The sequence below is a fragment of the Oryzias latipes genome, chromosome 9, assembly GCF_053564925.1.
Source record: "Oryzias latipes strain Hd-rR chromosome 9, Olatipes_Hd-rR_3.1".
Taxonomy (NCBI): domain Eukaryota; kingdom Metazoa; phylum Chordata; class Actinopteri; order Beloniformes; family Adrianichthyidae; genus Oryzias; species Oryzias latipes.
The window spans coordinates 18,367,568-18,495,875 of NC_136245.1; the positions used below are offsets into that span (position 1 = coordinate 18,367,568).

General features: G+C 38.5%; 5 protein-coding genes across 9 annotated transcripts; 4 read left to right on the top strand and 1 right to left on the bottom strand.

The window, feature by feature from the left end:
* Positions 1 to 3,092: 3,092 nt before the first annotated feature.
* Positions 3,093 to 12,819, top strand: bco2l (beta-carotene 15, 15-dioxygenase 2, like). 3 transcript variants are annotated; one of them, XM_078952846.1, is made up of 13 exons: positions 3,093 to 3,340; positions 5,647 to 5,824; positions 6,034 to 6,245; positions 6,373 to 6,488; positions 6,596 to 6,698; positions 7,632 to 7,772; positions 9,738 to 9,898; positions 10,309 to 10,479; positions 10,936 to 11,073; positions 11,456 to 11,479; positions 11,573 to 11,755; positions 11,913 to 12,023; positions 12,340 to 12,819. In XM_078952846.1, exons 1-13 carry the CDS (start codon positions 3,307 to 3,309, stop codon positions 12,454 to 12,456), a joined length of 1,689 nt encoding a protein of 562 aa, XP_078808972.1. In that variant the 5' UTR covers positions 3,093 to 3,306; the 3' UTR covers positions 12,457 to 12,819. The 3 variants fall into 3 exon arrangements, with proteins under 3 accessions (XP_078808972.1, XP_078808973.1, XP_023814318.1); XM_078952847.1 differs by lacking the exon at positions 11,573 to 11,755 and having other exon boundaries at positions 11,456 to 11,544; XM_023958550.2 differs by lacking the exon at positions 11,456 to 11,479.
* Positions 12,820 to 15,494: 2,675 nt separating this feature from the next.
* LOC101170596 (GDNF family receptor alpha-2) lies at positions 15,495 to 65,769 on the top strand. The gene is made up of 8 exons (XM_004072656.5): positions 15,495 to 16,089; positions 16,968 to 17,324; positions 28,918 to 29,004; positions 39,080 to 39,458; positions 54,063 to 54,175; positions 55,016 to 55,156; positions 58,886 to 59,004; positions 64,757 to 65,769. Exons 1-8 carry the CDS (start codon positions 16,038 to 16,040, stop codon positions 64,880 to 64,882), a joined length of 1,374 nt encoding a protein of 457 aa, XP_004072704.1. The 5' UTR covers positions 15,495 to 16,037; the 3' UTR covers positions 64,883 to 65,769.
* A 32,486-nt stretch (positions 65,770 to 98,255) lies between these two features.
* lzts1 (leucine zipper, putative tumor suppressor 1) lies at positions 98,256 to 115,630 on the top strand. Of its 2 annotated transcripts, XM_023958549.2 has the most exons (10): positions 98,297 to 98,477; positions 104,301 to 104,386; positions 105,584 to 105,924; positions 106,072 to 106,200; positions 109,614 to 109,773; positions 109,861 to 110,249; positions 110,361 to 110,534; positions 110,656 to 110,787; positions 113,924 to 114,118; positions 114,315 to 115,630. In XM_023958549.2, the coding sequence occupies exons 3-10, from the start codon at positions 105,694 to 105,696 to the stop codon at positions 114,858 to 114,860; spliced, it is 1,956 nt and encodes a 651-aa protein (XP_023814317.1). In that variant the 5' UTR covers positions 98,297 to 98,477; positions 104,301 to 104,386; positions 105,584 to 105,693; the 3' UTR covers positions 114,861 to 115,630. The 2 variants fall into 2 exon arrangements, with proteins under 2 accessions (XP_023814316.1, XP_023814317.1); XM_023958548.2 differs by lacking the exon at positions 104,301 to 104,386 and having other exon boundaries at positions 98,256 to 98,477.
* A 2,290-nt stretch (positions 115,631 to 117,920) lies between these two features.
* On the bottom strand, positions 117,921 to 120,882 carry hspb11 (heat shock protein, alpha-crystallin-related, b11). The gene is made up of 5 exons (XM_004072466.3): positions 120,617 to 120,882; positions 120,406 to 120,512; positions 118,306 to 118,374; positions 118,176 to 118,219; positions 117,921 to 118,080 (listed from the first exon to the last, which is right to left on the bottom strand). Exons 1-5 carry the CDS (start codon positions 120,706 to 120,708, stop codon positions 117,988 to 117,990), a joined length of 405 nt encoding a protein of 134 aa, XP_004072514.1. The 5' UTR covers positions 120,709 to 120,882; the 3' UTR covers positions 117,921 to 117,987.
* Positions 120,872 to 127,674, top strand: smn1 (survival of motor neuron 1, telomeric). Of its 2 annotated transcripts, XM_078952849.1 has the most exons (9): positions 120,872 to 120,890; positions 121,403 to 121,513; positions 121,898 to 121,969; positions 122,032 to 122,151; positions 123,560 to 123,751; positions 126,591 to 126,770; positions 126,919 to 126,993; positions 127,194 to 127,337; positions 127,427 to 127,611. In XM_078952849.1, exons 2-8 carry the CDS (start codon positions 121,466 to 121,468, stop codon positions 127,332 to 127,334), a joined length of 828 nt encoding a protein of 275 aa, XP_078808975.1. In that variant the 5' UTR covers positions 120,872 to 120,890; positions 121,403 to 121,465; the 3' UTR covers positions 127,335 to 127,337; positions 127,427 to 127,611. The 2 variants fall into 2 exon arrangements, with proteins under 2 accessions (XP_078808975.1, XP_004072513.1); XM_004072465.5 differs by lacking the exon at positions 120,872 to 120,890 and having other exon boundaries at positions 121,397 to 121,513; positions 127,194 to 127,301; positions 127,427 to 127,674.
* The last annotated feature ends 634 nt before the right edge of the window (positions 127,675 to 128,308 follow it).

Sequence of the window (128,308 nt, forward strand, 5' to 3'; positions counted from 1 at the left end):
CTTCCTGAGACCCCCTGAAGCGTTTCCATCAGGTATGCTTCAAAATGTTTTCCCTATCTGAACAGCAGCTGACCTCTGAATGACTGGAAGGTTCATGGTTGGTTTCTGTTACACTGAGGCAGTAAACACTTCACTGGTCAAAACCATTTTCTACTGCAAGCACATGAAAAAGATTTAGCAAAATATCTAAATATTATTGTGGCACTCATATACAATCGGATGCATCCAGCTGTGGTTTTAAAGTCCTTGAACCCTTTTTTTCTCTCTGCACACATTGTTTAGCTCATTCTTAGCTGACTAATGTCGACATTAAGTGCCATGCTTTGTTTTTAAGACAAAAGCATGCATTTTCTTGCGACTGCTCTTTTTACCCCAGACTGTGCGCTTTTAGCTAGAGGGCGGCAGTAAATCCATCAGCTGCTGATTTGCTTTTATCATTAATTGATGCTTACAGAAAGCTTTTCTAGCTTTTACATTTTCCATTTCATTGTTGACATGTATGTTAATTTCCCTTTGATTTTTTTCCCCTTTTTTATTTCATTCCATGTAAACTGTCAGACTTAGAACTGCTAATTAATTCTTACTAGTACACCATGACTCACCTGGCCTTCTTTCAGGTCTTGTGCATGCTTGCCATGTGCATACTTTCCTGTAATCTCAAGATCTATTTGATTTTCCCACCATTTGACATTTCATCATTGTCATTTCACCTTAAGGAAGAAAATATTTTGTTGTGAAAAGAATTCATAAACTGGTCAAGTTCTATGGACATTACCATTTGTGGATCAACCTGTAATTTAGCAGAGAAGTTGATTTGTTTACAAGAGGGTGAATAATTCTAATCGCTCACCTTGAATACCTCGGATGCTAGCCGAAATGTTATACTTTTTTATTGCTGTAATGTCAATTCCAGAGTAAATAAACTCCAAGAAAAACACATTTGTTAGAATGCAAAAACAGTTTTAAGTAAATGTTGCACATCATTTGCAGGTCATCTTTATTTTTATTTTAACAAAACTCCATAAATTTTTTAAATAAACTCCGTTCAGAACAAATTTGCACTCGAGGTTGTACAGATTCCTCCATCAGGCAATAAGGAAACTCAACTCCCTCCCTGCCCTACCCTCTCTGCCCCCTCCACTCCCTGCTACAAACTCACACTGAAAAACTTTTACACCTGTTCAGAACATCATCTTCACCAAAGACTGCCATCACCGACTCATCTACTTACTGTTCTTAGCACTGTTGTCACTTTAAACTGCCACTTTAACCATCTCATTGCTCTTTTGCACTGTTTAGATTGCTGTTATTCTTTTTATTATTACTTTTATTTTATGTATTTTATTTTGTTTTATTATTTTATAAGCTGCTTGCACTGTTGGGCGAGAGGAAAGTAATTTCATCTGTGCTGTATGTCTTGTGCATGCAGCATATTTGACAATGAAGCTGACTTTGACTTTGAAAGGCTACGTCAACAAAGCCAACTGAATAAATGAGCTTAAATCGATTCAGTTTATTTATAAAGGCCCAAATTAACACCAAAGTTGTCTCAAAGCACAGAAAAAAAAAAAAAAATGATCATACAGAATTTTAGGAATAATAATTTTATAATCCAAATCAGTCAAGATAATTTAAATAAGGCCAAACACCTTGACTCTAATCTAAAGGCCTAGCATGCAGGCGAGAGTGGAGAGGAATACTCTCTTTACTGAAAGATTAGGATGAAGCCTCGATCAGAAGCAGACTCAGTAAGAGCGCACATTTGTCATGACTGGTTGGGGTCTGAGAGAACAACAAGCAGACTGGCAAACACACAAAGACCAGAACATCTGTTAAGTTTAAAGGGTAGGTTAGTAACTGCAGTGGTGAGAAAACATGAAGCAGACAGAAAAACCCAAATCTCTGGGGAAAAACAAACAAAAAAGAAGCGGAAGAGCACAAAAATCACAAAACATATGTAATTGGCGGCAAGTGGCTCAGGTAGTAGAGCAGGTTTTCCAGTAACTGAAGGGTTCGATCCCTGCTCTCCCCAGCTAGCTGTCGTCCCCCCAGACGCGGCTAGTCTGCAGCTCACCGCTCCCCCGGGGGATGGGCTAAATGCAGAGAACAATTTCCCCCAATGTGGGATAAATAAAAGTAAGTAAGCTTTTGGGCGGCAGTTTATCTCAGGGGGTAGAACAGGTCGTCCCCCCTGAGATAAACTGCCGCCCAAAAGCTTACTTACTTTTATTTATCCCACATTGGGGGAAATTGTTCTCTGCATTTAGCCCATCCCCCGGGGGAGCGGTGAGCTGCAGACTAGCCGCGTCTGGGGGGACGACAGCTAGCTGGGGAGAGCAGGGATCGAACCCTTCAGGTCGTCGTCCGAGCCAGTTTAGCTCGTGCTGGTTTGCGGCGCCTTCCGTCCGTGAAACCCAGGTTCGACTCCGGGCTGCTCCCTCTTCCCTTCTCCACCTCTGCCGGTTCCAAGCCCGGCTTGAGAAGGTTGCGTCAGGAAGGGCATCCGGCGTAAAACATTGCCAAGTTTACCATGCGACTTGTTCACTGTGGCGACCCCTGATGGGAGAAGCCGAAAGTGGAAGGAAAGGGTAGAACAGGTCGTCCAACAACTGAGGGGTTGGCAGATCGATCCCTGCTCTCCCAATCTAGCTGCCATCCCCCCAGACGCGACGTGTCAAATGCGGAGAAAGAATTTCCCCTTTGTGGGAGAAATAAAGTCTATTATTATTTAATTAAAATAAAAGACATGTTAGTAACTGAGACAGACTGGCAACCTGTAGGTTATAGGGTGTGGTCAGCCCTGCCTTTGCCCAACATTATCTGGGATAGGCTCCAGCGAAGAGGGATTAATGATCTCAGAAAATGGATGGATGGGTGTTAGTAACAGCAAAAATAAAACAACAGAATAAAGATGGACAAACAAACGTTTTCAAAAATTTTTTTTACAAAAGGTACACAAAAAGCAAACAAGTTCAAATCACTTGAACAGTTGTCAAAATGTTTGTAACCGGAACAATGTTTTTCTTGTCATTCTTTATTTCTTATTTTGCACTGCTGAGTGACTAAACTGTCTGTAGATTATTTGTGGACTGACAAAAAAAAGAAATAACAGTTTTTGTGGTGTCCTCCACTAAAATGTTGTGAAATGCGTAAATGCACATCCTTTTACTGCAACGCTGTTTATTGCCCAGAACCACTTAACTTCCACTTGACTTGAAAAAAGGGTTCAAAGGTTTTTCCTCATCTAAGGTTGCTCATGTAAGTCATTGACATTTCTCTGATCTGCAGTTCACGGAACAAGCAGCCATGCCAGCCACCACAGAGCAATACACACACAACTGTGAGTACACACTTATTATGTGTCTTTTGCAAAAAGGAGACTGTATTTGTACAAAGAAAAAAGAAATAGTGTTGCGTTACATACTCAATGTTAACTCTGACAGATGGATTCAACAAATTCAAAAGAACTTATTGTTGCAAACCCCTTCTTATCTTTGAAAGGTACATTATTTAACAGGTTATGACAAGTTCTTGAAAAACTATTCCAGTTCGCTTTACCTTTTTATTTATTTTTTTGACATTGGATGCACCTGACGCAAAACTCAAAGTTAAAAAAACAACAGTTCAATAGCATCCATTTTTTTGTGCATTTGCACTTTAAAAGACACATTAACTCTCTACCAAGTCATAATGGTGCGTTGTTGAATTTCCCGATCTAAGCCGCCGTTCAAACATGACATGTTGGCATTTTGCATTATTCCTGCTTCACGGACTCCAGATGAATCAGAAACCTTAAAAATATGTGCACAGTGTCTCATTAGCAGCTTTTGGACATTCTTGCTTTGTAACAGAAAAAGGAAAGGCAAAAATGCAGCTAAAAAAGAAAATAAGTACAGGGGTAAGTAGGTGAATTTCAATGACTTGACACCCGCATCGCACTTTTATAAAGCTTTTTATACTGCAAATCCTTTTTCTTATAAACCAAATTCTTACTCCAACTTTAATTATCCAGAAATATCTGAATTATCTTCTAAAATGTATCCTAGGACTGTTTTTTTTTAATTTTGCTTACAACATACTCAGTTCTAACTGATGCTGATGTAAATTAACCTCAAAGCAATCAGTAATAATTTTTTATGTTGAAAAAAAACAACATTCAGAGCTCTTATGCACTATCCTGTTTTTATTGTTTGTTCTACCTGTGACAAAGAAATGAACACAATTCTTGTTGGGTGCAAAAGCAATTCAGAAAAAATTGTAATCATCTAATATGAGCTCAGCAAGGAACTCCAGCATAAGCCAGAATGGTTTGCGGTTGGTAATCATTGAGTACTCATAAACATTTTACAGCCTTAGCATGGTAATTAGAGAAGCAATGAACATGAATGGGTGACTGAATAACAGAGAGGACACTAGTGTGAGGATCATTTCTACTGTCTGACCCTGGAGAGTCATGACTGCACATGAGCAGAAGCTTTGATAGCAGAATCCACCATCTGACAGAGTAGAGCGGGTTTATTGCACAAAACAGCTGTTTAATAATAGCTAACAAAAGATACATTCTCCTCTCTGGATTTACCAAAGCAAAGTTTTTAAATACCCCATGATGTGAGTCACTGGCTTAAATTAAAGGAAATTCAGGATTTTGAGTTTCATTACATTTTATGACTCAAGATTTGGATGTTCTTAATAACAGAATCTTCATATTTACCTGCAGTATGGTCCTTTGAGAGCTGGGGGTCAATGGAAGATTAAAGAGACACTCCAATGAAAACTGTGTTTTTGGTGTTTTTTTGAACATGTTCTTGTGATATTTTTCTCATAATAGAGGACATATTTAAAGAAACATAAGCTTAATACTACATTTTTGAGCATTACTCCACTTAATTTGTCGTGAATCTGGAGCATACACAACAATGCCATTGAAAAAACTTTGTTGCAGTGACGTAGGTAGGTATTACAGTCAGAGGGTCATAAGCTCCCTGCGCCGCTCCATTTAGATGCTTCCTCTTGCAGAAATAGATCCATGAACATCTTTGTTTTCCTCGTCCATGCTGGCATCTGGCTGGATAGCTCCAACATTGCTCGCCATTTTTATTACACCGGTAATTTTAATATTGGGGTTGTGAGGGGCTGTTAGTTGGCAAGAGAGAGTGTAAACAAAGGCATGATGGGAAGTCGGGGCAGGTTTACTATCCCACTCACAACTCAGAGGCAAATTTCTGATGAACTCCTACCGCTCTACCGACTTGGTTTTGGCAGAGCATGATCATAATTAAAAGACCACCAGGAACACTTTAAAAATAGATCAAAAGATGATCGGAGTGGGACTTCATGTTAGACAATGCACATCAAAAAATGAAATTACCCCAAAGGCCCCCAAATTGAAAATTCTTCCATCCAGTAAAAAAAAACAGCTGAAAACCAACATCCATTGGAAATCAGAGGACTGGTTGAATTCTATGCTCAAAACTAAAGCTTTGGCTTTTAAATGGTTCAATGGTCTCACAGACTAAACCTCTGGACTGAAATAGTATATTGGCTGCTGCACATATTGAACATATTAACTGACTGGTGCAAAATGATTGATCTAAAGATTGTACAAATAAAGTTCGGTGAAACGTCAAACGTCTTCTGTTTCTGCAGTAAGTAGCAGGGAGCGATGTCCAAAGGCTGATGATCTGGAAAGTTTGGAACATTTGGTGCAATCAGGGGAAGAAACACCTGAGCCCATTCCTACTACCATCAAAGGATCTATTCCAACTTGGATCAATGGAAGTTTCCTGAGAAATGGCCCTGGGAAATTTGAATTTGGAGAAGACAAGTATATTTTAATTTTTGAAAAATTCTCTATGGATTAGTTCACTTTAAAATTAGTCATCAACAGAAATGATCTTTATCCCCACAGTCTCAGTCTTTGCTTTTAAAGGAATTAGTTCACCAATTGTTTTTTTTTCTCTCCCATAAAATCTTTACATTTAACTTAAAATTATCTTGTTGAAAGTTTTCAGCTTTTTCTGTTTTTCCATGCAGATACATACACTGGTTTGACGGCATGGCCATGATGCACAGGTTTCACATCCGTGACGGCTCAGTCACTTACAGCAGCCGTTTTCTAAGAAGTGACTCATATGTACAGAACTTGGAAAAGAACCGCATCGTGGTCTCAGAGTTTGGAACGGTAGCATCCCCTGACCCCTGCCAGAGCATCTTTGCCCGCTTCTTTTCATACTTTCAGACTCCACGTACGTGTGATCTTTTTACTGCAAGATGCTTTTTGTCTTTAGTTAGATATGAGTAGATTGAAGCTGTTCATTCAAATACCCTTTGAAAGTTAATAAAAATCATCATTCTTCCTATGTGTGTGAACAGAGCCCACAGATAATGCCAATGTAAACTTTGTCAAGTACAAGGGGGACTATTATGTCAGCACAGAGACAAACTATATGAGAAGAGTGGATCCACAAAGCCTGGAAACAAAGGAGAAGGTAGGAAAGACCGACAAACACAGAAAATCAAAAGTCACTGCGAAGCATCACAGAAAATGAAGACGCTTGAAAACATGCTAAGAGAATAATACATTCTCTAATTCAAGGTGGACTGGAGTCAGTACATCGCTGTCAACTCAGCGACAGCTCACCCCCACTATGACCGTGAGGGGGCCACATACAACATGGGGAATTCCTATGGGAGAAATGGTAACTGGGATTTTCCTGCTGATTCTATATGGACTTTGATATTTTGAAGTAATTTTGTTCGGTTGACTGAAATACAGAGAAATTCTGTTATCTTGATACATTAAATCGTGCCCAGTCTCATAGACATAATGAAAAAATGGAGAATATAGAGATGTAAGGTTTGTTAGATCAGTCATCTTGTTTTTCCTTGTAAAAAATAACTATAAAATTGTACATTTTCTATCTTACTTCCCAAAAAGTCAGTCCAGGAAAGATTGATGTTTTCACAAACTGAAATCAGAGTTTTTTTCTGGCAACACAGCTTTTTGGAAAACTTACTGAAACTCACCACTTAATATACCTGAAAGATTGGAATTTGTTTTCGCTAAGTAGATTTTGCAAGACATTAATTTTCAGCTTGTTGTTAGAGAATTTATGGACATAGTGGGATCAGAGCCCTGCCTTGAAAGAAAGTAATCACTCAAACCTGCCACCATTTTTGCTTGTTTAACTTTTGTTTGTTTTAGACAAAAAGCCGGCCAAATGCATTTCTCTCAGTAGAGTAGTGAGGACATGGAAACTGTGGAAACTGACAGGCTAACATATTGTGACTAAGCTGCAGGCAGAGCAGTTCAACAAACCCTTGATCTTTAATAGGTGCAAACATGCTGCTTTTGTTAACTTTTTTAGCTCATGATGCATCCTGTCTTTTGAAGTCAATGTGTACTTCTTTTAGTATTTATCAAACTCTTTGATTATTTATTTTATGCTAATGAATAAATAGGACTTATATTTATAAATGTATTCTAATTGTTGCAATAACTGGTGGGTTGCATTGTAAAAAAAAAAAAAAAAAAAGCAGTCTAATGTATACTTGACACTAGGTTTTTCCAATAGTTTGCTTTTACTTTTAACAACTGCCTTATCCAAAATCTGTTTTTGGATTTCTTTAAGGTTTTTTCTACAACATCATACGTGTTCCTCCGCCTGAGGATAAGTCAGCAGTGGAGGACTCTGCAGACCTGAGAGGAGCTGAAGTAATATGCTCAATTCCTGCAGATGAACCCAGAAAACCCTCTTATTATCACAGCTTTGGTAGGCAAAACACTTATTTTGTATGTTTTTGAGGGATGCAACCAGAAAGTCAGGGTATTTTACAGAGTTTTTTAGTGTGTGTGTGTGTGTGTGTGTGTGGGTGTGTGTGTGTGGGTGTGTGTGGGTGGGGGTGTGTGGGTGGGGGTGTGTGGGGGTGGGTGTGGGTGGGTGTGTGGGGGTGTGTGTGTGGGGGTGTGGGTGTGTGTGTGTGAGGCAGAAAGAGAGCATGCGTGTTCATTACGGCTTTAATTGCTCATTTGAATTCTGGTCCGACACTGGCTCTATTTTAGTTTTATTATTGTGGTTTTTAGTTCACTTTGCCTCTTTTCCTAGCCATGCCTTCAGCTTTTACAGTTTTTTTTCATGCACTCTTTCCTCCCTAACATACATCTGACACAAGTTTAAATGTCAAAAATTGTTTTGTTTTTGCAACAACTTTTACAGAAGGTTTTTTTTAAAGAAGTCTGCTGCAAAAACAAACAATGCATCTTCACATGTTAAATTCTGGCTTAAACATTTCCTACAAATCACTTGGACATGAGGACATAAAGATGATATTTCCTCCTTTTTGGAGTCTTTTTTTCCCTTTATGAATAGAATCATGATTTCTGCACTGGCACCTTGATCTTTAACACATGTCAGACTACAAAGACAGGTTCTATTATAACTAAAGCTGGCATGTTGTTTGGGACTTTTGTTGCATTTGAATTATTTTTTAACATACAAAGCAAAAGGTTTGGATATGTTATTGGAAAACATGAGTTATACACTGAGGGTCAGCGTATATTCAATAGAGGAGCCAAGCATCATTGTGATTTAAGTAAATCCCCTGCTAGAGTCTCATGTGGCTCTGTTCTGTCATTTTGCTTACTAACTGTTGTTTAGTCGGAGCATAAACAACACCAGATTTCTGATGCTTCCTCAGTCTCTGTTTGGTAGCAGACCACCGATGACCTGTTAGACTTTATTGCACACACCAAAAAAATCACAAAACAAATCCAACTTTCAAAATTACACAACATTACTTAACATTTTTATTTTTTTCCGGTTTTTGTGTTGATGAGTAAATACATCGCTTTTGCCACTGGTTTTCCCCTGAGAGACAGAAAACCATAGATCACATGTCACTTATCTTGGAATTCTCTATGGTCTTTTAAAAAACATCATCATTACCCATGCAGTCCCCAAAATATATCATAAAAATATTTGCAGATTTATCTCTGATATGTGTCAATTTGTCTTCAAGTTTTTAAAATTTGTAAACAAACTAGTAAATAATGTTTGTAATGCAAAACTCCAAAACAACAAAATTAGAAAACAAAAGAAAATCTGGTAAAAATAACAGAAACATGTTTTTATACAAAGGAATATGTAAAAATATATGCATTTTATTAAATAATGCAAATGCAAAACAGTTGTGCTTATTTTTCTAATGTTGTTTGAGCTTAAATAATCTGTATAATTTATCTAGAATGAGTTCATTTTGGAGTCTTAGGACCGCAACATGTTGAAATTAATTTCTATGGGTAAAATTCTAAGTACTATTTTGTGCTGTCATTCTCAGTCCCAATGCTTAAAAGCCTCCAGGCATGAAAAATATCAGGGGTTAAAGTGCAGCAGGTGCTAATTCATCCTCTGTTGCATTTTCAATTTCCATTTAATACTGTATGGTGTGGACTCAGGTTTGCACATTTTATGCAACAAAAACTGTATCTCTCTCTAAATGTGAAAATTATAACAAATATATTGCCAAGTCCTTGTTTGACATGCATTATGTTTAAAACCGTGGGGTTCAGAAAACCACAATGAATTATGTGACTCTTTAAAAATACTAAACATAGTTTTTTTTGGAATAGTAGTTAGCTTTTTTGTAGGTTTTCTTTTCTATTTGTTATAAAAATGATTTGCTCCGTTTATTAGGAGTTTCTTATGTGTTTAACTTTCATTGTTGTGGTTTTTTTCTAGTCATGTCGGAGAACTACATTGTGTTCATTGAGCAGCCCATCAAGTTGAACTTGCTGAAGTTCATGCTGTACAAGATACAAGGCAAGAGCTTTCACAACATCCTGTCCTGGGAGCCTCAGTACGGCACTGTCTTCCACCTGGTGCACAGGCGCACAGGAAAGGTGAGTCAAAACCGTCAAAACCGTCTGAGGACAGCTGTTTAAATGCTCACTGCTCACATTTGTTTACTCTATTTTATTTTTTCTGGAAGAATGTAAGGACAATGATTTTGTTTTATCGTAACAAACAAAAAAGGTTCCCCAAACTTTGACAAACATCTCTATTTATTGTGTTCAAAAAGAAATCAGCATGCTGTGTGATGGCCTCATCTACAATGACATTTCTCCTTATTTATTTGGGTGAAGTCACACTCTGATGAACTTCCCTTTCTTCATATAACGTTAGACTCAATTTCTTCATCTCGTTGCACTCATTAAAGCTTGCAACTTTCAGAATGTTTAGTGCAGCGCTTCTGCTGCCTCCTGTTTGTCCTGCTTCCCTTCTAACAGAGTCCCTGCTTGATGTCCAACAGAAAAGCCCCGTGAAATACCGGGCAGCACCAATGTTTACATTACATCAGATCAATGCCTATGAAGACAATGGGTTCTTGGTAATGGACATGTGCTGTGGGGACGATGGGGTGGTCATCGGAGAGTTCACGCTGGAGAATCTGCGGCGTGAATCAGGACAGGCAATGGATGAGGTATGTGAGTTTTCCAATGGTGGGCAATTCTGAGTTATTTGCCAGTGTGCACACAACACAAATGTTTCTCATATAATTGTGGTTCAGGTTGTATTTTGGTTTTCATCACCATGCCCCATTAAAACTCAAACTATGAATTACTCAGCGAGCTTTTCTTTTGCCTCTAAAGTTAATCCATTCTGCTGAATCAAATCTCATTTCTGTATATTTTATCGCTCAGTTTCTGATGAATCTGCCTCGTAATAAGCTTGGTGATTTCAGGCGTGATGAAAGAAAACATCGGAACACTTTTTTTGCGTTTTGTTTCTAAGAAACTGTAATCAAAACACAAAACGCTGTATTCAAGTCAATATTTTGTGGCTGTTTGGGTCTGATTGTTGCTGAGGAATGGATTGCACTTTTTATTTAACGGTGCCACACACATTAAAGTTCTTTTTATTGGATGACTTTTGGCAGTTCTACAACTCCTTGTGCCGAAACCTCCCAAGGAGATATGTCCTGCCTCTGAATGTGGATGAAAACACTCCTTTGGACGAAAATCTCATCACTCTGCATGACTGTAAAGCCACTGCAATGAAGACAAACCCCGAGGAGGTAAGGATTATGCATTATCCAAAGTGCAGTGTGGTTTTTTGCTATTTCAAAGGGACATGTGTCATTGTAAAGAGTCACGCCTGTAATCATTTTAAATGCAGCCAATTCAATGTCCCACACAGTGCAATTACCCAGCATGATGAGATAAGTTACTTTCTGTTCAACTGTAATTTCTTGACTTACACCATATAGAAATAACGTCCACTGTACAAGGAAGGAATTGCCTTTTAATCTCTCATTTGCGGCCCACACACGCTCTTTGTCCATCGCTTTTTTGCAGCACAATAAAGCTGAAACAGTAAGAGGAAAAGTTTCAGTTGTCATGGCGACCCGTGTCCCCGTCTCTTCAGTTTGAATTCTCAATCACAACTGTTATGTGCAGGTGAAAGCTGAAAAATGCAGCAGAGTGAGTGCTGCCTGCTTGCCTGCTCGAGTGGCTGAGAACACATACTGGTGGGAAACTCTGATACGGTGAGAACTAACCATTGTGGTCCAACAGGTGTACATGACACACGAGGAGCTTCACGACGACCAGCTTCTGCAGTATGGCGGCCTGGAATTCCCTCAAATCAATTATGCCAAATACAACGGCAGGCCTTACCGCTACATGTACGCATGTGGCTTTGGACACGTTTTCGCCGACTCTCTGCTCAAGATGGACGTCCACACCAAGGAGCTTAAGGTTCCCCACCAATCAACGAGCGATTATACAAAGTCTATTGCTAACTGGGCCTAATTATCACATCAAAGTTCTTTCTACGGAAGGAGGTGTCAATTGGTTTTCTGACATGAAACAGCTCCGAGTAAAAGGGTACGTTTGTGTAATCTTCCCTGTCAAGGTGTGGCGTTATCCTGGCTTGTACCCGTCTGAGCCTGTCTTTGTTGCTTCGCCTGGAGCTGCAGAGGAAGATGATGGAGTGGTTTTGTCAGTCGTTGTCACTCCTAGAAAGGTAATTTAGCAAAGCACACACACACACACACACAAGGAGCAAAAATCTGAGGATGTTTGTTTACCACACACTGATGAGCATGTTGAGGGGGCAATTTCAGGCCTGAAAGATGTTGCCCAAGGACACTTCAGCACATGGAGATGCTGAATATATAAAGCTGGATGATGCCTCAGGTTGACTCAGAGACTTGGAGGGAAAACATATATTTTTATGTGAATATGAACCTGTTTCCTGCTTGAGCAGTTATTATCTAGAGAAAAGTACTCTGTGATGTTAGTTTAATTACTTTTAATCTCTTGTTTTAATTTGTTTCCAGGAGAAAAGCACTTTTCTACTCATTCTGGATGCCAGGACCTTCACTGAGCTGGGCAGAGCTGAGGTCCCTGTCAACATCCCATGTGGCACCCATGGAGTATTTAACGAGATGGGCTGACCAACACCCAGCCATTTTATCCACTGGTTGCCATTACTTGTAACATCTCCCCCCTTGTCATATAAAGCTGAGAATATGATTTAAGAGTTGGAAAAAACTGCAGAGTTGTTTTTTTCTATGCCTCTTGTGTAGCAGTTGATAGATTTCTTTAGTGGATGCAGGCTTTTTTTTGTGGCAAAAATAAGACTTGTTGAGCCTCACAAACAAAAATCTCATCACTGCATCACTGCCAAAAGTTTTTACTACAGTGCCTTGGATAAAACATGTGTTTAGGCTGCAGGTTGATTGTAAACTCTTTGAAATACTTTTATGTTAGGCGAAAAGCTGCGTTTTAAAATCAATAAACACATTAAATAAAATGTATTTTCCCTTTTCATATTTCAGCTTTTTTTCCCACATCACACTACTGGAAAGGCTATATTCCCAGAGAGAAATGAACTGCACTCAGGAAACAAAAAAATGCGCCACAGAAAATCTAATTTATCTTATAGTAATGTGATAAAAATGGACAAAAGTCTGGAATGTCTAGAAAACAAATGGATGCAGCTGCTTAATCTCCTCCAGAGATTCTAGCAGAGGTCAGATGATGATTTTTGCATTGCTTCCGCCAAACAAAAAGCAGGGTTTTCACATGCACCAACATTTTTGACCTTTTATATAAATATCACAAAAGTATCGTCTTTTATTTGCAAACTGTGGTGAACAGAACTGCAGTTTCCACTTATTCCAATCCAAACTTCCTTTTTTTCCCTACTTAATTTGTAGTAATTCCCACTCTTTCATGAAACTACAGAGAAACTAAAAAGCAACAGTATAATAAAAAAAACATGAATATTTTAATGAATTTTAGTATCCCAAATTAGCCCTTGAATCTCATGTTTTTGCTGAGAAAAATTAATGTTTTGCAACAGTGAGTCTCAGCTTTCAATAAATTATCACTCAGATCACACTCTGGCAGAGAACTCCTTTTTAGCCTTTCTTAATAATTAAAACTAAACAAAAGCAGAATTGACAAAAATAGTAATGTATTCATCGTTTCATGTGAAACATTTTAGTGTTATTCCTCTCTGAAAATAGAATTTCATTTTTGATGATTCAAAGGCCTGTCTGGTACATTTGCTCCACGGGTCTCAGAAATCAATTAGACCATAATTCCTAATCTCACCAGTTATTCTTAACGCTTGTGCATGCTCAGGTTCATTACTTCTCTCCAAAGGCACGGCCAGCACATTCATTCTGACCTTTGCTTTCCAAGAATTTTGAGCCAACCCAACTCTGCCTCTGGAAATACCAGACCGATCCTCATAATTACTGTAATCTTAAAAGAGTCATTAAGCGTGATGCTTTTGTTCGACAGAATGAACAAAAATTGAATGGCTAAAAGTACTGCAGTCTGTGGGGGTCAAGCATAGTGACCCTCAGAGGGGGAAAAAAAACCACTTTAGCAGAGCACTCATTTTGGCCCACAAGTTTGTCATCCAAAGTGACAGTTCCAGAATATTTAAGCTCCTCGGTTCAGCACGGTTAGCCTGTACTCAAACCCCCACCCTTTTCTCCTGCTCAATGGAGAGCTTTGCTCTGGGTCTTAACTTTGACAGTTATCTGTATTATTATTTCATATCCCATGCATTCATAATGATACCATCTATATTCACCATATTAGACACACTTCTCACAGACAGCGAGTGATTACTCTGAGTAGGGAGAACAATGTCTTCCATATCCAGATTTGTCACCCCCGCCTTCCAACTCTGTCACAGTCTTGAGTCTTCTGAAAACAGCACAGTTATGTGGCGTATAGATTATGTGCATAGTCCCTGCAGCACACACAAGCATATGTTTATTAATGGTGGAGCGTATGAAGCGAATGCAGCTCTCTGTAATTGTGCACATTAAAAAAAAAAAAAAAAACTGCAGATGCTTTATGAAGACAGTGAGGGGCAATTAAATACTCGCAGAGGGGGTTAACGTCAACGAGGATAAATTCCAACCAAAGACCTGGACAAGTGGGGGGAAAAAAATATCAATCCAGATTTAAGTGGATTTCATTGTTTTTGATGTTACAGCATGAAATGTGAAATAATGGAAGAAAACAGCTCTTTTGTTACCAGCCATGCCAATTATAACGTTGTTAACGGGAAAATAAGAGACAAGATGGTCAAACGCTGAAGAAATCATTACAAAATAGGTGCACTGCTTTTTGAAAACCGATGATTTTATAATCTAAGTATGAACTGGGTGATGCGTCACCTTGTTCTCATAACACAGAGTTCAAACTCAAGGGGCAGTAGGACGCCAGCACCAATAAAGACCACATGTGTCTGATGCTCCCACTATAATGAGGAGTTCTTTCCCTCCTTGGATGGAAGCCTCAGCTGACAGACAAGCATCCTTATGAGCCAGTGGCCATGCATTTTGTCACTGTCATCTCCTCTGACTAGAGACTTTGTTTTCCAAATGTGTAAAGATTTATGACATTTACTGCAGGGGCACCATTATCAAGCGCAGAAGTCTCTCTGTTTGATGCAAAGCCACTTTGAAAAATGTCAGATTTTGCTGTTGTGGGCTCATTTCCTCACAAGTGGAAGCTGTAGAAGAGTTTTTCAGCACGCCTTTTGATCTGGTGAAAATAAGATGTTCAGCTCTTTCACTGCGTCTGTATAGGCTAAGATAATTTAACCCTAATGTGACATGCAAACTTGAAGAGATTTTCTTACTTTTCCAAAAGGGATTTGCTGTGATGTTGAATTCATTGCTGTTCATATTTACTTTTAGATCATTATTTTCTTTATTGCAAATGTATCCATCTGTCCATTAGAACTTAAAACTCCACAGAAAAGATGACAAATGTGTAAAAAACATTTGTACCACGAATTTCTATAAGAAATAAAAAAAATGCTCCAAGGGAATTGCAGAACAGCGTTTCTGATGTGGGAACCTGCGCACAACCCCTTTCCAAGCGCGAGCATCCCCCAACAGCGCCCTCTGTCGGCTGTCAGTGGCTGTTCTCTCTTTATAAAGTGCTGTGGTGCCTCGACACGCACGCAGTCTGAGAAAAAGGAGTGTTCACACCATAGATATAGAGGAGCGCACAGCTTTCGGGAACCAGCGTGGAAAGGGGGAAAACAATTCATGAGCCGTTTTGAACACTTTCAGAGGAGTTGTTTTTCTGCCCTTTGGGGGCATTTTCAAGCCATTCCAGTGCATCCAGCAAACTGTTTTGTGGACACAGTCAGTGGAGGAGCAGAAGAAGAGCGGTCCATCTGAACCCGCTATTATGCGGACACATCAAGTCTCAGTAGTTTGGTCGGCATGAACGCTGCGCAAACGGACCCCAGAAACTATCCCCATGGACTGACAGACTGCATTTGAATATTTAGGAGATTTTTTCTCTCTCTGTTTGCAAAAACAGTTCAAAGATTGTGGATTATTGTTTTCCAGAGAATTGCTCTGTTGCTTCTGTTCGAATGAGGATATTGGTTTTTCATAGGTCCAGGATCCAAAGTAAGGAAATAACCTCCGAACAGCTGGATATTTTAGTCTAACTGGACTCCCAGTCATTGCTTTCAGCCGAGTCCAATATGAAGTCCAGCGCTGTGTGGATGTGCTTCTGCATCTTTCTGCTGCTCTTAGGTAAGAGGTGCATGTATTGGGATGTAACAGGACAGATGTTATTCAAGTGTTAGTATTTAAAAATCACTTGCAATGTGAGTTATATTTGAAGACCGAATAAATATTTCTAAGAAATGTTTATTTATTTTTTATACTTGCAGGAAAAGTAAATTAAATTTATTTCAAAAAAAGAAGAGTATTTTAGCTTTTTTTCATGCAACATACTCTTGATGATCTTTATCATTCCTGCAACCTGGAAACACCATTGGGCTTCTGGTCAAAATGAAAATGCAATATGAGATTTTTTAACTTCCCGCAGCCCCCCCCCCCCCCCCCCCCCCCCCCCCCCGCTGCTCCACTGCAAAGCGCCTCGTCTGTCATTGCACAATGTCACCACAAGGGGTCTCCCTTGCACTTTAACTGGGTCCTTCTGAGGTCTGAGGGAAGGCGCGTTTGGAGATGCATCCTGTCAAACAGCCCAACACTGGATCACAATTTACTCGTTGTAATCTAATTTTCTTCTTATAGAGATTCAAATTAGGAGTAATTATTGATTAGGTGTTTGTTATACGTGAAATGATTACTCTATATTGACTTAGTTCTTCAGATCTTTAGTCCTAACTCCTTCTGGTGCTTCAGTCTGTGCAGGTTACGGCAAACAGGTAATTTATACAACTAAATATGAATAAACAAAACCCATCCTAAAACAGATGCATCATAAAATAGGAATCAGCTGAAAAAAAGTGTGTTTGCAGAAATACTTTTGTGCTGTGTCTATAGGTCAGAGGTCACCAAACATGTTGTGCTGCAAATGAATACAGGTTAAATGCAAAATCACTTGCCGCTGCTCAGACAGAATTGGGTTCCAGTTTAAAATGTTTCTCCTTTTCCCCATTCAGATGAGGAGACGAATTCCTCGGATGGCCCCTCAGCTCTGTCCTCATCTTTGGCCACCTGGCCCACGGGAGCTCCAAACACCGGCTCTGAGCTGGAAGCTCAGCCCGAGTGGGTGGACTGCATCCAGGCGAGCGAAATGTGCAACCAGAACCCTCACTGCAGCTCTCGGTACCGGGTGATGCGCCAGTGCCTTGTGGGCAAAGAGAAGGAAACCATGCTGGACAACAACAAGGAATGCCAGGCTGCCCTGGAGGTGTTGCTGGTTAGCCCTTTGTATGACTGCCGCTGCAAGAGGGGCATGAAAAAGGAGCTGCAGTGTCTGCAGAACTACTGGACCATCCACATGGGACTTAATGAAGGTAGGTAGCAGATGGTCATCTGGTTCACAAAAAGCATCAGGGTACTTCTTATGGTCTATAAACATAGTCCCAATTGGTAGTAAAATTAACTGAATTTGTTATTTATTAAAAACAATATGATTTTCCACTGTAGTTTATATCACAAGCAGTGACTTTATAACTAAGTATGTGCTGCAAAACCCTCACGTACACAGCAAGATGCATTTACACATCTGCAGCGCATAACCTGTACCTTTATGTACATCTTTTTTTGCAATGCCATTATTTTGAAAGATGACATAAAATGGGAACATTCCCATCAAGTTATGTTTTTCTATTTTTTTTTAAAGAAAATGGATGTCATCATACTTCTTCCTGTCGTCTCACTGCCCTATACAAGCCTGATGAAAAATACATGCTTTGCTACTTTTCTCACCCTTCACATATAATGGAGCTGTAATGGAATTACATTAGGTGGACCTCTTACAGCAAACTTATTGGTTTTCAAGCAAAGTGTTCCATTTTACCCTGTAATTAAGTTACGCTCATATAGTACAGCGGTCCTTATGTGTCCACTTACGCAGGACATAAATTGCACTCTTGTTGAAACTTTTTGGTTTTTACGCTGAAGCTTCCATCAATTTAGGGTCATATTTAGGTGCAAATTTGATTTTACACCTTGGGTGGTTTGGACCTGAAGGGGACCTTAGCCTAAAACATGTATAATGCTCACAACCTTATAGTGAACATGTGTTGCTGTCATTTTTGAGCATCTTAATCGTCTCTGTTATTTTGCTGTGAAGGGTATTGGTGGAAATGTCACACAGCCTCCGAGCTTTGAACATTCTTGGCTTATGTGTGGTGATTTGTGAAATGATTCACTCAGCTGATTGCTCAAAGCACCAGTTACACTTCGATAGACTGGAGACAGCACAGGATTTCTCATATTAGTGCAGGGGAAAGAGATACAAATCTCTGTGTGCTGTTAAAGCTGGGTTTGCTGCATCTCCTATGTACACCATGGTCCAGTTTTTTATTTTAGAAATGAAGGAATTAAAGATGGTACACCCCTGAACTGAGGATGGAGGTTAATTACAGCCAAATTGGCATGCATTTCTTTAAGCAGAAGACACCCTGATTTACCCTTTACATGAACGGCGTGATTCAGCTCAGCACTGCCTCTGTTGGGTCTCTATGTATGACTAAAGGGGAACAGCATCGACTTAATGAGGACATCTTTTTTGGGCTAATATGCCAGGACACTTGCATGAAAAGACCTGAAGTGTTTGTGCTTGAATGCACTGTGCAGGTTTTCCGGTTTCCCAGCCTGAATGGGCTGCATTTGGGCCTTCATGAGTTCATGTGTTTGTTTCTGAATGAGGTGTGCTGTTTATGCTCTGTCACCCTTGGAGACAAAACCAGCTTTAACACGAAGAAAAAGCTCTTACAGTGAAGCTTTAATCTAATCACATCCATTGTGCAGTCAAGCAGGATTTGTTAACTGGAAACAATCTATGTACAACATCCATCTCTGGGAACAAACACAACAGGCCAACTCCCAGTAGACCCACTTGAAATGGTGCAAAACCGCTTTGAAAAGGGTCTGTAGATGGCACGGAAAAGCTGCGCTGCAATCAATTCATTTATCGCACAATGTTATTTTTCCTTTTTTTTTTCATTTTAGCCTGCAGTCGAAAAAGTCACTAATGATATTACCATTTAACTCAAACCACTAAAAAGCAAATAGTTATCAGTGTTCAAAACATACTTCTGCAAGGATTTTAAGGTCTGCTCTCAAAAAGAAGAAATAATTCATTGGTTATTTTTCTAACCCCCAAAAAAATCAATTTGTGGCAGGCAGTAATGCACGTCTCCTTCAGACACATAAACTTTTTAAAATGTAAGCCAAGGGAAACTCTTCCAAAATAGTTTGATGCGACTGTGAATTGAATGTGCTCTTAGAGCGTCTTGCATCAGCATGTTCACCTGAAGCTTTACACTTGTGATACTTCCAGCAACACTTAGTTTTATGCCAGATGCTAATAGTATAATAGTAAGCATTCTGATTCTTGTTGCTGGGGGAGGCGTCTGCCATGGCCATGAGAGTTTGTTGGTCCTGTATGCTAAGATAAGACAGATTTAAAAACTCTACAATGTAGAATGGATTACTAAATTACATGAACATTTGAATACTTTTGGATTAATTTGCCAACTTTTAACTTTACCGAAAACGTTAGTTCAATTAAAAACTTTTTTTTCTTTGGTGAAAGAAACTACCTATAGTATACTTGGACCTTGCGTGCCACTTTGCTTTTGTTCCAAATTAAAACGATTTTATACATTTTGTCCTCATTTGTTAACTTTCAATGGCTTTAGTGTCTAAAATGCACCCGACTGTCAGCCCAGAGGCGTCCTTGATCAGTGCTGCAATGAAACAGCTCATTGATGTGTTCATTGATTGAATTACCTTTGATATTCACTGAAAAATGATCCTGTAATCATCTGGAACAATGCTTTTGTGATTCACTGCAAGACTCACCCTGAGCGTTACAAAACAGTATAAAATGTGTAGTTTAGGTAAAACTGTTTTAATGTTTCATTTATGTGGGGCTATGAATATTTAAAAGTTTTTTTGAAATCAGGATATCCATGTTGTAATCCAATATTTATATGAGCGATGAAAGGAGTGCACAAAATCAGGGAAAAATTAAACTTGAGGGAATGTGACTTAATTAGAGATCACAGAATTAAAAAAGAAAATTTTCACTCTTTCATTTATTAGTCAGCTGTTTTTTTCTGGTCAGAAAAACCCCTCAGAGATGCCACAGGATGCCAAACACCATTACAATAAATTGTTGCATCCCTACTGCATACTTGTTACTTGCTCATTAGCACATTTGCATAAGGATTTTTATGAATTTTTTTTTTTTGTTTCTTGTAAAACACAAACAAAACAAAGCTGTGACCCAAAAACCAAGATTTGACCTGAATTGCGGGGAAAGTAAATTGTTGCATCCCTACTTCACACTATAATGGTGCTAAAGAATGAAAGACAGTCAAAGTTTCAAAATAGAAAGTATTGACTCTCTATTTCTAGCACTTTTTTATTTTTTTCCTTTTAGTATAAACCGACAGACAAATTAAAGAGTATTTTATTGAATGTTCACTTTGGCCCTTGATTGAATTAGCTTCTTCCACTCAACTTTTATTCTTTATGACATGCCGGACTGGAAAGGAACTTTCAGTGCGTGAGACGACGATAGACACAACGCCCTCACTTGTTCTTTGTCAGAGCTAATTTTATGATAAAAGGAAATGTAGGATGCCGGAGTGATGAAATAAGCTTGTTCATAAAACCTTTGTGTTATATTAAACGCTACAGATGCACTTCTCGGAAGTCAGCTTCTCCCTCAGTTTGATCTCTGAAACCCATATTTGAAAGCGCAGTCAAGAGTTTGCAAAGAGACCCTTTAGCCAACTGAATTCAGTACAAAACACCCAACCGTAAAGGCTCTTAAGGTGTAGTGTGTCATTTTCCAGGGGTGCAACTATAATTTACTTTGGTTCTGCAATAATAAGACTGAGTCATTTTAGAGATGACAATTATGTGTTGAATTGAGCATTTTAATAACCCTTAAGGGAAAATAAACTGTTGTAGTCCACTATTGACCAAAACTAAAAGCAAAAATGAGAAATTAAAGACGAAAGAGGAATGAAGCATATCAGGCATTTCACCCTCAAGGAGTTTCCTTACTTGGTGAAGAAAGGGTTTGTAAAAGTTAATTGCATTGGACAGAAAAATCTTCCTACTGCAGCATATTAAGCCTCCGACTGAAGATATACTGTTGTGCTGCTGTATTATAATATCACTCAGGCTGTGCTTTGTTGCAAATTAAGTTCAGCAACTTTTATAATACTCATCTTCCTTCAGAAAGAGCCAGTTGTCTTTCTTTCTTTTGTTTGCTTCAAGGCTTACTTTAATGTTGCTGTCCAACAGAATGCTTTAAAGAAAGCTGTCCACTCCACCTCAGCCTTAGAAAAGCTAGGCAGCATCTTCCTGCAAACACTGAAGCACCACAGATTCAAAAGAAGGAGAGTTAGCTCTCCTCCCTCTATAAATAGCTCCATTGTCATATTTTCATTGCAGCGTGTTGTCTGGGTAAAAATCCATTTGTGGTCCCAAACTAGTTTCACCTCGTCTCAAAGGATGAAAATACAGAAATCGTGAAGGAAAACTCGCTGATAACAGTTACGGTTATCTTCTAGGATCAACACAACTCCCTCATGAAAACATTTCAAGGGTTCTTTAATGCTTGCAGTAAGATGTTGGAGATAGTTTTTCAAGTTTGTAGAGTGCAGTTATATATGTTGTCATCTGGGCAGCAGCCTCACAGCTGGTAACTCCAAGAAACTAAACAAGTTGATGTATATATATATACTGTTTGGAAAGAGTCTGGAAACAGATTTTAGAAAGAAAAATGCTGCAAAAGGGGGAAACGCAATGGACAATACTGCACAGGTTCTGCAAAGTATAATCATAAAATGATATTTTAATCTTAATTACAGATCACACAAAATAAAAAAGGAAATTTCCCTCTTTCATTTATTAGTCAGCTGTTTTTTTCTGGTCAAAAAACCCCTCAGAGATGCCACAGGATGCCAAACACCATTACAACGAATTGTTGGATCCCTACTGCATACATTATATTTGTTGTGGTAAATTTTATATATTTACAATTGCTTTATTACATTACACCAGGCTTAGTATAAGCCAACTGAAAGGTTTTTCTTCATTGTTACTCGCTCATTAGCACATTTAAATAAGGATTTTTCTGAATGTTTTGTTTTTTGTTGTTTCGTGTAAAACACACAGCTGGTGACTCCAAGAAGCTAAACAAGTTTATATATATATATATATATATATATATATATATATAAAAAGGCTGTGTTTGGAAAGATTTTAGAAAGAAAAATGCTGTAAAGGGGGAAACGCAATGGACAATACCGCACAGGCTCTGCAAAGTATAATCATAAAATGATATTTTCTTTGGTCAATTGGTATTTCAGCTTTAATGCGGTAATGCAGCTATTGCAAACAAACGGTACCTTTCTGCTGTTTTCACTTTAATGGGGTTTGCCTTTTGGGAATGACTTACCATTGAAATGCCATAATTTTCCTTTGGGGATAAATACATTTTTAGCTGCTGGAAAAAAAGAGAAAACATGAGGCCTACCTATGTTTGACAGTTTACAAAAGCAAAAGCAGCTAAGTAAACTATCTTTTCAACACGTCAGGGGTATGGTTATATAAACCCCTTTTGTGCTTTGAACTTATCTTTATTTCTTTCAAACCAATGCTACAAACTGGACAGGTAAGAAGTTAAATGGGCAAAAGAGCTGCAGATATTTTAACAGCATATTACAACAGAAGGGGGAGAGAAAAAGTGAAGAACAAAAACAACAGATTAGAAAAGGAATGAAAAGAAGGAAGAAAATGACAGTCTGGGATCCACCACCTATCAGGGGGAGGAGGTAGATTGAAGGTGGAATCTGTACACGGAAAAAAAAGGGAATGAAGTTACAATTCTAGATGACCAGTTACCAAAGATGACAGTGAAAAATGCAGTGTGACTTGGTTTGCAAGAGCAAGAACTCCAGTTCCTATGCCTAGGGGTTTAAACCCCCCAGGTCTTGACTTTTGTCATAGTTAGAAGCAAGACTCAAGGGGATTCTCTCAGCACGTGCATGGGCAGAAAGTCTCCAAATCCGGGCGTCCTCTGCCTCTGGGATACATCTATCCCCTTCCCCTTACCCCGCCAGCTGCTGGCTAGTCCCACTTAAGAGGACGTAGCAAAACAGGGGTTATTGACTTACCTGAGTCTTTCCACGGCCAGACATAAGATCATACATACTCATATACATGAACCAACTATACAACAGATCTTATTGCTGTGATGTGGATTCAGACCCCTTTTTTGATTAACAGCGTTTGCCTTTACTCCTCTGTACCACAGGCTTAACAGAGGCTTAAGACACTCATCTGAAGGATCCTCTAGCGCTGGTCTCTAAATCATTAGTAACAGTGACCTGTTAATTGTGTTTTCTAACAGAAAGTAGATGCTGAATTCAATTTGTCAATGCCTGCGGCCTTGATGGATAATGGCTAATGCCTGCCCTGAATGGGCTGGTGTGAGGTGAAGAGGTCTATATAGTAGTTTGAATCTATAAAAAATGTAATTACTAAGAAAGAAATATTGGCTGCCTCGCACAGGGATACAGCATTGGTGGATACGGTTCTCTTTCCATTGTGCCTTGAGTCTCGTGTGAATACAACTTTATAGGGGACGTGGTAATTTAAACGATCGACTCTGTATGTTCAACACACATTATTTCATAGCCTTTCCTAAGAAACAGCAGCCTGGGTCTCTAAGTAGTAGTAAGTATTCGTAGTTGTGCCATTTAATGAGCTGAGCCAAGTTTCACTGCAAAAGGAGGAAAGAGCCCCCATTGAGGCTTCGCGCCAGTTCTCTGCAGCTCATTGTTAGAGGAGATTGTATCTTTACAGGAAATGATGAGAATACAAGACGATTGTGTGGAGTGAGTTACACTACATTTTTATTAATGTCAGCATTTCAAAGGTCCTGTTTTTTTTAATGCTGCTAAGTTATTCTAGTGCTGTAAGTTGGGTCCTAAAGCCGAGGGAAGGCACAAAAAAAAAGCGTGCAGTCCATAAGAATGCTGTGCACATCATGTTAGACTCCGGCTGGGAAACGGTAATGGAGAGAGCAAGAGGGAAAACAGGAGGTGAGGCTGAGGAGCAGATAAATGATGAGGACAGAGAGAAATTTAAGGGAGAAGGACAGGAAACCAAAGTATCTGAGGAAGAAGGAGAGAATCTTGGATGGGTGGGGGGTGGGTTTTGGTTGTAAAGGTATTCCTGGGTGAAACCATCATTACTATGAGCAATGGTAGCAGTCACTGGCTATTACCTTACCCATCCAGAGTCATAAGCAGAACATTTTTCCAGCAGGCCCGAGTGTTGGAGAGGACGGCCTCGGGAAGGTGAGTGGGCTCCTGCATGCTGAATACGTCCTCTGCTGCTTCCTTTCCTTTATTTGAAGCACTCACAGGTGGCTTCTTCATCTTCAGATGAAGGGTCTTATCAATAACCTCTGGACAAGATCAATAGGGTCCTTCAGGTATAATTCTTGTGTTTTCCAACCCCCCCGACTCCATTGTAATCTTTAGCCTAAAATGTGAAAAGTATGAGTGAAATTTGATGATTTGATGACTGTTGATCCTCGTAAATCTGCCTGATGGCTTTCGGGGATGCGAGCTGAACCGCCCATTCACCATGTGGCTGGTGTAGAATGTGACACGCAGGTGAAATAAGGACGGAATAGAAAGGTTTAAATTAGCCTTTTATGGCTTGCTGAGCTCTCCAGCTCTCTGTCAAAGGTGAGAGTGAGTGACACACCATTATGCTCACTGAATACTATCATGATGTTGGTCATTATAAGTCACTTCCCGCAGAAAAAGGTTCACAGAAGCACAGAAGGAATGAACATTGTGGAACTCAAGTACATGGCCTGTCTGCCTGATGAAACAGCCTGTATATGAATGAGTTCTCGATACAGCAATCATTGAAGTTTGCTCTCAAAGGGACATTTAGATTGTTTACTGCCTTCTTTTCAAGTTTTTTTGTCTAGCCTTCCAATAATAATTACTCTTAGCATAAATGTTAGATATTTAGCTTAAGTGTAGACTAGAACCAAGGGCATTTTGTTTAATATTAATATAACATTCCCATAGCTAAACCAGACTTGAAAAATTTCAGCCCATATCCTCATGCTGCATTTGCCCACCACGCCATGCTGAAATGGAATTGTGACTTGAAACATTATTCAGAGCTAATCCAATATTCTATTTGTAAGGTCTGAAATTGAGTTTAAAATGTCAATAACACTTCAAAAGCTGAGCCGTAAGCTGCATTTATGCCTGTGTTCGGTTAAACACAATTTTAATACAAAAAAAGGAAAGAAAAAAAGGAAAACGTGCATTGGTTGTATCACATTGCCTTATCTTTCTTTTGTGGAAATAAGCGGAGGACGTAGAGAGCAGGGTGGAGGGAAATCAATGCATTTTATCTTAATGGCATAAAAAGTGAATTCCCATATGCCATCCTCAGATGCAGAGCAAATGCACAAAGGTACTTTAAGATGCGATTCAAAAGTTGTCTGATCTGGTGATCTTCAACTTTTTTAGGCAGCACTTTTGTAAACATGGTGAGGTCAATCTAAAAGGTTCAATCATAACCCTGCAGAAGCAGGAATTTGGTATCAAGCTGCGCAGATGCAGTGACACCAGAGCAGATGTGGCGTCTTTAACCTGCTGCAATAAAAAGCGGCATGTTTTCTGTATCAAGCATGTGGGAGCCACGCGCTACAGCGAACCAAACAAAAATGCAAGATTAAAAACATGAAAGCAGTGGTGGCCCTATTTCCTTTGGATGGACAAAAACTTAAGCAAAGATTTGCAAAAGGGGCTTAATTTCTTACAGTTTGACAATTTAATTAACAAATGGCACTCTCCAAAACAATGAATATTTCTTAAATTCACTGATGCTGCATGAAATGAATTAGTATTTACATGTATCGGTTTCTGAAAACCATCCATCTTCTTCCTGTACAAGTGGTATTTTGGTACAACGGCTTGTCTGCCTTGGCTCTGCTGATCATGCTCAACAGTGTAGGGGCAAATTAAGTGGGTTAGAGATTTAATTATAACATAAAGTCCTGCGGCTAAAAACATCTTTTGCCTCGGTGCTTGGAAAATAATTTTTTGTGACTTCACAATTCAGTATTTTTTTAATGTTTGGGGCTCCTGCTGGGGGGTTAACACCCCAAAAATGTTTCAGACTGTAGAAAGGATTCCCTTCATGTTTCATTAAAAAAAAAAACAAAAAAAAAACTTTTAAAACGAATGAACCATATATTGTGTTGGAGTTTGAGTTTTTTTTTATCCTTTTCGATTAAACAGACAAAAACCTATTGTCAGATGATTTTGTGGAGATGTTTCTCCACATAACAGATGCTACATTAATGTTAAGCACTTAACGATGTAATGCCTCTGCCAAAAAAGGGCTTTTTTATGATTGCTCTGTACAGCTTGATCTGTTGGATCAGAGGAAACATCGCGTTTTTGCTTCAAAACATTTGTTTTTCTACTGGAATTTACAACAAGGGGAAAATTGTATTATACAGAGATTTGAAATGATTACTTTTAGACTAAATGATGGTCTTTAAGTAAATTACATGAGAAATAGTTAGCTTCCAAGAGTTATTATTATTCTTTGACATATATCTCAACCTTTGTGCGTTCTCCTTTCACAGTAATTTGAGCAAAAAGAATAGTACAAGTAGAGCCAAGAATAAAAAAAAAAAGAAGATAAAATATATTATTTTTCATTTGACCATTATTTTGGGAAAGACACATTTTGTCGTCCTCTGTGCAATAATTTTTTTTTTCTTTTCCACTATTTTAAATAATTATGTGGGCAAAATGAGGATCATCAACAAAATCCAAAGGTCAACACAACCAGATTTACAGGTTTTCATATTGGTTCTATTCTCAAAATGCAGTCGTAATTTTCATTTCGCTCTGATCGGATTTATGACTGTCTTACAGCAAGGTCCATGCTTCAGAGTTCCTGAAGGCTTGGGAAAGTAAAATAGAAAAAGCTCTAGGTTACTTTTTTTTTTTCTTCTTTTGACCTTCAAAAGTAATGGGCAATGTTTGAGCAATGCTTTTTCTGCAGGTGGGGTACTGGAAGTTACATCGCTGGATTTCTTCTGTTACCAGTGTCTTGTCTCCTTTTATGGCATCCAGATTCCAGCTCCCATTGTGCTTGCTGTGATTTGTTTCTGCTTAGCCAGAAGATGTGACCTTTAAGCATTTGGCTGTCTTTGCATTTTGGCCAGTGTAGCATTAGCTCCCGAGGTTTGTCTCCTCCACCTGTTGTGACAGTGACTTCTACAGCAGCAATTAAATGCGTTATTCCATTTCCATGAATTTTTTTGTGGGTAAGTTTGAACTCATTTTTACTGTTTATCAGTATTACTCAATATTTGCTTTAGATGAGAAACATGCAAGGTCAGGTTAAAGTTATTGCCATACCTAAAGGTGACAGTTTAAATCATCGCAGTGGCTGTAATGTCCCTGTTATTTTAGCATGCAGCTGCTAAAGAAGCACTTCTGTGGGTTATGGTTTCAATATTTATCCAGTCTATGGCATATGCAGTTTCTTCCCTATAACAAGCTGTGCTCACAGCCTGCAGTTTGGGAAGCAGATGTGGTCGATACAGTGGCAGATATTGAAATGGCAGCTGTGGTTAAGGGCGAGGAGCTTCACTTGATTTCAAGAGCTCCTTCAGCCTGCGCAGGCTGTGGCATCTAAACCAAAGGAGATTTAAAGCCTCGACTTGTTAGGAGTCATAATTTTTGATCTCCTGTTTAGGTTAGCATCTGTCGTCGTGTTGGGGCGATGTTTGCCTCAAAGATGCGGGGAAGATCTGAAAATTCGTTTACTCCTGAAAGTTCAAATGTTCCCTTTTTATTTTTTGGCAAATGGAAAACGGTTTTCCTTTCCATTCTCCGACTTCTGTCAGTACAACATTTGCACTACTGAAAACACTTTGTGGCTTTTTTAAAAACTGCTTTCAAAACAGAAGAAATAAAAATATTTCAGATGCACAAGTTTGTCATGGAAGAAATACATACAGGCTACAAAAAAAAAACACAAATGCATCAGGTACACATCTATTTTACCTTTAAGTGCCTGCCAGAAAACATTTTATTGGCTTTGATTCTTTGTTTTGAATATCTTTGTGGATCATGTTTAGGACTAGATGTATCTATTGATTGGATCCACTGATAGCTTGTTGTGGGAGTGGAGTCTTGCATCAACATGTTTCAGATTATCTCATTTGTAGTGGTGGGCCTCCGAGCCATGCTAACAACACTCTCACTGTGTTTCTGTTCGGATCTGAATGCAAAGCTATTACACACTGGAGGGTTTGTCTCAATCACACCGAATGGCTATGAATTTTAAGAAGTGGACTCACGGGAGGGACTCAGTCAGTTGAGTTCTAATTTGTTTTATTTATTTTTTCCAAACAACCCCGGAAACATATTGTTAGTTGGGGAGATGCATCGTTTGTGGTTTCATCTCCCTGTTGTCTCCATAAATCAAACTGTGGCAGGAACAAAAGGAAATGACCGGATCACGATCAAAGTTTCCATATAAAATAATGAATAAAAGCAAATTCAAGCACTCATCACTCAGTTTATGATAAGCAAATAATTTAAAATTGAATGACATCCTTATTTAATTTACTTGAATAACACACTTAACGAAACATTATCCCCACATGAAAGCATAAAAACAATGTAAATGCATGTTTTCAATGATTGTTTTCCTTTATTTGGAGTGACGATGGTGTGATTTCTATTACCATTAGCCTTTTTTGAATGGATGTCGTGTGAAAAGAAGGCAGAAAGAAAAAAGGTTCCAGGAATAATATTCTGAATGTTGTTTTATTTGCTGTTGTTTCAGGTGGAGACATGGAGGACTTATCTCCCTATGAACCTATAGCCCCCAACCGCCAACCTGATGAGTTTGGTTTGGCTGCTATCTCTTCAGGTACCACACCTGCATTTATGCTCTAATACTGAGTTTATTTCAAAAAGAAATGTGTGTACAGTCACCAGAAAATGACTCTGTTGGGTTAAAAGAAAAAGAATATTCCAGAAACTTGTGTTGGTCATGCTTTATTAAGCTGATCCTCTGAGTTACCTGCGACCTCATTATTTTATCCTTCTTGTGACATTTAACCAGTGTTTTGGTTCTAAGGTATATCAGGGGTTATAGTCTCAGTGCACAATCCCACATTTTTCCCAACTATTGATTTATCCGTCAGTTTGATTTCTTCTTTGCTTTACTAATTAAGTAGTCTAGTAGATCTATTGCTTGCTGTTTAATCTTCTGGTTACAGTCGTCAAGGTAACACAAATCAATGCAGCCCTTAACGCTTCTAAAGCACAGCTACGCCAGCAAACACATACGACTTGTAAATTGTATATCAGAAGTTAATGAACAAAAGAATGAGACCTGTCCAGTGCCAGAGCATAATGAAATGCAGAAATATTGACTTTATTATTTACTATTTTTTTTCTAGTTAACACCTATTTCTGAGGGGTTTCTTTTCTTGGTGGCCTAAAGCAATAAATAAACAGTTAAGATGGCACCTTTCCTTTTTCCTTGGCTAATGTGTGGTTCAGGTTGATACAAAAAAGAAACAACACATGCCTATTGCACCACCCCTTTAGATTTTAAAGAGTCACCCCAACCCTGTCTAAAATGCATGAATGAAAGAAAATTAATAGAAAAATAAAAACAAAATATGGATTGTATATTTCTGTAGGCTCCAGCAAAATATTAAAAGAAACATCCTAACTTGAATTTCCTATTACATTCAGTTGCATACATTATACATTCATACAGGCCTCTGCAGTGCATATGTTTGAGTGCTGTAGTCCAATTAACTGGAGAAAGGAGAAATACCTTTGTGTAAATAATGAGTACATTATCATTTGGGACATAAAATACAACAAAAAAACCATTACTTTTTACTGCATGCTGTCTTGTCACTCCCCAATACCTAATTGTTTTTTTTTCTCCTTCAATCTTTCCTCGTAGTATATCATTTCTGAGAACAAAGTAATTAAATGTGGAGCTCAGGAAAAGAAATTACAGGGAAACAGACAAGTAATTACACACTTTTGTTCCACACATACTTCTCTCTTCAGCTGCCAAAACACTGGAGTTATCCATATGTCCCATCAATAAACTGAACAGAGACCAATGCAAAATCCAATATGCGTCTGGTTCAATGGGATAATGGTTGGTTTTCTCCAAGAAGAAAATATCAAAGCATAATTTCTGCATTTGTTTTTGTTTTTTTGGGTTTTGTTTTTTTGGAGAAGCAAAATATAGAACAGAAACTGTGACAGAGATTAGAAAAAGATTGTAAAATATGCACTCTTACTAACATTAAAAGTTAGAATGTGATACATTGCTCCAAGTTAAATTCTAGAATACTTAAGCAGTCTTTTACATTTAAATCCATTAAAAACACAGTCTGTGACAAAAAAAAGGCAATTCATGCGCCCCACACTGTTTGTTTTAGCAAAGGTGAGGTGACCAAGGCCAGGGTCAGTTTAGCTTTTTGCTACACGATTAATTTAGCCTTCTTGGCCATGGCTTTTGTGGGACTGTGCAACTCCCTCAGCAGTATTTTAGCACCTATAAGCTGTGTTTTTACTTCTCACTGTTGCTGAAGGGCTGCAGCTGACAGAAATGCCCCAAATAAAACCCTGAGTCCATGATAGATCAAAAAGAATACACTGGAGATATAAAGTGCAATGTGTTGAGAAAGTTAGGCATTTAAACTGGCAAATAAATGGATCAACTTGGAGCACAGAGCTGGAATACTGGGCAGTAAGTTTTGCTTGCCAGGCTGAGCTGCAGGAGAATTTGAGACATCCATTTTATTTGGCTTATGAAGAAACCAGGCAGATAAAGGGTAAACAGCAGAGGGAAAAACATTGCTGATCTTGTGAGCAACAGATGGAAAACTCAAGGACACCACACCACGAGGATGTTTCTTCTTCCTGGACATACAATGGCTTGTGCAATTCTTAATAAAAAATCGTTTTTATTTTTTTTTACATTTCTAATAATTTGTGTGAACTTCCTTTTAAAAAAACATTTATTTGCACATTTTTAGGAACTCTTTTTCAGATATGTCGAAGACAAATGGTACTGCCAAGCCTGAGAAGTTTAGCGTTGTGGAAAGGTTAAGCAAACGTTGGGCACAGTTGCAACTTTAAATCTGTTTTTGCCTCACTCCCACCTTCACTTCTCCTCTACCGTTTTTCTATAAATACAAGCAATGAGATTTAAACAGCAGACTAAAGGCATCAACATCTGTCACTTTTATTGACAGATTATACATTTACCTCCTAATTGCCAGAGTTAGTTTGACCTATTTCTGCCTCCATAGATTTGTGAAAAAAAACACAACAAAACAAAAAAAAAAAAAACAGCAGTCTTGACCTCAACTCCCTTGAACGCATGTGGGATCAGCATGAGTGGGCTGTTCATGCTAGACTGACCAATGCAACCACACAACAGTGTGTGAGCAAGCTGCTGTCCAGCATGAGGAGGAGGTGCTGTTTATGGTTCTTCCACATGTCCCTGAGGCTCCTGTTTGTTTAATGACTTGTTTCTTGAGTCTTGAATGATCCAGTGCACCAAATAACACCAAACACAGACTGCTAGCAGAATAAACTGTTTGAAACTGGAAGAAAATATTTATTTTTGAGTGTTATCTTAATGCAAACTTTACTGTTTTCCCACAAAGGCACGTTTCCCACACCAAAAAATGAAAACAAATAGCTTTCAAACTAATTTATGGTCAAAAAGAAAATTACAATGACTAACCAATATATGCTTCATTCACTACGTTTATATCAACATTTATGTACACCTGTATAAAAGTCTGAAAAAACACACATTGCTATTTTACATTGAACTAATATTAGTAACAATAGTGCCAGTAATCATTGAAAGGTCAAAAAGCAAACAAAAAACAAAACAGGAAAACCTGATTTTGGTCAGAACATCTTCATGTTTTTGTACTGTGCATCGGACAAAGGTGTGAGTTTGGCCGGGGGTGCCATGCTCTCAGGCGCGACTTATATGGGATTTTTAAAAATAAATTGCAAAAACCGCTTGAGGGCGGTGCAGGTGTGTTATTTTTGTTACTGAAAGAAATGCAGAAGAAGAAGCCCTACTCAGGTTTATACTGGGCTCAGTAGAATTGTTCCAAAGTGACACAGAGGATGAGGATTTCAATGGATTTAATGATTTAAAGTGATTTAAGGAGTTTAGTTGACTTCTTAGCATATTTTTATGTTATGGTTATCTTAATAATTGTTCATATGTTGTGCTACTATACCAGATTCCTCAGATGTTTCATGAAGCTAAATAAGCATCAATGTATTATGCTAGTGAAGTGTGCATATATCTAAAATTGTTATCTATTCTGTTTTTGTTATTTGCATTTCAAGACAAAATGTCTGTTCTTGCTTCTGTATTTTGTTAAGTAAATTTCACCCAAAATTGTGAGATATATATATTTTTTCTTCTTTATAATGCATTTTTGGCCAGAGGCGAGTCACACTTTGGAGCGACTTATAGTCAGAAGTCGCATTTCTTTTCCCATCAAAAAGGGTGTTTACAGGCTGAGAACAATAGACCAAGAACCAGTCTGTGAGGGTTCTATTATGTGGGAAAATTTGACCCACTTAATGTTTGCAAAAACGCTTCAACTCATTGAAATTTGTAGGCATAAACATGGCCATGTTCCCACACAGAAGTTATTGATGTTAGTTGCTCCCAGCAGCAAGTGTGAGTATGAATGTGTCTCTCCGCTGCCCCACAACGCCCTTCAAGTTTCCTTGGGGAGGACACTGAACTCCTACATCACTCCTGATGTTCTCATTAGTGTGATTACAAAGACAGAAGCTTTCCCCAGTTTCAGCTCTGCTCTAAGATCAGGACAGGTGTGAGATTGATCCATTTCTCATTTTAGGACACCAAATGAACGCACACAACGTACAGGACACGCTGACTGTAAATGAACACAGTCTGCCATGTGCCGGGGGTGCCATGTTCCCTTAACCTAACGTTCAGCTAATGAACTTATTTGGAGCAAAGAGCATAGCAAAATCCTGCAGTCAGGCGTCCCCCCCCCCTGGAATTAAGTTAAACTCTCTGCAGTAAGTATCTCACTTCTCTGCTCTGTGTCCTCCAGCCAATTAAGTCCTGAAAAGTGCACGTACAGCTGAGGAAAAAGGAGCAGAGCACCAACCCTTCTAAGCATGCTGCTCAAGTGTTTGACATTTTCACACCATCCTCATAACAATTACCATTACTTATGCAAACACAATGGTCTTTTCTTCCATGTTTACAGTAGGGTCTTAGTTCCTCGGGGTTCTTAGTGTATGTCTCTCCATGTAGGGTGTTTGTTTGAGCCTGAGATTTTGTGTATCCTTATAAGGGCACTTATGTGGATTTATATTTCTTTGTCCGTGTGCTCTCCCATCGTGTGTTGATTTTGGTCTTATTTTACCCCATAAGTGGATCCCTTGCTTTGCAGTTTTCCCTGTGGATCAGTGATGCAATTTGTTTCAAATCCACTAAGCATTTTTAATCTAGTTTCAATTAAACAGCAGAACATCTCTATTGTGTCAGATTTTTAGCACATTAATAAAGTCTCTACTTGCATGAAAAAAGCAGATTATAATGCAAAATTCAACTAACAGAGGTAAAATCCACATCTTGTTGAGCTGCTTGAAAACATTCTAGTATGCCTGTGACATAGGAGATCTGGAGAAACAGGAAATTTCTTTTTACAGGCATTCAAAGAATCCCAAATTTTGATTAAAACTATTTTGAAGACACATTTCTGTAGTTCTAAACACATTCGTTTTTATTGCATTCGACAGAATTCCGATTTTTTTTCCTAATTATAATGTCCACTCAACCTCGGTTTCCTCCTACAGCTGTATATTATGAAATAAAACTAAGAGAAAAAAAATCATAAAGTTCTCTGGAATATTCTTTTGTGAAATGTAGACATAAATCTAACTTGACACATCTCAGTTGGAATTCACCAAACCCTTTTCCTTCTCCCTTCAGAAATCTATTGTGACACAGCGGGCATGGCCGATGATCCCTTTGACACTGAAAAGCTCGACATGCTCTTTAAAAGCATTCCATGACAATCTCTTATTCTCACCCAGGGCCAAACTCAAACTTTTTGGCACCTTTCCTAATTACTGAAAACACTCTATAGGACTGTTGTGAACTCACTGCTGCTGTCCTTCAAGTGTGCGATGATATTTGAAATGCATTATTAGGTTGGTGGAAAGCAATTACATGAAAAGAAAGGTCTCTCATTCTTAAGAAACAGAAAAAAGTACACACATTTTCATACCCTGTGATTTCACACCCCCTTTCATCCCGTCTCTTTTTGTCGTGTCTATATTTGCTCTCACTGGATAAAGTTAGCTTCACTCCGTTTGTCAAGTGCACATTTCTGCTACTTTTTCCCTTTATTCCATTCATTTTTTCCCTTCGCTGAAATTCTCATATTTTTTTTAAATCTATAGAAGAAAGCAGGTTGTTTTTTAGTTTTATTAGATTTTGTCCAGCACTTGTTGCATGCAGAGGCCTATTTAAAGTCAAACAGCCAACTGCAAAAAACAATGTAATAAAGTTGCAAAGTCATAAAGTCATAACATCTGAACACATTCTGTAAATAGAAAAATCTAATGTTAATTCAAAGTTTAAGGTCCCATATCTCATTGGTTACAATTCTGCACACTATAATTTCAGGAAACTTAGGAAAACAAGACACTTGTTAACATAACAAAAACATCATCCTATTGCATCATGCTTATGTATTACTATTCAAGATTAGTGTCTGAGGAGCAAATTGGAATCATGTTATCTTGTGCCACAACATGCAAAACATGAATTTTCTGTTTTCTGAGCATGTTGTAGTTTCCAGTAAGACCAGATTTTGTCAATTCTAGATATTTCTTCACTCAAAAGTTGTTTATTTTCATCCATCTATCCTCTGAACCTGTTCAATCCCTCCCAGGCCCATAGGGTTGCTGGAACCTATCGCATTGGATGAAGGCGGCATACACCTTGGATAGGTCTATGATAAAAATATAAATTAAAATATACATGTTCATTTTGAACATGCTTTTATTGCACTCAAATTTGCATTTCAAAAACAGAAAATGTATTTGGCCATCCCAAGAAAGATAACTATTTAGTTTACTAGTTGGGTGAGCAATTATCACCTTAGTTTTAAGGGCTATGTTTCCAATTTAAGTATAAAGTTATAGTCCTAGTGGTTATGCAGCAAAGTCGAATAGTGGATAGCATTCAGAGTCGAGCTCAAGATTTTGATTTTTGACTAAACCCCCTAGTCTCAGCTTTGATATGGAGTGCCAAACAAGCTTGGGGTGTGACATTAAAACCATCCACCATTGTCAGGATGGACATTCCTGCACTACACTGGCACACTGAAACAGTAAAAGTATGGGACCTGAGAGACAAAATCTATTATCTGAATTATTTGAACCCACGCTGCTCCACTCTGATCACATTTTGATCTATTGTAAAAGTGTTCCTTTTAATTATGATTATGCTGTTTGTAGCCAAAATCAACAAACCTGTGCAATTTTCAGGGCATAGTTTCTGCAGAACAGCAGGAGTTATTCAAAATTCACCTCTGAGTTGTGAGCGGGACTTTTCGCATGGAGTAAGCCTGCCCTCATTTGTCATCATCCCACCCTCAACCTAACATTAGTAGTGCAACAAAAACAAGCCAGATGTGAGGAAAATGAAGATGAACATAGATCCAGCCGTCTACAAGTGGATGCATTGGAGTGGAGCAAAGCTGGGATCTTGTGGCCTGCAAATTGTAGAACCTACGTCACTGATTCAGGCTTTTTCGTCTCCTCCTGATTCACAACGATTGGAATAAAGAAATACTCAGAAATACATATCAACAAAACAATAAAAAAACAATTTTCATTGGAGTTGGTCTTTAATACAGAAGAGATTACATTAATTCAGTTGGTCACATTTAATTATCATCGTTTCTCTGAAATTATATCCATTTTTTGTGTGTTTTTGAATTTTTGGAGCATGTAAAAATTTTTATGTTGTGTTTACATAAAAACAGAAATAAAGCTGTTTGATAAGAGTAACTGAAGTAAAAAAAACAACTATATCTGTCTGTATAGAAATGAAAAATTTGGTCACTTTTGTCCCTCTCCCCTTTCATTCTGCCTCTCAGCAATCATTTGGTACAAAAGGCAGCAAAACTGGCTGATGGATATTTGTGGACTATTGTGACGCCGAGAGCACCCAATTGTATTGTTGATGGGTTTGGCTTATTATTCGGAGCAAGAGTTGTGTATCTTTCCTAAATTAGGCGTAATTGAACACTCTCCAGCATGTCTATGCAAGTGGACGTTCAATCTGTTTGCCTCAGTCCTCTTCTTCCATTCATCGTTCATCATCAGTTTCTAGAATAAACTGCTCAAACTGCCTTTCCCTCTTAAAACTATCAATTTTTAAATGTCTCACATCATTAACCTTTATCCACACATTTCTGCAGGATAGGTTTGCTGAAAACCTGTTTGGTAAGACATTTGGTAAATCAATTGTAGCCACAGAAAACTATACCAAACATTTCCCCTCCAAGCGTAGACTCTTTGCTTCTCTCCTCTCATCCTCCTGTCCTTGCTATCATCCTGTTTGTGTGTAAGCATTTCAGAGCCATCAAGTGGGCTTTATGTCTTATGTTCCCCCAGGATATCTTTTTGGGTTGAACACCAAATTCAATCTCAGCTTCCCAATCAAAGGTAGTAAAAACAAGACCATTGCTGCAGCCTCAAAGGCAGCTACAGACCAGCTCGGTCAGATAAATCGCAGAAGCTCATCCTTCCTCTATTCTCTTTTCATCCCAGACCCCACCAGTGGCCCACATTAGAGCCTGCAGATGGCCAGGAGAGATTTAGAAGCTGCAATCCATCAATGTAATGTAGCCTAGCCTGAACCCCTGGACAATCGCCCTGCTAACATGGACTCTAGCTGGACTGCACTGCCCCCTTTCTGGGGCCACTCTGATCACGCCCCACTTAAACAAAACTTTGCCCCAGCTATATGACCAGAGCCAAAGTTAGCTCACACAATAAACCTTTATCACCTCTATGGGTTCTTTAGGCCCCAAAAGTAATTCAGGTGTGCATATATTTTTCTATCTTTTCTCTGCCAAACATCTGCTGCAGAGATTCCCTTAACTACTTAGAGTTCAGAGGAGATGTTCATTTCTCAAGATGATTCAGGGATGTCTAATGAAAGCGTACTTAACATTTTTTTTTAAATATTAAAACAATGAATTTTATATTTTCACTGTACTTTAAATTATTCTCGAACTTATATTACTTTTTAAACTATTTGTTTATTTACCCCCCTCCGTCCTCCCTTAATGAAGTTGGTATCTTTTGTTTGAAGAACTCTTGACATCTTTTTGATTTTTCACAGGCTTTGACTTTTCCTTTATCAGATGTAATCTAAAACCACAAAATCATTCATTTGAGTGGTTCTCTTATTTTTCACCTCTGTTTGGATTTGACATGCTCTCAGCCCTGTTTCAGAATTAATGACATGCAAGGAAGCACTTGGAAACAATACCGCACACCTTTAAAAAAAAAGATTTTCGTCCTGCTGTCTGATAGACACAGAAGGAGATTGTTTCTGTTGAATAAGAGATGAATCTCTTCAAGTGTCACCATGCAGCCACGACCTCTGAAATATCATTATCTACAGGGTAGGGAGGTTAACTTCTCTAATATAGCCTGAATACTGGACAGGGATTCCACCAGCAAACACAAACCTGCCTTGTTACCAGTAGATTTTTAGATAAATATGTCTCCCTTTTCATATCTGTTTTGCAATCATAGCTTTTCAGTGTTGCAAAACACTCAAACATTTTTTCTACCACAACCTGTCCATCACAACTATGGGACTAAATCAAAATATTTCCGTTTCTGGTTCCCCATGAAGAAAAGAACGGAACTCGGGTTCATGCTGCAATGAATGTGTCACATTGCAGAAAAATGTCTTTATAAAATAGCTTTGTGGCCATTTTAATTGCTTCAAACATATTAAGAAATTACAGAAAATGTCCTATTTGATTTATATACAACTGTAAAAAAGAAAAATCAGACATATTCATGTTGCAATTTGGAAATAAGCCAATCCTGATAGAACCAGGAGAGATTAAGTTACATTGAACACACTTTAAGAAGAAAAGAATGTGTCAATTTATGGGTATATACTGTATGAAACACATGAAGAATACATGCATACCTAAATGTGGTTGTTATAGGTTACATTTTGTATACCTTATTTCATTATTTTATTCATATTGGAATGAAAGTCTCAATCAGATTGAATCAATTATGCAAGTTCACTAAAAGAGAAAAAGCAGAACATTTAGAAAACGTCTTTTTCTTTACAAATGTTTGCTGCAACTTTAAAGTTAAAGACAGAATGCAATCAGAAATATAAAAAACACTTGTTCTAACCCATCTTAAATAGCGGACAACCCTCTTTGAAATAAATCGTCTAAATACCATTAATTTGAAAAATTATTTAAATGAGTATGTTTTTTGTCGTTGGAATTTTCATGTTTATTAGTTTACATCGTAAAGAAATGTGAATTTATTTGTAAGCTGGTGACAAGTTTATGATTTGCTTGGAAAATCTGCCCTCAAATAAGTCATAGCTTTTGTATTCTTATGTTTAGTTCCAGCTCACGTCTTTGTAGCACACTGTCAAGGCCTGTTGGAAAATTGCCACTTTATCAACGTTTACTTCAACATAAAACCCTTTTTACTAATACCTGTGTTTCCTTTAAAGTTTGTTCTTTTCTTTTGTAAACATACCAAAGCAGCATTAACCAGCTTTAATTTTTTATGCATGAAATTTCTTTCATGTTTGTTCTCATCGAAGTCAAACTGTTCTTCCTTTTCTTCCCTATTTGTATACACATTGTTAGGGATGCTCACTGTGGCCCCCAAAGGCTTCCACTGCCCAGAGACTGAGAAAAACTGCAACCCTTGCCTAGTTGCCACCAAAGCCTGCAACCTCAACGGCATTTGCAAGAGGCAGCGCTCCACATACATTACAACCTGCAGCAAGCTGGACACTAACAAGGGCGAGTCCTGCAACAGGAAGCGCTGCCACAAAGCACTACGGGCGTTCCTGGACCGCGTTCCTCCTGAGCTCAGCCATGGACTGCTCTTCTGCCCCTGTCAAACCGAGGGTTGTGCTGAAAGACGAAGACAAACAATAGTACCTGAATGCTCCTATATAGATAAGGAGAAGCCCAACTGTTTGGAGCTGCGGACGACCTGTCGCCAGGACTACCTTTGCAGGTAAACAACCAAAGAAAGCTAACATGTCTGTGTGCTTTTGCATCTTGTGTTAAAAAAATGTCAGCATTTTAAGACAAGTTACAGACAATCGGAGTGATTTGTATTACTACTACTACTATTATTCAATGGAAAATGAAAAAAAAAGAATGTCCAAGTGTTCCATTTTTATTGCAATTTCCTCCCTTCTAAGCCATCCCAAAGTTTATATTTATCTGTTGCAATGTTGCCAGCAAAGTAATTACTCTTTCAGGAAAGCCATAGCTATTAGATGCAGGATGAAGATGTGAAGCTAAGTTGAAGGGACAAAGCTCAATTAAGCTGAACAAAACATTAGTGGATCACTTTGGCTGCATGAGGCCTCTGCTGGTTCCAAGCAGCCAGGTTCACTTCACGTCTATCCAGCCGTAACATGTTCCCTCGCATTAATGCTGCCGAGAGCAGGTGAAAGACTGTGGCCCAAACAGCTGTCAGGATCTTTTTAACCCTCAGAGCCTGGTCCTGTGTTGCGCTATCGAGTGGCTTCACATCCACACAACCGAAAGAGGTATACTTTGCAGCCATTAGTCAAACAGCATAAAGATGTGAGGCATTTGAATAATTACAAGCATTTAAAAGCTCATTTCTGAGCCTAATGGAGTTCAACAATGTGTTAGACACTTGAAAGCCAACTGCTAAAAATAAAACTCATAATGTTAGACTTTAAAGAAAAGGAAGAACATTTGGACACTTTTTTCATTTTCTCATGTAACAGATGATTAAGCTCCTGAAACAATTCAGCGACAGGACTTGAGAGCATTTGTGGGCGCACTAGACTAAGTAGCTGTAAATGGATTGCATTGAACTGCACTTTCTTGCTCTTCATAAAACACTTTCAAAGTATTTATTTGAAATAAAATTCAATAAATGACATAAAAGGCAATCAATCAATAGTCTAATATATTAATATTGTAATTAACAGACAGATAGACAGTTTGGAACATACAGTATATAGATGGATGTGCAGTCCTAGCATTCTGCTTACTCCCCAAGTCTTACGGGCAAAAATTACCCACCCACCAAATCCCCAAAATAAATTCATTGAACTTTGACTCTAATGTACATTGTGCATGCTAAAAAACCAACCTGTTACTTATAAATTTAACTCAATTTAATTCATTTTCATCATATTTTTTGTCGCACAATTCAAAAGACTTTACACAGTAAAGCTGTAATAATGCTTTTATATAAAAGCAATTACTCCTGAATTAATTGTATTGACGCGGGACAAAAACCTGTAAACAAGCTTTCTCAACAGTTCACTCTTTAATACTTTTAAATAAAATGTGTGTGTGTTTAGTTATGAGTGTGTAGGTATGTGTGTTTTTGTGTGATTGTGTATCTGGGAATTAAAGAGAGTTTGTATGTGGCCTTTGAACTTTTTTCTGGTGTTTAATTGCTTTTATAATTCCTGGGTCAAAGTGACCCATAAGGCAATCTTTGTACCATAGTGGTGTACAGCCCACATGTAATCATTAACAAAAACAAAGTATCATGTTTCCTAATTAACTGGATAAGATTTATCTCCGCTTTTCCAGACACTCAAAGCGCTTACAATGTGTATCCGTTATTCCTTCACTCCTCATTCATACTTGGTGATGGTAAGCTACTGATGTAGCCACAGCTGCCCTGGGGCAGACTGACAGAGGCGTGGCTGCCGGTACGCGCCTACGGCCCCTCTGACCATCACCGGGACATTCATACGCATTCACACTGGAAGCAGGGAGGGGGAAGTGTCTTGCCCAAGGACACGACAGTTGACTGGGGGAGCACCAATCGAACCGCCAACTTTTCAATCATTGGCCGACCTGCCCAACCGCCTGAGCCGCTGTCCCCTTAACAATGGATCCCCTCTAGGAAAAGCCATAAAATTTCAATTAGAAAAAGGATAGGTTAAGGTGTTTTTTTCTACAACCACACATGGTTATGGGTCACTTTTTACCTGCAAGACAACACAAGGAGTGGAGGAAATTTTAGCATGTGTAATGATGCTGTTGTGTAGCTTGTTGTTATGTCTAATGCAGAATTTCAATGACTGTTTCAGTGGCCCACAAGTCTGAGCATTGGTGTTGAAATTGTAAGTCCTCTAGACCAACACTAAATCCAACCTCCACACTGCTAAAGTAGTGAAACTCGATCAGCTTCCCTCAAATTTATGATTGTCTCGATAATTACCTACTTGCCTGCATTGTGTTATCTCTTTTCAGTTAGAGTTGCTTTCTCTGACCTTTCCACCCGCAGCTGTCTCTTTCCCACCTCCTCATTGAGAAAGATGAAATGGAATGTTAAAGCTCATTATCTAAGGCTGTGTAATGCCCCGCCGAGGTCAACAGCTCGATGAGTGTGCGCGCGCCGCTTCAACACTTCAACACGTTCGCCAATTTTGTCAATGTGCAGCAGAACGTCAACACAGTTCAGTCTCATTGAGGCTTTCACTGGTCAGTGCTGAGCTTTTTCTCATGTTTTTTAGCTATGGGGTGAGGAATAAACAAAACCGTACTTTAACGATTAACATTTGAGCTTTTCCCTTCAGTATGTTGTGCAAACAGACATTGTAGTATTTTGAAGAACCATAGTAATACAGACTCCAGGCAAGGAGTGAGGTCTACCAGTAGACTTAAAAGATTAGCAGCTCAACTTTTGAACAATATTAATTACATGGATATTTTAAAAGTTTGCCATCCTCAGCTGACAGGATGATTGAAGATAAAAAATATGTCACTTAACTTAAGGGTTATTCAGGGAAGCTCAAATGACCTAATACCTCAGATTACATCGGCAACAGCCAATATCTCCCCTTTTTGGCAGCATTAGCAAGTGTTTACTGCCATCTGATTAGATACCTACACACTCCCCGGGGTACTGCAGTGAAAGTGGATTTCACTTTACTACCTGTGCAACCTCCTCTCACTGCTTAGCAGCAGGACTGGCACATCGCAGGGTTTTTTTCTTTTGCTCCCAAGCTAAAAGAATGGTCTCCTCCGTTTAAAATTCATACATCTATTACAATATTGGTTCCCAAATGAAGACTTGTGTAGTAAAAATTAACAAGAGACCTAAAACAGTTGGGTTTTTTTTTTCTTTGTACATTGAGTTGCATCTGCAAATAACCCAAATAACATTTATTAGGCATGAACTTTTATAACTGAAATATCAACACAATGTAAAAAAATAAGGAGGTAAATGGAAAGAGTCTGCAATAAAGAACAGGGCTAGTTTCCCTCAGGATTTCTTTATGGCTCCGTAGAAAGATATAGAACTTGCTTTAACCTGATACATTTTAAACACCAATAAAAAAGGGGGATGACAAGACAATTAAAGGACAGAGATAGTTAAATAAAAACTGGTGCATGACAGAAGGGTCAATCTGAACAGAAAAGCTGCTGCAGCAGGTTGGAGGTTATGGGTTATCTGCTCCTTATCTCTTTGAGAAATGTGTAACTTTCTAAAACAAATGCTTCATAAAAAGGGATAACTAGTCAGAATGTCCATAAAAATAAATCCTGGACTTTATTTTTTCCACTATGATTATCTGTTTATTCTATTGTAAAAGTGTTCCCAGTGTTTTTTTTAAATGTGATTATGCCATTTTTAGCCAAAATAAAAATTTAAAAAACTGTCAATTTTTAGGACATACTTTCTGCAGAGCGGCAGTAGTTTATTAGAAATTTGCTTCTCGGTTGTGGATGGGAATGTTGGTGTAGAGTAACTCCCCAGGTTTTCATCGTGAGAAAAATGCCACAAGAAGATGTTGCAAACACCAAAAACACCATTGTCATTGGAGTGGGTCTTTATAGTTTTAGACATTTAGATGGTAAGATGCAGCAGATTTTAGCATTAAAAGTTGACAGTGGTAATTGTTTCAAATATACTAGTTCTATTTTGAGCATTCTGTGAGCTGGTTTGGCTTTGATTTTACCTTCACAAACTTTTCGCAAGACTCCAGGTAGAGCCCAGAGCTTGGTTATGTAATTTGGCTTCAACTTGGGTGACATATTGCATTAAAATATCTCAATCTTTCCTCACTCTGCCAACACGATTACTGATTTACTCTAGAGATCTAGATGGACAAGGAGCAAATAGAGAATTCTTTTTTTGTTTACCAAGTTTTACATTCCATAGCTCTGCAGACAAAATGCTGAATTTATTTCTGTTTTCCTGTTTCCTTCTCTTTTTATCATGAATATTCTTTCAATGGATCCCAAGTCTATTCATTTGGGACTGCTGAGTCCAAAGAGGGACAATAGGCTATATTTGGAAGTGCTGTTTTGGGGTTGCGCATTATGTGTGTGTGTGTTTGCATGCGAGTCAGTCCACAGGCTGCATGTCCAGGAACATTTAGTTGAATTTGTCTGCACGGAGCATTGATCCCCTGCAGGATCAATTCATCTTTGATTAATATGCCGTTCTTCCGAGCTTCATTTTGTGCTCTTTGATTGAGTTTTGATGGCTTGTGTTAAAGTGGGCAGGCAATAGACAATCAAACACTGCAGATCTGGCTTGGGATATGCACTATAACAAGCCACTTTTACTTTCAGAAAACTCACAGAGTCTCTTCACTGCTCACACACAGACATATACACACACTGCTCTAAATCAACAGTCTGCTCTCCTGTATCTCACAGTTCAAGCTTCCACTGAGGGGGAACGATGTTGTGGAGAGTGACTGGCCCAAAGGACATTCCTCTATATAGCCTCCAAGATGACGCTGAAAGAAATCAGCATGCTCCTATACTTTTATCATCAATTTTTTTCTCACTTTTTCCCCCACTCACATACACTTTCACACAGACACTTTTATGCTACTTCACTTGTGAGAACCCTTAAAGTATTCCCTGGCCTCCAATTCCAACACCTCCTCGTGCTCTCACACATTGTACTGTACGGGCACTGAAATACCGGACAGTTAATGAGCAACCAAGGCTCAAGCGAGGAGACTTCCATGAAAAATTGGAAAAACTGAAAAAGAAAGGGGTGCAAACAGGAGTTACGTCTGTATGTTTATTAAAATGCTCAAGTACAAATGTAAAGAAATATTAAAACTGGACCCGACTGCAGGAATAAATCATGGAGGGGCAAAATATGTTTTTAGGGGAGCACAATTTTTCAATCGATATGTATTTTATATGTAATCCAAAACAACATAATGCAGTATAGAGTAGTTTTCATTTAGAAGTAAAGAACATCAACAGGGGCTGCGACGCACAGAAACGCTCAAAAACAGAAGCACTGAGGTCAGATTGAACAATGAGGTAAACATTAATGCTGAGGAAGTTAACTATCAGGAGCAAAACAAAGTAGTCTGACCCTTCAGACTCAATAAGCAATGCAAAGTTTCACTGCATTTTGTAAAAACAGCCGCCATTCATGGTGTTTGTGACACCTTCTTAAAACCCTGTGCTGTCACTCATTCCTAAATGTCCGAGCCACGTTTTGGTCAATTTCCAACAGAATGAGAATGGCCTTGGCTGTCGAGGCATAGTTAGGTGATTTTCTACAAAGATATTTTTAAAGTTCTACCGAAGTTGCTTCCGCAAATTTCAAAACTCAAAATGAAACATAAACAAATGCAGAAGTTCAACATTAATTGGGCACCACTTGTTTGATAAACACACCCTCAGTCACTGGTATCCTAAGACAAGGTTTGCTTTCTTGATTAAACGAATGTTATTAACCAAGTTTTTCTTTAACCTGTTTATAGCTTTTGAAATGAATAATCGTGATATCAGTCTAAGAGGTGAAAGGGGCCATAAACAGTTTTAATGGTTTATTCCAGTAAGTGATTTTAGCTATGAAAGGTTGATATAAAAACATGTACGAGTTTAAGAAAAAGATGACATGTTCATATCCAAACAGAATGTGCTTTGTTCGTAAAAAATAAAATAACTGAATGGTCCCATGAATCTTCACACCCTTTGTCATTTCCTTCCAACTGTGCTGTTTGGCACTGAACTCATTTTTTTTCCTGCCAACTCTTCCCTGTTTTGCAGAAAGCTCTTAGCTGGTTTGGACCTGACCCGGAGAAATAATAGTTTTTCATTAGCAACAAAGTGTTTTCATTATCATTCCTATATTAGAACACAAGGTAAAACAACTAGATAAACATAGTTGCCAATAAACACCCTTAAAAAAAGTCTTGTGGGTGTTTGTTCTGTATGAAGGTTGGTGTCAGGTTACGAAGACCACTGGTGTAGGCTGGGATGTTTGGAAAAGGGGGACTTAAGAAGGCTCAGGTGTATAAGTGTTCCAATGTATATACGGTAGTTTTTCAACTGCTTGTGGGTTTTTGTGTGTCTTGGTGTGTATCAAGGATGAAAACGTTTGAATTGATATTTGAGCTCCTTTTAAAGCCGTATCGTTTTTCTGTTTTTTTTTTTAAAGATGATAAACTAATAAAGGAATTATAATGGATTTTCCTCCCTTGATGAGTTGGAAAGGACATCAGATTCCTTTAGTGGTGTCATCGAAGGATAATTGACCATATTACTACTACCACTGCCATAACTTGCATTTAGACTGTGCCTGGCAGTGTTTAAGGTCCCACTCCAATCATATTTGAATCTCTTGTAGTAGCGTTCCTAGAGGTCTTTTAATTATGGTTATTTTTGGCCAAAATCCAGAAAACCTGTGTCCTTTTCTGGGACATAGTCTCTGCAGAGTGGCAGGAGTTCATTAGAAAAATAATACCTCTCCCACATATTGTCATCCATCTGCTTACACACTCTCCTGCTAGCTTACAGCCCCTCACACCCTCAGACTAAAATTATGGAGTGCCACAAAATTAGCACGCAATATTGGAGCTATGCAGCCGTACAGTTTTGAGGCAGATGCCAGCTCAGACGAGACAAACCTGCCTTAGGACAACGGATGGAATTTAGCTCCTGTGCTCTGGCATATTTATGTTGAAGCAGCTGCTGAAACATTGTTTAATATGCACTGTCCTAATTCAAATAAATGAATAAATAAATAAAAAATAGAAATAAAAACAAAGACGTACTTGGATCTAGTTGTCTGCAAGTGGTTGCATCGGAATGGAGCAGACCAGGGAGCTTGTGGCCTACCATAGTAACTTCTACGTCACACCTACAAAATTTTTCCAACAGCATTTTTTCATCTCTCGTCTGCTCCTGATTCACAATGATTTGAATTAAGACACACTCAAAAATGCAATTTTAATCTTAATTTTCTTTATACATGTCCTCCATCGTGAGAAAAATGCCACAAGAACACCATACCAAACCACCACACCAAAATACCATTTACATTTGAGTGGATTTTTAAACACTGTGTATGATGCATATATTAAACAAAACAAAAAATAAATAAAACACGATTATATGCTAAAACCAGTGCATTTTTAGTCATATCCAATTTACAATCTGTGTGAGGATTAGTTTATTTTATCTGTAACAATGTCTGCTCACATAGACATTAGAGTGGATGGTTCAGCGCCTTACCAGTCATGTATTAGGCTGTAAATCAGTGAGTTCAAGCTTAAATCTGTGAAGTAGGTTTTCCAAATTGGAAATGGTTGAGTTTGAAATTAAATGCTGTTTTCTTTTAAAATTGTTTAAAAATCTTAAAGTGATCTTAAAGCTCACTGTTCGAGATGACTAGATGTTCTTTCAGTGTTTCATTGTGATTGGGAACATTACTCCCTAGTTGGCTTAGTAACTTTATTTTTTAAAAGCCTTTATCAAGCAGAATCTTTCTTGTGAACACAGACCGTTTCCTTAAAGTCCAATATTTATTTAATTCACTTGGATCATCAATTTCCCTGCAAATGTAACTTTTAACATCTAATCTCAGAGTCATGTCATTGCCTTTAATCCCAAAACTATTGAGTCGTCTATGCTTTCAGATCACATGCTTTTTGATGCCAAGGAGGAGCTACCTGACAGCTGTACTGATCTCACTTCAATTCTGTCTATTTTTGTAGAACTTGCCATAAAAGTTCAATGTGTTTCCCTGGAACACCCTACCAGTTTGTCCAACTCTGTCTCTAGCTGCTGTAACCCCACTCCCCTATACCTCAATGAACTTTAATGCTCGTGCCATCTTTCTTTAAATTTGGCTGAAATGTTACCATTGAATCCCAGATCTCTCTTTTTTTTATCCCAAGTGTCAAGATAACTTAGCTGAGTCTTTCAGATGTTTTCCAGTGACAAGTATGAAGTTGTCAGTTTAGTTTTACAGCTGCATTTCCAGACTTTCGGAAGTGTTCTTGTGTTTGTGGTTTGCATAGAGAGCCTAAATACCGGTTCACAATCCAAGAAATGTCTTGTTTTGCATGCAGGCATGCAATAACAACATTACATCATTTCTTTCTGGCAGCCCTGACTTTGCACATCTAACAGCTTGTTCTCAGTATTAAATGCATGATTCTGAAGAAGTCTATCTAATAAAACATAAATGATCTGAAATGGACAAATGTTAAAACGTGTGCAGAATAATAATTACATATTACAGCCTTAAGTGACTGACTTGTCTGTTTATCTGCAACTTTTATTTTCTTGACAGTTTCATAGGAACTTCTGTATTTATGGATCACTGTTGTTTACCTCAGTGCTGTGGTATTTCCTAATCGTCAAGAATGATTGACAGTGAACTTTCTTAACTTACTAATGGGACATTTTTAACAATACTTTAAATTTATCAAATAGAAAAAATAATAAAAACAGGTCTCTTCCCCTACATTTTTGTTAATTTTAAAACCCTGTATTTAACTTAAAATTTGCTTTTTTTGGATAAGAAAACCAAATTCAAAAGATTGGGGGCGACTCCTTCGGGATGTGTTTTTGACACCATAAAAATGTAAAGATGATGTCAAACAAAGAAGGACAGAGTATGGGTGTAGAGATTTCTAAGTTCCCGAACTATTTTCAGAGACATGTTGGTACTCTGAGTCTGTTGGAGAAGGATGCTGAGCAAAAAGATCCAGGCTATAGTGGCCCCAAGCAAAAGGAGCAAAAATAAAATCAAAAAATTAGCCTTGTTCTTGAAGTTAACCTGAGGTTTAGAACTCGTTATGGAAATAAGAATATTGAAAAAGAACACCAAACCCAGTGATCGTTACACACATTGTCTTTTTATCTTGGGATTTTGTTTCTGCTACATGTATGAAATTTTGTAGATACCCTTTGCAACAGCCATGTTGTTTATGTCCTTCAGTGGGCGGTCACAAATATTCCAATTACTTGTCACCATACCAAAAGATAAAAGGTTCTTTCAATTTCTACTCTGTTTAATTACAACTCTGTCCTCTTTAAACAGTGTTAAGCTCTGGTTTTGCTAGCACAGCATGTGTCAGCTGATGACCTTCTTGTTTCTTACAGAATACACTTTGCTGCAGTGTTCGGCTGCAATCAGACATTTGTTTCAGGAGGGACATGGTTAACTTGCCAGCTACAAATGAAAACATTGAAATCGGGTGCAAGGAAAAATAGGAGGGAGAGTGAAAAAATAGAGAAAAAAGGGAGAGGAGATGAAAAGATTAGTATCATTATGTGCTCAGATTAGCACACTATGCATGCTTTACATTTAACTAAAGAGGCTAAACGAGACCCAGGAAAACTGCAGTCATTACTGACAAGGCCTCATCATTTTTTGACAATCTCCTCTTCCAGTGGACCTGCATGTATTATTAATGCAGGAGTTGTCCATAGGGCTTCAGCGTTATCTATGGAATGATTGATGAGTAGTTGTGAATGTGGAAGTATGGACCTCTCAAATTTTATCATTCTTCTCTTTAGTTTCCTTGGTACTTAGAGAGTCTCAGTGAAGGTTGCAGCTGCTGCAAACTTTCCATGGAGCTGTTTTAAATGGCAAAAATGATCTTTAATAACTTACGTCTGGTTTGCAAGTTGATGCTGAAAGTCAATTAATTTCTAGAGACATCATTTACTTTTGGTGTTGATCAGAAATGATTAAGGAAACTAAACTTTATTAAAATAGACAGCAACAAGCTACTCAGGCTTTATCAGGAAGCCCTTTCAAACCTAACAGGTTGTTTCAAGATTCTTGAAATATGGGATGTCTCTATTTGTTTAAAAAAAGGAAAAAGGTGTAATATTGTTGCTCCTTTTTCTTTTTATATGCAGTTCAGGTCAGATTTTTTGTTTTTGTTTTACTTATTCTCCACTGAGTTAGGAATGAAAAAGCTGTGTCATGTGGCAAAGTCTTGTGTTTGGGGTGAATGGCATGTGTCCATGTTGCCCTTTAAGAGTATTGACAGGAAATCCCGATGAGGACAACAGCTTTGGGGCAACATGAGTTATCTCAAGATTATCAGCAGAATGCAGAAACATTAAAAAAGTTGAAGTTTCACTTAAAAGAAACAGTTTACCAACAAGTTCACTGATGCAGTAGAAACATTTCCCATTTTTCCTGTTTTCTGATGGTATGAGGAGAGTTGGTAGCAAGAGGAAAATAAACAAGAGGGTTTAAATTTCAGCTTTTCTGTCATTTTAACACATCGTGGCATCAGTGTAACAGAAAAACATCAAAAATGTGTTCTGTGGTCCACTTGCTTTGTGGTATATTCCACATAATTTCATTTTTAAGAAAAATTGATCTGGTTCTTTTTGATTAAGAGATTCTATGTCAAATTTCACAGGGTTCTGTAAATGTTAAGCGCCGGCTATCTTGTTCAGTGGGTGTCTGGTTGGTTGGTTTTCAAATCCCAAGCACAATATGCTTGGTTTGCGCAAGAGCATAAGAAACCGAAGCCAAATTCCCTGGCCAATAAAGCTGATTCTGATGGTACTTTTACACCAGATGGGATCTATGCATCAAATTTGCGTCCGCTACCTCTGTTTCAACGAGCATCAGATTTGCGTCTTTACATACACGTCAAATTTTATGCTCAATGCTTGCCCAAAAATGCATTCATAAAGTACACTCCTGTTGCGTGGGGGAGGCGCTACTGTCCAGCTTTTAGCCTCATTGCTACATGGAGGCACTAACTGTATTTCTTATTTATAATGCATGAAAGACACAGATGATGTTGAGAGATCAGGTTTTTTGTGTTTGGAAGAGCTCTACTAAACCATCAATATCTTGGTTCATGAGATCTTTCAATCTTTTTTTTAATGGGACCTTTTTTGCAGTGCAGGAGCTGCATCTGAATAATGGTGCTTTCAGCGGTAATTCTGTGTTTCTGCATTAGTTCGAGGAAAGAAAATTTAAAACCTAAAAATAAAATTGCCATGATGCAAATAAGAAAAATATCATAAAGCCCAGGAGGAGAACGATCTTCTCCTGGGCTTGAAGTGTTTGACGGTTTTGATGGTGTTTTTTCTTCTGCATTGCTGTCAGTAGCAAATACTGATACAAACACCTACAGGGCCCTCTAGTGGTTGTTAGTGGGAAATAACCGCTAAAAGGCAACCAATTGTTAGTGGAAAATAGCAATTACATTAGCCTATTTATGTTTTAAAAAATCAGATATAGGCCGCTTCTGAGTATAAGTTGCACCCCTGGCCAAACCATCAAGAAAAAAAAAACAAAAAAACAGGAGTTATACTCCAAAAAATACAGTAAGTGTGATTCCAAAAGCCAATTGGTGCTTTTTCATTTTTTACGTCTCCATTCCACTCAAAAGTTACCCAAAACTGTTAATATAGCCTGTAGCATACAAAAATGTATTCAGTTGTCAGTTTAGAAAGAAGTTTTATATTTGCTAAATTTTCTCCTAAAAACAGAAAAACTTCCTTCATAGTGACACTGCTGTCAAGATGTCCATACATTCCATAATGGAAATACAGAGTTTCCATCCTCTTGCTGTTTCTCACACATCCATCTGTGCTCTTTCCGATCGGAAACAAAAGATTGACAAATGGAGAGGAGATGGAAGGAGAAAGAGGAGAGACAGCTTAAAAAAACGTCTTTTGTTGTTCCCATTTGCTTCATGGACGGAAACCACATTTGAGTTGGAAGCCATTGTTTTCACGATCATTGTTATGCATGCTGTAGATAAGAGAGATTATGGCGCGTAAAACCTCTTTAGGCTCAATCCTAAGTGGGAGTGGTAAGAGTCAGTGACCACGGTTCCATATCAAACAAAAATTAACATCTGCAGAAGAGCTGAAGTGTAGCAAGAGCATGGAGGGGAAGCATCTAAACCAGAAATCACCCTCACTGAAGTGATTTTAACTGGAGTCCAATAACTGTTTCTCTTCCTGCCTCTCCTCATTTACGAGGGAATGCTTTCCAAGGCTGACACTCATCTGATATAAGTCACATTATTTGTCATGGGCATCAAGTGATAGAAATAACAATCCATATAGAAAGCCATTAGTTTTCTATTATTGCCAAACTGGATGGACAGGCACTCAGAGTTCACCAGACTGACTGTGTTTAAAGTGTCAGGTTTGTTGAAAGAAGTCTACCTCTGTGGGGGCTCCTCTGCCACTTCCCCGGGGGCTGAGTGGCTGAAATCACCATAAAACTCTGTTGAGCTAGACAGCCTGTAATTTCAGCAGCAAGAGGCGCTCTGGCGAGATATAATGGAAAGTCCGTGGAAGCCATGAAATGTGCCGCATCCTGGTGTTGGAACACCATTGTCTGAACACTCAGGAACCTCTCTAAACTTTAAATTACTGTTTTTAAGCTGTCATTGTCTGAAAGAGCCTCACTGCTAAAAAGAAACTTGTTCAGTTTCTTTAATCGTCTATGGTCTACTCCATTCCAGCAGTAATCTGACATTCACATTCTGTATCAGAACAAAAGCAAAAGACCATTTTCTCATAAGGAATGGAAAAATGGGCTTCAAAGGATTGTTTTGTTTAGGCACAACAGAGTTGTTCTCTGCCTTCCTGCTTGCTGAGTCTTCTTCAATCATATGTTGCTTAAATGTAGGTACAAGTGCCTTTTTCATTCTCCAAAAAAAAAAAAAGCTTCTAATAAAGAGGATACACAACCAGCGCATGTCTGTTTAAGAGTGGTTTTTGAGTGTATGGGCGTCTGTGCAGCATTTGCAGTGAATGCACATCTGCATTAGTCACAGCAGAGCAAGCAGATATCCGCTTTGCCAAAGCAATATTTACACTGGTTGTTAGCATTGTGTCGTGTCTAGAGCCTCTTAGGAGATGTGTATGGAGTGTGAATGGAGTTGAAGAAATGAACTGGATCTAATATCATGCAGCAAGCTGGTGGAGGTTTGCTGCTGGGGGTCCAAGCCCATCACACCACTCTGGCTGCACTTCTGCTGTGATCAACAGCATAGAAAGTAAAGACAGTGACTGACATTTCAGTCCTCCTTATTCACCTTAAGTGAATGGTTGTGTAATTAAAGAATGAAAGCCTGTAAAGCCAAACATTTGTCTATAATTGTGCTTATTCTCCAAATGGGTTAGGGTGTTCACCAAGTGAACACTTTATAATAAGGTACCATTTAGTAATGTTAATTAATGCTTAATTACACATTATTTAACTATTAAATAACTGCATTAGTTAAGGATGCAAATCCTCAATCACTAGTTATTTAATAGTTTGACACAAAAATTGAGTTTTGTTACGACAAACGAAACAAAATAATGTGAAAAAAAAACGAACATCAAGTTTATGGGAGCATGCAAGATGTTTGAGTCTTTTGTCTATTTAACTTTAGCCAATATGTTTAAAGCCTTTGCCTTTTGTAGCAAAAGTTGTGGCTTATATGCGTTAACTTTTACTAAAAAAAAAAAGTTATTAGCATTTGTAATTGTAGTATGGTTGTTGTATAAATTTAGCTGTGTAAATATTAAACGTGGACATTTTTAGCAATTTCCATGTTTCAGTTCCTCTTTTCTTAAACCCACTCTCTTCATATATTAAATTTAAACCTTAAAGTTTATGAACTGAATTGAATAGAGCCAATTTTAATGAGGTAATTAATTAAAATCCTGCCATGAAGTTCATTCACTGAAATTCCTCAACAGCAGATTTTCTTACTTAGAGCTTGCTGCTTTGACCTCTAGATAACTTGCTTCTTTATACAATTATATAAATTGCATAAATTGTTAAATAATTACAGATAATTTTGCCAGTGCATGTTTCTGTTCTTTAACAATTACAATTAAGTCGTCCGTGGTACATAATGCCCCACTGGGATTAATGCTGAAAACTCTTCTCAGGAATGGTGAACAGGTAGATGGTAGCCTTGACATGAGCAGCACAGATACAGCAATTTCTTTCACATTTTCCCCACTGAACTTGCTTCAGTGGTTTAGCAATACCACCCTAAGGGCCTTCTACAGGGTTAAACCTCCCCATTGTAAATACAAACACACTATTTATCTGATTTCAAAAGGGTTTTCTTACCATTTTTTAAGGGATCCTTGGAAGACAGTTAAGATGTCTCTTTCCAAAAACATGAGCGCCATATTCCCTCATATTTGTGAGCAGATTAGGATGTGATTCATAAGTGAGTCCTTGTTGCTACTCAAAGCACCTGTTTTAGGTCTGATGAAGTTTACAATCACCAGAGCTTTACTGTAAAAACTCTCCTTAGAAGGTTTTAGTGTGTGTTTGTTTATCTGCCATGAGCTTACTAGTAAGCCCTCCTCTGCTCCTTTTCTGTGTCCATAGGTACAGACTGGCTGACTACATGAATAACTGCGGGAAGACTCCACATACCATGGGCACCTGTCCCAATAAAGACAATCACCAAGCCTGCTTGGCCTCTTTTGTGAGGCTCATCGGTCAGTACGGCGTTGTGAATGACACTGGGAGGGGTCTTATGGATTCACCCTGAGATAAACCATTAAGATAACACTGCATTAAAAAAATGTAAATACATGATGACAGCAGCAGAGGAGACAATGAGGCCGCAGTTTAGACTGCTTTTAAAGCCAGGTCCATGCAGAAGAATAAGGCTTTTTTCCCCCCCTTTGGGAGTTGATATCTCCACGAGAACACCGGACATCAGCTGAGTACCAGAAGTAAATTAGGGAATAGAGGCACGGAGAGTGTTTACTTAATTAAATCACTTCACAGCCATCTGTTTGGTCTTAATAAATGTGCACTGACTGATTCATGCATATGTCCCAATTCTAGCCTGAAGCACCTGGTAGAGAAACAAAGATGTGGGATGCTGGGAGTTCTATATGTTTTTACCATTGTTGTTTTTATTAATGTGCTTATATAGTTGATAACGATTACTCAAATGTTTGAGTTTTATTGCAACATGCATAATGATGTTTCTAGATGCTAGAAATAACAAAAAAATAGTTTATTACTCACAATTATTGCTAAAAGCACTAACACTGACACAAACTGCAAAAAATTGATGTTTGGGTTATGCAGTGCTGTGTTCAAATATGACACACACTTACAGCAATAAAACTCTTACAAAACATTTAGAACATAATGGCCTCTTTACATCTCATCGAAGTAAACTCAGATAGTGTGAAGTCATTCCTCTGTCTGGCATTGTGCCGTCCATTTTACATACTATTTGTGACAAATGTAGTCCATTAGTGACCTATACCTGTTAGTCCTAATGTGCATATGTATGTATTTATGTGGGATTCTGCTTACAGGGACAGAAATGACTCCCAACTATGTTGACAGCAGCTCCACCAACTGGACCATCTCGCCGTGGTGCACCTGCAAAGGCAGCGGAAACCAAGAGGAGGAGTGTCTGAACTTCCTGCGCCACTTCACCAATAACACATGCCTAAGTGAGCAGTTTTTCATACATGAGAAAATGTTCTGAAATTAATAAAGCTTTGTAATATTAATGAGAACAAAAGCAGGGCAGTAATGCTGGACTTCAATCTAGTGGTGCTCTCTCGGTTTGCGTCTGATTTTAAGTCCGTGTGGTTTTCATTTGACAAGAAAAATGCATTTCTTTGCAACTTGTTTAGATTTAATTAAGCAAAAAAATAAAAAGAATATTTAAAATCATGAAGAAAATGTACCTGCTAATGTTTTGATGGATCTCCTCCACAGGTATTCAAATGAATGTAAAATGGAACCACACATTCCTAGCTTTTCTGAACCAGGTTATTATTTTATCACTTTCCATCCTTTCTGCGAGTAGGATGTGGCTGTACCTAAATGAGAAAAAAAAACACTATTTGCATGTCATTTTCGCGTTTAATCTTTCAGGGCTTATCCTTTTACAGGAAAAGAATTTTATGAAAAGGAGGAGACAAGCGAAAATGAAATCAAAACGGAAGCGACACTTAAACACACATCAATTGTACAACGGATGCACAACTCACACAGCGCAGCCTCACAAAGATTTATTTTCAATATTAAATTTTTCTTTACCTTTTCAGTCAAATATACTAAACTCCTTCCTTGTTATGGCATGGGGAGCAGTGTCATCATCCCCACAAGACACCGTTGCCTTCCGCATGTTCCATTGTGTAGATAATGCTTTCAGACCATTTCAATAGATTGCTGGGTTACCGTTTTAGCTGAGTGTGCAGGATGAAGGATGAGGCTGGGAGCTGAGGAGGCGTCTTGAAAAATAACACAAAATGCTGCATCTCTTCTCTGCAGTCAAGGGGAACAGACGATAAACTTTCTCTCCCTCCAGGGAGGAGGGGGTACGTAAATACACTAACTTATTTGAAAGGGTAGTGCTTGTTCTCCTTAAACTACAAGATATTAAAACTATACATTTTATTAAAAAATAATAATAATAAAACAAGTTGACATAAAGATGTCCAATGTTATTAATTTGACAAAATATATGTTCACTAATGGTTGATAAATAAAATATAAATGGCTAAACATTGAGTAAACCAAATATTTAATTTATCCTGTAAAATACTTGTGAGCAACAATGCATTTTTTGCTCCTGAAACATCTTCATTTAAGTTTTTCTATCCCTCAAATACTTCCAATTACTATGTTTTTATTACAGTAGCCTAAAAATAAACTAGTGATAGTCTCCCTGGAGAATCTAAAACTAATAGCTTTTGATCATTCACAAAATATTTATTTATCTCAATACAAAAAATAATTTACAAAATTAGTGTTGCACCTGAATGCATCACAGCTGCAGATTTAGTTTTGAGAGTAAGGAACAAAAATGGAGATCCAGGCGGTTGGCCACTTAGTCAGAAAAAACATCATAAAGTAATTGTTGTTTTAAAATATATATATGTATGTATTACATTTATACAAAATTACTTTTGTATTTAGTACTTTATTTCCTTTCTAGTTTTTTTCTTTTTTTTTAACCAGTGTCTGTGTCCTTCACGTTCTGCCTGTTTCTGTTGTTGTGATGCAACAAGGTAAAAAAAAAACATTTTTGGTATTTTAATTTGGAGATCATCTAAATTCTTTAAAAAACATTGCAAAACTCTGTATGTGCTCCATCTGAGTTAAGCTTTTTAACCCTTGTGCTATCTTAGATGACCCCACCCTTACATTGACGTGTTCTGCCTACCATGACAAAGGTGGATAAAGGTGGAAAGATTTCATGTAATCCATGGACACCAGTGAAGATCACAAATTATTGAAGAAAAAAGGTTCAGCGCTCTGTCTAGTGGGTCTAGATGACCCCACTCCCAATGTCGAAGTGCCTAGGATAGCACAAGGGTTAAAAGACTCCTGTAAATTGACTTAAGCTTTTATTTGCCCAGAGCCGTTTTAACACCTGACAAATGTTAATGTCAAGGCTGGCAGAAAAAGGTGGAAATACTTTCGAAAGAGTCAAAGAAATAACTGACCAAAATATTATAGAAGGCCAGTAAGAAGTATTCCAGATAAAAAAGATTAATGAAATAAAAGACAGATAGCCTGATATCAGTTTCCTCTTCCTTTCTCATCGTTTTCTTGTAGTCTTTCTTCATCTGCATGTCTCAGTGCATGCAAGACGTTGCCTCCAGAGCCTCAGGGTGAAAGGGAAACTTGTTAGAAGTCATTAAAACATTGAACTACTATTGGCAACGAGCTTAATCACTCCGTGGAACATTTGAGTGCAGTGAAATATTCCAGGGTTGGGACCTCCGGCCAGCTAAGCTTGATTTATGACTTTATCCTTTCATCTTGAAATATCTGTAGGGGGATTTCTAGCTTTAACCAATTCCTGACAAGCAGATGCGTAACATCCCATCTCAGCAGTTCTTCACTCCAGGTTTCAGGATTTTAGTGAGGGATTTTCTGTGCTTTTTCTTTCTGATAGACAGTTGTCTGAAACTTTTTCATTGTCCATCAGAATTTAAAACAAAAAAAAAGTTTTCGTGCCCTCTAGACACTGCTGTACGGGTGGGTTTAGAATGCAACAGACAAATCTATAAGTGCATGCGTTGGGAGTACTGGGCCTTTGTGGTCACTGGATTATGCATGTGCATTCTTCAACAATCTGGTTTCTGTGTGGTATTGTGGTGGGAAAAGGCCATTTCTCCTTTGTTTGGGAATGTTTTGAATTTGATCAGTCATATAAATCTATTCAGAGTCATCTCTGCACAGTGACCTTATAATGGAGGTGGTTGCCAAGCAATTACATGCCCAGCCTTCTCTCTGGCTGAACAAAGAGAAACAAGCCTCATGTTTTAAACGGATGAGCAGTGACAAGGTGCTCAGCCCCTCTTTTACCATATCTAGCTCAAAAGCTGACTGAACAGGGATTTATCACATTTTTGCAGACTTGCACATACACTCCCAAAATTACCCGCATCCGTGCAGTCTTTCTGCAGGCACAGACACAAGACCACTCACACAAATTCACAGACAGCTGTCCTTCGTTTGAACTGATTGATTGTTTCTTTTAAGAGATTTCATGCTGCAAAGCAAATTAGGGCTTATCCTCTCAAGTATGCACATAATGTTACTATTCAGTCAGCTTCTCACAGTTTATGAAGACTGTTGCAACATAAAGTGTTTGTCCAACAGGCTTAGACCTATAACAAAAGGTCCAAATCTATGCAAAGCTTGTACTTTGCAGAATGTTCTTCAAATAAATAAAAATATTTCCAAAATTGTCTGGATAAACATGCAAAAGAAAAATAATAGTTTAAGGCAAAATATGGTTGGTTTTCACTTTCGCATGTTATATCTGACAACTGCAGTCCTCCTGAGAGAAAAGCTTTTTACAATATTTGACATGACGTATAGGCTATGTGGTATTTTATAAAATAGCAATGCACCTAGCGGCCTTTACTTTAGACAGATCGCACAAACTAGTCTCTGAGATTGCTTCAGTCTGGTTTAGAGTCAGACTTTCTCTCTGCTGAATGTCTTTTAGTCGGTTTCTTTATGGGCTTGCTGAGTGTTTGGCTACCACTTTTATATATGGCCGCCATTATGGATTTTTCTCCTGGCTAAAGTGCTTTTCTGAAAAGGGGTATTCTTAGGCACATCCATGCCAAATTTGATTCTTATACCATAAAATGCATGATTTGTCTGAAATATCAACCTAACAGGCTCGGCTATATTCTTTGTGCCAACAGGATACTCCATCCAGGCCTTTGGTTATGGAATGTACAACTCGCAAATAAAAAATGTGACGGTTCCAACCCCGTCATCAATGTCAAAAACATCGGAGGAGTGGTCTGTCATTATCCCAAAGGTAACGTTTTTGCTTGTGTGATTTTAGGTGATTTGTTTGTACTAGTAATTTCTGAGTCAAATGGGTTGTCAAATTGATGCTGTCAAGCTTGAAGTTTGTTATATCATACACGAGCCATTCCTGTGTTTAGAAACCAGACAGATGCCTTTGATGCAGCATATTTATATATATATAGCCCCATATTTCTGCATCTTCAGGCAGCTTCTTTACATAAATTTATTAAAATGGACTTATCACGAAAAGATAAACAAAAAAAAAGAAAAAAGAAAACAACAACACATAAATAGTGCATCACTCTTTTGGTTCGTCTCCATGAAAGGGGGATTTTGTACTCTTGTGAAATCCGAAAGCTCAGCATGAGGCGCAAGTCACATCACATTCAATCTCCACGCTTGTTAAAGCAATTGGCACATCAAAATAGACACTTTGTGATAAGAAAGTTTATGCTGCATCCTAGATGATGACATATGGTGAAAATATAACATTTCTATCTCAGACAATGGAAGAGTAAAATAAATAGAAGGTGGGGGGTTTAATCTGGATTAGAGCTTCTAAAATACTAGCCCAGGGGCTTGTTCTCTGCTGGATGCCTTCTACTCTAAAGACTGCAGCAAGCCCTAATAAAACTTGGTTTACTGTCTGGAGCAGAAAAACATAGCTTTTTGCTTTGTTCACAAATGCACAGATTTTATTTTATGTTTTTAAGAAAAATACACTTCATGTTATATCAGATAAACGTGAAGATGTCATTGTCGCATGCCCTGTTGGAGACTCCCTTTCTCCTGAACAGAAAAGAAGCATTTCAGCATGCACTGTGGACCAAGAGATCTTCTTTTTTTTCATCTTGCTGTCAAATTTGATTAGTTCCCATAGTGAAATATTGTTGTGCTTAACAGATGTACTTCAGTTATGCATTGCAGCCCTCAAGGATATGACTAATGATGTTTTTCACCTTTGCAGGAGACCAGTCACCCGGCTTGGCTGATTTAAAAAAAAGAAGTGTAAAACTGTCCTTGTGCAACTTTCAGTTTTCGTCCGTGTCTTTTTTGTGACGACTTCGACTGATCCAAATCCAGGCTGCTTTTGTTTATGAATGGAAATGTGTTTGTTCAATAAATGGCTCCTATTAAGGCATATCACATCACAGTCATTAAATGGTCACACTTCACCCAAGGCGTTGAAGAGCTTGCTTTACGCTTCAACCCTCATTGTCTGGAAGACAGCAAATTAAAACCTTAAAAATGTGGCAAAGTGGAGAATTAATGAACAAGCGGCACTGACAACAATAACAGTGTTCATGTTTGGGAAAGGCAGCGCAGACAGATATCTGCAGAAGAAAAGCAGGGAGAGAATGGATGGCGCTCGCTGCCTGTCCTGTGTGTATCTGTCAGAATTGATGCACTGCTCAGTGCCTGTCTCACTGCAGCATAGTGTTTAATTTATTGTAAAAATGGTAATTAGGAAACAATAAGACGTGTGATTACTCAAGCAGGAATTTTATAATTAGAGAGGGAGCTGGTAGGGACATTTTGGGCCGCCCCGTGTTTTCCGACAACTATGCTGGCAATTAAAACTTGTCAAACTTCCAAGGCAGATAAATTGGAGGAGTGCTGTTATAGCATGAGTCCTCTTGGCAAAAGATTAACTGTCCAAAGTTGTAAATCTCACAGCGACCGGTGTGGGCCCCACAGTGGCACACTGGTTGTTTGTACACATGGCAACAAATGATATGAGTAACAGAAAATACAAGGTGTGTGATGGATGCACAAATGGAGCAATCTCTGACCAGAAACTGTTCGTGTCAGTCGTGTAGCTCCTTTTCTTTTACATGCTTGACAAAATTTTCAGCTCATTTAGATGCATAATTACTCAAAATGTCACTCTTGGTTGTTGTGCGCTTTAGTATGCTCAGTGCGTAAATGTGGGCTGAAGCTTTGGTCTTTTAGGACTTCTAAGAACGCGTTCAGATTATGTGATATTGATCTTTGCTCTGCATGGATGCTCCACCTCCCAGCTACCCGCAGGACAGTGTTTACTTTCCTCAGCCAACACGAACACCATCATTTTGGTAATAACATAATAAAATGCTGATCTGATTTGGTTCATCGTATCCCTGACACCTTTATCCCAGGTTTCTGCTTTTATTTCCAAAGACTTTGACACAATCTACAAATGAATGCAACAATATCAATTTTATTTTGTTCCTCTAGTTTAATTGAGCTGGTTTAGACTTAATCACTAAATATTAAAGTAAATGATTATGCAACCTAAAAATGAGTTTATTTTGAGCCAAATAATTGGTTCATCTTTTTTCATTCCACATCTTTAATTTCCTTAATTCTTTTTTGAAAACTGTACAAATCAAAATCGACCCTTTCTTAAAAATTTTAACACCTGTAATTTTACATTAGCAAAATACTGCAAAGAAGAACCATTTGCCTTCTGATCAAACTGCTAACCTTAAGTCTTCATTACACTGATAATACTGAGTAGCTTATCACTGAAAATTTTCAAATCTTTTATTGATCACATTAAATAGTTCTTGCAACTTTTTATGAGGATGGAACTGAATAATTGAAGGGACCAGAATTAAGCAGAACAGAATTAACATTCAGCAACAGATTATCAGTGAGAAATAATTATATTAAGAAAAGCTGTTTATTCGTCCAAGAAGAGCAACTGAAATTTATGATCATATCCTTCATGAATTGCTCCATTATGTCATCATATTACATGTTTTTGCCTCAAAATTAATTTTGCTCTTTTTTTTAAGGGTTATAGGTATTCAACTCATTTTGAAATAGTTGTTCCTAATAAAATTCTTTGTAAAATCAGACTGATCAGTTTGCCCTGCTCAGGTTTGTGTCAGCACATCACGAGTAGTGCACCTGTTCAAAAAATGAATAAAACAATTATACATATGCACACTCCACCTTAACGCAGATGTTGGTCTCTTGGCTTCTATCTGTAGGACCTTTGATTAGGATTAGATTTCTCTTCCTTCAGCTTTTCCCTTCAGGGATCGTCAGAGCGAATCAGCTTCCTTCCACCGTACCCTGTCTTCTGCATCCTCGACTCTAACAGCAGATACTGTCATGTATTTGTTCACTGCATTCATGTTGTTCGTTTTTTTACATTCAGTTGGATTTTATGTTAAAGCAACACTTCTTTAATAATACATTTCCAAGCTAATAACATGACCTGTATGGCATAAAATGAAATTTCTAAGGCAAACATCGTAGCCTATAAAATAGCAGTGGCTGTCAAAGCTATTGATTATTTCTGACATAAACTCCTCTTCTTCAACTTTTCCAACTTCTGCAAGATTACAGGTTTTTTGTCCTTTTTCCTACTTTTGAGATTCAGCAAAACATGCGAACACAACTGCTACATTGATTTGATTTGAATTCACAACCAAATTTTATTAAATATTCAGCACAATGCAAAAAAAATAAATACTTTTTTAATTTACATTCTATTTTGCCTGAAAAGCTGCAACACGGGGCTCCTAATAATAGTAATAACTAGATTAATAGATATTGTCATATACAGTAATTGATTGATTACACTTTAAGTATTTTGATTTTTTTAAGCCTCAGCTTTCTTTGACTGTATTGTCAAAAAAGCTTTTCTGTTCAAAATCTAATGGCAATTCTTAACAAGATATAAAAAGGAATTAAATTTATGACCATGTAATGCAGAAACTTCAAAAATATATTGGTGCACTTTCTGATCATCTGAACCACAAAATCCATGAGGCTTATAAGTTTAATTGTCCCTGCTTGTTACAGATAGTTTCAAAATTATTATATTGATTTGAATTTTGATGTTCTCACATGAAAATGTTCTATTAATTCTCCCCTTTATTGTTATTACTTTTAGTCATATCAGTAGTTTAATGTAAAGCCACTCTACAGCAGCCCTATGAGCAGCAGGAAACAGATGTTCATGTTCTCATGTAACTCTGTCACTGTTGATCTTCAGCTGTAATGAACAGAATCGACTATTAATAGAGCCTACATAACTCATGGGCGTTCAATAACTTGCTTGGGGACATGCAGGCGTGTTACAGTGTAAATCTGACAGCGCTGATTGATAAAAAAAATTGATGTGAATACAACGAGTTGGTTCTGTTGCAAGTCTGATATGATCCGAGCTCTTTAAATATGTGTTTGAATCTTTCCATTGAGAGGAAACGCATACATGTTTGAGCTCTGCCGTGATGTTTGCCTGTGTTTGTGTTCCAGTCTTCCGTGCAAGTGCGTGTGCACGCTCTCGCGAGCCTGTGTGGAGACTGGCTGCAGTCAGAGATCTGGACTCGTGTCAACAGGCTGCTGCCACACATCACTGCCCTTGCTAATTAATTGGCTTTTAGTTGCGGATGTGCTTGGTGCATTGTCAAGCTACTCATCGCTGCCCCTGAACTCCCCCTCCCCCCATTTATTTATTTTCTATTGTTGTTTTTTGGGCAACTGTCAGTTCAATCTTTTCATTTTGAAATGCACAAAGCCAGGTAATGGGATAACAGCAGCTTCTTTCTATCTTCTATTCTGTTTGTTCTGCTCTTAAAGAAGCAAAAATGTCACTGCCTTATGTATGTAAGGCAGCACTATTTTCTTGGTTCATTATTTACTATCTCATTTATGTGTTACCTTGTTTTGGTGAAAGATAATGGATCGGATTTATGAATGATGAGGCACTGGTGCTGTAGATAACGTCTGGGTTGGTATTTTTTTTTTTCAGTGTACAGGAAAATGGACCAGTGCAATCTCTGCAGAGGTTGCTTTGGTGAAGATGAAGTAAGGGTGGAGGAGGAGGGGGAGGAGGGGTGGAAGCAGGGCGGGTGGGGTGGGGAGAAAATGTTTCATGTTCCTTGTGATGTGCTTCTGTATTGCTGTGCTGGACTAAAATTGTCTGCAAAGTGAGCAGGACTTCTTTAACTTGAAGGCAAATGGTTATGCTTGTTGTTACAAGAATCTCAGAAAATTGAAAAGAAAAAAAAAAGTACTGAGAATGTGGACGATTTCATGCAGAAGCCCATAATGAAGGGCGTTGTAGTGGGGATATAATAGCAGAACTCTGGAGGCCATAAAATTTAATATGTACACTGAATCCAATTCATCCCTAACTGTGCGATAAAGTGCATTTTCAGTTTTCACACTGCACATGAAATCATTTTTCCTTTTGATTCAAAAAAGCATTTTTTTGATTACATGCTGCAAAGACAATGTTTTTTTATATGTGTTTGGTTCTGCCTCTATTAGATGTAAGACATGGCTTATGAAATATTGAGAAGAAGTCCTCAGCTGCTGCTTGCCTCTGTAAGACGCGTTTGGCTAAGCAGCATGTTTTTCTTGTAAATAAAGTCGGTAATGTTTAAGCTTTAAAAACTGTTGAGAGACTTCTTGGCAGACATTAAAAGCATTTAAGAAAAAGAAAAGAACATGCTCAAAGGAAGCTTTATTTCATTGCCAACTTGTTTAAGAACATAGAACACACCGCGCTGGACTTTAACTATACCCAATATGTCAAAAATGTGTTTAATCAGAGAAGGTCTGACATGTATACACAGCTTCCCCACTCTGACCACCTTGCTTTGTCTTTTCTGTTCATCTTTTTTCAGCCCTGACCCGCCGCTGTCTCATCTCCACGTTTTCCTTATCAAATGCCAGGATAGAAAAACAGTGTGAGTGTCTGAGTCATGTCTAACCTTTACATGTCTCTCTCCCTCTGTGTCCTGCTTTCTTCGCAGTATCCTGAACCAAGAGGTGGTGGCCTAGACGTAGTAGAGAATCACTCTCCTTGTCTCTGTGCCAGCATCTGGGCTCGGCTTCCAAGCCTGGCTCTGGCTCTGATCCTGGCCCAGCATGCCTTGTAGAAGTGCCAGGAGGAGAAAAAAAAGAGGTCATCCACCCACGAACTGATCCCAAAGCAGAAGATGTCATTTCTGAGACTGATATTAGGAAGGATGTGCATCTGGTGACATTAAAAAACCTTTTGTGAAGGAGGAAAACAAGACTGAAAGTAGTGGAAATTATTGCAGTTCTGCAGCTGTGACACTGTTGATCATCACCAAAAAGACCTTTGTTAACAGAGGACAGCTTGTGAGCAATGCCTTTTCTGACATACAAGAACCTGGGAGATGTTCAAAGCCACTAGACTTTTCTCACTATAGAAGGAAGAGTTGCGATAAGCAGACGTAAGGAGAAACAGTAAATAAAATGGTAAAGAGCTCCAGCCAAAATAAAAAGAAACAACATACAGAAAGGAGGTTTTTGTTGCTTTGGTTGGGGTCATGGCTTACTCTTCTCTTGGAGGGATAAACCACATAATTCAGTGGATGATTAAATGTCTTTTCAACAACTGTGTAAACTCTAAACTGTAAAGCCTCCTCAGTGTTTTAAATGTTGGTATACTGTAGTACCTGTGATCATATTCAGTCTGACAGTACACCTTTGAAGAAGGCCAGAGATGTTAACATTTAATGGTTATATGGTCATTTTGAGATGTTTGTCGTTGACCGTGGGTGTTCTCACAGCCACCTGAATATGTGTATAACTTTGCCTTCATATATTTCCGTATAAATATCTAAAAACAACAATTTGCTTTGATTTAGCTCACCTGTATCCAGTACCTGGAAAGGACATAAATATATGCTAAGTAATGGAAGGCCGTCATTATCTGCATTTATAGTCATCTATTAAAGCTTAAACACAAAATATGTATAAACTAATAAAATTAAACAAGTTCTGTCTTCGAAAGCCATATTTTTGTCTGTGAGTGTCACATGTGTTTAGCACTTTTCACTTTGCATTATGATTTGCTGTTAATTCTGTGACACGTGTTGTCGTTAGGTTTGACAGTAAAGCTCTGCTGAAGTTGCATTGAACCAAAACTACTTTTTTAGTCTTATTTTTCCAAAATTTGAGTTTTGCTACAAGTAGAATTTAGGGATAGGGGGTTCAGAAAAATCATGGTCACTAGAGGTCAAACTAAGGGATAGCTCAGGGGTCTGCAACCTTCATCACTTCAAGAGATATGTGGATCAATTTCTCACTGACTACAACGCAGCAGGCGCCGTAAAGTCATACTTCACCCTTTAGAAAAGTAAAACACTGGTTTTCAATTTATATCATTGTGATGATAGATAAATAGGTGTTTTTTAGCATTAATACAACATAAATAGAAAATTGCTTTTTTTCTAAATTTGAGTTGGTTATATAACTTTTGACAGAGGATAACATATCTTTCTTTCGAAATAAAACCCGCCCTGTGCTACAGAGAATAATCTCAATGCAGCAAATTCATTTTACCACTTTTACCACTTTGAGTTCAATAAAGTTTGACTACTATGTATCACTTGTAGTCCAAAAAGCAAGTCACTTTTTAATATTAAAAATATATCAACCAGAGAGCTACAGCGGAGAGGTAAGAGAGTCACAATTGGCTCTAGATCCACAGGTTGCAGACCCCTGGTATAACTGGTTGAGTTATTGCTAGTAAAACAAAATTAATGTCACCTTATTTTTTGAATTGTGGCTCAGCTAATTGGACATCTTTCTGGCCTGTGATGGCACAGCAGTAAAAGCATAAGGAATAATGTGGCAGCATGGAATCACAGAGCTAAAGCAAAGAGACAATTTTTGGCCCTTTACCCCAGCTATTGTGAACAACTGCCTTACCGTAATAAATAAAATAAAAAAAGAAATTTCTAATCAATACCACAAAAAGTAAACATACTTTGGATCTTTTGTTTTTTAGAGAAAACTTTTGTTTTCATGGCAAAGTGTTTTACCCTATCTGCCAAGAGTCGGTCCTCACAAGTATATAAACACACACATATATAGTTTTGATTTTTTTTTTCCTTCCCTTTCTTCAAAACCTGTGTTTTTCTTTCAGATCTTGACTGAAGCCTTTTATTTAAAGTGGATTTTCCACGTAGCTCCCATAGAACTAAAACATACACGTCAAAATAGGTTGAGTGGTATAGAATGGCTCGTGTGAGGGAGTGTTGGCGTGCTTTTTTCTGATGGAGGGGTGTCCTGTTCAGGGTGTGTCTCCCCTCTCATCCAGTGATGGAGGACATTACAGAAATGGATGGATGTGAGGACAGAATGCGGACATACTTTCACTCGTGTTTGCAGATGACAGATGTATTTTTTTTCATGTTTTTGCTAACATCATTTTTCTTGAAGTGAACAAATGTTGAAGGTTTTCCCACAAGCGCAATTTTCACAGAAATGTTTATGTCCTCAGGCAGCACATCCAGTGCAGTGTTATGCCACATAAATACCTGATATGCAGCCAAACAGTCTCAGGTTACAGGCTGATTTAGAAAAGCTTTACTGTCTGTTATGGATCACAGATGTACAATTAAAGCTTGTTCAGTGTGTAACTGCTCACTGCGGTTTTTCCAAAGTACAGTAAGGGTCTTGGGGAAATTACAGTCCTGGCCCTCAATGGGTATACACTAAATTGTTAGTTTTAAAAAATAGAATGAATATTTTATCTTCGTAAACTGAGGTTTGATGATGACGCCATTTGTTATATTGTGCTCTATTTTGGATTATAATTTCCATTGCCCCTACCAGTGTCCTCACTCAAAAGAGACCAAATTGAGAAATGTCTCTATGAATATAAACTTCCAGTTGACTTTATTTATGTTAAGGTGTTTTGCAAAGAAAAATCCTAGAATGGGTACGGATTCAAAAACTGGATGAAGTGAATATAATAAGCTGTTTTTCTTCAGAGAACAAAAATAATTTAAAACATGTCTTAGAATACTAATGCAGTAATTACATGACGGAAAACAACCCACACGCCTATTAATCGTTTCTCCTGAGCCTGCGTGAATCCGTTTTCTAGAAATTTAATTCACCTCTGACAACTTACAGAACAAGTTGTTTTGTGAGACTCAAAGATAGCACATGATGTATTTGTCTCACTAAAAATTCATTTAAGCTTGACCTTACAAAAAAGTTCTGCAATTCACGCATTGCTGCTTAAACTCAGTATTAACTCAAGATCTGAAATATCTAAAAAAGGATAACGTTCTCACTGTACATCAGTATCAAAGTAGTTCAGGGGTAGAAATCCATCAAAGATGAAGCAGAGCAGCCAGTCCTCCTGAGAGAACAGCCTTGGTAGCTCCTAATGTAATACAACCATAACGCAGTCCAGACCCCAGGACAGGGAAAACTATGTGCTCAATACTTCTTCCACAACATGCAGGAGGTCTTTTTATGGGAGGTAAACCTTGTTATTTTCGCATGTGTGTGTTTTCAGATTACATTTCACAGTATATCGCAGCTCAAAACAGTAAGATGCATTTGTCCAATTTGACACTTGGGGCCTTTATTACGTGCAGTCATTTAAATCTCTGTGTGTTTTATATTCTTCCTGAATAATTTAGTGGTTAAAGGAGTCTGCAGCTTAACTGTAAGCTTAGTGATGCGTTTGCACCTATAGGTGATGAGGATACAGTGATGTTTCTGTTACAGTAACTCAAAAGCTTTTAGAATATTTTTTTTTCATTTCATATGCAAACTAAAGGCACCTCTACACCTGTATACCAGTAGAAGCATATATCCAGAACAAGGGTAGCAACATTCAAGTACAGCTATGTGCCACTGTTTATATTGCTATAGTCTTTCTGAAGGAAGAAAGGTGAAAATAAATTTTTTTCAGTTCTCTGTTAAGGTGGTTATCCCCAGAATTCCAATCACATTCCTTAGTAATCAAATTTTGATCTTAAAAGTTTGTTGCTCAGTTTTCTAAACGATTGACAACACACCCTCATTGTAATACAGTTGACTTACAAAAAAAAGGTGATCAAAATTGGCAGATAGATTAAAGATTTAGAGATGTTGAATATGCAAATAAGGACATCAATATTCAACCCTCCCCTCTCCTCACATCCCCGGAGTGCATTTAGGGTGAAAACACAGCATATCAGCAGTTCTTTCACAGAATGTAAAACTGTGAAAACAATGTATATTCAAGAGACATCCACAGCACACTGCTCAATTCACAAATATGGCTGGGATTTTTTTTTTCCTTTTTCTGTCCGAGATATCAGCTGGTGCAGAAGAGGGTCAATTTTAAAATATTCACAAAATAACGCTTTTTTTGTGGGACTCGAGATGAACTTTAACAGTTGGGTGTGAATGTTTGAAGTAAAATTATATGGTTAGCATTCTGCACGGGAATAATTTAAGGCCTTTAGACTGAAATGCAGGGAGCCCACGTTTCTCTATGTAGAGTGCTCATTTTTTTGCAAATTTAGACTGCAAGCCAGCTGTAGGCATCCTTTATGTGTTAATGCTTGTCTGGGAATGTGCATGCATAAGTAAGGGAGCATGCATGCTGATATCAATGGAAGGGGGGTTTTAAAAAAAGCAGCAAATCTGCTAGGTGAGCTCCAATTTTTACGAAAGCAATCCTTGTGGTGTCAGAATTGTTTCTTCTCTTTATAGACGAGTGGAAGGGGGGAAGTGGAGGATCGGGTAGCAGAGAGGTTTTGGGGGCACGGGAATAAGAAAGAGGCAGGTAGCTGTATATTTCACAGTTGATTAATGAGTCAGTGGTATGACGTCTCTTATCAACACTCTGCACATGGCAGAGAGAGAAGAAAGGTTTACTGAAGCTAGGAAATGCTCCAATCACAGATGGCTCCCATTTCTGTCCCATCATCCCTTTCTTTGCTCACCCACCTGCTTCTGCATCGAGGTCTTCTTCTCTTCTCTATCGCATTTTACAGCTGATGAAATACACTCTTTTACGTGAGAAGCCAGTCTGTTTGGTCTGCAAAATGTGTGACGTATCTGCTCCGAAGTTCACAGAGGGGGAGATTAACACAGAAACTGATGTAAACACTTGTAATGACTTAGTTATGTCATGTCATCACACAGAGGAAATCATGCACACCTGCAAGTATTTTACTTTCTTGCCAAACTGAAAAAGAGGTGATTCACTCCTAAAATAAATTCTGATGGGCAACAAGCTGAATGAGACGCTTGTTTCAGGACAAAAAGGGCACGTGCTCTGAGAGTCTGAATGACACCACAGCCAGAAATTATGGGCAGAAAATGAGAAAAGAAAAGGCAACATGTAAACTCCCAGTAATGTGGTGCTCACATTGATGCTGCAAGACCATAAAATCCCTCTGAGATCAAGTATCTCCTTTTAGCCAAAAGAAAAAGATGTGAATGTTTTTGTTACAAGCAACACACCCGATTATTTTCTTTGCAGTTTCATTTATTCCACTGAAGGTGTTGGGTTTTCTTTTACGATAATTTGATGAATCCTGTCATTGATGGACTAGTGGGAGAGGATATAAAAGTGGTCAGAGAGGGAGAAATGCAGCACAAAAGGGGCAGTTTTCATTTACTGATGGAGTCGACTTCTGGTGATTAATGAATCAGGAAACAGCTAAAGGAGACTCGTGAAAAGATGGATGTGAGTGCAGACATGCCATGTCCACACAGAATTGATCACACTGACATGTAAATCACTTTTGTTTTACCAAAAGTTTCCTGTTATGTTCTTCAGGTTCCAACATGCAGCCTAAGAACAAGTTGTAAAGACAAAAACTATGGAGAGTAAGGTAATTCCTGTGAAATTTACAGCTTTAAAAGCGTGAGTTGTAATTGCTTTATTTCTACATTAATGTCAGCCAACAAGTGGAACCACACTTTATATTCAATTGTAAGTCATGTGTCTGCTCTCCAAATAAACCACTATAGTGACTAGAAGTCATAATGTCCAGGAAAAAAAACTCAAATTGGCAAGGGAAAAAAATCCCTAGTTGCCATTGCTTGGAGCCCAGTTTCATCATATTCATGACTTCATCAAAAGTCTGTGCAACCATTTCAAGTCTACAGTGACATAACTTTTCTTTACCTAACTGTGTGATATAAAATTTTGAATATACCGAAAAAAAGAAACCTGTGTTGGTGTCATGCAAGCTGAAAAATCATAATTTTTCATCATTATTTATGATCTTGGGACTTTTCAGTTTAACTATTTGTCTAAATAACATGTGTTTTTACTTATTTTAATTGTGTAAACATAATTTACAACATAAAGCTTGAATATTCACTAATCTTAAGTCAAAGTAAACTGCTAGGTACTTGTATAAGTCAAAGATCTCAGTCAGAAAATGTTTAACATGAAGTCTTTATTTTCTCAGTCTTGTTGCTGTTTAGGTACAGGTGCCTCTGTTTGCATCAAGTCTCCCTGATGATGGCCCTCCAGTCAATAGTTAACCCTTGCATCAGGTTAACTTTTTACACCAAAAAAAACAAATATTTGACTTGCCAGTGTTAGAAAGTTTTGTTTAAACACATCTTTCCTGCAGTTGGGGTAAGTACACATGCAAAAAGGTCATAAAGTCATAGTTTTTTGTTTGCCTTGTCTGGGGGGCTGTGAGCTTGAGAGCTTTGTTTGTATTTTTTAACCAGAGGCTTAAAAAAAGTGTTCACACTGATTTAAGTCCAGATTCGAGGCTCTTCCATAGAACATTCTTGCATCAGTGCACTTGGCAAAGATTTGTTTCAACTCTTTGATGGCATTATATGGAAAAACACAGAAGTTTTAGAACAGCACGCTGCCTTTACACCAACATATATCCCAAAAACACAAGACTTTTTCCAAAGACTCTGGGACAGAAATGCATTTTATTGACTAAAAATGCATGCAACATAAAATGATACATGCACTGCATTGGTGTTACAGTACGACAGAGTTTTAGGGCCAATTTACAAAAAAAAACATTTTTTTAATTATGACTTTTAAGTCGTTAATTTACGATAAAGAAAGTCATAACTGTTAAATCATGAGTTTTTATCTCGTAAATTTACGTCATCCGTACACCAATGCAGAAATAAACAGTATTACATACGTCCACTCCTCCAGATGAAACGTCCCTTTTCAACATAAAACAATAAAGGTCAATGAAAATAGTATATTAGCATTACAACGTTGAAAATGCCAAAAAGTGCTCCTCTTCAGACGGAAGCGTCACACAAATGTATACATGTTGTCTTTGGAGGAGGAAGGACGGATTGTAGTGGACAGCATCAGGGATAGCGATTTCTTCATCAAGGGGCTGCAGAGATCCTGCAAACCACCCATCAAAAAATAAAACATTAATAAATCGTAAATCAAACAAATGAGCTTCCAAACGTTTTAAAACCTTATCAAAAAACAATCAGCTCACCTGTTCAACTGAGTTTAGTCGGTCTGCTCTGCTGCTGCGCGGCATTCACTTGCTGCTGCACTGTATGCTCACTTCGACATTAAAAATCTCGTAATTTAACTTTTTTTTCCCTTTTTTTTTGGTGGCCCTATATATAACATAACAGCAACCTGTCACTTGCATTTAAAATTGAAATGGCTGGTATTTCGACAAACATGAAATAGCAAAAACCTCATTCTCCAGTTATAAAAATACAGCCAAAGCAGATGTAAACAATATCTTTGCTTCGCATTTTGCACCTTTTCAGAGAAAGACAAAGCAGGAATTTTAGCTCAATAGCCAATGTTCGCCTTGTTCACAGCATTTTAAAAATGTTTAAACTGTGTGTGGTCCAGGCCTTATTTAATTTTTTTAATTTTTTTCATTATTGGTCAAAAGAGATGTTGCAAAAATCAGCAGCATGCAACGTAACAAGAACATGATCACATTACATCTGTTTTGCAACAACTCCAATGATTCCCAGTCAGTGGTGTTGTTGCAGATATTGCTTTTTACCCGCAAGGCTTTTCACCCACTGGTACCTCAGCTGCATTCTCAGATCCTCCTTATCTCTCCATGATACTATGGTGGGTGACCTTGTGTCTTTGAAAGGAATAATATAAATAAACAGTATTGTTATTTTTACTTTTTAAATAGTATTCCAATGTTTTTCATTGATTGCACAACCAAAACTGCATTTCTTCTATTTGTAGCTTTTTTCTAATAGTTGTAGTTTTTTTTAGATCGTGTCTGTTGTAAAACAGAATTTTCTCATAGCCCAGTGAAAGTGAAATAGTTTCCATCAAAAGGAGAGAAATCCGAAGACAGAGAGATTGTAATGGCAATCAAAATAGGGCTTACGTATTCTTTTAAGTCAACATTGTCATTGTATTACGAGCAGAGTGGACAGCTGTATTGAACTAGACCACTTGAGATGTAATTCCTTGCTCCACTGAAGAAAGACTGGACATATCTGTTGTCAAGAGAAATGGAGTGAAGGTGAAGAAAAGAGAGACGGACAAGGAATGAAACAGAAGCCTCAGCAAAAACAAAGAGGCATCTGAGAGTTTGATAACTGGAGGAGAGGACTCAAGCTGGTGGAACTCTAAAACAATCTCAAATGGATTCTTGCATGGCTGTACAACTTTGCCCACGTCTTGTTCACCCTCTCTGCCTCTCACATGAGGGACGGTTATTGATGGAGCCGTCATATCCAGGCTGAACATCTGTTATGAAGTTATACTCTTCTTATTGGATTTGGTGATGGGATCTCTGCTTCACATCTGCAGTTTGGGCCTTATTGCACAGGCACAGCCGTTCTGGTGAAGGTGCATACAGGGAGTTTGACGCTCAAATCATGTAGGTGTTCTATCAGTAGTCACTTCCAAACCTGGCCTTCCAAAACTGCAATAATAATAAAACACGTATTTGTCAATTGAATGATTACAGGTAAATGTAGATATTGTCATCATAAAAAGGTATTCCAGAGCAAAGCAGAAGTGAAAACCATAAGTTCCTGCTGTAGCAAACATTACAGATGACACTTTGGAAGACTTCTGGGAACAATAAAAAAAAGAAAGATGAAAAGGTACAACAAAGAAAAAGGAATCAGGAATAAACTGCTTGGGAATGGAGTAGTCCATGAATAGCTGTTGTGGCTACTGGTGCTTTTATCTTAATTTTGAAAGGGAGGAAAAATTAAATGCTGGAGAGTGAAAAAGGAAATGCAAAGCGTGAGGAGTGAAGAGTAGAAAATTCTCATGACAGGTCTGGTTATCTTAAATGCAAATGCTGGTTATGTGTTTACTGGAGTGACACGTTGGTTCTTTTATTGATAAATTTAGGACTGCTATGCTATAATGCTACCAATACAGTTTGCGTGAGCCTGCATTGAAACCCCTCTCTAAAGACATAGATGATGACAGACTGTTTAGGCTGCATCCCATTATTCCTGCGCCTCCTGGACCAATGTGTTTACATGTTTATGATGTACACATGGTGAAAGATTCATTATTCTTGCTGTCTGCACTGATTTGAATGCTATATGTGGATTTTGAGAATTGCTGAGCTCTTAAGAAATACGCTTTGGTTTTCCTTTCTGCTGAATTTAAGGTTAGAGAAGATGACCCATCGAGATGTGGAACCATCTGTGAGTAATGCCAAACTCCAGCAATGCATCAATAATATTTATTCCTTTTTCTTGTGTTTGTGCCTTTTTGCCGAGAAGCAATCAGTTTCTCATGACAGTAGGTTTCAAGCTTAATTGAAACCAGTGGGCACTTATCAGTTTCTTATATAATTAAAATGTATAATAGAAAATAACAAGTATTGTCAATTCTATAAACAGTTGTTTTTTAAGGGCATTGGTCATCATTGTAGTATTAGAAGTCAGACATTTCAATACTCGAGGATGCCACTTGAATGAGTGGTGAAACTTTTCAAGAAAGAAGACTTTTAAGCCCCTTTTTTTGAAGTACGTTTATCTGCCTTAAAGTGGCAGAAAAACATATTGTATTGTCTGAATTGTGCTTTGTAAAACATTTGTCTACATGTGTTCGCCCACCAGTTTTGAAATATTTTTCCATTAAAGTATATATAGTTGGATAAACTATTGAAATGGGCTGTTTGAAATTAAGCTTTCTTATTGGTGCAGGAATTAATAGTACAAAGTTACTTCTATTTATCTGTCCACGTCCATGAAAAACAGAATTAACTACTTTAAGGTTTTGGATATTTGAATTAAAACACCATGAAATTTAGAAAAAAGTCAGGTGAAGATGTATTTTATAGTATTTCACGCAAAAACATCCATGAACAATCTGTGAATTAAAGCAAATGAATGACACTGATGGCAGAAAATACATGTAAATTCAAAAAAGAAACAGAGACACCAGCAGCAAACCTGAGAAATGTGGGCTGTGATGAAAGCTTTCTCAGTGATAACTTGGGAATGGATTCAAGCTGGACTCAGCCTTTTCAGTATAAAAATTTAATCTTGTGAAATCATATTTATGGGTCAACATTTATCACTTGCTTTTTTTCTCTCTGGAAGACAGCTTTTGGTCAGATGAAAAAATGAAAGTTGATCAAATTTTCCTGGGGAACTTCTGATCATTAGAAGAATTCCAGTTAGACTTTTACCAAAGAGCTACTTCAACTGGGATTACACGTTCAGAAATCAAAAGAAAGAGAAAAAAACATTTTTTATCACAGTTATCAACTATTTTTGTCTCACAATTCATTACTTTTCTGAGCCTCTTTTCTTTCTTTCTGTTGAGCGAACATTTCTCATCAACAAGGGAGCAGCAGGGCCGAATAACCAATTAGAAAATTGCTCACCACATGAATAACAGTTTTTGCTGATCTGGCACATTTCCAGCAACTGTGGCACTGGTCTTTATTTGCTAGTGCTAACAGTCATATCGTACCAACAGGCAAAACAACATTAGTATGTTATAAATATTTGTGCTGCATGGGCAGCTTATTATCCCTTAGATATCCCAAAGAAATAGAAAAAAATCCTCCTGGCCTCTTATTAGGCTTTGACTTCAAGAGGGTTTTTTACATTCAAGTGCAATGCGCGTTGCTGTTTTTACCGCATACAGCTTGATTTATATTCATCTCGTGATCCTAAGATGATGGAGCCAATCAGGATGTTATTTCCACAAAATTAGTTAAGATGAGCTGAAAATGTTGACCTCCAAGAAAGGTGGGTATAAATGTAATAGATTTGAATGTAATCTAACAGTATTTAAATAAGAATATTGACAAATTCTGCAAATATGCAATTTAATCAGGAGTGTACCTATTTTACATTTCTTTTTGAGTTTTCAGATGCAGAGGAAGGTGACTTTAATGAAGAAAGCAAATTAAAATATCAGAGCACATGCAGGTGATTTGGTGATACGTCAAAAAAGCTGCACCAGGTTGGAGAAATGTGATGCCAGAGCTGAGCTCAGTCGAAGTAAGTCAGTGTTTAAGAGTGGCTGCAGACAGAGATTCTGTAGGGATTTTCTGTTTCTCTGAGGACAGCACACAGCCACCGGCTTTCCATTTTTATCCATATTTCCTTATTTACTATTTGTTAAAGTGCTCTTAAAGGAAAATCACAAGAAGTTGGCAAATAAAATAGTTGGTTTATTAAAATTTGAAATTTGAAAGTAAAGTAGTCTGTAAGATTTATGTTCCATTATTTTTTTTTGCGCCAAATCTCTCTTGTCAGTTGTGTAATTTATTTCATCGGCTATTGCTGAAAGCCATATTGATTACTTGACCAGCAGATGTGATTTATAGCTTAGTGCTGATAATTAAAAAGCTAATATCATAAGTGTTTGCAAGCCAAGTTAACATTTCTAATCCCTATTTAATACATCAATGTTGTTGCGATTGTTGTACCTTTTTTGCCTTGTTAGCACAACTCTTTAGCACTTTTATCTAGAGTTTGCCAAAAATGTTTTTCTGTTTTTTCTTATGTGGTGCTATATGAAAAGTAGCTACTCTGCACGGTTGCACTTAAAACCTGGAAAAAAATGGTAATAAAGTGCAGCAACTGCCCATTCTGTGGTCATCGACTCTCAATCCTTTTTTTACTGACTAGTATTGGCAGTGTCTGTGTAGCATGGTGAGGCTTAATTACCCCTCAAATGAATTAAGCTCAGTGTGTCCTGATTGACTTGCTGGTCATGGAAATGAAGGCAACGGCACAGACAAAGAGCAGAAGTTCCACCAAAGTTTCAACACTAGAGTTATGGTTCTAGAAGCTTCTAAGATCATTTCTAGATTTTTCAGCTGTTAGCTTCTAGAATATTCAATGCCAGAATCTGTCTAAAGAAAATAATTTGGTTAGAACCTGGCTAAACTGGAGAGGACAAGGAAAATAGGTCAAATTTAAACCATCTCTTGCTTTTGGCAATTATGGAAAGTTGTGAAAAATGTGTTTTTAGAAATGGCTTTTCAGTTCTATAACCTGACTTCTGGAAGTGGACTGTAAAGTTAATTTTAAATCTGAAAAGAAGAAAGCAAATAAATAAGTAAATCACTGTGGTCCACAGTTGAAAACTGTGGATGTGGTTGCTCCACCTGCACTTCTGTTCATGTACCTCCTGAGAAAGAAAATGTTGTCCAGCAAAAAACGTTTAAATCTACCAAAAACTATGTTTTCCAGAACCCCACCCCTTCACATTTGGTATCATTAAAAAGCGCCAAATGTCCTATGTAGATAATAAAGGAAGATGATTCACTAGAATGCAGTGGTTGGAAGATACTCAGATTTAGAGATGTCCTCTACAGAGGACAAATTTACATTGCTGGCAGTCAGGATATGGGCAAAAGTAAATGGTAGAAAGGCGTACACTCAAGTAGCACTTTACTATATTCTGGTAAAGACCCAAAGCTCTTTACAGTCACAGTCCCATTCAAACATGCACATTCATAGACTGACGGCGACTCCGGTGCTGAACACTGGCAATGACCTATAACCACCAAGAGCAATGTAGGGTTCAGTGTCTTGCCCTAGGACAGTTTAACACATGGCCTGGCAGGGGAGGAACCGAAACCTCCGATTGGAATTTGACCGCTCTACCACTGCACAGATCCGATATTAAATGCTTGAAAAGGTGTGCAGCTACAAATTTCTTTTTTGTAATTAAAAAAAAAGGTGTTTATTACAACAATTTCCATCTAGAAATGGATATAAAATACAGTTTGAGAATAAAACGCTTTAGAGTTGAATTAATACATTTTCTGCATCAAATTAAAAACTTTAAACTCTCAAATCGTATTATAACACTGCATGGATGAAGTTAATTACAATAAAAGACCTTGACATCTAAAATTATGACATTGTGGATTAATTTTTCTTTAGGAGAGAAGGGTTTTCAATTTCATGTTTTACCTTGTTATCTCAAGGAACCCCTACCCTCTACTTCAGTCCAAAAACACAGTGTGCCTGGTGGTTCCAGGTTCTTCAGGGGTCGGTGTGATCATCCATGAATATTTTTGCACATGTGGTGCTGTGATTGATTATATTTTGCTCACTTGCAGTTGGTACAAAACCTCTGAATTCTGGATAAAGAGCGGGTTTAAAAAAAGATCAAATATTTCCAAAAGGTCAATAGTTTTCACAAGATAAACCTTTTTTTTTCTTTTTTACCAAGATGTGGATCACTGCCTTGTAACTCAGGAAATTATTCAGCGCTGTCAGAAAAGTTATTTTGTTGTAAAATTCATATGTATTGGTTCTATCTTTTCTGTTTTATTTGTTCAGAGACAGATTATCAGGATATATAAACAAACATTGTGATTGTGTCTGTCTGTGCTGGATATATATATTTTTTTTTACTGTGTGACTCTCTGAGTCAGAAGACAAATTATTCAGCAAATTTGCATCGACACCACAACCTTAGCCTGTTTTCTTAAACCCACCCCCACCTGCCTAAATGTGAAATTTGAACTACAATCTCTCTTCCCTCTTGCAGGATATTTATACATCTATTGATTTTGTGTCTGCTCCTATCTTGTAATTAATCAGGTCAATAGGTTTTCAACAAAGAAAGTTGCCCAGAAAAAAAATAGGTCTAATTGGCAAACAAAAACAAAAAAATCTTTCATCTTATTCAAATGATTCATCTTAGACTTCACAGAATTTTGAAAATAGGATATGGGAGGGTTAGAACCGATTTGAAAGGAAAAATTATGTTTGTCACCGTGTTGAAAATTCATAAAAGTCTGAAGCAAACACAGCACAGCAACTATTGTTCTTTCAATTGTTCCACTAAAATTCACCCTTCTCTTTGTATGAATAAAATTAAAGGAGACTATTGCAGCTCCAGAGCCTAGGAACAGGAAAATCTTCTCTCTCTCAAACACAATGCTCTGGTTTTTGGGGGGAAAAGAGATAACAAAGACAGCGGTGATGCTAGTCTCCTCTGAGTTTTTGAAAGTTTGCATTGATGCTAAAACTCTCATGTTTAAATGCCATTCAGTTACAGAGGGAGCAGATGTGTGACCCAAAATTGAGGGATGTTTTTAAAAACTAACTTTAAGTCTTTATACTCACTGACAGACCCATCATGGCTCTTGTTTAAATGTAAAGTCCTGCTTTAGTCTCCATTTTTTATCTCTTGGCTAACTAAACTCTCTGAGGACACTGACTGCAGCTGTCTTGAATTCCTTTGTTTTGTTTGTAGAAAGCCTTTATCTGCTGGACACTTGCCAATTCCTATCTGTACTGACAAAATCTAAAATGTTTTTAAAAGTATGACAGATTCAAAATCTTCTTTCAGACAATGTTTTGTGTCTTGAAATAGGATGCAAGATTCCAGCTGACCATTTAAAAAAAAAAGGTTAGATCAAACTTTAAGACAAGACAAGACAAGAAGTGAAACTTTGGCACAATTTCAAAAATGAAGATCCCACCTCTCATCCAGGTCCGCTGGGTTGTTACTTTATTCTACACGCCATCATCAATTAGGCCTTCACTCTCAACCAATGGATAGAATCATGCCTTATCTTCTTTGCCAAATATCACGCTTTTTCCTTTTAATTCACAAAAGGTTGCCTTTCTGCATTCTTCTAGACAGTTTTTCCGGCCCTCCTCCACTCCGTTTTCCACCAGGAACGATCCTTTGCCATGATCTAGCCCTAAACCACCATTAACATCTTGACTCTGAGGTTTATTTAATCCAAGTTTATCCAAAGCATCAAAGTTATCATCCCAGAGCCTTGTGGTTCACCTTTCAGCACATCCCCTCAGGGGTCTCCACAGAAAATCAGCTTTCACTGATTCGCACAGGTGATTTGGCAGAGAATTTTACACACGATGCCCTTCCTGACTCAACCCTGTATTTTATACGGGCTGGGGACTGGCAGACTTGCAGCTTGAAGGGTCTTGCCCTAGGACCTACACTGGATGAAGCTCATCGTGCCCCCTGAGAAACAAACCCTAGTTTCCCATGCGCCAGTCCTACACGCAGCCAACTGAGCGGTTATCTGCTGAAAACCTAGCCGCCAAATATTGTGGACTTATTTCATGCACAACTTTCTTTTCCACGAATAAATCTTCAAACACACTCGTAAGATCTCTACTTAGTGAAATATCATCGAGATGGTTTGTGGTTGTGGCTTGTCTGTGATGTGGGACAGTGACCAGCTGGGATGTACCTGTAAATAATCCTTGTCTTTGAATCAATCAGTTTGCTTCCACAAATCCTCCTAGAGCAGAAATAGCACTGACCAGCTTTAAAAAAAATCAGTTTGAATGTCATAATGTATTCTCTGAAAACAGAAAAAAAGTAGTTTCAGCTTCATTTAAACTGTTTCTATTTGCAAAACTTAGTTTTTTTAAGCATTGTTATTTGATTAGAGGTTGTTTTGTTTTTTTAGCAGTGAATAATCTGCCCTGCATCATGAAGAGTTTAGAGCAGCGCAGGACTTCTTGGAATCCCAGCATGATCTTTCAAGTACAAGCGTGTGTGTTACTCACATAAGGGAATACTGAAGTTTGTATTTTTAGGTCTTTGCCAAGGGCTGTTGTACTTCCCTGGGTCTGTGGACTTTATGTATGCAGTCAGGCATACAGAAGAAAGGTGAACAGAGGTGGGAAGTGTAAGAGAGGCGGGGTAGCAGTGAACACAGGAAATATAAATGAACGTGGATAAAAGATGCTGAAGCATCTATTTTACCCAAATGTCAGCTTCCCTCCTTCAGTGATGAGCTGTGGGTTAGAATCCTGAAGCAATGGAAAGATGGACCCCACAACCATTGCTTCCAGACCCCCAAGACCTCCAAGCATCTAAGCGTTTATGGATCACTTATGTAAACTTGGAGCCAGGTCAAGAACATCTTACAACTACCTATTACCCTGAACTCAAAAAGGGGAATACGTGAAGGATAAAAGGCAGAAGGGATGTGGAGGGCAGCAGGAGATGGAGAGGTGCATGCAGAAATAAAAAGAACAGATGTAACCAAGAAGGAAAAAAAAGCTGTAGTAGGGTGATGTCCTGCAAAAGGTGATGAGAAGAGAAAGGGCTGTATTCACCTTCTGGATTTGTGTGGTAGGTATTTGTTGCAGAGAAACAGTGATGGAGGAAAAAAGAGACAACTAGAAAAAAAGGAGACATCTGAGAAATCACAAACCGGGCTGCTGAAGGTCATTTTTCTTTTCTTTTTTTCTCCCTTTTTTTATCACCCGATAAGTTTTCTGGACCTGCAGCATATTCTCTGTGAATACTGATGCACAGCAGAGCAGAGAGTTGAACTTCTGTTTGCTGCAGATGATACTATACCTCATCTTCTAATGTAACATCCTCCACCATCTAAATGAAACAAATTAAAATGTCCTAATTTGAAATATTTGTACTGACTGAAATAAACAATAAAACAATATTAAACAATCAAATTATAGTTAAGACAATTAAATTGAATGACTATGACCTGCTAGATGTCTTTTGCTCCCTATTTGATAATTCATTTACCTTTTTTCCTAGTCGATTGTGTTTCACAGGTTCAGAGGTTTTTGATACATTTCTAATTAGCTATATTAAGCAAACAAGGATGTGCTTCCACCAGTAGCAAGCCTACCAACTTTGGGACACTATACACCATCTGTTTTTAAACCTGGTAGTCAATACATGCATGCAAGTAAAATTACAGCACCAACAAAAAAATGAGTGCCATATAGGCTTTTGGAAAACTCACAAGCTGTCACCAAATTTAAAAAACGTCTAACTTAAAGTCTTCAAATTGGTTTCAAACAATGAACTCTTGCAGTTCATTAAACCTTTATTCATCTGTTCTTTCGTTAGATTGTCCAATGCTGTGATATACTTTTACACTGGGCAGATCTTTCTCCAAAATCAAAAGCTGCTGCAGGCAAAATTATGACAGTCAGAGAAAAAAAATTACAATTGGACAACATTGTTATTGATCATTGTTACAATAAATGTTAAAAAAAAGGTAAAACAAAGAAAAGTATGTTTTTTTTTCTTAAACCTTGTTGAAACATTTGCATGTATGTTTTGTAGGGATCCAATGATTTATTTTTTTATCAACAATTCGATTTGTATAATAATTTGCAGTTGGTGATACAATTCATAGTTTTGGTTAATTTTGAACAATCTGATTCACTGACCTAAAATCGATCCAGGACATATTTGGCCAAAGATTCAACCAGTGTGACTTAGAGATAAGTGCCTGTGCACTCAACAGTGCAAGTGAAGTTTTCCAGATTCTTTGTGTTTCTTACAAGATAATCAAGATAAAGACAAGATAAAGTGTAAATTAAATATGTGTACAAACAAACAAGTAGACAAGAATGAATGGCAAATCTATTCAAATTTTAGTTTCATAAAGTTCAGCCCACTGTTGTTTTTCCACATGAAAATAATACAAAGGGAACATTATTAGAACATAGCACACTGTATGGTTTCAAGTTTTTTGCAAATTTCAAAGTGTTCTCACGCATTGGACTGTAATGATGTGTTGACCATTGCTCCCCTTCCATATGTGCTGTCCACTGTAATGGCACTTAGTCATTTTTATGTTATACCGTATCTTAATCCAAATGGTACTTTCCAAGATTGATTATAATGATTTAAAAGCAAACATATCTGCAAATAATAGTATAATCAATTTTAATCATTTTGAAATGATTTTATAATGGTATAAGTCGATTTAGGTCAATTTTATATACAATTTGCCTCATACATGGTTAGATTGTACAGAAATATAAATCAATTAAGTTGATTAATCATTGCAACCCCTAATGTTTTCAAATGAGCCCGTACTAAAATCATGGTCTGACGTTAACTGCAGTAAGTTATGCCAGTGACTTTGGCTGTTTTTGTGGCTTTTCAGACACTTAATGAAAATTTGTAATAACTACACAAACCTTTATCCTAAAAAGGTGTTTGCAAACTTTAATCATTCTGTAAAGGTTAGAGAACATAAGTGTTCCTGTTGTATAAAGTTCAAAATTATATAAAGAACAGTAAAAGATCTGCAAAAAAATAAACACTCAATAGGACTTGGGTCAAAAAAATGTTTCATTGTCATTCAGCGGACATAGTTGGCAGCAAAAGTAGCATTTTAACTGGGGGAAATTCCATTTCAGCTTAAATGAAAGAACCCTATTGATGTATAGAGTTGAATATGATTTCATCATAATTCAGTGACTGCCAGCTCACACTCAAGTCACAGTGAATTACTGCACACTCAGAAATGTTGCATGGTCTTTAAAAGCATCATTCTCAGGGAGCTGTGTCTTCTTTCTCTCTGTTTTTAATCATTTTCTTATGAATGTAATCAATTCCAAAATTTGTTGTTTATTTCCACAGAATTACTATTTTGTCATGCTGGCTGTTGGTCATTAAGAAACGAATTATTGTGTACAATGATGTTGTTTCATATAAAGCCATGAGTCTTGTTGAAGCATAACTAGCTACATGTTCGGGTTTGAGCTGAGTTGCATGCTTTAGGTATGCTGTCCATATCCAACATCTAAATCAATTTTCTGCAAATAAAATGGACACACACATGCTCACACTCCTAAATGCACAGACCAATGAAACACTGAAAGATTTTTGACATTTGGAGGGGAAGGTTGAAAAACAGAGCAAGTATTTATGTAATCATGGAGAACATGCAACTGTAAAATTCTAACCTGGGATCTTCATGAGTCCTAATGCAAATAACTGATTCATAAGACCATGGCCACAGGAGCTAAGCATGCTTGATCTCCAAAGTCTAGTTGGTTTGTAATTTCACTTTTTTTCTTGCTGCTTTATGCAACTGTCACAAATACAACTCTGCTACCGCATAATGGGGAGGCATTGGCAGAATCATCAAGATTGAATGCCGCCCAATTGTTGGCGTGATCATGAATGTAGAATGTGGCAGTCAAGCAACAGTCAGTCAGGTGGGGATGAATCTGTTAAAAAATCAGGTGACAACTGGGCGTCCAGAGAGTGGTGGCAGCCCGATCGCCAGCCGCCAACCGCTCTGGTTGGATAATATGTAAATGTCTCCGGATGGCGGCCATCTATATCAAGTCCCACTAGCCATCCGGTTGTTATATAAAAGTGGGCCATTCTGCACTACATATTCGCATCACATATTTTGACCACAAATTATAATCTAATCAATTTACAAATGTTTTGGTGACTTGCCTCCTTAGCAACCAGGCAAGGGCAAAGTCCCAGCACCCAAGAAAACAAAAGTCCAAGCGGCCCAACTACAATTACGTCTTTATTGGATGAAGAGCATCAATGCAGTATCAATCCCATGTCCCCATGTATATGTAGGACCCACGGTGGCTGGGATTGCCAGATTGACGTCTGGTCATTGCTGGGCTCCCAACCCATGTCAACAGCCATCATCGAGTGTTCTCACGATTTATAACAATCAGACGGTGGCAGTGTGATTGCAGCAGGGGGGCAGGTGGGTGGCTGGAGATTAGCAGTCTAAAATCCGCCAATCATCAGACGATTTTAGTGACCTTGGAAATCCTCTTGTCAGTCAATTATGGCATTACTGCCTTCCTGCCACCCGCCTGTCACTTGAGTGCCACTTCTCGCACAACCTCCAAAATGTGCCCGGGCGGCCACTGACCAATGTCAAATAATTGTCCAGTCGTCCTAAAATTTTAACTTTTTCTTAAAACCACCATGGCCACCATGCTGCCTACAAAAAAAAGGGGCCCCACCTCCCAATTACAATTGCATCTAGGCCAATGTGTTTTGGCATTTTGGGATAAGTGACCGTAGTCAAAGTCAACCGGGCTTTGGCTGGCTTTCAGAAGTGTACTCGTTCAGTGGACTCAGGCATGGTACAGATCCTATCAGGATTCAGGTGCGGACACAAACACAGAACGCAGGGAGTTCCAACAAAAAGACCTCTCCTTCAGTGCCGTACACTGGAAACAAGGCTAGAAGGCTTGCGGCACTCGAGAAGGCACACAAAACAACCTGCCGACAAGTGGAGGGAACACACGGATTATGACAGGAGGAAGGATGAGAAAATCAAGCACAGGTGCATCCCTTAAGATGACAGGAGACCCAGGTGGGAGAGAGAAATTGGCTGGAAAGAAAAAAAAACAGAGACAAGAGGAACCGGAAACAGAAGGTAACAACAACTGGAAACACAACTACAGCGCCGCCCCAATATCCTACTGATCTGATTTCATTGCTAAACATGCCCAGCCTCAAATCTTTACAGTTCAGTTATGGGACAATTAGATCAAAATGGCTCTACCGAAATCCTTAACATAAATAAAACCTGACAATCTATTTTGATTTGTAAAACAGTGGAAACAAAAGCATTCAGCACTTATGAGGTTGCTTTTTTCCTATGTGCCGGAAAGCCTTTTTTCTTTAGTCTGACAGAAAAAGGAAAGACCACCATTTAGTGTTTGGTTTATATAAAACAGTTGTATCCACATTCTGCCACAAATCTTTAGGGGTGATATGAGCACAACCCGGCGGTTTAGGTATAGGTATGAGGAGAGAGCTGGTCTGCTTGTATTTGGTAACTCAAACTTCCCCTGCTTTTACCTCAATTGACAGGAGGGAGCATTCTCCATTGTCATCTTGTGTCACCAAGTTCAACTTGTATAAACCCAGGTCTTTACTCTGCATCTTTGAGTAACGGTAGTGTCCTGGAGATTATAGCACCCTGTTTAAGCTCAATGATTAACTTTTGTATTTCTGAAGTAAACAATATATGACATAATAACATAACTGCCTTTAATATCAGCAGGATGTCAAGACAGACTCTAAAGCAAAATTTACACAAAATGATGGTTAAAGAAAAAGCTTAAAAGGATTCCAGATGCAGGTTCAAAGTAAAGACACAGCTGGACTTTTCTTTAGCACAAGGTAGCACAAACAAGAATGTCACCATTAGACAAAAAGGAAACTGCAGTGACTAAATACTGATGGGAAACAGCTGAGATAATTAACTAACACCAGGTGTGACACTGACAGGAAGAAAAATTAAGCACAGCACAGAATCAAAGACCTAATGGGGAACAACTCAAGAAGACTGAAATATATCCAAGAATTTCATAAGAAGCACATAAACATACAAAAAAAAACTTTAACTGGCTCAGCCGTCAGTCACGAAAGACTTATCCATCCAACTTCCTGCTGTTTACAGACATATGCATAAAATTTGTAGATCTTTTAATTCAAACATTAAAGGCTAGGATGCATTCCAAAAGAAAAACTTTCACAAGAAGGCTGGAAAATACCTTCACTTTAAGTAGGTGCTTCCCGGTTATCAACAAATTGACTTCACCTCATAAAAAGGCTTCTGTGGAGACTCTAAGATGGAAGGAAAAGATAGAGACTGAACTGAACTTAGAGAGAGGGTAAACGTTCCATGGAAAAAGTGAGAGGAGGGGTAATTAATTGAGGGGGTCAAGTAGACTGAAAGAGCAGGCGGTTGCTTGTTGACGCTTGCAGTTAATGGGAAAGACAATAAGACGGTAATGGACAAATGCAAAGCTGGTGATTTGCTCCCACAGAAACGATGCCTCTAAATGTTTCCTGTCAACAGTATATTATTGAGAATGCCTTTTATCGCGAAGTTAAAGGGACAGTTCAGGCGAAATGACAACATAAAGGCTCCTTTGTGATGGAAATTCAAACATACAAGTATTTCCTTTGCTATTATTATCCAGAACACGTCATCCATTTCCACAGTGTTCAAAACCATTGCATACACTTTGTTGGCCTTCAGAGTTAAATGATTTATTTAGGGACCAAATTGCCTTTGAGAAATGTGGATACATCCGTGTAAATAATGCAGAAAAAGCAAGGCAATTATAATAAATCATTTTAAAACTTTGAAGATTTGAACTACCAAAATAAAAATTGTTAAAATTAACAGACCCACCTGTAATGTGTCTAATCTATAAAACTGTTGGCTGAAACACCCCAGTTTCTGAGAATCTTTAATCTTCAGCCTACTTGGAAAGAAAATCCACTGACACAGAAATAAATATGCTTCTTTGGGGAAGGGATTGAAACTGTAAGGAGGTAAAGAGTGGAAAAAATCCAAACATCTAGCTTTCAAGTGACAGGTTTAGAGTGGCAGAGCCTTAAATAGAGGTATGATATTTACTCTCACTCACTGTCATTTTCCATTTCTAACTCTCCCTGCACTTCCTTCCATCTGCATGTCACAACAATGTAGTCAGTGAGTCTAGCCAATCTGACTCAAAATCTTTTGCCCTCTACTATTATTTCATTGCAATTTTTCATTCTGCTTTCATGCATGAAAACCTGCAACACACTACCCAGCTCTGATCCCAAACCGCAGAACCAAGGTGTAATGAGAGGAATAAAAAACAGAGAGCAACTGCTGGAAATCACAGCTGAACATTAGCTTGAACCAGGCCTCTCACAGACCCACTTATCCGAAAATCACCTATGTTCTGCGGGCCGAACGGCCTATTATGAGCCAAACCAGAATTTCAGAAACAAATCAGCACAGTATCGTCTTCTTCTTCTTCCAAATCCAGAGGGAATTTATGTTATTTTATTTAACCTTTATCTGCTTATGGGGATAATCTTGTTAGGATATAATGCATTTTTTAGGCTCTGGCTCTTTTCTTAGCTTGCCCACTGAGGCTGTGCACCACTGCAGCACGAAAAAGGAGTAGTTTTGAATTTTTATCACTGTGTTACTGTGATGTTTCTCCAAGTTATTAATAATGTTATTTTGGTCCGATAGGATTGAGTTTGTGTGAAATTACTCACAGAACACCCCTGCATCAGTTCAATATCTGCAGTGGTGTTCCAAGTCCGCAGTAGAAGTTCATCAAAAGTCAGAAGAGCAAACTGAAGTTCTTTCAGCAGCACATCAGGGACAAACTACTTTTGATGCAGACTGTGTTTGAACTTTTGACCTTTAGCCATAGCTTGACAATAAAATAAGACAGTTATCTACAAATTGACTACAATGTTGATTTCCATAAAATGAAAAGATATGATTCAAACATGTCATCATTTCTCTTTGAATAACATAAAATGAAAAAAAAAGCTTTTTTATGTCACAGTTTCATAGTATTCCTATGCATAAGTAATAAAAAACTGGTATAATTTACATTGTATATTGCTCTCATTTTGCTTGCACAGAAACGTGTCACAGCATTACAGTGTGTATTTTTACCAGAGTGTACCTGTCTTTGCATGGTCAACTCAAATCTTTGTGGTCTTTCCGAGCCAGCAGGTTCATTTGGAAATGAGATTTGAGGCAATAATAAATATAAAATTATGTTACTGGGAAGGAGGAGAGGAGGGAGAGATTTTAAAATGATTTTGTCAGGGGTTGGTCCAACTCGCTACTGGGCGTTTGGAAGGATGCAGACAGACAGGCGTAATGGTAGTGACTAACTGTTTGCCAGTGTTTTAGTGCATTCAGGCCCCTTTGCTGAAAGCAGTATTCTCTCCACAGTTTGAAATCCTTTTCCCAGGATAATTATCCATTGTAGATGCCCATCGTCAGATAATGACTGCATCGCCACTGAGCTAGGAAATTAACATGGACCCAGAGTGCCTCCAGCACAATGGAGGGACTGCCCCCTGTATCAGCACTCAGCTAATTTTAACCAAGGATAGAAACTGGGATGCTTTTGTTAATGCTTTCCTCTTGCTTATAAGAAGTAACTTAATTTCATTTTGTGTATGATATCATCTAAAAGGAAGTGAAAATGAAAAATAATGCATAAGAAGACCAAGGTTCATGAAGGAAATGACAACAGTGCCCCCTTGTGAAAAGCTGCCGTGAGTTCTCTTCATCAAGCAGGCAGCACATCAGCTCCAAAATGTCCTTTTTTTTTTACATTCCGTTACTTCAAATAGCTCAATCTTGTGCTGTCAACACACTTCAGTTACTAAACTGTTGCTCAAATACATGAAGGAGTTGGAAAGGCTGAGGACTGACAAAATGGCAGAAGAATTTGGATCATATATGCAAGGTATTTATTTTGAAAAACCTCTACGTGTGGCAAAGACAAGAGCCTAATAAAATGACTGCACAAGCTGCCATTATGTCCCCAGTTGGTTTTTTTTAAAGGTGCATAACTATGGCAAAGCCTTTGTTTTAATTAGCTTGGCAAGTATTAACAGGTTTGTTTAGGGGTGGGTTAGTGTTCACAGGCTTGATTATAGGATAGTGTGGGCTGTATTTCAACTGCCCTGCCTTCTGCGCAGAGTAATAAGTGCTAGCTTACAAACTGCTCATTTACATGATTTAATTCAGACACCTGTTGAGAGCTGACATATGGACTAAAAACCAGTTATAAGTTGGTTCTGTTTTCAATTTACATATTTAACATCCTCATCCATTAGGGGAAACCAAATATACCCCCCCAAAAATGCCCTTTTGTCTTAAAACAGTACTGAATGGTGCAAACAGATTTTAGAGGAAGAGGTTGCTTGGTGTATTCTGTTCACGACGCCTGACTGCACACCTCACTGCAATTTATAACCCAGCTACACCCTATGTAATCCCTATTAGCAGATGCTTAAGACTTTTCAAAGCAGTTAACTGTTGTTAGCCTCTAAAGTATTAACCACAGAAAGAGATAGATGACTTTATTTGCGCTGTTTATGCCATGCAAATCCCAGCTTTGGGGTAAAATGAGCCAATGATGATGGCATCAGCAGTGTTCTATGCACCCTGCAAAAGTGCACACTTAACCTGCAACTCAACATTCACAGATCAAAAACGTAAACTATTGGCAACAGTGCTTTTATCAACCTTGGGGTTTAAAAGGATTATAGGAAATTCTTCGTTTGAAAGGTAAAATAGGGATGAAAGAGCAGCTGGGGGCACTGAGGTTCTCTATGTTCCCTGTCCTGTTGTTAACCTCTCCCATCTTCACTTTTTTGAAGGGTCAAGATGTATACTTAGCAGCAGATGTGTACGCATTTGGACTACAGCTTTTATCTAAAGTCAGTTAATCCTTTTTTGTCTTTGAAGACAGTGCTCTGGCTCAGAGCCCAGCATCTTCAGCATGGAGGCTACGTTCATAAATTAAAGCCTCATCAAACTGTGTCTTAACAGAGAGGAGCAAGGTACTCTAAATCAATACTAATAAGTCCTTCCTGCGATGGTGTGAGTGTCTTGGTGACAGGACCAGTGTCTGGTTGTACAATAGCCTTAAACTATGGTGTGTGGAAAAGAGAAATTGTCATTGTCCTCATCTAACCTGACAGGCTGTTACTGGGCTCTCTGACCGCTTATTTATAAGCAGGCTTATTTATATGCTACCTGTGAAGGAGATCCTGGGGGAGGAAACCGTCTTTGTGGAAAGAGAGACTGCTATCATCTCTTTGAAGTGTGAGCATCTGTGCGTGTGTGTGCAAACTCTGTAAGGCATTTTAAATCGTACACGTTTGTGACACGGGGAGAATAAATTCTATTTATGGATTTTAAATATTGATGACACATGCAGCGAGAGCAATAGAGGAATCAGGTTAAGCAGGAATAAAGCTTTGAACACACAGGTGAATGTCTCTATTGCTCTGTCTGGGTCACATCAGCTCTCGGTGGGAGCAATGAAGTACAGGTCTGGGAGGCCTACCCTGCCCCTACCATACCAGCAGAGCAACATGAGGTCCCTGAGTGGCCAGCTCTCTGACTCGTGTCCCTTGCTGCAGCGGCAGCAAACGAAGCAGCCATACATCACAGGCCAACTGTGTCCTCCGAGGGGGTGACAGACAAAGCCAACAGAATCAATAAAGCCTTAGCTCAAGCCCCACTTCTGTGCACTCGGACCGCCTTACCTTCTTATTTTTCCTCAAATTCTCTCCCGTCTTTCTTTGAGTCGTAGATTTCTCTTCCAATTTTCTCTACGCTACTTTTTTTTTTCAGGTGACATCATTTATCTGTGTCGTACTCCAACTACTGTCGGTGTTATCTCTATCTGTCCATCTACCTGGCCCTTGGTGAACATGCCGATGTGCAGTGGGGCTGTCACTCTTGACAGGAGATGAAAAAGAGCTCTTCAGAAAGAAAGAAAAGACCCGAGGCAGAGGATTACTGAAGGCCATTCAGCTTGTTAGTGGAGAGGTGCCGACATCAGAAAAATGCAAACCTAATTTTTGCACAGGGCAAAGTGATCGAAGTCCTGGAGTGATAAACGCTTCCTAGATAGACATTTTAAATGATAGAAGGCTTTGTGGACAACACACACCATGCAAAACAGAGAATGCCAGGGAGTTTTTAACTGAGTGTCAATGTTTCTTCTACCTGCTTACAACCAGGGAAAATGTCTCCTGTGATGAGAAGTAGCTAGTGGCTTTAAATTATTTATTTTGATTATCACTGAGGTAAAGAATGAGGTTTTGAAACTTTGAATCTGGAAAAATGTAAATCAAATCAAGTTTTATTTATGAAAAGCACTTTGCATGCAATGCTGTTTTACTTTATTCCATTCTAAAATCAACATATTACCTTAAAGAGGAAAAATGCACCTTTCTGTTCATGTGTAACAGCTAAGATGTGCAAAAGTTCAGCAGACCTCCAAACCAAAACCTTTCAAGTGACAGGGATCAAAATGCTTCAATTAACTACATTACCTGAAAAGCAATAACTTTTGAAAATTCCTCTTAAAAAATGTATTTAGACTAATTTAAATGTAGCTGCTCAGCAAAAACTGAATCTGAACAAAGTAAAAACACCCTTGTTTATTTTTCTGTATTGCAAAAAAAAAAAAATCTTATTAAGATAGACTTTCAATAGCAAAACAATCTTAGTTTAAGAAAACTTCTCCTACTGACTGGATGTTTTTAACCAATAAATCTTGAGGAGACATTTTTTCTGACTTCATTGGCAGACTTTTTTTTTCTTATTTAAAAAGAATCTTTCAAATTTTAAGAACTTTTAGCTTATTTCTACAGGGCCTGTTTTTACGGTTATTATCAAAGTACTTATTGTGGCTCAACCAATGGATGCTTTTTATAAGCATGATGCATCAGTGTTTGGAGAATAAACTTCCTAATATTAGTTTTTAACAAATGTGTCCCCATTAAGTCATCAGTTAAAGATGAGTCAACAACCTGCAACGATTCAACAAAGAAAATGACAGCATTTGAACAAACGTTTTGGCTTGATCATCTTTAAACACAGAACTGCAATACTAGTAAATATTTTAGCCACTATTTGCTTGTTGAGTGTTAATAAATGCGATTTTACTTTTTATTTAAAGCACAAAGACACTACAATATGCAAAGAAAGTTCCAGTTTTGGATCTCGACAGAAAACTCCAGATTCTGGGCTCCAGATCCAAAACGGAGAATAAAGAAAAAAAGTTTTGGATCAAAATTCTGGTCTGTTTGGAAACCTCTAGAAGCCATTCTAGAACCGAGATACCTGAGGGTATTGAAGAATTGCACCTCTACAGATTGAAACAGAAAACAATTTGCTGTCAGGAAATGCCAGAGGTACTGTACATTCATACTTTACACAATATTGTGTAATTGTGTATATATTGTGTTGGATATTTTCTTGCTGAAATGCCTTCACCACTTTCAAAATAAAGTAGTAAAAATGTCATACTTTCAGTTTGTCTCCTGCCATCTTTTGTCTGAAACAGAATATTTTGTAACATGCAATAAAAAGCTTGTAAAAAGTCCTCAAGCTATTTACTTTGACTGCTTATTTCCATACAGGGTCAGTGGCTTGCTGGAGACTACCCAGCTACTGAGGGACGAAGGTGCGGTACACCCTGGATAGTTTGCCAGTGCATCGGAGGGCCAGCTACAAAAAAGTGTTGTTTAATTACATTGGAAAAAAAAACTCTTATTGTTTGTTCCATTTACAAATCAAACATGGACATCCACAGTGGGGCAAAAAAGTATTTAGACAGCCACCAATTGTGCAAGTTCTCCCACTGAGAAAGATGAGAGAGGCCTGTAATTTTCATCATAGGTATACCACAACTATGAGAGACAGAATGAGGAAAAAATCCAGAAAGTCACATTGACTGGTTGTTAAAGAATTTATTTGTAAATTAAGGTGGAAAATAAGTATTTGGTCAACTACAAACAAGCAAGATTTCTGTCTCTCACAGACCTGTAACTTCTTCTGTAAGAGGATCCTCTGTCCTTCACTCATTACCTGCATTAATGGCACCTGTTTGAACTCGTTATCTATATAAAAGACACCTGTCCACAACCTCACACAGTCACACTCGAAACTCCACAGTGGCCAAGACCAAAGAGCTGTCTAAGGACACCAGAAACTAAACTTTCGACCTGCACCAGGCTGGGAAGACAGAATCCGCAAAAGGTAAGCAACTTGGTGTGAAGAAATCAATTATGGGAGCGATTATTAGGAAATGGAAGACATACAAGACCACTGATAATCTCCCTCCACCTGTGGCTCCCCGCAAAATCTCACCCTGTGGGGTCAAAATGATCAAAAGAACAGTGCGCAAAAATCTCAGAACCACACGGGGGGACCAAGTGAATGACCTGCAGAGAGCTGGGACCAAAGTAAAAAAGGCTACCATCAGTAACACACTATACCGCCAGGGACTCAAATCCCGCAGTGCCAGACGTTTCTCCCTGTTAAAGGCACTACATGTGCAGGCCCGTCTGAAGTTTTCTAGATAACATTTGGATGATCCAGAAGAGGATTGGGAGAATGTCCTATGGTCCTATGATGAAACCAAAAAAGAACGTTTTGGTAAGAACTCTACTCTGCGTGTTTGGAGGAAAAAGAATGCTGAGTTGCTCCCAAAGAACACAATACCTACTGTAAAGCATGGGGGTGGAAACATCATGCTTTTTTGAGTAAAACCTCCTTCCATCAGCAAGGGCATTGAAGATGAAACATGGCTGGGGCTTTCAGCATGACAATAATGTTAAACACACTACCCGGGTAACAAAGGAGTGGCTTTGTAAGACGCATTTCAAGGTCCTGGACTGACCAAGCCAGTCTCCAGATCTCAACCCCATAGAAAATATTTGGAGGGAGTTGTAGGTCTGTGTTGCCCAGTGACAGTCCCAGAACATCACTGCTCGAGAGGAGATCTGCGTGGAGGAATGGGCCGAAATACCAGCAACAGTTTATGAAAACCTTGTGAAGACTTACAGAAAACATTTGACTGGGGGTATTCCAAAAAGCAGGTTATGTGAGTTACCACGGTAAGTTTGAGGCTAAGGAAGTGGATAACCTCAGCTTTCAGTTCCGAAAAACAGAGGTATGTTTCAGGGTATGTCAAGTTGCCATAGCAACTCATGCTCTGAACACAACCTGGTCTGGAGCAGGTTTATTTGAAGGTTGTTTTCAGAGAGGTGAAGCAGCATGACGTGTCCATTTGAAGATGATTTAGTGGATGAAGAAGCTCAGATAAAACTTTTTCCACCGTGAGAGGATGATAGGACCATGTATGGATGTTGGAAAGATAAACTTTTTTAAATTGATCTAACTAAATTATTTGCTTCAGTTAAGATAAATAATTTTTTGAGATCAACTTAAAAAAAACACATAGGACATTTATTTTACTTTCATTCAAATTATTTCTATTAAGTAGGTGTAACTTGCTGTTAGATTGGCAGCGCAAGGAATGGTGGGATGCCATTCCCTTTGCCTGTCTGGACGGATTGGGGTTTAAGTGTGGCTTTTTGACCAATTGTGTTTTGTTGTTTAGCTGTTTTACTGTGTTTTGCCAAGTTATTTTGTCCTACTATGTTTAATTCTGTCTGCACCATGAGTGAGAGGAAGGGAGGGGATGATGAGATTATTTAGCACTCCCAATGCTGCTGATGTGAGTGTAACTGAAGTTAAAGTCAGAGTCATGATACAGGAATTTGTGTTTTGAATTGCAAATCCACACTGCATCGTTCATGTTAATGTTATAAAAATAAGAATATCTGCAGCCTCTTAGACATATGAGAGTTCAAGAAGCACAATAAATTAAGATGGAAAAACATTTAATTGAATTGAATATGACATTTAGTTAGATAAATATGTACATTTGAGTTGTGTAAACAATTATTGAGTTGGATAGACGTAAGAAATTACGTTGAATAAATGTAACTCAATTACTTGTTACCCATTGAATTAATTCATTTAAGTTGGATATCTATGTATGTCTGTATGTATGTATGTATGTATGTATGTATGTATATCCGTCACAATGAAAATAGAAATGAGGTAGAAACTTGTGCGTTTTCTTTGTCCGTTATTTTTCTCCAAGCAGAAACTATTTATTTCGATTATGCAGCCATATTACTTTTTTGATAGGCAAATAATCTTCATGCACCGTCATTAAAATCTCAAACTCCATCTCACTGGAGTATAGCGCTTCCATGGTAACTCTGGAAATCGGCGATCCATTGAGAATGCCTTTATGTACTTGCTGTGCACGCGCACAAACCCAGGGTTACCAAGTCGAGCGTAATTACGCTAACTCATATCCGGTCTTTTGGAACCGACATATCCAGAGTAAGCAAGTTCAGGCAGACTTCAGCGAGGGTTCAGGGTTAAAATCAGGGTAGTTTAAACATGCCTTTTGGAATTCCCCCCATTGTCATTGCCAACAAATAAACAAAGTACTGAGTTGAACTTTTTTTTATTGACCAAATACTTGTTTTCCACCATAATTTATAAATAAATTATTTTAAAATCAGACAATGGGATTTTCTGGATTTATTTGCCTCATTTTGTTTCTCATAGTTGAGCTATACCTATGATGAAAATTACAGGTCACTGTAATGGCTTAATGGAAGAACTTGCATAATTGGTAGCTGACTAAATACTTTTTTGCCCCATCAGAGCCGATGGCTTAAACTCCAGACACACCCCAACCTTTCATGCAGAGGTATGAAACTTAAACTTTGGCAGTTTTTGTTTGATGTTCATTTGTTGGTCTGTATTTTGACTTTGAAGACATCACTGTCAAGTCTTTGCATAGAGACAATAAATCTCTATCGTTGTGTCTCCACTGTTTTGGGTACTTCATTTACAATTTAAGAAAATATTTAAATAATTGTATCTGTGGCACTTGAAAGAAGGGACTTTCAAGTGAGCGTAAGTTCAATAACTTACAATGTGGAGAAAAGGGAAGCGCTTTCTAGGGTTTTATGTTGAAACAGAAGGTTTGAACCTTGTCTCCTGCTAAAACTGAAGATTACACATATTGCACATATATGTCATACATGTGGAGGGCTTCTATCCTAATGTAACCTTTCTCTGAGTGTTAATTTAATACAAATATACAGTCAGCTGCCTGCATCCCTCAATCTGGTAAAATTGACTTTCGTTTTGTGAGTTGACATAAAAGACCCAACACTAATAAAACTTAAATGAAATGACAAAAGAATGTGTGGCTGATTGAGTTCAAGGCCGAACATCACTGCCGAGAAATGCTTATTCACATGTGTGAGTGTGGAGTGAGTTTCTGTGCAGCGAAGCTCAGACTCGGGTCAAAACACAATGACTGTAGGGGTCAGTGTTATGCCAGCTGGGTCAACATTTTACTCTGTCTTTTCATTCTACAAGGTATTGATTCACATGTATGCGTTTATTTGTGTTAGTGTGTGTGCGTGCATGCATGTGTATGCACTTGCACGTGTGCGTTGAGTGTGGGTACATGTGTGTGGGAGTAAGTAAAAGATAAGCAGAAAGATGAGGCCAAGTAGAAGAAAAACATTGTGAAAGAGAATGTTTGACATAAAATCCAGTTGTTTTTCTTAACAGCTCCTCCAAGAAAAGAGGAGGAGCAAACATATTACATGAGTAACTGTGCCCAATTTATTTACTCAGCAGCATTTACCAAAAAACAGTCCCTTTAGGTACTCCGGGAATTTTATACAAGGTGATTTGTAATTGAAAAAAACCTTGTGCTCACACAGAACATGCAAATAAAAATGCTTTTGAGTTGTTTGTGCAGCTTTACTTGTTGAGTCGTTCTCACAGATGCTGAAGCAATCTTTACAGCAACAGGAAACATTAAAAAAAAAACAATACTGTGAAGCTTCTAAATAACACAATTCAAAGGCTTCTTGGAAACTCTGAAATTACAGGCTTTTATCAAAAACTTCAATACACCACTGAATGCAGAGATAAAAAACGTTGACACCCACTAAGTGCGAAGGCGGTGGCTCTGACTTTACTTCTGGCAGCAGATCAGACACTCTGAAGGTTGGGATATCATTGCAAAACAAACTAGCATACAAGGAAGATTGAAACACATCTTTATAACTCCACTAAACTGGCCCAGATGGCACTATGCAAAACTGCATTTTTATTCATGGGCTGCAGATGGGAAATGTTTTACACTATTCAAATCTCTGTTTAGCAGTTGTTGAGATTTTGAAACAAAAGGATAAAAATTAGAAGCAAGGCTTAAACGGGGAAAAAAGTTCAGGATCTAAAGGTCGAAGAGGAGTGAGCATGCAAACGTTTGTCTAACATGATTCTCTGTGAAGTTACAACCTCCAGATAAATCACTATGATTTAGCCAATCTATGTAACGCACAAATAAGATGAAGCAAAAGAGATTGTCTTCGTTTACACACCACAAACTGGAGGAACGAGTCAGCAGGCTAACAGTCACTTACCAACTTCCTTGTTGATGCACAAGAATGCATATATAGGTTGTACAGGTTCTGTACAACCTATATATTTCTGTTTCAAATAAAACACAGGGACATAATTTCTTTTAATCTTCGCTGGCAGTGAAGATGTGCTGTGTGTGCCCACGTAGAGTGGTGAGCATGTTTACTGACAAGGAGAAATAAAAAGCCAGAAGCAAGGTAAAGGCCAGCGCAGACAGGTTCAAACAAAGAGAGGCTGTCATGCAAAGCAAAAACTGGATTAAAGAGCAAAGCTAGGAAGAAAGGAGCTTTGCATTTCTACCAAGAAGTGGATATATGGGATGGCTGAAGCAGACAGCAAAGGGAGGGAGGATGGGACAGAGTGGTGGATGTTCAGAGTGAAAGACAGAGTGGGAGGGAGTTCAGGAGAGAGACAACAAGAATAGAGAGGAAAAAGAGGAGGGACAGAAAAAGAAGCAGTGTGTTTATGGAGGAATGTGACAGAGTTCAGTGTAAGGGAGCTGGGATGGCCTTATCGCACCAGATCGGGTGGTAAAGAGGGATCCAGAGAAGAAAAACAGTTTGTAAACTTGAAAATTCCTTTTCTTTTTTGGTGGTTTGTCCATAGTTTGCAAGATTTGGGCGACAGCAGTGGCAGCCAGTGCTGGCAAAGTCTAATTAAGGTAAGTAAGCTTTAGTGAGACTTAAAGAATATTTTCTCGATTTGAACAAAATGTTTCAAAGTGGCTGATTTAGGATTCCATAAGAATAAACAAATGCATAAATAGGATCTATTCTGTTTCATTTAATAAATCAAAGCTACTTCTACAAAATTAAAGATCCAGACGAAATCAAAGTCACAGCAAGACAACAATCCAAGTATTTTGCTTCTTTAGGTTAATAGTCTAATTTAAAATACCGGTAGTCTGAGAAATGTGCTGGCTGTCCACTTTTTTGTGTTCTCTCCAGAAGACAGTCATTGGTGGAAGAAAAAAAGAAAACATTGTTTTGAGGAGTACAAAATACCAGGGACCAGCCAGGGGCTTACTTTAATTGTATCACTGGATACAACAGTTGGTGGAAACACATGCTATTAAAATCTCAGCTGGTTATCTCAGGTGTTTAAACAATGAATAAGACTTCTGTTCACCCACGCTTGTCCCACCCACGGTTTCACATTGTTTCCAGTCTTGTTGCTTTTTAATTTTCATACGAGTTCTGCAGTCATTTCTTTTCAAATGAGAAGGATAAGTGCGTGGAAAAAAGTGAACCAAAATGTCACACCTGTGTACAGTGAGACATCTGTTGAGACCCGCAGAGATCATGAATTATTCTACCTTGTGCTCATAACAGGGTAAACTGAGTTAGTAAACTGAGTACATGTCACCTGTCCTGGCATGTTGAGCTCTGCTCTGTTGTGTAACATTGTTTAGGGAATTATAGGGCAGGGTCAGCATCACAGGGAAAGAGTAAGCAGGAAAAAAGTGTCAAAGGGTTACCTTATTGTCTTGTTGTTTAATCTTTGAATGCAAACGTTGAGAAAAATCAGAAGGATGCAAAATAAAACGGTACTTGTTTTTCCCACGATTTCTTCACTTTGTTCTATTTATCTGCTAAGTGACAATCAGTGTGAGCTGTCGTGACCTGCTAAAGAGCACACTTCCTAAAATAACTGCCCCAGATAACCAAATACTGCAAACTCCCATGAATGAACGCTCTGTCAGGCAAGTGCAGCATCTCTCCATCTTCCTCAGACTCCAGAGTATTATTGTAAAGTACAAAACTTTTGAGCTCAGATTTCCACTCTCTTCTAAATAAAGCAAGTGCAACTACTTTTTTTAGATGTCTAAAACCTGAAAATAGAGCACAGTTTTTCCACATGAACAGTTTTGTAATACAAGGTCAGAGTGATTTTATTTTGGAGCTGGGCACAGGTAGCGCCTGCTGCTCATATTTGCTTTCAGGATGATATAGACTCCTTAAAGTAAGATCCTTGTATATCCTTGTACTGCTGCACATAACACCACACATACGCACACACACACAGCCACAGAAGATTAGGAGGATGGGAGGATGGTTATGCTCAAGAATGACAACCTTATCACTCAGTCTTCAGTTTGCAGGTCAATGGGCTCTGCAGAGAAAGGCATCATTCTTTTCCACTTACCTATGAATATCATCATTCTGTCACAGCGTATGAATAAATATTTTAAACACATAGTGGAATGCGCAGCTGCAAGTGAATTGCCAATTTAGGTGGGCTTGTGTAAAGGTGACTGACGGGCAGAACTGTAAAGGCTGCACATGTAGGACATGTTTTTTTTTTACCTGACATTTATCATCCTGAAACTGGAACGTTTACTTGGCAACTGACTTGTAACTCTATAGCTGGAAACAAGTCATTGTTATCTGAAATGTTGTGTATTTTAAACAATAGGTTTTCTGATCGAGAAAAAGCTTTAATGATTTAAACCGACGTTTTAAAAAAGTTAAATTGCCCGATATTTTTAAAAAAAAGTGAGATATAACAAAACATTTAGATTCATGAATAATAAAATTAAAAGACAACAGTTTTTTTATAACTACAGCTATAGTTGTGACACTATACTCTTACTTACTTCGTCTTGAGTTTGGATAAAAGCCTGGGAAGTAAATATTTTATGATAGCGGAGCTGAACATGTTCCTCTTTACTTAATGGAAGAGACACACAGCACTTCTCCTGATCCATTTTTAGAAAGTTTTCACAGTGCACTGTAATTGTAAAAACAAAAAGAGACAAGTTGTACTAATCAATCTTACACAAACAGATCCAGCATAATAAAAAAATAAAAATTCAGTTCTTCAACATCTGATTTAATGACTCAAATTCATGAGCATCAGCTCCAGTTCATGTTGTAACTTTAAATGCTCCCATTAAAAATACATTTTCCTCCATTTTCCATCTGCCAAGTTTATGCAAATATTCACACTTCAGGACCAATGCTTGTCTGCCATATAAATTTAGCCAGCAGTGCAGACGGACTCCTTCTCTATTAAAATCCAAAGAGGCTGATTGCTCGTTTGACCTCATGTCTCATCATAACCACATTTGAATGCAATTTAATTTCAACGGGGGGTTCTTCACTAAAAGCGTGGCCTCTTGTCAAGGTTTCGGCCATGCATCCGCCAACAGAGGACACTGAGATCAAAATAATGAGTTTTAAATGTTTGTTCACATAGTTTTTGATTATACCTTTTTTGGATCCAGATCCTTGTCAACAGAGGATGCATTAGCTGCACCATGGCCTCTGGCTAGCAGTTCGTAACATAATGTGAGCCCCTCAGAAGAAAAATATTTCTTACACTCTTTCTCTTTCTGCTCATGCCTCTCACTCTGTGCCTGGCACTCGATCTCTTTTACTCCGGGGCCGTAATGAGTGTTTGGTGCTCTGCACTTCACCATTGAAGCCTTACTCATGCTCCATCTCAGTTACAATGCACTAAAAGGATTACCCAATTAGCTAATATTGGATGTCACTGAAGGTGTGTGTCTGTGTGCGCTTGGTCACTGAATGGATGCAATAGTGAAAGATGGATGAGTGTCTCGATCCCACACTTGGTTCCCAGTTGATGTTCCTCTGCAGGCCACATTAGTCATCCTAACAGCAGAGGCCTGCGAGTGGGTTTGTGTGTGTTCAAGAGAGAAGCAGAGAGCGCAAGGGAGAAACCAGGGTTTTGACAGGCAATAGAAGATGACAGAGAAAAAAGGAGAGCATTTCCTCTCAATAATTTAATCCCACAGTTCTTCATTCTCAAAATCATGCTCTGTTGTCACATGTGACCTGTTTCTTCTCTTTTTCTCATCTTGTTCTTAATATAATTATTAATGTTACTCTTGGAGGGATAGGAAATGTCTTCTCCATTGCCACCACTGACTAAACTCTGTGAACCATGGGTCAGTGCCAGTTATATAATAGGTTACATCACATTGGGACAAAAATGTAACATGTTGCATGTTTTGGATTTGTAATTCATTTGATTTGCATTTTCTTAAGTTTCTGTAGCAACCTGTATAAAAATAGAAAACACCAAATAAATCTAAATTATCCTAAAGTAATAGCTGATGCACTGGCCTAAATGTTGATGTGCCAGTGTGGATGCTAAGCATATGTGAACATCCTTTAAGCTCTTTTCTCTCAAATAAAATGCTATTTTATCCATAACATCAGGAAAAAAAATAATTTCATTAATTTTTTGGAAAAAACAATGTTCTATTCATTGTCAAATTGGCTGAAAATGCATGCGTAAATTTAGACATGTTTCCATAAGAACTTAAAATATAGATGGGTGTGTGATAGTGATTGCATTACTTCTTTTTTAATTATCAGCTTCAAATGTGGATTTAAAGGTGCAGTTTAAATGTTGAAATATTAAAGTGTGTTCTTTGTTTTTTAAGTTTACTTAAGCTAAAAACAAGTTATCTGGGATATAATGGAACAGAGAATGCCCTAAGCATTTAATTAAAGACAAAGCAGATATTACGGTAAATGTGTTTTCAAAACGCACTCCTGAGCAAATGACAGTAAGCTTGAGATTAACCTAAAAAAACAGACATTGAACTAGATAGATTGCATTCATCTGTTAGAAATTACCATACAGACAGTGGAGCCATCTGGTGCAGTGGCAGCGTGTGGAGGTACAGTGTGAGCAACAGAGTTTGATGGTCATTGTTAGACAGGTATAAATCCTAGACCTTTATATCACACTGCTGCCTCACACTGGCTGTGTAAATGGATTTGCCGTGCTTTGTGAATGTGTGTTCATCTGTGTGCACTTGACTGTGTGTCTTTGGTGGGCTGACGCAAGCAGGGGGGGAGCGTATTGTCAACTTGTCTTGTTTTGTGTCAGGCGGGTCAGCTGGGGCTCAAAGGCGGTGCAGATTCCCCCCCCGCCCTAATGCTTTACCACCCCATCCACCCCTACTTCACCCAGAAATACACATTACCTCTGCACACAAACGCATGCTAAACGAGAATGCTTTTGTGTATAACACAAAGCCAGTCAGATATAAAGATTAGATGTATGCATGCACCCACATGTTCACACAAACCCATCCTGACCTCAGCAGAGGTCCTGAATCAAACAGTCCACTACAAATCTGGGAGGTCAGAGCCTTTCAGTTGCTTTTTTTTTTTAATTTGCAAATTTGAAGCATTAGTGGTGCATTTAAATTACTTGCATTACACATAAGTAAAGTGGACCATGTTTGAAAAGAAAGTTAGTGTGACTGTGGAAGTGAAATATCTGTGTTGTCGTTCAGACACCCTTCAAGGTCATAACAGAACTAATGGAGGAACAATGGCTGTGAGCTGAAAGGATCTCTCAGGAACTCTATGTGTTGCTATGAGTGGGTCACATGGTTGTGAAAACACCTTGTAAAAGATTTTAACACACTTTATCCATGAAAAATCAACAGCAAATACTTTTAAATTACAAATAAAATTTCAATGGAATGTCTGATTCCTATTCCCATGTCTGATTCCTTTTTTTCACAGTAGACAGACATGTTTTGTGGCAAAAACAAGATGTTAGATTCACTTTTGTTTTTCTCTCTTTTTAGAAGAGGAGCTGAAAACCTGTTCTATTGTTCCTATCCAGTCATTTGGAACAGGGAGCTCTGTAAATTTTCTTATCTTGATGTTTATTTGTTGTCCATGAGGTGCTTTGTCACACGCTTTGGCAAAAGGCCTTGACTGAACAGTGACTTTGTGTAACAGGGTGGAAATCATGTGGCTTGCACAACTGCGTGGGAAAGCACGGCTCCGTGGGCGCATAGCCGAACAAACAGCCTAAAGGCAGGATGGCTGTAAATCTCTGCAAAAGTTGGGCTCTTTAGTCCTCTTATTGAGAGGACTAGTCATTTATTTAACACTCAAATATGGTCTCGGACTGTTTAGGAGGGGATACATCAACCAGGGCACAAGAGTCCACACAAAGAGGGCACACTTCAACAGACAAAAAACAAGAAGATAGAGGGCGAGCTCCTTTTTCTTTTTTTTTCTTTGGATGAATTGTTTGTTCAGGGTGGGTGCAGGGCACCAAGGGGGATGGATGGGTCGAGGGAGGGACTGAAAGGATCAGGGGGAGAGGCAAGAATGAATAGTTATTACACAGTCGATGCACAAACGGATGGGTGGGGGGGTTGACTATGGGCGAGTGTGCAGAGAGGAGGGAGGGGTTGCAGGGAGGGTGTAAAAGATCTTTTGTGAAAAGTGGGAGTTAATCACTTGAGCGGCACACGCCGGTTCTATAGGAGCACATGTTGTACACTGATTCCCCTGAGAGGAGTGGGAGGTCTCTCTCTAACACCAACACACACACAACTGAATTTACATGTCAGTAATGATGCAAAACTTGGCACAGGCTGACTAGACAAACAGTAAGCCCCGCCCCCTCCCCCAGAATAGTAAGCGGAGCCTCCTGGTTGTAGTGATAGTGTTTGCATTTGCTTTTTGTTCATTTATAGGCACAGAGACATACACATCCCGTCAGGACTGAGCAGATGAATCTGAAGAGGCTTTGTTAGAGATGGATGCTTAGTTTGGCCTGGCAGTAAGTAAAATCTATAGTTACATTACTTTGGTCCCTTGCCGGTGGTGGATGTTGATATCTGAGAGTGATAGGGAAGTCTATTGTGCAGATTTAGTGGCAGACGTGCAAACACGCTTAGAGTCAGACAGATATGGCTGTGCCAGAGTCTTTTCACCAGTCAAACAGAGGGTGCTTTGAGGCGAATCAGGAATCTCTTCATTTACTTAGGTATTCATTTTCTAAGTTTCTGAAGATTCATAATTTAAATTTAATTTCTATACATTTTTAAAGTTTCCTGCTGTAGCCACAACCAGAACGGAAAATACAAATCCTGTCATTACTCCTTGTTTTCCTCATGGTGGCTTTGTCTTTCTTTTTAGTAATGAATTAATTGACCAAAAAAATCTAATATTGACTTTTCTGTAATAAACATTTAAAGGTTTTTACTTTGTTTACCTAGGAAGATGAAAATAACACATTTTAGTTCTTCACAAATTTTGCAGATAATCACAGAGAAACCATGAACTTAATGTGAATTATTGCTGGCAGTTAGTTCCTTGCTTTGTTGCTGTGGTTATTAGAAAATGCTTAGGGCTTGAGGACCAGGTGGCTCGAGGAGCAAGTCAGTGCGAAGCCCTTTGCCATTAAAAGTCACCACCGAGTCGACATTTCCCCGGTGGGTTGGAGATCATGATGGCAACATCTGGGGTCTGGTAGAGCACTGACAAGAGTGAGAAAGCCTCTTTGACACATGAGTCAGCAAAAGAAAGTGGTTTTTTTTCTTCTATAATTAGGAAAATTCATGCATTAATATATGCATGCTCAAACTTTACTTGTTGACTGAAACCAATCTGTCTGAGTTCTTGTAAAATGAAAATCAACAAAAAAAAACTCTCACTGCCAAGTGTTGTTTAGATTGCCCCGGCAGCCAAGTGTTGAGTTGGCAGTAAGTGGCTTAATTGCCAGTTTGCTTTGAGGAAGGGCACCCAAAGGGTTATTTGTCAAATTCAATGGCAAAGTCATAAATCTCGACTCACAAAGCCAGGCAACATGCCAAGAAAAAACCCCTTTCAGCTTGTTTTTTTTAAAACACAGCTATCTCATTAATGCACGAGCAGGAAGCAATAAATATATACAAAATAAATGACATAAAATCAGATCTGACACTTCCTATTTCTTTGGTTTAATGTGTGTACCTGTTATCTTTGTGTTTTGCAGATGAATCCACTGACAGAACTCATCTGGTGTCAGGAGACATGTCTGCCAATAACTCCTTTGTAACTTGACCATCTGGACTTCAGCCTGCCCTCCCGTGGGCTTGGGGGATCATGGGTAGTGTCAGTAGTTTCATAAATGGGAACAGCCTGAACAGCAAACACTGCAAGGCAACGGACTACAGATTAAAAGAGGGATCAGGCCACCACAGAAAAAGTGGTGGTTGCAGTCTTGATAGTTTGCTAAAGTGCGGATTTTCTCAGAGCTCCTCTTCATCCAATCATCACTCTAAAAGCCTGTCTCACTCCAGGTCAGGACGAAGTGAGGATTTCTTTTACATCAAGGTAGATCACATTCTCAGACTGTAGATAAAAGCATAAAAGATCATAACAAATATAGGCATCTAACAGATTACTTCTGGGGAAAAAAATTGTTTTTTCTGTTGTGTCTAACTTTCGTGTTTCTTTTTTTTTTTTTTTTTCTAACAAAAGGTTAGCAATAGACCAAAGCCTGTTTACCACAAAGAAAGAGCAATGGAAGAAAGAGTAGCCAAAGATGGGGAATCAGGCCGACGACAGCAACCAAAACTGCTGCTCATGCCAGGAAATATGGCGGAGAGGGTGAGTGTGAGGACTTTTTCTTTCATAGTAAATACTGGGATTACTAAAACAGGTAAGATAACACTTATAAAAGACTGACGATAAGGACAAGAGCAAATCATGATAATTTTCAGTAAAGTCGTACAGAGAAAATTCTAAAAATACATCAAAAGGACACAATTTCTAAAGAATATTTGACATAACTTACTTAACCACATTGTTTTATTTACCCATTTCATTCATTTCTCTATTTTAAACATTTCTAACATGGTTTTGGGGGTGCATACTAGTCATTTGTCTCGTAAACAAACAACTTAATGTTATACATGTTAATTATAAAATAAACAAGATTTATTACGTTTAAAAAGCAAACATTAATTAAAGCCGCAAGCTGCGTTGTTTGGCGCGTAGGCGCTCGCCGTGACCGCCTCCACGCACCACTTCCGCCATCGCTGCCCACCTTCTAAGCAGCACCGCCGCCTTCAGTGCCCACCTTTGATCAAGGCTAATCAAAGCTGCATATGTTAAATATGCTAGTTGTGCTTATTTTCTAAAAGTGCATCGCAATTAACATCATTGTATGTCTCAGAAAACCACAAAGTGTAAGATGCCTGGGGATAACGATCAGATTGACATCAGTTTCAGACGAATCGGAAAAAGTAAACTTTTGGAAGTCCTTGACAATGGAGGTTTTTTGATAACCACGCCCACATTAATTATGTCCATATTCCATGTTTTTCAACATGTTCAGTTCCAGCCATGGATGCATGCATTCAATTTTTACAGTATTCCATTGAAAAACATAAGAGTTATAACAGTGCGCCACTTTGTAAGTTCGCCACGCGCACGCTGTTTAAAATCTAAAACTCTTGATTGCAATATTTTAGCCACAGTAGCTTGCCATTGATGCCCCAGAAGTTACGTGAAGATCGATAAAAAATTCCAACAAAAAGTTTATATTTGTACCCGGTAGTAAAGGGGCTTTTTATAAAAAATTCAAGATGGCGGCATTTTCCCAAAGCCAAAGGTCAATGAAACTCCTAAGGTGGTTGTAGACTTAAGCTAGCGACATGTGTGTGAAATCTGAAAAAATGAGAATTGCTTGAAAAAAAGTTAATTTTTTTCTACATTGTGTAAAAGCGAAAATCGCAGGTTTTGGCATAAAATGGTCAGGTCGCCATCCCGTGATGATTTCAAAACTTTGTTTTGATATCCCCGTCAAGGTTATACCGATTCTGTTAGCCGATTCTAAAAAAAATTCTGAAGTTTTTGACCCCATAAGCGATTTTTGGCCCATTCATTTTTTTTACGCGATCGCTCGCCATGATGTCATCGTCTTCGGGGGGATGACGCTCACTTTGTCGAAAATTCCTTTTCAATTTATCCCAGGAGTGTGCACATTATGGTGACTTTTCAAGTGTCAAATTTTTGCTGAAAGGCGCCGAAAATCTTTCCAACTACAAAAACAATATGATCCTTGCAGTCAGTGACTGTAGCCGCGGGCCATAATAAAGGAATTCAGCCATCTAGTAGCCATTTGGATCAATTTATATGATTTAAACATTACAAATGGTATTTCTTGTTTATCCTGCTTTCCAACCACATTTATTTTCCTCTAATTCCATTTAGATGACTTTGTAAAACACAGTCAAATTATATTGAACGGAGTGCATGGAGATGCTTTGCTTTTGACGATTCTGCAGATGACCGTTGGACTAGAGCAAGCCTGGACAACCCTTGTCCTCCAGAGCCACAATCCGTCTTATTTTCCAGGTCTCCCTGGAATGCTGACTACCTAGCAGTGTTCCGTCAATCAGGATATGGAATCTCCTGAGTCAGTTAATCAGGAGAAGGCTGGCCAGAGGGCACTGGAATACAGGCACGGTTTGGGCTCTTGAGGACCAGGCTTGGCCAACCCTAGACAAGAGATTCGCCTCCTTTTCACAAGGAATGGTCTGGTTTATCCAGGGTCAATGTAAAAACAGAGCCGTGACAACACTTTTACTAAAGTATTCAAATAGGAACCTGAAAATGTGGAGTTTTTTTTTAATTTTAGGATTACTGAGTTCACAAGAAACAGCATTTTATCGCATTCCAAAACAGATGAGTGAATTTCTCTGAAAGCTCAGAGTTTATTGTGCACTTTACTTCTCGTGTGTGAATAGCAGCCTCATAAGTTTTTATTTTGAGGGGCAGTTAAGCTCAAAACTCCCAACATCTGCACAGCAAATGATTACCTCCAAAGGGTGCCAATTTGGGAGCTTAAAGGAGGATTTTGCTGCCATCAGGCAAGTACTTTGTCGCTGTTTGCAACAAGGGCTGCCAGTATTGCCTAGTATGCAGACATTGTCTTGCAATATCGATTTTCTCAATGAACTTTTAAATAGGAATAAATCTTTTTTATACTTGAATGTCAAACAATTTCTTTTAAAGTTTACGTTGGCATTTAAGAGTCATGCTTTACCTGAACATCGTGAAATGTGTAATTCTAATGCTGCATGATTAAAAAAAGACTTCAAAATCCTCACATGACTGCAGAGGATGAGGGAAAGAAACCCACAACAGGTACTACAGTTTAATGGGCAGCAACCATTCCTCATAACCTGTGTCCAACCTTTCCAGTTTATTAATCACCCCCTCCCAGATTAATGACTAAAGAATGCCTTGATCTTCTCAGAGAAATCATTTCTGTGCCAAGAATAAATGAGCTGACAGCATTTTCCTAGATTGGCCTTCATTTATCAGGGGAGGGATAAAGGTAAAAGAGAAAGAAAAAGGGAGAGAGAAAAAGAGAACAAGGGCCAGTGAGAATTTGACAGATCGGGAGAAAAGAATAGGAAAGGCATCCTAGCCCTGAAGTCAGTGAGAAGGAATGCTGAACTCACAAGCTTTAGCTTTATACACTTCAGCAGTAGCTCATATTATTAATATCACAGAGAGGAGCTATTCATCTTCCTCCAGACAGCACATGGAGGGGAGACGTAGGGTGCAGAGAAGAAGAGGAAAAAGTGGAGGTTTGCTACTGCTGGTGACAGTCGCGGACAACACACCATGTGGTGTATAAGTTCATCTTGGAAAAAGGTTTTCTCTTCTTTAGACAGTCTTGGGAATTTCTCTTCCAGCAATAGGTGGTTTGCTTCTAATGCTGTCAGTTTGAAGTTCATCAATTCTGCACGCTTGGGTTGCTTCTCTCTTCAGTGAAGAAGCACATTTGGAAAAAAGAAAATGCATCCCCACTTTTTTGTACTGGATTTCAGCTTGTGACATTAGACACAGTTTCTCTGTGAAAACAGATGTTTAAAGTTTCAAAATGTTGCACTCCTCAATTCTTCATCCTCATAGTAAAACATTTTGCTGAGGAAATGCTGAATCTGAAAGCAAACGCAAGAGAAAAAAAGAAAAAAGATTGACTGTGTTTCATTTTACTTTTCAAGCCCTCTGGTAAAAAGTCGCCGGCCTATTCCACTGCCTTTTCATCTGTGAATCCCACTGGAGCATCCTGCAAAGAGGCGGGCCACAACAGCCTGGATCATATCCTTTGTCCTTTGAGGAAAGCAAGCAGTTCAAATGTTGGGAACAAGCAAGAAACCTTAGGTTTTTATCATTATTCTACTGGTTTTACATTGCCTGAAACTGAAACAGCAAATTACAAAAAATTGTGGTGCAATCTTGTTCTTACAGGGACCCTTTCTGACTCCGGACGGAACTCCATGTCTAGCCTCCCCACACAAAGCACAAGTAGCAGTCTAAGGGTCTCCACAGGCACCGTAGGTCATGGTAATAGCACTTCAGCTGTCGGAAACAGCCTCAGGAAAGGACAGCAATCCAATTTCTCTCAATGGAACAATGGAAATAATGCTAACTATGACTACTACAAGGCTGGTTTGAACAGCAGCATGTTGGTCTTCAAGGAAAGTGTGGATGCTGGTTCCCCGCTACATACAAATGAGACAAGCACTCTCCCTGAAGCTGCGGGGGGGATTAGATCTCCTATAACTACAGACGAATCACTGATTGGGCATCTGGAACAAAGACTTCTAGAGAAAGAAACAGAGTTGCAAGAACTACAGGTACTAATAATCATCAATTATTAATAATCACACAAAAAATGGAAATAATAAAGTTCATAAAGTCCCAGTTGCCTTTAGACAGCAACATCAAACTACTCAATTTTCTAACAGGTAAGTTTTGAGGAGAAGGAGACACACACCTGCCAACTGTTTGAGGAAAGACAACTGCATTGTGTTGAAGAGATGGAAGGACTGAAGCAGCAATGCTCTGCTAAGTTGAGACAAGCATCCCAAAATTTGGAAAAATCCCATCAGGCACTGCAGCTGCAAGTCTGCCAGCTTCAGGTCAGTTCACACCTGACTCCTGTCAGTCTGTTTATTGTCAGTATCCTTCCAAATGAAAAGCCAATGAAAAATATTTTCTTCGTTCTTTTGCCTAAATACTTAAAAAAAAAAACGTGTGTAGGCTGACAACAAGAAACTTCAGGAAGAGATCTCAAAGCTGACCCAAGACAAGGAGCTTGTTGAGCTCAGGCTGAGGTCCTATGAAAAGGAGAACACCCGGCTTGCACCCACACTTGAGGAAACACAGTGGGAGGTGAGTTGAAATTAAAGCTGCATTTTTTACTTCAAAACCTACAAGACAACTGAAATTTTTAATACCACAGCCATTAACACGGGACGCCATAAATGCAATTTAAATTCACTAATTTCAAATTCTTTTTAGCTCACAAACACATGAAAAGTGACCCACAAGCAGCCGTTTGTTTACTAATCTGAATTTCTTTGACAGCTGAACTTCAAACCAAACTTAATCTAATTCCAATTTAAGGAACGTTGCAGTACCAGATCGGCAAGAGTAGCAAGGTTTATCAACACCTTACAGGAACTTCCTCTTTTTAACCTGTTTATGGTGTAGGTGGTGTTGATGGGGGGTTTTGCCTGTTAAACTGGAATACTGAGCAGAGTACAAAGGCTGCACCCCTGATATACTCATCAAATCTTTCCCTGCTGTCAGACAGATCATATTTCTCATATTCGGGTTCCTGCAATCAGGTTCCTGATTGGCAGGACCTGTGAGAATGGGCACTGCAACAATGTCAGTAAATGTCTGGTCCAAAAAAATAGCTTGCTGCTTTTGACTAAACTAGGTGGGTGTGTGCGATCGGGAAACAACAAGCTCTCAAAATCCATATGTCTTATTTTTGAGTGAGTTATAATACCCTGTGGACATTAGAGAGCGGTACTGTTTTCTTCTTTCTAAATAAATATTAAAAAAATTGAATGCCCACCAGTGACGCGCAGTGAGGTCTGTGGTTTTTGAGGCACTGAGTCTTTACAAACATACAAACCCAATACATTTGCCAACCACTGATTGTGTTTCATATCATATCAGCAGGTTCATATTGGGCCAAGGAAGTATTGAATATGTAAAGCGGTTTAGTATGACTCCCAAACAACACCAAGATGAATGCTACAGACGGACTATAGCATAAACACAGCACCACTGAAAATGCATGCTCTTTCACACATGCGTGCGCGCACACAAAATTTGGACATTGGTATAACCTTTATTTGTAAATGAAGTCAATATGCTTCTGGGCAAAAACCTCTGCGACTTTGTCATAAAATCTCTCATATTCTTTTAGTTTTAGAAGTCCTTCAGTTTTAATAAAGATGTGTTGTACAGCACTGGTCATCCATTATTTGTTATTTCATGTTTTAATTGAAAGTTTAACTTTGAGAATTTTTTAACAATATTGCATCTTTCATTTTTGCAGTCAATCAGAGCAAGCACAAAATATTTAAAAAAAGGGCCCTTGGTAGGGGGGGTGCTTGGACATCACTGCCAGCAAGCAGCGGATGTCCTCCTAGCACCCTACCCGCCAATTTTAACCGCACCTTAGACATTTAGGGCCCCTTGGTGGGGAGGGTGAGGGGACGTCACTGTGAGTAATCAGGAGATGTCCCCTTAGTGCCCTACCCGCCAATTTTAACCGCACCCCCCTTAGTACACACACCCCTCCCCCCTCAATATATACATCCCAACATAAACACACACACATGCACACACACACTCTCTCAAACACACATACACGCACACACATTTTGCAAGGAAGGTGGGACCTAGGACCATCTGTCCCCTGCCTCTTCCCTGGTGGGGGGTACGGGCCCCTTTGCAACGGCGGCTGTGTCCCCGGGGTGCCGGCTTCCTGGGCCCGGCGGTGCTCTCTCCGCGCGGTGGGGGGGTTCACATTACATCTGAGCCGGGGGTGTTCGTGTCCCTGGGGGGTGGGTTCTGGTCCTTGCTCCTGAGTGCTGGGCCCCGCCAAATTTCCAACTGTGGCCGAGCCTGGTCGGGCCATATTTACAACACCCCTTGTGGGCCCTCTTTTTTCCCCGGGGTTCCCCCCTCCTGGGCGGGGGCGGCGGGCCCCTGCCTCGCTCCTCCCTGGACCAACCGTGGGCCGGGCGGATGGCTGCCTGGAGTGCGGAGTGGGTCTCCCTTGGGGGGTCCTGGCTCGTACCTGGGGTTGGGGCGGGGGGATGCCCGGAACTCCTGGGTGGTGGTGGGGTGCTCGTCTGGGGCTGTGGGCGTCCTTCTCCGGTGGGGCCCTGCGTTGGGTTCTCCCGGCGCGGCAGGGGGGCTGCTCTCCTGGTTGGGCTGGGGCGGCGCCCTCTTTCCCTCCGTGCCTCCCTGCTCTCTGGCTCTGGGGGCCTTGCGGCGGCCCTGCTGGCCCTGGCCTGGGTGGCGGGCTTGGTCGCCCGGGCGGCGGTTGTTCCCTGCCGGTTCCCGTGTGGCGTTGGGGGGATTCCGGCTGCCGCTGCTGGTGCGGTGGGGGTCTTGGGGTGGGGATGGCTGGGCACTCTCCCTCCTTCTTTTCACGTTCCACCATCCATTTTAGAAGAACATAAACACTCACCTGAGCACAGGTGTTAGCTCAACAGACTGAATGACTGAAATATTTCACACTAGTTGGTTTTAAGGCATAAGTATGCGTGTGAACACTATCTGTTTTGTGTACATGTCGACAGGTGGACATTTTTGCAACTAACAGGTGTGTTTATAACATTTGAGTGTGTGTGTGGACAGGCTCCGCCCATTTTTTTTATTTTTTTTTACATTTAAACCTTACCATAATGATTAACAACCACTAAACTTGTTGCTTTATGCTGCTTCATGGCCTTATCCCCCTTCCCCTCCTATTATCACCCCCTACCCCCCCTCTCTCTAACGTCCCTCTCTCTTCTTCCCCTCTTTCCTTTTCCGTCCGGTCCAACACCAAAGATTTTCAGACATGTTTGAAATTAATAAAGTTTGGCCTCAATAACAAAAGGGGTTTATTCAGACATACCTTTGGTTTGTCTGAAGATTAATAACCCCTCTTGTTAAAGTAAAATATGTCCAACCCAAGAGGCCCTCAGCTCTCATCTGACTGCCCAGCTGTTGGACAGGACAAGTTAAAAAAAAATATATATATATATATATATATATATATATATATATATATATATATATATATATAAAGATTATAAAAACTGTGGGGGGAAAAAAAACAATGATTTTGACTGTAAATGAAGTTGGATACACGAAAACATATCCAACTTCATTTACAGTCAAAATTATTTTTTTCACAGTTATAATCAATATTTTTGTGTTTTTATTAACATGTTTATTGGCTCGTATGTCACAAGCAACAGTTTCAACCTTTGTTCCTTTTACATGTGCTTAGGTTTGTCAAAAGTCAGGAGAGATCTCATTACTGAAGCAGCAGCTAAGAGAGTGCCAAACAGATGTCAGTCACAAGCTGAATGAGATTGTTGGCCTGAGAGCAGCACTAAAGGAAAGCACTGCACGGATGGAGGAGTTAGACAAGCTGAAAAAAGACCATGAGGGGAGGCTGTACTCCTGCACCAGAGAACTTGAGGTTAGTTTGTCCACAGTGATTGATTCATAATGCCATCTGAATGCAAATGTTTGCACTCAGTCTGTTTCCAAACAGAAGAGTTCTCAGTAATGAAAATAGTATAAAGAAAAGGATGATATGCTGTATGATTTTTATTTAAATAAATTAAAATAATTATGTTGTTTGTGTGTGTCTTAACATTTTCCATTTGCATCAGGTGTCCCAGAATGAACTCCAGCGCAAAAAAAATGAAGCTGATTGTTTGCGGGAGAAAGTGATTCAACTAGAAAAAGACATAGAAGGAATGAAAGAGGAGCTCGTTGTAGACCCCGAATCTCATAACCAGAAGAACAGTGTTGAGTTTCTGGTTCATTCTGAAAGTCAAGACACAGAAAGAGCAATCCCAGCTTCAGATTTCTCCATCCAGAAACAGGAAGTGGAACCCAAGGAGCCCATCCCCACTGAAACACTCCAAAAGGAAGTGGATAGACTGAGGCAGCAGCTTAATGAGGAAAAGGCTGCTCAAAAGAGACAGGCCAGCAGCTTTGAGCATGAGAGACAGACATGGAACAAGGAGAAGGACAAAGTCATTAAATATCAGAAGCAGCTACAAATCAACTACCTGCACATGCACAAAAAGAACCAAAACCTGGAGAGGAGGCTGAAGGAGCTGACAGCTGAGCTGGAAAGCAGAACAGAACTGGGCATCTGTTACGGCTCAGGACTGCAAACCTACGATGATGTTATTGCCACAGAGATTTGAACAAGGCGGTCTCCCTGCTCTCCACTTTCTGTTAAAGGGATTTCAGCTTGTTTACAACATGCAAAAGCCCAGCAGCAGTTGTGTGACTGACACATTGGGTTTCACTTTAGCTATTTATTAGAGTGTGTATAACCTTTCCAACCTTTTCATTAAATTATTTAATGTTCAATTGCTTAATTTTTTGTTAAGATGTGATTTTAACAGGAGCAACTACGGTAATGTCTAAATTCTGCTGGTTCAAACACTCTGTTGTTGGAGGTCGGACAAACATGCATTAATGTCAGGATTATTGCCTGATAGTAAGACAAAGCATGATGGTTGCTCAGCATCTCTTCCAGCATGACAAAATGACATTGTCAGCAAATTGTTCATTTTTATCAATGGAATTCTGTTCTCTATTCTGTTTAATCTTAGAGGGTTTGGGCATGGAAATACCTTTTTTTATAAAATAAGGCTTTTTTTTAATAAAATGCATTAAGGTTTTGCGATATCATTGTAAAACTGTAATACACTTCATAATACATGTTCAAAATCCACAAAAATGCAAACAGATGACTCTGTTATTAAGATATTGCCATGTAAGTGCCATTAAAAATTTGTATGTGAAAATTTTTATTCACTTGCAGGAAAACCATCACTCCAATTATGGTGTATGTTTATGCAAGTGGTCATTGTTGCAATTTCTGGAAGCAGGAAATCAAAACATTGATCAACCTAACACTTTGTTAACCAAACTTCAACTGACCAATTAAACTTCATCGAGCTTTCAATTTCATGTTTATTTCTGATACAGACCCAGCCGCACTGGGGAACATCAATAAAAATGCTTTGTTCCAAAACAATTATAGAAGCAAAGGGAGAGTAATTATGCATTTTTTTTTCATAATTTGACAGCATAAATCATGGAGGCTGATATACTGAATAGAAGGTCCAGCTTAAACTTAAGCTCTTGTAGTTTATGTGCATTTTTGAGACTTGAGCCTCAAAGGAATTTGAAACCTCAATCAAAGGTGATTTAATTAAAAATGGATTCAGAAATACATTTATATTGGTCAACATTGTCCTGATCCAACATGTTAGAGGAAAATGGCAAAAACATGGGCCAACATTTTAAAAAATGTTAGCAAATGAGCAACTGCTCTCAAACTGACAATCGTTCTATTTTAAAAAAATATATTATAATTTACATTGTATGTTTAAATAAAACAACCTAAAACAATTATCATTCAAAAAGAATATATTAAAAGCATTGTTTTCTAAATCCTCATCTAAATTAGAAATCGCTTCAATTCAACTTTTTTCTGAATCACTGCTTACCATTCTGTCTTCGTTCAGGACTAAAATGATCAAAATATTGTTTTCCCTTTCCGTCAAATTTTCTCATCTCTGCCTTTTGACAGTGTTTCTTTCTTCACACAGCGCTTGCACTACAGCTTTTGTCATAAATGGGCTGACGGGACCAAATCAAAACTGAGATCAAATTAAGGCTCATTGTTGGTGTGTGGCTGGCTCGGTGACTGAAATAAAGAGGGGACGTCACAGAAGAGATAAAATGAATTGGTTTGGCATAAAGAAAAATAAAAAACGAGGGAAGGTTGGAGGTATTGAGTGCTCAAAATACCAAATAAAACATCACTTAGACTTCAGTGAGCTATGGTGAATCTCTTTTATAGATGATTTGTAACATTTTGCAACTTGTGCTTTCAATAAATTTCATGTTGCTTTTTCTTGTCAAACCCCCCCCCCCCCCCCCCCCCCCCCCCCAATAACTATTTCTAAAGAATTTTAGTCTTCAGACCTTAGACTGTTATTCCAGCACATCTCAGAATGATTGGCAGGAACTTGGGAAGAGGATGCTGGGTGACAACCTACATATCTCAGCCTGCACTACAGCCACTTGATGATAATGCACTCATTTCCTGTTGTGATTCTCCTGTGATTTGCCTCACAGTTAAGCACAAAAGGACCTGAATTCATTATCAAGGGGAGGTGCAACTGCATTCCTGTTCCCCATCCACACAGAAATGAACCGCTTGCATGCAGGGAGCAAACAAATGTAATACTTTCATAAATTAAATCGTAGTATGTTTGTGTTCTTTTAGAACAAGAGTTTGTCGGCTGGTTTGCAGCCAACGCTTAAGCCCCAAGTTATAGTGAATATTCCACACTGTTAAATAATGAATGAGTCAATAACCCTGTATCAGTTTCTACCTTGCCCTTGTTCTTCACCACACACTCATAAACTCAAATGTGCTATAACCCAACCATATCCCCTAGCAATTAGTTACTCCAAAATACCAGGGGGCTAGTTATTCAGGCATGTATTTCCTATATTATTGGTTTACTCCAAGTCTTGTATGCAGACCAAGTTTTAGCAAACATAGCCTCTGCAAATTCCCAAGCTCCTCTCCAGTCAGCAAGTAATTGGAGAGGGAGTCCCTGAGGGTCCTCATATACTTCTGAACTTGACATGGCAATGGAGTTAGACAGGAGGTGGTGTGTGCGGCGAATGTGTGTCTCAGTGCAGGAGACGGTTAGAGTGCTTTGTGTAAATAGGCTCCGCAGCCTTTGAACGCTTGCTGGTGGGCTGGAAAGCCATCTGGTCCCTCAGCAACAATACCCATGATTATCCATATCTGTGGGGAGGGAGTCATGCTCATGGGTAAAATGGTTTAGGGGGAAGAAGGGGTGTCGGTGGGTGCTGGATGAATGCCAATTTAAGTCCTTGATGCTCAAAATGAACTAATTAACTTTATCTCTCACAAAGAGAGAAAGTACCTTTGTAACTTTCATCATCCCATTGCTTTAATTAACAAATGTTTCTAGCTATTTTAAAGTGTTTTTTCCTTATGTTACACTGTTGTTTGGTGTCCTTGGGTTTCTTAAAAGGTGCTCCTAAATGAATAATATTACTATTAGGCAATTGTATCATTATCTTGAACCCAGCTATCCAAAGCTTTTCCAGCAATCCGATTGTGGAACTGGCAGGGACAGCTGAGCGAACATTATGCAGCTTTGTGCTTTTTTACTTTGATGATAAAATTAAGCGAAATACACCTGTTTTGTTTATGAGATGAATTTATTGGGCTTTTTCATCAATGATTTATGCAAACACTTTAAATTGCATCTATTTTTTTATACTGACTTTGTGCACAGAGACAAAATGATCGTATCCTGAAGTGATAATAAAACGTAGGTGGGTTGCACTGCCGGGATTAAGCTGAAAGAAAGAAAAAAGAAAACACAAAGTATGCTTCAACGAATATTTGTTGAGGACACTCAGAAGCCTTTGAACTAAAATTTGTTTCAACTTACGGAAATGGCATTTGTCTGAAGATGTCCCTCTGTGGATTCAAATTCTGAAAAGCAATTAGGAATTATCAGGACTTGAAAGAAAATGCAAAAATAACAATAATAACAATAGGGATCCGGGTGTTGACCTCACCTTTCTCTGTAACAGATTCAAACTGAGAAGCACTTTGTGAGATGTTCTTTTCAATTTTTAGTTTTTTGACTGTAACAAAAAGAGAGTAAATTAGATACAACATGTAGCTACATTTGAACAGTTTTTATGGTGAAATTAAAGACCCACTCCAATGAAAAGTGTGTTTTTGTGGTTTGGTTAACATCTTCTTATTGCATTTTTCCCATGATGGAGGGCATATTTAAAGAAAATTAAGATTAAAATTCTGGTTATTTCTTTGTTACAATTGTGATGGATTAGGAGCAGATGGAGAAAAAGCCATTGGAAAAAGCTTGCAGGTGTGATGTAGAAGCCACAACGGCAAAGTCACAAGCTCCCTGCTCTGCTCCATTCTCATTCATCCACTTGCAGACAAATTGATCCATATACATCTTTGTTCTCCTCCTCTGAGCTGTCATCTGGATCAAAACTCTACTGCTAGATAGCTCCAAAATTGCTCGCCATTTTTGTTGCAGTGGTGATGTTACCTTAGGGAGGGAGAGTGTGTAAACAAGAGGATCATCGGAAACGAGCACATGCCTACTCCACGCCAGCGTTCCCACCCACAACTCAGAGGGGGATTTCTAGTGAACTCCTGCCGCTCTGTGGCAACTATGTCAGAAACTGACAGTTTTTTTGTTGGTTTTTTTAGCCTAAAAACTGCATAATCATAAATAAAAGACCACTGCTTCTACAAGGGACAATTGGACTGAGACTCTGAGGGACAACATTTATTTTTTAAGAAACCTTCTTACCTGGGTCAGAAACACTAACTTCTAGGATTTGGGTTTTAAAAAAAAAACGTATATTAAAAGACCAAAAAACAAAAACAAATATAAGCCCATCAATGGTCCTTTATGGAATTGTGTGCTGGGCGGGGGGCAGTGCAGGCAGAGACTTGAAGAGGCTTAACAAACTGGTTAGGAGGGCCGGCTCTGTCCTGGGCTGCACACTTGAGTCCATCGAGGAGGTGGCGGACAGGAGGATGTTAGCTAAGCTGACATCCATCATGGATAACCCCTCCCACCCCCTACACCAAACTGTAGAGGCGCTGACCAGCTCTTTCAGCACAAGACTGTTGCACCCTCAGTGTAAGAAGGAGCGCTACCGCAGGTCATTCCTCCACACAGCCATCAGACTGTACAACACCGTGTCAAAGTGACACTCCACGGTCCCAGGGGTGTTTTTTTCTGTTTAGTCATTGATTCATTTACTTTTGTTGTAGTTGTTGTTTTTCAATTTTAAATTGTTTTTTGTTCCTGAACAGTTGTTTGTTTTTGTTCTTGGTGTGAACTTCATTAGTTATTTCTGTATTTTGAAAAAATTTGTAATGTTTTTTTTTGTTTTTTTTTACAGTTTACATGTTTTGCAGATCGCATGTTTTTTACACTTTTGCAGCTGTATTTATTTAATATTTATTTGTTTATTTAATAAGAATCTCATTTTTGATAATAATTTTTCATAATAATTTTAGTAATATTTTTAATTATCTAATATAAATGTAATTTGTGATCTCCTTTATTGATGTTATATTATATAGATTATTTCTGAATGTCGTGTTGCTGCCACAGATAAATGAAATTTCCCCATTGTGGGATTAAGAAAGTCATCTATCTATCTATCAATCACAAACTAAAGGTTTTACGATTGTAAAAGTGTATCTGCTAATAATCATCCTTTTTCTTAAAATGAAAATCTGCTGTTTGCTCTGAAATGTTACCAAAACAAAAAAAAGGTTTTTAATTTTGTTGCCTTCCAACACAGAATTATAGATAGAAATTGTTTGTCTAAATGTGTTAAATAAACAGACAAACGCAATAATACATAAGTCCATCATTAACAACTTAAAGAATGAAAATATGCATGCAGCCACTACAAAAATCTATCAGATGAACATCTAAACTTTGTTTGTACTACAACTATCGGTAATAGAGCGATCTGCAAAAATAATAAAAGCAAAATGATGAGACTAAAAACAAAGTGATTCCATCTTATAAACAGTAAATGCTATTTTCCAAATTGTGTTGGTTTGCTACAGGTGATTGTTCTGTTTAAATCAAAGGTTTAGAGGTTCTTTCATACCATTGTAACTGTCCACTGTCAAAGCAGATATGGTCGTGGGTTCAGGAAAACGAATGATGAACTCCTGAGGAAACATTCCGGTGGACATCCAAAACGTGTTAATGTTTCTGGTTGAGAAGAGGAAATGTTCACTAAAGCGACGTATTGTTAGTAAAACAAAAATACCATCATCATTACTAATAATGGTCGTTTTAAACCAAAAAAATGTTACCCGTCCACTATGTTTTCTGGTGGGTGACTCTCATCGCTGGAGGACGCGAGGACAACTTTGGCATCCAAAGAGCTGAAAGAAGAATCAGTCATCCCCACGAAGTTTTTCAGTAAAACACCCTAGTAAACTATTGTCGATGTAAACAAAATAAAATAAAAAAACAAACGTCTCAGTGACTAATAATTCATCCGTTCATGTGAATTTACTTGCTAGCTATTGCCGTTGCCAGGCCAACAACAGCGTCGCGTTAAATATACGTCACGAAACCACTTCCGACGCACGCAGTGTTGCCAGATTGGGCGGGTTTCCGCCCAATTGGGCTTCTTTTGGTTATGTTGGGCGGGTAAAATTGGCATTGGGCGGGTCTATAAAATTTGGGCTGCTTTTCAAAATATTTAGCGGTTTTATTGTCATTATTATTATTTTTCTTATTATTTAAAATATTAAGTAAAAGTATACTAATTAATATATAGCCTAGCTGCCAGTTGTGGTCCAGCAACTGGCAGTGGCAGAAAGAGGGGGGCGCCATCAAAAGCCATCTAGAGTACACGATACGAAAAACCTATAACTGGATTTTCTGTACTTATTTTATAAAAAAAATTATTATAACAGACTTATTATATAATAATTTATTATTATTGCGTCATTTTTTATTAGGCTACGGCTATACTTTTACGTTCAACATTAGGTTTTTGCTAGGTTGAGATTTGGGCTTGTTTTTATTGAGGTGGGCGGGTTTTACGATGAGTTTGGGCTGGAAACTGTCGCTCAGATCTGGCAACACTGGACGCACGTTGCGCGGTAGCTGTTTAGACTTTAGCAATAGCTTGGATCGCATTTACGTTTCACATGGCGAATGGGTGTAAAGAAGTGTTGTTTAGTCGTGGAAGTGGACAGGTGGGTTTATTTCACTGCCGTGCGTAATATAGCAAAATATACAACTTTCTCCTTTTTGGTAGCCTTATTTAGCTTTCGATGTAAGAAGCTAAACTCTAAAAGTTTAGCTAGGTGGAGAACAAAGAGCAAAAACTAAAACTTTTTTGCGAAACGTTAGACTTACTTTAATAGAAAATTTAGGTTTTCATGTTGCACCAACATGGAAAGTAATTACTTTGTTGTTGCTGCAGACAGAATTCGCCATAAGTTAGCGTCCTTGTTGTTGTCACTGTGTCTGTGCAGCAGCAGGTGACTCTCCTGCTTGAAATATGATGAAACTGCATGGTACAAACTGTTTACATGAAATAACGCTGTCTCTATATTACTTATTTCTTTCTATCCTAGAGTGATGATTCAGATATTTGGGATGACACTGCTCTCATAAAAGCATATGACAAAGCAGTAGCATCGTTCAAGGTAAGTCTAGGCTCTGTTACATTTAAAAACAGTTGTCTAAGTTTTAATTTTGGATGTGCTAGACTGCCCTGAAGGGGGAAGGTGAACCACAATCTTCCAAGAAAATTCCCCCAGGGAAGAAACGCAAGAACAGCAAAAAGAACCAGAGCAGGAAAAGAAACAATGGACCAGGGGAGAAGGAGGTAAACACAATGCAGGCAAAGATGCCTAATTTTAAATTTGCAAAAACTAGATGTTGTGCTTTTACATCATCATTTTACATCATTTATTTTGGGATTTTGCTCAAATATAGAAAGCTTTCAGTGTTTTCATTTTAAATGATAGACTTTTTAGATTACCTATATTGTTTGTTTTACAATAAATAAATCGACTGATTGAAATTACTAATTGATTCCATGATGTGGAAATTGATTTTTACCATAGCTTCAAAAACAACTTAATAATGAAGAATAGATAATAGATAGCTCTAAATAAATATACAATAGATAATACAACTAGGTGCTCAGTGTCCATGAGGCATTGTAGAGCCTAATAGCTGATGGGAGGAAAGATTTCCAAAATTATTTTTCAAAATTTTACCCACTGAGACTGAAATGTGTACTGCCTATTTAGAAAGAGAAACATTCAGTGATCAATTATGAAATGAACATAACTGTTCAGATCCTGTTTCAAAGTGTGTGTCAGTGATTTATAAAACTACTATTAAACTTTTAGGCCACTGCCTGTTAAGATAAAGTTTAAAACAATTAAGGTCTAAAGTTTATATGCATTTCACCTCAAGGCAGTTTGCTTTTGATATCCTGCATCGCTGTGATCTAACTCAGTTTGCCCCACAAAATTCACATGACCTTTTCTTAATAAAATGATAGAGTAAAATTCATAGCACTGCCGTAAACAGCTAAAGATGTGAAGCTAATAATATAAAATGACAAGCAATGGAAAGTGAAAACTTGTTCATATATTATATTTTCATTTCATTTTCATTATTGTTGGTTCTGTTAGTGTTAATATATAATTTTCAAATTATATTTTTCATTAACACATTAACACACAGCTAAACCTGTTTACTTGTAATTATTCAAATTCAATCAGGGGCCATAAAGACCAGACTAAGCATATCAAAAATACATTTTCTTGTAGAAATAAATTAGGGCACGGATTTAACTGATTTTTTTTTTTTTTTTTTGTATCGCTGAAAAATAAAACGTTTCCATTAATCTCTGAATGCAACTTTAAAACTAATTGTTCATTTTTTGACAGTGTCCCTTATTTTGTCACTTTTAGCCTGACTTCAAACTTTATTTTTTTATTTATTTAAAAAAAAACTGATTACATTTCTTAATAGATTATGTTATCTAAACACTTAAGTGCCCTACGCTGAGGAAGTCTCACATCAAACATGTTTCTTTCAGCCTGAAGGTGACGGCTGAACCATTTATTGTCTCTGGCAATTAATCAGTTACTCTGATGCAAATCCATCTTAATAGTGTCTATTCAATCTGTGACTAATGCTGTATTGAGTGTTATTTAGACCAGGAGAGAGAGCGCTGATATGCTTTCAACCTAATCATGCTTTATGTTGCTTCTTAGTGGCAGGTTGGGGACTCCTGCAGTGCGTATTGGTCAGAAGATGGCCAGCTTTATGCTGCCACCATCTCTTCTATAGACTGGATCAAAGGCACCTGTGTAGTTGTCTATACAGGTTATGGCAACGAGGAGGAGCAGAACCTTGAGGACCTGCTTTCAGAAATTTCCGAGGCAGATGAGGAATCTCAGTTTAAGGTACAGTAGTATGAGTGAATCATCTATATACATTTTATATACATTTACATCATAACTTTGTATTTTAGTTAGGCTGTTTTACTGCTGTTTGTGCCAAGTTCATGAAATCAGTTTAAAAGTACTGCATACTGTTACTTTTTCTGTGAAAGTGTGGGTTTTTAAAAAAACCTACATATTCACAGAAAAAGTGAAACTCATTTCACATTTAAATTTGAAAATAAGTAATAAATGGATTTTGACCTTTAATTTGAAATAACGTGATGTTTGGTTTAACGTCGTGCATAGTCGGATGTTTTGCTCCAGAGAAAGCCTTGGAGCTCAACAGGACCGACCGGCTGCTCTGCGGATGCCCGGTGCAAAGCGCCGCTCCGCTCTCGCCCCGCTGGCTCTTCGCCTCTCCCCTCTCTTACACCCCTCATAAGGGGGGTGCCGGGGAGGAGAGCTTCGTGACCCGTGATGTTGGACCCTGCACGGTCCTGGCTCGTGTGCCGGTGGACCGAACGAACTGTGTCTCTGAGCAGAGCAGCTGGATTAATAACTGTGTGTTTGAGGGGAGGGAGGATGCTTTGTTTCGTGTGCGTTTTGTTGTTTGTGTGTGTGACTGCGATCCGTCCCGCCGCTCTCGGTTAACTGCTGTCAGGAGAACCGTGTGTCTGAGCAGAGCTCGAACTTCCAGCTCACACAGCGGCTTTGGGGCGGTGTGTGAACTTTTCAAAGCAGATTGTCGCTCAGTCCTTAGAAACCGTTCAAACAATCACGTGGATTTGTGTTTCCAGTCGTGTCCCGACAAATTAAAGGCTGATGTTATTCCCACATTTACGTGCAGCCAAGATGCAGATTGCGGGATTTCCCACATGGATTTTGTGTTCATCAAACAATGGTAAGGTTGTTAGCGCGCGTGTTAGCCTCTTCTGGGAGCTCCGTTCTTCTTCCACAAAAAAGCACTGACCACACAGATTAAAAATAAAATGATGAGCAAACAGGCGCTTCATAATATTAATAACATTAATAAAAGCCCGTTCGGAAGATCGTCTCGTATATTACCAAGCTGCTGCATAAATGTATATGAGAGCAAAGGTCTGTTTACTGTGGGACACATTTCCTTTTTCCGGCGTTTTCAACACTACTGCGCATGCCCAAATGATTTATTCCGACCCATGTGAACGTTTGTTCTAATCGGAAAAAGTTTTTCTGGGTCCATGTGCACGGTTGAATTTTAATCCGACCGTTGAGCCAATCAAGATATTTTGCCCATGTAACCGTGGCTAATGTCTGGTTGGTTTTCCATTACCATCCTATCAGTCTGGATCTAGACGTCCCACAGGATCTTTGCTCTCTCATTCTCTATCATCTTCGGAGGTGTAAACCCATTTTGACCTGGGGGTTTCCAGTCCATATTCTGCACACATGTTCCTGTATATTATTCCAGCCACTTGATTGTGTCGCTCCATGTATGCTTTCCCTGCCAGCATCTTACACCCTGCAGTTATGTGCTGGATTGTTTCAGGCGCCTCTTTGCACAGCCTACACCTTGGGTCTTGTCTGGTGTGGTAGATCTGAGCCTCTATCGCTCTGGTGCTCAGGGCTTGTTCCTGAGCTGCCAGGATGAGCGCTTCAGTGCTGTCCTGTAGGCCAGCCCTTTCTAGCCATTGGTAGGACTTCTTGATATCAGCCACTTCAGCTATGGTCCGGTGGTACATCCCATGCAGGGGTTTGTCCTCCCATGAGGATCTGTCCTCCAGCACTGCATCCTCTGCTCTCCATTGCCTGAGACATTCACGGAGCACGCTGTCAGTTGGGGCCTTGAGCTTGATGTATTCATGCATCTTGGGTGTTTCATCCTGGATAGTGGCTTCTACGTTCACTAGTCCTCTGCCTCCTTCCTTACGGCTAGCGTACAGTCTCAGAGTGCTGGATTTGGGATGGAACCCTCCATGCATGGTGAGGAGCTTTTGTGTCTTAACATCCGGGGGCTGTATCACTTCCTTTGGCCATCTTATTATTCCTGCAGGGTATCTGATGACTGGCAGTGTGTAGCTCTTTATTGCCCGGGTCTTATTCTTTCCACTGAGCTGTCTTCTCAGATCCTCATAGGAAGACATTTTTGTTTGTTTATTTTTGGTGGTCCGCGATCTATCCATACATCCCAACGTAATGAGAACCCCTGCTGTAGACTCATTTCTCAAATTAACGCATAATTTTTGTCAACTATTTGTGTTAATGTAAAGTGAAAGTTGCTGTTAGTCTAAATTGGGAATGGAAAATCAAATTATCTGTACTTCCAAGTATTTTGCTCTTTCAAAAAAGTAAACATTGAAATAACAAGATGCATTTACTATGCTTTCCAAATTAAATGAATCAAATCTACTATCTCTGACAACTGATCGGATACACATCTCAACTTGTTTCTTCTAAAACAAACAGATAATGAATGCAAAATGTAACATGGCAGCAACTGCAGCTTGACAAATGTATTAAACTCTCACAACCTGAGACAATAGTCAGGAAGTACTTCTTAGAAAATACCAACTTTACATCGGGCTGCTCTGGATTCACCATTTCTGCAGCCTTGTACACCCGTTTGGTGCGTGTAAAACAATGTTGGCTTTGATGGGCTACTATGAAACAGGACACTGCTTCAGCCAAGCATAATCACTTGTCCTGCTGTTAATCCACCCATGTTCCCCTCTCCAGTAGAAAATCCCTTTATAGCTCAACACCTGCTGGTTGTTGGTTTGATTTGCATAGTTTAATTATTAGTCGACTCACAGTAACACACGTGTTAGTAACTGAAGCAGATTTTTAGATATCGATCATCATATGGCTTTAACGTTTGCAGAGAAATGAAGCAGAATCGTCCACTGAGGAGAGTGACAGGTCGAGCACGCCAAACCTAAGCAAACATCAGCCACACAGTCAAACTCAGAAGTCCAGACCCATCAAAGGATCTCCTCCAGTGTGTCCTCCTGGTTTCCCTGGGTTTCCTCCTGGTCCACCTCCCTCGCAAGCGTTCAGACAGGTAAGAAGAGAAACTTCATCTAGAAAGTTGCTGTGAGAAATTTGAAAACCCTGATCTGGCTTTACATCAGCTGAAGTTAATTGAAAGCAGCAGAACTTTTCTTTAATGAAGTCTGTCACCGCTTTACCCTATCTTTGACTTCTACCAGAGGAAAAATCAGCAATCCAGTGATCCTGGACCTGTACCTCCTCCCTGGCCTCCCATGATGCCCTTTGGCCCACCTGTAAGTTGAAACCTGGTTTGATGAGTACAAATGCAGGAAGTCGTAGTTTTTTATGTTGTCTGTACTGATAACCTAAAAGCGGCATAGAGGATAGATACGACGGTGGATGTATGTCACCGTGTGGCATTTTTGATTTACTATAATGTCAGGAATCCAGAATCTTCATTTTGATCACAGACAGATGATTTTCTCTGCCTCAGATGATTCCTCCACCTCCACCCATGAGTCCTGACATGGTGGATGATGAAGCCTTGGGAAGTGTGCTCATTTCTTGGTACATGAGTGGATATCACACAGGATACTACCTGGTATGTGCACAAAGCCATGATGGAATATTATAGGAGGTCACGATCATCAATATATTTCTTTAAATCACTTTTTTTTTCATTTAAAATAAATGATAAAATATTAAACTGCATCTATTTGTTTTTAGGGGTTAAAGCAAGGACGCAAAGAAGCTGCCAAGTGGACAAAACTGCACCACAAATGAAAGGAAACATTTGAGGGATTTAAGACCTTCTACTTTTGAATGAACTGCTTTGGTCATGTTGGTAAATCCGTTCAAAATGTCTTGGATTCATTTGTAAATATAGTAAAATAAAGACTACTACGACCGTGTTTGTTCAGTGTTTTTTAAGAAAATATGAAGACTTGAAAATAAAATCTAAACTTTTATGGAAATTTTCTGCTTCCATTTTTTCATAATTTTTACATTTGAATAAGCAAAACAAATGTGGAAGTTTTCCTTTTTTTATTTTCTTTAAATAATGAACCAAAATGAATTATTTGAAGAACACAACAGCCACGACCTTCATTCTTCATACCTAGAACATTCAGCCTGAAGAAGATGGATAAGACCAGGCAGGCTATCAAAGGTCTTTGCATAAATACCTAATGATAGGGATCACATTTTATTGCTAAGAAACATTTTTCAATATACTATATTTTGAAGTTTTGTATATAAATGTAATTGCAATGTGGAGCTTTGTGAAAATGCGGCTTTTCTTTCAAGAATTCCTCGCTTTAGTTTAATATTCCTCACTTCCACAGATGAACTCTTAGTGACTCGTGGTGACATTGACTTTTTAGTTACCTGTCTGACCGAAGACCTTCACACCTTTCTGAACTAAATTTGGCCGGGCAGCCAGATTTTGAAAGTGTTGATGTTGTCAGACTGCTTTCATCTTAGGTTGCTTGAGGCGAGCCTCCCTTGGGCACTTCAAAGAACATTTTCTGTTATCCCACCCTCTACTTAATGCTGCAACAAACTCCTTATCTTGTAGGAGTATAGTTTATTTTTTCCAAAATTGTCACT

Excerpts from the sequence above, each read along its gene's own strand:
- bco2l (XM_078952846.1), top strand. The coding sequence starts at position 3,307 with ATGCCAGCCACCACAGAGCAATACACACACAACT. Across the intron at positions 10,480-10,935 it reads CAGGACAGGCAATGGATGAG|TTCTACAACTCCTTGTGCCG; the intron begins GTATGTGAGTTT and ends GACTTTTGGCAG. Across the intron at positions 11,480-11,572 it reads AAGCTGAAAAATGCAGCAGA|GTGTACATGACACACGAGGA; the intron begins GTGAGTGCTGCC and ends GTGGTCCAACAG.
- LOC101170596 (XM_004072656.5), top strand. The coding sequence starts at position 16,038 with ATGAAGTCCAGCGCTGTGTGGATGTGCTTCTGCATCTTTCTGCTGCTC. Across the intron at positions 16,090-16,967 it reads CATCTTTCTGCTGCTCTTAG|ATGAGGAGACGAATTCCTCG; the intron begins GTAAGAGGTGCA and ends TTCCCCATTCAG. Across the intron at positions 17,325-28,917 it reads CCACATGGGACTTAATGAAG|GTGGAGACATGGAGGACTTA; the intron begins GTAGGTAGCAGA and ends CTGTTGTTTCAG.
- lzts1 (XM_023958548.2), top strand. The coding sequence starts at position 105,694 with ATGGGTAGTGTCAGTAGTTTCATAAATGGGAACAGCCTGAACAGCAAA. Across the intron at positions 105,925-106,071 it reads AGGATTTCTTTTACATCAAG|GTTAGCAATAGACCAAAGCC; the intron begins GTAGATCACATT and ends TTCTAACAAAAG. Across the intron at positions 114,119-114,314 it reads CCTGCACCAGAGAACTTGAG|GTGTCCCAGAATGAACTCCA; the intron begins GTTAGTTTGTCC and ends CATTTGCATCAG.
- hspb11 (XM_004072466.3), bottom strand. The coding sequence starts at position 120,708 with ATGACTGATTCTTCTTTCAGCTCTTTGGATGCCAAAGTTGTCCTCGCG. Across the intron at positions 118,375-120,405 it reads GACAGTGGACAGTTACAATG|TCAAAAAACTAAAAATTGAA; the intron begins GTATGAAAGAAC and ends TTTTTGTTACAG. Across the intron at positions 118,220-118,305 it reads TGAATCTGTTACAGAGAAAG|AATTTGAATCCACAGAGGGA; the intron begins GTGAGGTCAACA and ends ATTGCTTTTCAG.
- smn1 (XM_004072465.5), top strand. The coding sequence starts at position 121,466 with ATGGCGAATGGGTGTAAAGAAGTGTTGTTTAGTCGTGGAAGTGGACAG. Across the intron at positions 126,994-127,193 it reads TGATGCCCTTTGGCCCACCT|ATGATTCCTCCACCTCCACC; the intron begins GTAAGTTGAAAC and ends TCTCTGCCTCAG. Across the intron at positions 127,302-127,426 it reads ATCACACAGGATACTACCTG|GGGTTAAAGCAAGGACGCAA; the intron begins GTATGTGCACAA and ends ATTTGTTTTTAG.